Below are 118,299 nucleotides of genomic sequence, written 5' to 3'. Positions count from 1 at the left end.
AGGTGTTTAGCCATTCATCTGTTGATGGACACTTTGTTTGTTTCCATATCTTGGCTATCATACATAACGCTGCTATGAACGTCAGGGTGCATATATCTTTTCAAATTAGTGATTTTCAAATCTTTTCAAATTATTTTTGTTTTTTTGGGATATATACCCAGGAGTGGAATTGCTGGGTCATAACGTGGTTCTATTTTTAATTTTTTGAGAAGCCTCCATACTGTTTTCCACAGTGGCTGCAACCTCCTGTGTACTTTAAATCCTCTCTAGATTACTTCTAATACCTAATACAATGTTAATAGTTATAAATAAATACCATGTAAATGCTGTGTTAATAGTTGCCAGCACGCAGCAAATTCAAGTTTTCAATGAGCCAACTAATACAAAACAGCATGAAAAAAAAATCTCACAAAACAGCGTTGAGTGAAAGAAGTCTTATTTTATTTCACTTTCGCCTCTCATACGTGGCTGGTAGGGGTGTGAATTAATACATCAGCAAATCCTGTTGGTCTGACCTTTCACCTGCACCCAGAATCCAATCACTTCTTGCCCCTGCCACAGTTACCAGCCTGGCTCTGCTGCCACCCCCGTCACCTGGACTCTTTCCATTTACAGCAGTTCAAGGTCCTTTTCTGCTCCGACCTCTTTCCTGGCTCTGGGCTCATTCCTAGAAAAGCTTTCATGCTCACCGTGGGCTTACAAGGCTCTGAAGGATCTGGCCGCTCTCGTCTTCGCCCTCATATTCCACCCACCCCTGGCTCGCTCACTCCGTTCCAGCCACACTAGCTTCCTCCAAGTTCCCGGGACACATATGGCACCCTCTAGACTTAGGGCCTTTGCACTGGCTGTTCTCTTGGCTTGGAATGCTCTTCCCCCCAGAAGCCCTCAGGCTCACCCCTCATCTGCTTCAGGTGGCCTCTCCAATGCCACTTTCTACGGGGAATGAGATGCTATTAGGTAACTGTTAATTTCATTAGGTGTGGTGAAAGGATTTATAGCAGAAGAGAATGTCCTCATTGTTGGAAATACAAAGTGAGGCTGGGGGGGTGGAGGGAGTGAAGACGTGTGAAATGAATTCTAATCTGGTTCAACAAATATAGAAATATCAGACAGAAGAAGCAAATGTGGCAAATTGCTGAATGCTGGTGGTGGGTATAGGAGTGAACTGTACTATTCTTTCTACTTTTCTGTACATTTGACATTTTTCGTAACAAAAAGGTTTTCTAAATGACACCTAAGTGAGGCTTTTCCCGGCCACAGTATTTAAAATTATACTCCCTTCCAATACTCCATCATCTTTCCCTGCTTCATTTTTTTCCATAGCACTCATCTTTAACATACATGCATATGAGTTGTATATACTTTATAATAAATATATACATTTAAATGTACAAACATATTATACTTCATGAAATATAAATGAACTTCATGATATAACACCTAAACATATTATACTTAATAGTATATAAGTATGTAAATGCTTACTAATATATAATATATAAATACAGACTTTATAATATACATATATATACTTTACAAGAAATATAAATATATAATATATAAATATACAATAGAAAGTATATAATTTGTAATAGTAATTTTACCAATGTGTGGTATTTACTCTTGTCCCCTGCTCTATCTCCAATCCCAGCCTAAGGGCCTGGCACACAGTAAGCTCTTAAACAACATTTGTGGCATGAATTAATTCCCCTTCCCGGGCCTCAGGAGCAGGATCAAAGTTCCCTGGGAGCAGGTAGTTGATCACCTGGGATGTTAGGGTGCCCAGAGGGCAAGGCCGCATTTCCTCTGCTCTGTGTGTGTCTAGCTGGGCCCCACCAACTTTTAGTGCCCTGTTGCTCCCGGTCGCTGCCTGGTCCCGGACAGTGTGACAGGCACAATTGTCCTATTTAATCTCCCAACAAGCCCATGAGCGAAGTGCTATTATTATTCCCATTTTATAGATGGGGAAACTGAGGCTCAGAGAGGGGGTCACTTTGCCCAAACCCACACAGCTAGAAAACGGAAGAGTTAAGATTTTAACCCATAGTCTAGCCGCGAAGTCCACGTTCTTAACCACTAAACCTTACTTCCTGGGGAGGGCGCGCGGAGGGGTGTGGGTTAAGTCTAACGTGCTTTGCACCTTCTTGCCTTTAATAAATTTGGTTTCTTGGAAGAAACATTTCCGGGCCACTGGGATTTGAGTATGTGTGTGGAGAGGGATCCCATTAACCCTCCCTGGCTGCTTGGACTGTCTCCCATCAACGAAAGCCCAATGCCACCTGGGTCACTTTCAGCATCCGCAGATTTCCACCGACCCAGAGCAGCGACCTGAGGCCTAAGCCTAGCGACCACTGACGTCATGAGATTTCCGCCATCCGATTGGCTCGCCGAAATTGGCAGGGTGGGCTGGAATAGGGATTTTTTTTTTTTTTTTTTTTTGGCTGTGTTGGGTCTTCGTTTCTGTGCGAGAGCTTTCTCTGGTTGCGGCGAGCGAGGGCCACTCTTCATCGCGGTGCGCGGGCCTCTCACTATCGCGGCCTCTCTTGCTGCGGAGCACAGGCTCCAGACGCGCAGGCTCAGTAGTTGTGGCGCTCGGGCTTAGTTGCTCCGCGGCATGTGGGATCTTCCCAGACCAAGGCTCGAACCCGTGTCCCCTGCATTGGCAGGCGGATTCTGAACCGCTGCGCCACCAGGAAAGCCCGGAATAGGGATCCTTAATCAGGAGTTATGGATCAGGGCTGAACTCCTAAATCTTTTGAAATCACATGCAAATTGTGGGCATATAGCATAAACCTTGGTTCAGGATATAGGCGCGGGTTGGTGAGGGGCTGCGGGGAGAGACATCCTGAGTTACCCAGCCCCTTATCACTGAAGTAACATGGGCAGAGAACCTCTGAATCTTAGCATTCCCATCTGTAAATGGAGAGGAAAGAAATACTGTAGGGTAGGTGCCTAGTACCCGTTCAGAGAAAGCCTCGGAAAAATGCTAGCTATTATTTGACTATTATGGGCAGCCTTTAGCATTCTGTACATTTAACACATTGTGCATGTGTGTTAAAATTCATATAACATAAAATTCACCATTTTAGCTATTTTAATGTATACAATTCTGGGAATTCCCTGGCGGTCCAGTGGTTAAGACTCGGCGCTTTCACTGCGGAGGGCCCGGGTTCAATCCCTGGTTGGGGAAATAAGATCCCGCAAGACGTGCGGCCAAAAAAATAAATAAATAAACAATAAAAAAATAAAGTATACAGTTCAGTGGCATTTAGTCCATTCACAATGTTGTGCAACCGTCCTATTATCTATCTAATTCCAGAACATTCCATCATCCCAAAAGGAAACCTTGTCCCCATTAAGCAGTCACTCCTCTGTTCCTTCCCTCCCTCATGCAAAACACTAATCGGCTTTCTGTCTCTATAAACTAACCTATTCTGGAGATTTCATATAAATGGAATTATACAACGTGTGGCCTTCTTCTGGCTTCTTTCACTTAGCTTGATGTTTTCAAAGTTCATCTGTGTTGTAGTGTGTGTATTTCATTCCTTTTTAAGGTTGAATAATATTCTACTTTTCCCCAGGAGCTGCACTATTCTGCAATTTCACATTCCCATTGGCAAAGCTTAAGAGTTCTCATTTCTCCAGATCCTCACCAACCTTGTTTTCCTTTTTTTTGTTGTTGTTATAGCCATCCTAGTGGTGATGAAGTGCTATTTCATTGTGGTTTTGATTTTCATTTCCTTAATGATTTGTGTGTTGAGTATATTTTCATGTATGTTTTGGCCATTTGTATTCTTCTTTGGAGAAATGTCTATTCAAGGTCTTTGCCTGTTTTGATTTGGGTTGTCTCTCAAGTTGTAGGAATCTTGTGGGAGGAGCAGGGAGTTGTAGGAGCCTTTATAGATTCTGGATCTAGACTTTTATCAGATATATGATTTGCAAATATTTTTCCCATTCGTGGGTTGTCTTTTCACTCTCCTGATAGTGTCCTTTGATGCACAAAATTTTTAATTTTGATGAAGTCCAATTTATCTATTTTCTTCTTCTGTTGCCTGTGCTTTTGGTGTCCTAAGAAACCATTGCCAAATCAAAAGTCATGATGATTTATCCCGATTTTTTCTTCTAAGAGTTTTATAGTTTTAGCTCTTACATTTAAGACTTTGATGATTTAATTTTTGTATCTGGTATGATGTAGGGGTACAACTTCAGACTTTTGCATGGAGATATCCAGCTGTTCCAGCACCATTTATTGAAGAGACTATTCTTTCCTCCATTGAATGGACTTGGCTCCCTTGTCAAAAATCAATTGGCTGGGACTTCCCTGGTGCTCCAATGCATAAGACTCCATGCTCCCAGTGCAGGCAGCCCAAGTTCAATCCCTAGTCAGGGAACCCGCATGCATGCTGCAACTAAGACCCAGTGCAGCCATAATAAATAAATATTTTTAAAAAAAAAATCAATTGGCCGTTGATGTATAGATTTCTGGACTCTCAGTCTACTCCACTGATTTCTATGTCTTTATGCCAGTACCACATTGTTTTGATTACTGTAGCTTTGTAGTCAGGTTTGAAATCGAGAAGTGTGAATCCTCCAACTTTGTTCTTTTCCAAGATTGTTTTGGTATGTGGGGTCTCTTGCAATTCCATATGAAGTTCAGGGTTACCTTTTCCATTTCTGCAAATAAAGGCTGGGTTTTTGTTTTGTCTTGTTTTGGGATTTTGATAAGGATTGCATTGGATCCCTATATTTCTTTGGGGAGTATTGTCATCTTAATAATATTGTCTTCCAATACATGAATGCAGGACACCTTCCCATTTATTTATGTTGCCTTTAATTTCTTTCAGCCATGTTTGTCAGATTTCAGTGCATGAGACTTTTCTCTCCTTGCTCAAATTCATTTATACGTATTGTATTCTTTTTGATGCTATTGCAAAGGGAACTGCTTTCTTAATTTCCTTTTCAGATCGTTCATTGCTAGTGTAAAAAATATAGCTGATTTTTGTGTGTTGCTCTTGTATCTGCAACTCTGCAGAAATTATTTATTAGCTCTAAAAGGTTTTTTTTTTTAATTTATTTTTTGGCTGCGTTGGGTCTTCGTTGTGCGTGTTTCTCTAGTTGCAGTGAGCGGGGGTCTGAGAGGTTTTTTTGTGTGGATTCTTTAGCATTTTCTATGTATAAGATCATGTTATCTGCAGATAAAGATAGTCTTATCTGCCTTTACAACTTAACTGCCTTTTATTTGTTTTTCTAGCTTAATTGCTCCGGATAGAACTTCCCCTAGATTTTTGAATAGAAGAGGCAAAGGCAGCACCATTTTTTGCTCCCGATGTTAGAAGGAAAGCTTTCACTCTTTCACCATTGAGTGCGATATATGCTGAGGGCTTTTCTTAAATACCCAAGCCAGTGTTTCTTTTCTAAAAAAAACTTATTGAAATATAGTTGATTTACAATGTTGCGTTAATTTCTGCTGTACAGCACAGTGATTCAGTTATACATATATAATATATACATTCTTTTTCATATTCTTTTCCATTATGGCTTATCACAGGATATTGAATATAGTTCCTTGTGCTATACAGTAGGACCTTGTTGTTTATCCATCCTATATATAGTAGTTTGCATCTGCTAATCCCAAATTCGCAATCCTTCCTCCCCCACCCCCCCACCCCCGCCTCAAGCCAGTGTTTCTTAAACACCTCCTAAGAGGAGTCTTCTCAAACAGGTGTCCCTCCAGATGTTTGTAAATTTTTATAGTGCAATAAAACTGTTTTTAGCCAATCACATTGAAAACTGCTGAAATTTTTTTGGGTGCTCCCACTGTAGATCCCCTTTCTGCTCTTTCCGCCTTTGGAGGCTTTAGCCCAACATTGGCCGCCAGATGGCGGTGGAAGCATCTCGCAGCAGCGCCTGAGACCGGAGCTCGCAGTGATTGCTACTAATTTAGCTGAGATTTCTTTACCATTTATTTTATTTTTTTAATTTATTTTTGGCTGCATTGGGTCTTCCTTGCTGCGTGCGGGCTTTCTCTATTTGCGGAGAGCGGGGGCTACTCTTCGTTGCGGTGGGCGGGCTTCTCAATGCGGTGGATTCTCTTGTTGCGGAGCACAGGCTCCAGGCGTGCGGGCTTCAGTAGTTGTGGCACACAGGCTCAGTAGTTGTGGCTTGCGGGCTCTAGAGCGCAGGCTCAGTAGTTGCGGCGCATGGGCTTAGTTGCTCCGCGGCATGTGGGATCTTCCCGGACCAGGGCTCGAACCTGTGTCCCCTACATTGGCAGGCGGATTCTTAACCACTGCACCACCAGGGAAGTCCCCTCAATTTAATTTTTTTTTTTTTTTTTTCTTTTTTTGGCTGCACTGGGTCTTTGTTGCTGCGTGTGGGCTTTCTCTAGTTGCAGCAAGCGGGGGCTACTCTTCATTGCTGTGCGCGGGCTTCTCATTGTAGTGGCTTCTCTTGTTGCGGAGCACAGGCTCTAGGCGCGCGGGCTTCAGTAGTTTGTAGCACACAGGCTCAGTAGTTGTGGCTCACGGGCTCTAGAACGCAGGCTCAGTAGTTGTGGCGCACAGGCTTAGTTGCTCCACAGCATGTGGGATCTTCCCGGACCAGGGCTTGAACCCGTGTCCCCTGCATTGGCAGGCAGATTCTTAACCACTGCGCCACTAGGGAAGCCCTCAATTTAATTTTATTCTTCATTATTTTGTCTTATAACAAGGAAGAGTTATTTATTTATTTGCTTATTTATTTATTTATTGAATATTCACATCATCATTTTTATATATTACTGGATGTTCCTGCGTAGAACATAAGTGATTTTTATAAATTTCTTTGATTGTTTCATCACTTACAATTGGTGTTTAGCGTTCACAGTTAGACTAAATCTGATTTTTTGGACTTATTAATTATTGCTTGCTTTTTAGAAACCAGTAACAATGTTTGCATCCAAAAGCATGATTGTCAAACAGGATTAGTGAAATTGAGGCATTTACAGCTTCAGATAATCAAATTTACAAAATGGCTTTATTATATATGAATCCAAGGATTTTTTGGTGACCTTTTCAGAATTCTGATTAAACTAAACGAAGATTCCCATTTTGGTTCTTTCCACTTAGTGTATATTTATTATTTTCTAATGAAGAACATCCTTAAGCATGAAGATGACATAATATTTTGAACAAAATCAATTTTCTACAGCCATTAAGATCTACAGTCCCCTAAGTGTTAAGCTGTATTAAATACCTTAATCTATACAAATGTTCATTTTTCCACAGAATTCAACAACTTTTTCAATAAAGCTGAAAACTCAGAATCACAAGGCAAATTCAGTTGTCAAAAATAATAAGAGCAATTTTATAGTGCTTTCTACACGCCAGGCCCTGTTCTAAACACTTTACATTTAATCACTCATTTAATCCTCAGTATAGCCTTAATGGGTGCGTACTATGATCTTCATTTTAGAAACGAGAAAACTGAGGTTCAGAGAGGTGCACTCACTTCCCCAACATCACACAGCTGTTAGGGGATTAAAAAAAAAATAGTTCATCTTTAATTAGGCAACATATGAGGGTTATCTGAAATGTTAATGCGTGTACCCCAGTGATTCTCATCTGCAACCTAAGTGTCTTATTCACATTGAAAAGTGATCAAATGAAGCAATAATGACAAGTAAGGCTGCTGGAATCTTCCTACAGAATGTCTGTCTCAAACAGAAAAAGCTTGGACCCTTTAAAATGTCCACGAATGCAAAACAAGAAACAAAGTTCTTTTATGTGATAAATTGCAACCATATCAGATTTGTTGCTTGTTTTGTTATTTAACCAACACTGACATCAGTTTGCTAAGTGCCAGGCATTGTCCCTGGACAGCAGTTCTTAAACCTTTTGGTCCTGAGACCAAAAATCACTTTACACTCTTAAAAATCACTGAGAACATTTAAGTGCTTTGGTTTATGTGGGTTATGTCTATCCATATTTATAGAATTAGAAATTATGACAGAAAATTAACAAAATATTCATTCATTCACTTAAGAATAACAATAGTTAACCTACTGCATGTCAACATATGTCTCTGTTTACTCTCAGGTGCTTCTGCCTCAAGTGGCTTTTAAAAAGTAAGTTTAGGGGGGCTTCCCTGGTGGCGCCGTGGTTGAGAGTCTGCCTGCCAATGCAGGGGACACGGGTTCGAGCCCTGGTCTGGGAAGATCCCACATGCCGCGGAACGGCTGGGCCCCTGAGCCACAATTACTGAGCCTGCGCGTCTGGAGCCTATGCTCCGCAGCAAGAGAGGCCGCGATGGTGAGAGGCCTGCGCACCGCGATGAAGAGTGTCCCCACTTGCCGCAACTGGAGAAGGCTCTTGCACGGAAACGAAAACCCAACACAGCCATAAATAAATAAATTAATTAATTAATTAAAAAAAAAAAAAACGGCCTTCCCTGGTGGCGCAGTGGTTACGAATCCGCCTGCCAACGCAGGGGACACGGGTTCGAGCTCTGGTCCGGGAAGATCCCACATGCCGCGGAGCAACTAAGCCCGTGCGCCACAACTACTGAGCCTGCGCTCTAGAGCCCGCGAGCCACAACTACTGAGCCCACGTGCCACAACTACTGAAGCCCGCGCACCCTAAAGCCCGTGCTCCACAGTAAGAGAAGCCACCGCAATGAGAAGCTTGCGCACCGCAACGAAGAGTAGTCCCCGCTCACCGCAACTAGAGAAAGCCGGCGCGCAGCAATGAAGACCCAACACAGCCAAAAATAAAATTTAAAAAAAAAGTAAGTTTAGGGACTTCCCCGGTGGTCCAGTGGTAAAGAATCCGCCTTCCAATGCAGGGGACGCGGGTTGCATCCCTGGTCGGGGAACTACGATCCCACGTGCCACGGGGCAACTCAGTCCGCGCACCGCAACTACTGAGCTCGCATGCCTCAATGAGAGAGCCTGTGTGCTGCAAACTACAGAGCCCACGTGCTCTGGAGCCCGCGCGCTGCAACAAAAGATCCCATGTACCTCAAAGAAGATCCGCTTGCAGCAACTAAGACCCGACACAGCTAAAAAAAAAAGTAAGTTTATACTGTATAGCACAGATAACTATATTCAATATCCTATGAGAAACCATAATGGAAAAGAATATTTTACAAAAAGAATATATATATGTATAACTGAATCACTTTGCTGTATAGCAGTAATTAACACAACATTGTAAATCAACTATACTTCAATAAATATACATATATAAATAAAATTTTAAAAAAGAAATAAAAAGTGAGTTTACCTCTCTGAGCCTGTTTCCTCAGGAGGGCCTCTGCCTTTTTTATCTCATAACAATGGCTATGTCAATAAAAAAAAATGTTGCCTGCCATATCGGTAAATAAAGGATGCTGCAGCCATCAAGCCGTTACATTACAGCCGCCCTAATGGTGAGCCCTGAGGGATCTCAAGATAGAAACAGGATGCCAGCCATCAAGCAGTCTACTGCTGCCGCCACCCCACGCCCCACCCCCCTGACGGTGCACCCAGAGGAGACTCAGGATGAGAAAGCACAGGATACTGGCCCCAGATAGCTGAGGTGCATATCAAAGGAATGATTTCAATGAGCCCAGACTCTTGCATCTTCCCATACATAGAAAAGTGTGGGAGTTCCCTGGTGGCCTAATGGTTAGGATTCTGGGCTTTTACTGCCGTGGGCCAGGTTCAATCCCTGGTTGGGGATCTGAGATCCTGCAAGCCAGCATGGCTGGGCAAAACAAAAACAAAAACAAGGCACTAAATTCCTTAACTTGAGGTATCTGGGTTTCTTTCTTTCTTTTTTTTTTAAGATTTTTTTTGATGTGGACCATTTTTAAAGTCTTCATTGAATTTGTTACAATATTGCTTCAGCTTTATGTTTTGGTTTTTTGGCCACAAGCCATGTGGGATCTTAGCTCCCTGACCAGGGATCGAACCCGCACCCCCTGCATTGGAAGGCAAAGTTGTTACCGAGTCCAAGCTCGCTCTGCTCGCCCCACGACAGGCCAATAAATCGGAGACGAGGTGTTGAGGCAAAGAATAACAACTTAATTCAGAAAGCTGGCAGACTGAGAAGGTGGCAGACTAGTGTCTCAAAATAACCATCTTATTGGGGTCTGAATGCCAGTTTCTTTTATAGAACAGAGATGGGGAGGGGGTGAGGAAGTAAAGTAAAAAGGCCATTCATTTGGCCTGGCTCGGCCAGCCTGGGGAGGGGATGTATTAATTTCTTTCCTGCAGCCACTCACAGGTGGGCAGGGTCAGGTTGTCTCCCTGTGAGCTGAACAAAGGCACTTTAGTCTAACATTCAGGCAGAGGGGCCGGGTTCCCTGAGGCAGGCCATTATGTATGATTACAATAACAAAAGCAACCAAAAGCAAAGGTCAAAGTCAAAGAAACAGATCCAATGTGGAGTCAAAATTGACTCTTCCCTGTTACAGAGTCTTAACTACTGGACTTCCAGGGAAGTCCCTGGTTTTCTTTAATTAACAGTAATCTTTTGATGTTCTGACTCCCTGGTCTTCAGTTGCAAAAACTCCTATATATCCTGGCTCCCCCCACCCCCTTGCCTCTTCAGAGCAGTATCTTAGAACGATCTAAGATGCTGTGTCTCTGGCTTAAGTCCCCAGTTTTGTCTGCCAAATAAAACATAATTCTCAACTTTTAGTTTGCGTATTTTTTTCCCCAGGCAACAGCTACTTACCCCTTCCTGATCATTCCCTTAGGATTCAAATCTAAGATAAAAATCTGGCCTAGGTCTTCATTTGGGACCAAGTCACCGGCCAGCAACCCAACTGGCTACTAGAGTCAGGGATTCTCCCTGGATGCAGTCAGCTCTGGCCATCCCGAGATACACGGAAGCCAAGAAGCTTTTGACTGCAAGTCACACACACACACACACACACACACACACACACACACACACACAAATACAACTGCAAATAACAAAAGATAAAGGACCTGACAAAAGTGACTTACATGGGTTTTTGTTTTGGCTTTTTTTTTTTTAACAAAACAATCCAGAAATCAGACATTTCCCAGTTGGAGGAGCTGGGTCTTCTCTTCGTGCTTTGCCACTTTCAGTGTGCGGGCCTTGGCACTCTTGGCCAAGAAATGGCTGCAGCAGCTCCAAGCATCACACTTGCAGGTAATCCCAGACAAAGCAGGTAGAGAAGAAAAGAAGAGGTAGCCCTTCTGCAGTGTTTCATCGAGGGAAGACAGCTTTCCCAGAGGCCTCCAGGCAAATTTCCCCCTGTGTCCCCTTGGCCTGTGGCCTTCCCTTGAGCAACGACTGACAAAAGGGAATGAGGGGGTGTGGCATTGGTTGGCTGCTGCCCCCAAAATCAGAATTCTAGTCCCAAAGTTGATGGCTGCCGGACAGGCCACAGACAGAGTCTGCCCAATAGTCCCACAGGGTCTCCCTCCAACAAACTGGATCAGAGGTCAGGTGGCAGACCCCAGGTTACACACCAAGCAGATAACAGAGGCAGGTTTGAAGCCAGATCTGCAACCAGTTATACCTGGTCCTGCAGGGGCGGCTCTGGGTGTAGAAACACCCCTTCTGGGTCAAACTGGAGGCCAGGAGAAGGGTCCAGGCAGGAGACAAGCTCTGAGCTGAAGCCAAGAAGAGACAGGGCAGAGTCTGGGGAAAGAGGACAGGGCTGGGGACTCATGGGCTTTGGGGGAAGGGGTACAGTGCTGAGGGGTCTGGCCTAGTGACTGGAATATACTAGGGGGCTGTCCCCAAGATGCGGCAGCGGGGGAGGCACGGCTTAGTGGGGGAAGATGCTAAGCTCAGTTTGTGAGGTAGTGGAAAAATCTCTCCCGTCAGAGAAACCGCCAGGACACTGGGGGCTTGGATTTCTGGGCCCTTGAAAATGAAATGGGCTGAACGCGGGGATTCCTGGTTAAGGCCCTAGAGTCCCTGAGTTGCATCATTGGAGATGACACCTAATGGCTTGTTCTTTGGCATTTTATTTCAAAATTGCAGCTAGGAAAAAAAATCAACGGCAGCACCGGTTGATCCGGCCTGAAAACGGAGATGCAGAGCCCGAGTCAAGGTGTATCCTTGACCCAACAACACGGAGCAGCGGGGAGTCCTGGTCCCCAAGGCCTGAGTGGCAGGGCTAGGGGCCAAGACGCCTGGGTCGGGCCCTTATGGCTTTGGGAGTGTAACGTGGGGGCACCGGAAACCCAGGCGTCCCGGCCCGCCGCCTTTTATTTCATATTGCACTTCAGGTGAATCACTGGTACGGAGGCGAAGGTCCAACAGGGACTGGATGCTACAGGTCGGTGGATCCGTGGAGCGGTCTGGCACAGCCCGCAGCATCACACAGGTAACATCCACTCGTGGGCTTTTGTTCCATACTGCGGGATAACAGAGGCGGAGGTGAGAGGAAGCCACACTACAACTCCCAGCAGGCCCTGCGGCGTCCCAGGCTGAGTGCTGGCGAAGTTGCGCCCCAGGACCTCATGGGAAGTGTAGTCCACTTCCCAGAAGCCCACCAACAATCACGGGGAGGGGGAGACGTGGCAAGGATGGCGCAGAGGCTCACGGGAGATGTAGTTCTGCAAAGAAGAGCTCTTGTAAGACCCTGAGGGCTCTGGGAAAAAGTCGTTTTCAGCTGAGTCAAGAGGTGTAGTTCTAGGTCCGGATGCACAGGAGTTTACAGACGCTCACAGGAGTGCCAGGAAAGGCAAGATACCTCGGTCCAGACGAATGAAGATACCTCCAGAGGCTTATGAGAGGAAACATTCCTAGGCCACAGAGGGGGCCACGGTCCACAGGCTTGTAGGAGCAAGATTTTTCAGGCCAGAGGAGTAGCCCAGGGCTCCTAGGGATCCTTGAGGATCCGACCTCAGTGGCCAGAAGGCTGGCTTAAGGTCCCAGAAGGGGACCTTGAGGTCCCAGAAGCTCATGGGATGGGGATTTCTCAAGCCAGGGCTCCAGAGGCGCACAGAAAAGGATCATTTAGCCCCAAGAAGTGTGTTAGGCCACAGAGGCCCAAGGAAAGCAAACTCAATCCCGGGCCCAGAGGCTGATGGGAGGAGCCATTATCAGCCTGTGGGACTATGGGGGAGGGGGAGGGGAGCATCAGTCCAGAGGCTCACGGGACATGAATTTCTCTGCGGAACAAGCATCCAGCCCATTTCCCAGCAAGTGCACCTCACCTGGATCGCCTTCAGCTCCTTGTGGAAGCGGAGGATAAGCTCAGGCCCGTTTTCCATGGTGGGAATGTGGAGGTGCTGGGGAAGAAAGGGCCGTGAGGAGGCGCCCCTCCCCCTTCTTCTCTCTCATGGCCAAAGGCAGCCCTTCCTCACCTTGCCTTGGTACAGGATTCGGTGCACAGGGCAGACCTGGCAAGCGGTGCCTGAACCAAAGACCTCTCGAACCCGGCCGTCCTCCAGCGCCTGCAGGAACTCCTTCATGGTGATCTTACGCTCTGCCACCCGGAACTCACCCTGCGAGGCAAGACACAGATACGTCTGCGCCCGGTGGGCTGCCCTGCTGCAGAGCCCTGTCGCTCCCTCTGTAAGGACAGTGAGAACGACAGAGTCCCCCCGCTCCGCCCCGTCCCCCCGAGGGGTGGGGGGCGGGGGAGGGAAGACATGCCATTGTGCCCCAGCCCCCGCCCCCGACCGCCCCTCCCATACTCTGGCCCCCCAACCTAGCAGTACCCCAGCACTCCGGCCACCCAAAGACACCGTGCCCTCACCCAGGTCCGAGCCAGGTCCAGCAGACTCTGTCGAACTACTCCAGGCAGGATGACACCGTCCAGTGGGGGGGTCACCAGTTCCAGCGCTGGGTCAGGTGTGCGAGATGGGGGCGTTACCTCACACCCTCAGGCACACCCTCCCACCCTCTTAGGAGCCACCCCACCCACCCCTAACCCCTGAGACCTGCAATCCACTAAGCGTTCTGCTCCCACCCACTTCTGCCAGGGCTGGGCTTGGGTCATGGGTGGGCTCACCCCCATCCTCGTGGGTCCAGAAGACGAAGATGTTCATGGTGCCCACCTCAGTGAGCTGGTGGTCAGGCCCGTACAGCCACAGGACCTGTTCGCACCCCTTCTTTTGGGCCTCCTGCTGCACAAACACGGTGGGCCCGTAATTCCTGGTGGACGGCAACACGGTGGACCAGGGTGAGGCACTCCCATCCTCCCCCAGCGTGGCCGACATGGGTCCTTCCCGACCAGGGCTGACCCTGCTCCTCCCCCACTCACAGCCCTTCCGTGGCTCCCTAGTGGCCCCAGGACAGAACCCCTGGCCGGTAGCCTGGGGTCAAGGCTCTCAATCACCCCTCCTCCATCTCTCCCCTCTCCAGATCACAAGTGCACCACTGTTCCCTCTGCAGATCACCCTCCTCACCCAGTTCCTCAACTGACCAAATCCCCCAATGTCCCTCAAAACCACCTGTGATGTCACCTCCTCTGAGAGGCGTTACTGAACCTCCAGGATGGGTTTCAGGCCTTCTCTGGGCTCTCCCAGTAAACTGGGCCACCTCTGTGTTTTCCCATATCGCCCTGTTTTAACACTCACTGTCTCTCACCCAGAGCGGACCTCACCCCTTGCCTGTTCACAAGCCTCCCATGGCTCCCCACTGCCTCTGGGACAAGATCCCAGCCTTTCAGTCCAGTGTTCAGGGCTGGGCCTGGTCTGGGACTACCTGTTAAGCCTTTTGCAAAAACCAGACTCATTTTTCCTTCCCTGACTCTGCCCCTCCTCCCTGCCCCCACACATGTGTTCTGAGGATTAGAAATTGTTTACCATTTTTGTATCCAGGAAACCATCTCCTCTGTACCCATCAGACCTCTTCTGTGAAGACTTTCACAATGTCCCGGTCACCTCCACCAGAGCACATGCTGCCCCAGATACTGGGGCTCCCACCAGCCTGGGAGTCCCTGGAGGGCAGGGCCCGGATCTGATTCATCTGGGTCCCCCAGCTTCACCCAGCACAGGGCCTGGCCCTCAGGAGACCTCACAAGATGTATTTTGAAAGGACCCAAATGAACTCCCAGCTGGGGCCACACTTGCTGTCCCAACACACCCTTACGCCGCCCTCTGCCTTATCCCCATCCTAAGTCTCCTTGCCCTGCTGAGCCAAGGACCCTGGAAAGACAGATGTACACAGAAAGTCCACACACAGGGTGACGGGCGCTGGAGCCCCAGGGAATTATGGGAGCTGGCGGAGCCTGGGTTTTCAGGGGAGGCTACCTGGAGGAGAGACCAGTGAGCTAAGTGTAAACTTCATTTCTGGAGACTTCCCTGAGGGCCAGTCCGAGTCTCTCCACTTACCTCCACCCAAACCCTTCCAGTCTCTGGGCCGATTTGTCCAGCACTTAGCACACACCCTGGTACCCGCCCCTCCATCCCCGCACCACGGTGCCAATGACAGTACACCCCAACATGCAAGCACAGCGATCCCCAGCCACGTGAAACAGGACGAGAAGGCCGGTGGACATCCAAAGACACACCTGTGTCTCTGACACCCAGTGCCCCAGACCCGCAGGCGGGGGGCGAGGGACTACTTACCCCCCCAGCTTGCAGTCACCGACCCCACCCACCCAGGCCCGGATGAATGATGGGTCGGCCAGGAGAGAGACGGGACTCAAGGCATCTCCAGGGAAGTACGCGCCCACCGGGCAGAGAATGACGAACAGGAGGGCTCGCGTGGGCTTGCCGACACCTAGCGAGGGCTGAGATGGGCAGAAGCGGGCATCAGGGATCCAGAAGTCCAGGCCCCCGGCCGCTCCCCTGACCCACGTCTGGGTCCCCAGCCCTCCCCTTCAGGAATGCACCCCTCCCCCAAGCGTGGCTCCCCACCCCACCCCCAGCCCTGGGAGCCAGCCCACCTCGTTCCCAATTAACACAGGCCGCACATAGAGGCTGGTGCCGGAGCTGTCGGGAACCCAGGCCTTGTCCACTTCCACCAGCCGGCGGATGCACTGGAGCAACTCGACCTTGTCAAAACTCTGGGCGGGATGAAGACGAGTCAGGGGGCCCTCGCGACCCTGGACCCAGCCCGCCGCTCCCCCTCCCACCCGCTCACCGGCAGGCAGAGGCGCAGGGCCGAGCGCAGCATCCGGTCCATGTTGAGCCAAGGTCGGAAGAGGCGCACGCACTGGTCCCTGCCTTTGAACGCCTTCATGCCTTCAAAGAGCTGCAGGGACAGGCAGGCGGGCGATCAGGGCTCGGGGACCAGCTCAGCCAGCCAGGGACAGAGGCCGATACACAGGGATACAGACACAGAAAAAGGCAGAGAGCGGCGGAAGAGACTAACCTACTAGCACAGAGAGGGGGGGAAGAAAAGAGAGAGAAAAGAACCAGAAAGACCAAGAGAGGAGAGAGCAAAGGGCAGAGGCCAGAGAAAGCAGAACAGAGAGACCCAGAGCAGGGAGAATGCTTTGCTTAAACCCTTCCCATGTTATTAGGACTATTTCTCAGGAATGAGGATGATGTGGAAGTTACTTTCTTTTTAAAATTAATTAATTATTATTATTATTATTATTTTGGCCGCACCACAGGGCTTGTGGGAATCTTAGTTCCCCCACCAGGGATTGAACCCAGGCCCTCAACAGTGACAGCATGGAGTCTTTTTTTTTTTTTTTTTTTTAATATTTATTTATTTGGCTGCACTGGGTCTTAGTTGTGGCACACAGGATATTTGTTGCAGCATGCGGGATCTTTAGTTGCGGCATGCGGGATCTAGTTTGCTGACCAGGGATCGAACCCGTGCCCCCTGCATTGGGACCGGGGAGTCTTAACCACTGGACCACCAGGGAGATCCCAGAAGTTACATTTTTAAAGAGCCTTTGTGGGGATTCAACATCACTAGTGATGCTCAACATCACTAATTATTAGAGAAATGCAAATCAAAACTACAGTGAGGTACCACCTCACACTGGTCAGAACGGCCATCATTAAAAAGTCTACAAATAACCAGTGCCAGAGAGGGCGTGGAGAAAAGGGAACCCTCCTACACTGTTGGTGGGAATGTAAATTGGTGCAGCCACTATGGAAAACAGTATGGAAGTTCCTCAAAAAACTAAAAATAGAGTTACCATATCATCCAGCTATCCAGACAAAATTTTAATTTGAAAAGATACATGCACCCCTATGTTCATAGCAGCACTGTTTACAATAATCAAGACATGGAAGCAACCTAAATGTGCATCAACAAATGAATGGATAAAGAAGATGTGGTATATATATATAATGGAATATTACTCAGCCATAAAAAAGAATGAAATAATGCCATTTGCAGCTACATGGATAGACCTAGATAGTATCATACTAAGTAAGCCAGAAAGAGAAAGACAAATACCATATGGTATAATTTATACATGGAATCTAAAATATGACACAAATGAACTTATCTACAAAACAGAAACAGACTCACAGACATAGAGAACAGACTTGTGATTGCCAGGGGGAGGGGGAGTGGGGGAGGGATGGATTGAGAGTTTGGGATTAGCAGATGCAAATATTATATATAAGAATGGATTAAAAAAAAAAAAGAATGGATAAACAACAAGGTCCTACTGTATAGCACAGGGAACCATATTCAATACCCTGTAATAAACCATAACGGAAAAGAATCTGGAAAACATATATATATACATATATACATTTAATATATAACTGAATCACTTTGCTGTACACAAGAAACTAACACAGCATTGTAAATCAGCTATACTTCAATAAAATTTTAAAAAATACCATGTCCAGGAATTCCCTGGCGGTCCAGTGGTTAGGACTCCACGCTCTCACTGCCGAGGCCCTGGGTTCAATCCCTGGTTGGGGAACTAAAATCCTACAAGCCACGTGGTGCGGCCAAACAACAACAAACAACAACAACAGCCAGGATTTGCTTCCAAATCATACAGAAAGGGTAAAGTGTTAGCGAAGTCCAGATGAAAGAAGATTGTGACCAACCAGGGCTAACTGATGAAGCAGGGGTTTGGGGGGATGGCGGAATTATTATTATACCTTTATGTTTTGAAATTTCTCATAATAAAAACTTTTTAAAAGAATAATTAAAAAAAGTTGGTCCCCACCCCCACGCTATTGTTCTCAGGAGAAAGCCCAAAACCTCCCCTTGGCCTTCCAGGCCCCACAAGGTCTGGCCTCTCTCATCCCCAGCCTCCTATACTCAACGACTACCGCTGCCTGCTGGGTCTCTGTTGCTGCCACCATGATGCAGCCTCACTCCCAGACAGGTCAGGGCACCCTGATTCCTCCCGCATGGTTTCATTTTGCTTCTTTCATGTCTGTTTCACTAGAGACCCGAAGTGCCAGGGACAGGGACCAGACCTGAAGTGTCGCTAGAGAACCACCACTCCCAACCCCACTATGCCCAGGGCAGTGCTGGGCTCATAGTAGGCTTCTGTTGACTGAATGAATAGATGAATGAATAAAGAATGCAAAATAGGGCTTCCCTGGTGGCGCAGTGGTTGAGAATCTGCCTGCCAATGCAGGGGACATGGGTTCGAGCCATGGTCTGGGAAGATCCCACATGCCACGGAGCAACTAGGCCCGTGAGCCACAATTACTGAGCCTGCGCGTCTGGAGCCTGTGCTCCGCAACAAGAGAGGCCGCGATAGTGAGAGGCCCGCGCACCACGATGAAGAGTGGCCCCCACTTGCCGCAACTAGAGAAAGCCCTCGCACAGAAATGAAGACCCAACACAGCCATAAATAAATAGATAAATAATAAAGAATGAGGATTAAAAAAAATTTTTTTTAATTAAAAAAAAAAAGAATGCAAAATAAACGAGAATAGTCGGAATATTTTGGAAAAAATTTTAAAATAAGGGCAAGAGGTAGGAGGGGGAAGTAGCCTTATCAGATATTAAAACAGCTTATACACCTACAACACTTAAAACAAAGTGACACTGATATATGAATTGACAGATTGAACAATGGAAGAGACTAGAAAGTGCATTAGAGTGTAACTGAATCACTTTGCTGTACACCTGAAACCAACACAACATTGTAAACCAACTATATTTCAATAAAAATTTTAAAAACATGATTAATTCAGTTAAATGGTGCTGAACAACCAAATATCCATCTCTGGAAAAAACAAAAATTAAGTTGGATCCCTATCTCATACTTCACATCAGGAAAAATTCCAGGTGGATTAAAGGTTTAAATGAAAAGAAATTTTTTAAACCATAAAAGTAACAGAAGAAAACAAAAGATGACCGTTTTATACTTCGAATTGGGGATGGTGTTCTAAATAAGACAAATCACAGAAACCAAAAAGAAAAGATTGATACATCTCACTGCACAAAAATAAAACGAACTGGGCAGAGACTTTCAACACATATCACAAATGATTTAGCTAATATACAAAGTACTCCTACAAATAAACAAATATTGAAACACACCCTGATAGAAAAATAAGCCAAGAAAATGGACAGTTCACAGAAAGGAACTAAAAATGGCTCTTATGCTTGTGAAAAGATGGTCAACTTCATAATTAGGGGGAAAATGCAAGTTAAAATTACTTTGAGGTAACTTTAAAACCACTTAGGAGATTGGAAGAGATCTAAAATTTGACAAGGGTCACCCAGGGTATGGGGAAAACTGGGCCGGCTGGTTAAGTGTGGAAATCGACACAACTTCTGTAGAGGTGACTATGATTCAACATCTGTCACAATTACAAGCACACACACCCTTTGAGCCAACAGTTGCAGAAACTGAGAGGAGAGACACACTTGCTCTTAAGGAAGTGAGGTGTTTCCTGGTTCATTGTAATGCTGTTTATAATAGCACAAGACTGGAAACAACCTAAGTGTCCAACGATAGGGGACTGCCTAAACAAGGCGTTGTTAGGATGGAATACTACACAGCAGCAAAAAGGAGGAAAAAGCTCTTCAAGGGCTGCTCAAGAATCCCCAGGCTACATTAACAGAAGGAGGCAGGATGCCAAAGAGTGAGCGTACCATATGCTGACTTTTATGGGGGAAGAATGGAGTGAGACAGTTATACACATCCGTGTTGCCATCCGGAAAGCAGAACTCTGGAAGGACCCAGGAACTGGAACTGAGTGGGGGGCTGCTTCAGGGAGGGCAGTGAGGTGGCTGGGGGGCTGGGGAGGTATATTTGTTCCCTCTTTTTTTGAACTGTGTAAATATATGAATATATGATCCCTTTTTCAAAAGAGGTGTTTTTGATTGAAAAACACTCCAAGTAAAATTAAAAGTTTAAAAATACGGGGAGGAACTCCCTGGCGGTCCAGTGGTTAGGACTCGGCGCTTTCGTTGCTGGGGCCCCGGGTTCGATCCCTGGTCGGGGAACTAAGATCCTGCAAGCCGCGTGGCCAAATAAATAAATAAATAGATAGATAGATAAATAGATAAATAAATAAAAATAAAAATACGGGGAGATAAGGACAGAAGGCAGATTAATGGTTGGCAGGTGCTGGGGTCAGGGGCTTGGGGAGTGACTCCTTGATGGGTGTGGGGTTTCTGTTTTGGGTGATGAAAAAGCTCTGGAATTAGAGAGTGGAAATGCTCTCTGCCCAACATGGGGAATGTACTAAATGCCACTGAACTGTAGACTTTCAAATGGTTAAAATGGTACATTTTATGTTATCTGTATTATTATGTATGTGCATTATTACCACGATAATAAAAAATAACAACACAAGTGGTTGGGTGTTATTCTACACAGTCCCCAGAGTCAGGATGACATGAGGATGTAATTTCCTGTGCCCTCAGCTGGCCTCAGGTCCCCAGGCGTCCTGTGTGAGAGGCATCACAAAGAACGTTATGTTTTGGATGCCAGGGCCTTAGTTCAACCCATTCATCGGCACTCACTCTACTAAAGTAAAAGTACTGGGCCCCCAGCCGGAGAACATCCTGGTGTGTTGGGCTGAAAAGGGAGGTAAACAAATGGTGGTCTCCAAAAGCCACCTTCCTGGGGGGATCTGTGGACATGTCCTGACTGTCCGTCCTTCGCATCTAACTGCTCTCCAAGCTGGGTCTCCTCTGCATCGAACTGATCGGTTCTAGTCAAATGTCCCAAGTAGGTGGGAAAAAGAAAACTGTCAAAATTATGAAAGGAAAAGAAAAAAAAGGAAAACATCCCTAATGTCACAGAACCAAATGCCCTAAGGGACAAAACCTGCAAACCAGCTAGTAGAACTGCAACGTGTTCATTCAAATTTTGTCACAATTAAAGCTTCCACAGAAAGACCTTGCTTTCGGCCATAGCATGAAGTCTGAAACCAAATGCCTCTGGGTCTCTCCTCACGGGTCCTTCACCAAGTCCTGCAAAGTCGATCCTCCTCCTGTGTCCCCGTATGGGGACAGTCCCGTGGTCTACATGGTCACCTGACTAAACCTCTGGGCACTGTCCTCGGCCCTCCCTGCTCTTCTCTCGCCCAACCGGCCAAATCCCTCGTGTCCCTGAATCTCTCCGCCCCTGAATCTCTTTGCCTCCTGGCCACCCCCCCAGCTCTGGACCGAGCGCATCCACCACATGGCCTGAGAGGGATCTTTCTCTACCTGCTCCATGCCTGTTCGGAGCCCTCCAGGGCTCCCAATACCCTTGACAAGATCCCAGCTCCTCTGTGGTCCTGATGACATCTTCAGCCACCCCTACCAGGCTCCAACCCCATGCTTCCCCCCAGACATGCTGGGCTCTTCTTTGTACTATGTCTGTACTGATGTCTCTTCTCCCTCTAAGAGCCTAAGCTCCCCTCTTTGCAGGAAAGACCCCACTCCCTGTCAAATTAGAGGTAGGGTGGGCATTCCTCCTCTGGTCTCCCACAATGCCTCGGCTGCCTCCATCTGAGCACAGATCCCACTGGGTGGGGTTTTCAAGCGAAGAAGCTGGGTCTGCTCATCTCGGGGAACCCTGCATCACCCAACACGGGGCCTGGAACATGACAAGCCTCAGAAAACGGATGAGGAGTGCACGGAAATGAGAAACACACAAAAAGCAAACCCAGGGAGGTAAACCCAGCAAGAGACACGGCAAGAGGGTAGAGATGCGGACAGAGATGGGGATGGAGGGCAGCCGCCCTGCCACCTGCAGGGAGTAGTGGAGAGCGGAGCAGGCCGGGTGCAGTGTGAGGTTCTGGAAGGGCTGGATTCGGGGCTGGCCCCAGCCCTTCTCCCGGTTCCATTCCACCATCAGCATGTGGTCGGTGAATGTCTTGCCGAACAGCAGGGGCTTGCTGGGGTCAGGCTTCTTATGAGGCTCCTGTGTCATCTCCAGCTGCAGGTCTGCAGCCTGAGAAAAGACAGGTGTCCTGGAATCCAACCACAACCTCCAATCTAAAAAACTAAAAACTTAGCCCCACGAATCCCTGGGGCTAAGACCCAGTGAGAAGAGGGAACTGTAGCCCCAGAGCCTTCTGGGACATGTGGTTTCTTCTCTTTCCCACGGCCTGATGGCAGGCAATTAGGCTACCCCATTGCCACCCACCTTCACCTTTGGACCTTGGACCTTTTGGAGATGCCCAAATCCAGCCCCCAGCCCTTGCCTCCCTCAGACCCAGTGGTCCAGGCTCCCAGCCCCTCTTCCTTGAGATCCAAAAGTATAGTCCCCTCCTGTCACCTTGAAGCTGGATGAGTCATATCTTCTGGGACCACACAGAAGCCAAGGGACAGGGAGAAATTTTCGGGTCCAAATCTGGGGGTGGGGACAGAAGTAAGAAAGGTGGTGAGGCCAGCAGACAGAGAGGGCAGGGGCCCCTGGCACCATCTTTGCCACCTCCTGCACTTGGCAGGTCCCTCTGGCTGGCTCTGTCCCAGGCCCAGTACATTCTAGACAGGGCACGTGGCCCTGGCCAAGTCCCTTCCCCCGTCCTGATCAGCATGTAGCAGGAGGAAATCCCAAAGGAGGCCAAGTCCCCTCCCTACCCCCACGAGGGCCATCCGATAAAGAGCTGAATCAGCTCCCATCCCTTCCTCCATGCTGGGGCAAAGTCAAACACAGGCACCTCCTACCACAGGGAACTTTAGCCCCAGCCCTGAGACCAGATCAGACAGAGGACGACACAGGAAGGTGTGCAGGTACGTGAAGGCCTCCCCGGGGGACCCAAATCCTGAAAAGAGTTAGAGAAGTGATGGGCCTATAGGTCATGCTTCCCCAGGACCCAGGAGCAGGGCCCCCAGGCCCCTCCCCCTTCAGAGCCAGGATTCCAGGCCCCCAGCCTGATCCTCCCTTAGATCCAGGATTCCAGAACCCCAGTCCCTCCTCCCTCAGATTCAGGATCCAGACCCCCAGGCCCTCCTCCCTCAGACCCAGGATCCAGACCCCCAGCCCCTCCTCCCTCAGACCCAGGATCCAGGCCCCCAGCCCCTCCTCCCTCAGACCCAGGATCCAGGCCCCCCGCCCCTCCCCCCTCAGCCCCAGGATCCAGGCCCCCCAGCCCCTCCCCCCTCAGACCTAGGATCCAGGCCCCCGGCCCCTCCTCCTTCAGACCCAGGATCCAGGCCCCCCCCCGCCCCTCCTCCCTCAGACCCAGGATCCAGGCCCCCCCCCGCCCCTCCTCCCTCAGACCCAGGATCCAGACCCCCAGCCCCTCCTCCCTCAGACCCAGGATCCAGGCCCCCAGCCCCTACCCCCTAGACCCAGGATCCAGGCCCCCCCCACCCCTCCTCCCTCAGACCCAGGAGTCCAAGTCCTTCTCTTTCAGGGTATTAGATCAACTGGGCTCAGCTTACCTGAAGCCCCAATCCCACACCCTGGACACCAGCAGTTCCAATTCCCTTCAGTTCCCAGGGCTGAGGGGCAGCCACATGGACCTGAGGACCACCCCGGTCATCAAGAGACACTGCTCAGATGAACACTTCCCTTGTGGTCCTGCCCGAGGCCAGCAGGGGAGAGCAGGTCTGGCTGTGTCCAGCAGGATGGCTTCTCCCCAGTGGTCTCTGACCTCATAATACTCCTTTCCCCAGCCTGGTGGTAAGGCAGCTGTGTCAGGAGGTTTGGGGGAGACAGAATAGCCTAGCCTGCTCCTGCCCTGTGAGCTGGGGGAACTGAGAACAGATGTGAATGGCAGAAGTCACTGGTCAGTAGGTGAGTCATGAGGAGAGGGGGGCTGCGGAGTTGTAATGTCCTAAAGTCTAGGCCATGAAGTCTGAGGAGTGGTCCTGAATGGTATGGGGCCCAAGAGCTTCTGGGATGATCAGAGTGTGGGTGTGGGTCCTGGGCATGGCCTCTAGGTGGCGCTGTGTAGCCTGCCCAAGCCACTGGCCAGCTTCTTTCCAAGAGGGGACAGGACACCCACGGAATGGAGAAAATTGGGATATGCAGGGCGGAGGCAGCCAGCATGTGGGCAGGAAAGCAGCCCTCAGACTCAGAGGGAGGCCGAATGGGAAAAAATAGGGAAGCGCAAGAATGAGAAAGAGAGGCATGGAAATAGAAAACTTTAAAGAACAGAAATCAAGGCCAAGAGATGCCAAAATAGATATGATCATAAAGAGAGATCGAAACTGAGACAACAGACAAGAGGGAGAGAAATTCAGACAAGGTAAAGCCCAGAGAAATCAAGAAAAAATAATGAAGGCAGGATAAACAGAAGCCATGAGAGAGGGAACAGGAAAAAGGAGAGAAACAGACCAAGACCCAACTTCAGGTGACAGCACGAAGTGAAAGGGAGACCTAGGGAAATGAGGAAACACTGGGAGAGACAGAGCAATGCCAACAGCTGGAGAGAAACTGTCTCAGTGATACTTGGAGACAGAGATATCCAGGAGAGACAGAGAGGAGAGGCAGAAAAACACACCCACAAGGCAGAGAGAAGGTGCCAGGCACTGTTTCCAGATTATAAATCTGTACTGGCCATAAAGACCCTGTCACACTGGGAGAACCTGCCTTCATCCTCCCAGGACATTTTTCTGGGGGCAGGGGTCTCACTTCAGTTCGGGGAAGGTGCCCCACCAGCTGATACCCCAAACCATGGGGGGAGGGAATTGGGCCCAAAGGAGATCTCAGATGATAGATGAGCCTTTGGGACAAAGAGTGTAAAAGGATTGGGGTTGAATCAGGAAATGAGAAATGGTTCCGAGTGTGGTGGGGTATGCACAGGGCAGGGCTCTGTAATATGATGGAACCTCCATTGACCCAGTCACAGCCCAGGGCTGACCTACCAACACAGCCCAGGAGTGTCATCATCAAAGCCTAGATTGTCCCAATCACAGCCCAGGCCTGTCTCAGTCATTGAGACTCAGAAAGTAAACATCTGTCCTGCTATCCATCAGGCTGGGATAAAAGTCCCAGATAAAGTCAGGTGCAAAGTTAACAGGAACCACTTCTCCCAACGTTATGCTACAGCTGTCAAGGGTTGTAAAGATCCCCTTCTTTGAGTTGTTATTGTTTTCTTCCTCACTGAGAAGTCCTGTTCTCTAAAATCACAGACTCTCGGAAGCTCTGCCTGTTGACATCCTATCAGTAATAATGGAGGGTACCACTCTCGCCTGGAGGATCTCCGTCACTGACAATGAGATGCTGCCTCGATTTCCAACCCAGGTGCAGAGTTTCAGATAAGGGGTTTCGGGGACACAACATTCTACTTCTATCTTTAGTTCCAAGAAAATAGGGCCTTGGGTCCAATTCCCAGTCCAGACCTGAGACTGAACTCTGTGCCTTCATCCTACTCCCACTCCAGAAGTTCTGGGCGCCTTATCCCGGCGCTCCCAAAGGCTGACTATTCCCTCCTAATCCATCCCGCCAACCCAACCCCATGCTTCTCCCATTACCGTCTCCTCCTCCATGTATCCTTCCTTATATGTCCCATCTGGGTCCCCTTCCCACCGATTACCTCTCTCCCTTCACCCCCTCTTAAAGCCTCGTGCTCCTTCCAAGGGGCCCCCTCCTCCTCGGCCCCGCAGCGGAACCCGAGTGCGGGAGGAGCGGCGCCGCGCCGGACTGGCCACCGGAGAGGGGTCCGCCCGGAAGTGCGCCGCACCGCAGGGCTCCCTAGCCCCCGGCACTGGGCCGCGAACCCACCTGCCTCAACGCCGCTGCAGCCATGATCTGTGAGGCAGGTATCTGTGCCCGCCCAGGGCGCGGCCCGGGAGAAAGACGTTCCTGCCCCGCCCCGCTCACGCCTCCTCCCGTGGGATGGCTGCCCGCCTACCACCAAAGGCCGGCCTGGCCTTCCCAGTTACAGGGCGCCCGCGGGGAGCTGGGCCCTGCTGCAGAGCGCATGCGCTGGAACCCGCGAGGCGAAAGGAGTACGTGGAAATACACCCTCCTCCCAGCCCCCACGCTACAGCGTGCATTCAAAGGTTTTCAAAAATGCATTTCAGTAAGTACAGTACTGTTGAGGAGCGCTGAAGAGGATAAGCAACCCGAGGGAAAAGAGGGGAAAGGCAAGGAGCAGAAACCTTCACATACCACGATTCTTGGTGAAAAGCAAAAGCACACTATAAATGTCGGTGGGCGCAGATATTATGTAAAAATGCACCGTTAAAGGGAAAGGACTCTGAAGAGGGTGGCAGGTAGGGATGAAGGGGGAGCTTCACTCTGTCCAGATACTTCCCTGTTTGAATATAGGTTTTCTTTCCAACGAGAAGATATATGTGTATTCTTTGTAACTTTTTGAGGTATAAACACATACTCGGTTCACCATGCCTCCTTCCAGCTCCCTTCATCAGTGACACCCGAAAATTTTCAATCCCCCAGTTCATCAATGAGCTTCAATGAGCAGCCCGTAGAGCAGGATTTCCTGGTTACTCCCCTTAAAGAGTGTCTCCCCAACTTCATGACCCCCAGAGGCAGAGTTAGACGATTACAGCCCCTCAGGATCCCTCTAATCGCTAGCATTCAAACCTGCACCAGTGTCCCCTACATCGTGCTCCGCGGTCACTGTGCCCCCCAAACCTTCCGTGGTCAGAGTTCCCCCAACTCCTGCATCCAGGTTACTGTGACACCAAAATATTGTTCCTCCTCTATCCTCAAACTCCGGTCCCTAGGTCACTGAGTCTGCGTAATTCTACCCTGGGACATTTTGCTCCCAAATTCTGTTCCCCAGTCCTAAAAGCCACAGGCCCAGCCAGTCAAATTCTGACCCCTCCCCCGCAGGGTGTCTCCCTGTTTTCCTTCCCTCCTCCCCAGTCCTCCCCCACCTCCTCGGCTGGAAGCAGTCAGGGCGCGGCGCCGAGACAGCGCCCGCCTCCGCCACGGCCAATCAGCGATTGCCTCACACGCCCCCACCACCCCCACCGCCGCGGCCAATCCGCAGCAGCGATGCAGCTCCACCTCCACACTTGGGGGACTTACCCCAACTGGGCCCCTCACCCCACCTCGGGGAACCGAGTCCGCTTCCTCCCAGCTCGGGAGTCCACGCCCCTTAGTTTCCTCCTCCCTCCTCCCTAGTTTCCTCCTCCCCAAACCCAGGAGTCCGGCCCCCAAGCCTTTCCTCCCTCTGACCCGGGAGTTTCAACCCCCCCGGCTTTCTCTTCCATCAGGACTTTTGGTGCTGGCCACCCTCCTACTCCGCGGGCAGCAAGGTCAAAACTCCTTTTCCCTAAGGGCCAAGAATAAAGCGCAGATCTTTTTGCTTTACCTCCTCCATTATCTCCTAATCGGAGCTTAATTTACTCTCCCCTACGGGCCTTTTTAATTAGCGTTCTGGCGAAGCCGACCTGCAATACTTTTCCCAGGAGACCCTGGCTGCAGGCTCCTGCCGCAAAGCCTGCCGGGAGTTGTAGTCCCTCGGGTCCAGGCCACGCGTGGGAATGCGTGGGGCTGGGTGGGGCGGGGGGACGGGGTCCTGGTGTGGTAGGACTCATAAAGGGCCGAAAATAAATGTAATGATGGCTTCCTCCTTCTGGCTGCAGAGCGCTTTTATGGAAACCTGTGCGGTGGTTTGGCACATTGGTAAGTGGGCTTGATGTCTAGAGTTGGGGGGGAAAACTGGAATTTGGGAGACTGAGTTTTGGGTGGGAGAGCCCTAGTCAGGGAGGCCCAAGTGGAAATGTGGGAGATCACGAAGGGATGGTGGGGGCCTCCACGGGGGCGCCCCGACCTGCCTTGCACCCATACCCCAGCTCCGCACCCCCAGTCACTAGCAGCTCAATCCCAGTGCAGAAGCTGGCTTCGGAGGCCAGGAACACAGCGGCAGCCCCCACCTCCGCTGGCTGGCCCATGCGGCCCAGGGGCTGGGGAGAGACAACGGGAAAAGGAGGGTCAAGAGGAGCCACCACCTGACCGCCACCCCCATGCCACCTGGCCCTGGCCCCCACCCCTACCTGGGCCAGCGTGCCCTCTCGGATTGTGACTGTGGGGTCAGGCGTTGAGGCTGCCAGCTCTTCCCACAGTGGGGTCCAGATATTTCCTGGGGAGATGCTGGGGTGAGGCAGGAGAGGGGGTCAGGGAAGTCTGCCGCAAACACTGCCTCTTGGGCTCACTCCCAGTCTTCCCAGCTCCCCCAGGAGACTCTCAGCCCACGTGGAGCTGCTCACCAGTTGGCACGGACACCATATTGACTCTCATCCAGGGCCAAGGCTTTGGTCATGGCTGTTACTGCCCCCTGCAGAAGACGGGGCATGGAGAAAGTTCAGACCAGAGAAGATGAGGTTCCTTTTGTCCTCTCCTCCCAACCAGGGGGCATCAAGCAGGGGCATCAGAAGAGGGAAGTCACGCTCTCCCTGCAGGTTTCGTTGGGCTGCACCAGGCTCTGTCTCTTGGGAGACCCTTGATGTATAACAACATGTCACAGGTGGCGGCCATGCCTCAGGGCTGAGGCTCCTGAAGGAAGGGGCAGGGTACCTAGGTGGTGTACCTTGGTGGCCACATAGGGAACCGCCTGGGACTGGCCAATTGCCCCGACCAGGCTGGAGATGTTGATGACATTCCCCCGGCTCTTGCGCAGGTGAGGGAGGGCGAGCTGGGGAGACAGAAGGCAGAGTAAGCCACCCAAGCCCCTGGATCTCCCCCCACCCCGTTGAAATGCATCCGATGACCATCTCCCGGGTATGCTCACTAGTTGATCTGGGTACCTGTAGGGACAGCAGCCAGGGTTCTGGGTGCACCTTCTCTGGTTTGCCTCAGGGTCTCTGGGTCTCACCCCTTAAGGAGTCTCTCCTTGTCTGGAAGGGATTTTTCTGTCTCTTCTACTGCCTGCCTCTCTCTCTGTCTCTGCCTCCCCTTTCTGTGTCCTTGTCCCCCTCTCTCAGGGTCCCTGTGTCTCTCTCTCTAGGCCTTTGTATATTACTCAAAACTCCTGTCCATAACAAGATAGGAAAATGCAAGAGAGACCAAGATGGCTGCATATTTTACAAAAATGGGACGAATCTCTTTCATCCGTGGAGGGGAAGATGGTTTCTCTGAGTTTTAGGGAAAGCTCTGTGGTCAGAATGTGCCATGGGAAGACTTCATGAAATGTACTCCGTATTCTGCCAACAGAATTGGCAACCCCTGGCTATCCGGAGGTCCCTAAACTAACTCTCAACTCTTTCCCTCTCCCTTTCCTTCTCTCTCCCTCCCAGTTGGTCTCTCTGTTCTTCCATTACACATGACCTTGAATAAACTCAAATTCTATCCCTCCCCTTGCTTGCCTTGGGCAAGGACTGTTCCTGCCACGAAAGATTAATGGACACAAGCTGGCTCACCCAAGGGATACTCAGAATGGGAAGCTAAATTAGCTCTCTCTCTCCGGTTCACCCCACCAGCTCTTTCTAACCTCCACTCCCTCAGAAACAAACGGCCTCCACCCTGTCCCCAGTGCTGTATCTTCAAACACTCCCCGAGTTCCAACCTCAGGGCCTTTGCATTTGCTGTTCCCTCTGCTCAGAATGTTTCTCCTGACATAGCATGTGACTCACTCCTAGGGTGACCAACTTTCCTCAGTTTGCCCAGGACTGAAGGGTTTCTGGGGACATGGGACATTCAGTCCACAGTTTCAGGGCTAAAGTGGGACAATACTATCCCCTCAGCAACTTCAAATCCTGTTCAAATGTCATCTTCTCAGTGAGGATTCCCTGACTGTTCTATTTAAAACTGCAACCTGCCTACCCCTGGGTCCCCAGCCCTCTTCCTGATTCCTTTTCCCTGTGTCACACACCTCCTTCTGACATGCCATATATTTTTCTTTACTTACTTATTTGCTTATTCTGTGTCTCTCCCACCAGAATGCAAAAACCCACGAGGGACAGTTGGAATTTCTTATTTTGATTCATCCCCCGTACTAAGGTGTCTGGCACATAGTAGGTGTTCAATAAATATCTTTGGCATCAATGAATGAAATTTATTGAGGATCTATTATGTGCCTGCCCCTGTTCTCAGCTTTTTTTTTTTTTAAATAAATTTATTTATTTATTTCTGGCAGCGTTGGGTCTTCGTTGCTGCACGTGGGCTTTCTCTAGTCACGGTGAGCGGGGGCTACTCTTCTGAGCGGGGGCTACTCTTCATTGCAGTGCGCAGGCTTCTCATTGCGGTGGCTTCTCTTGTTGCGGAGCATGGGGTCTAGGCGCGCGAGCTTCAGTAGGGTAGCACGCGGGCTCAGTAGTTGTGGCACGTGGGCTCTAGAGCGCAGGCTCAGTAGTTGTGGCGCACGGGCTTAGTTGCTCCGCGGTGTGTGGGATCTTCCTGGACCAGGGCTCCAACCCGTGTCCCCTGCATTGGCAGGCGGATTCTTAACCACTGCGCCACCAGGGAAGTCCTGTTCTCAGCTCTTTACACAGATTAGCTCATTTAATCCTCACGACAACCCCAAAATAAGGTCTAGTCGACAGCCCCTTCCTCCAGGTGAGGAGACCAAGGAGCGAAAGGGTGACTGATGCTCAGAGGGTCACGTGATCGGTCACGAGCCAGTATTTGTGGCTTGGCCATCTGAGACCAAAACCCATAAGCAAATAAAAACTTCTGACCACTTGGGACTTCCCTGGCGGTCCAGTGGTTAAGACTCCACTCTTGCACTGCAGGGGAAACAGGTTCGATCCCTGCTCGGGGAGCTAAGATCCCACATGCCTCGTGGCCAAAAAACCAAAACATAAAACAGAAGCAATATTGTAACGAATTCAATAAAGACTTTAATAATGGTCCACATCAAAAAAAAAAATTTTTTTTTTAAAAAAAAGAAACTTCTGACAACTTTAATTGTTCTCCTCCCTGCCTCCCCTCGCTCTCACCAGCCTTGAAACCCTGCCTCCCCAGGCCCTGCCCTGGCCATATTTCTCTCCTTAACCCTCCTCACTCCCTGCCCAGCTGTTTAACTCCCTCCCCTCCCCCACCCTGCAAAGGTGAGGTCCATGGGGGCTGAGATGGGTTTATTCACCACCCTCATCCCAGCACTGGGTACACAGCTAGCGTTCAATAAATATTTGTCCCACACTCCTTGTGGCCCCTTTCCAACCCTAACCCAGGCATTCCTTGGCAGGCATCCTCCCCCACTCCTCCTGCCAAGGTCGCCTGTACCTCTGTGTAGCTGCATCAAGAACCTGCTGGTAAGAGACCTGCTGACTCCCTGTGTCCCTCCTTCCCTTCCTCCCTTCAGACGACCGATTTGAAACAGCCTGGCTTGCTCAGAGAACTCCTGCAGGCTCTCCCTGGCCTGACTCCAGGTCTCCTAAATGTTCAGGTTCCTGGGTCTGCTTCTCGCTCTCCACGCCCTGCCATGGGACCTCCCCCCTCACACTTTGCTGGGTTTCCACCAGCATCTCCTAAATCTTCCTTGGAGCTTCTGGAGCTCCTGACCTGGCCCCCTCGGGCATTTTCATCTCCATGTCTCGAGTGCAAGACTTACCCCATTGTCTCCCCCTAAAATCTGCCCCTCTTCCTGGTTCCCAGCCTCTGACATGGGGCCCGCTCCCACCCAGTTTCTCAAGCCGGAGACCCGGGAGATCTGGGGGTCTTCTGGAGCCTCCCTCACCCTCAATTCCTCATCAGACCCATCACCAAGGAGCTCTTGAATCTCTACAATTCCCTCCGCCTCGTTAATTCATTTAACAAACATTTCGTGAGGATATATTATGTGCCAGGTACTGGGGTAAATGCTGGGGATACTGCAGGAAACAAGACCGGGAGAGATTTCTGCCCTCGTGGAGCCCAAGTTCCATGGGGAGGCAGCAAGAAACAGACACAAGTGCACTATGGAATGTTCTAGAGTGTAATTAGGGATATGAAACAAGAAGGAGAGCAGGAGGAGGGGGAATGGGAGTGTAGTGCAGTTTCAAACAGGGTGTAGTTTCAAACAGGGTGCCCAAGGGAGGGCTTTGGGAAGGTGAGATTTGAGATTTTTTTTTTTTTCATTCTTTTTTTTTTGGCCTCTCCTCACAGTTTGCGGGATCTTAGTTACTGGACCAGGGATTGAACCCGTCCATGCCCCCTGCAGTGGAAGCGTGGAGTCTTAACCACTGGGCCGCCAGGGAAGTCCCAGATTTGAGCATTTTGAGTCCAGGTGTGAGCTGTAGGCATTTCTTAGAGAAAACCATGCTGGGCAGAGGGAACAGTGAGTGCAAAGGCCCTGAGGCAGAACCAGGCTGGGTGTGTTTGGCAGCAACGAGGCCACTGCGGTGGGAAGTGAGATCAGAGGAGCAACAGGGGCCAGAGTGTGTGAGGCCTTGAAGGCCACCTCTTCTCACGTGCACAAGTGCGATCATCTCCTGATACGAATTCTCACCCCACTTTGCCCACAGATTTGTTCCTCACACAACAGATGGAATGATCTGTTACTACTAATGATCTGTTAGTATTAATGGGCTCACATCACTTCCTTGCGCAGATATCTTCTATGGCTTCCTTTTGCTCTTGAGGTCAAGACCAGATGCCTCAGCATGGCCATCCAAGCCTGATATATCTGCCCCCCAACCCCCTCCTGTACCACCCCCTTCACTCACTGCACTCAGCACCTTGAGAGCTCCTAACTCTCTCCCACGGCCAGGCCTCTGCACAGGCTGTTCTCTGCCAGGAACACCTGCATCTCCGTGTAGCTCCATCAAGGACCCACTGGACTCTTAATGGCCTGACTCCCTCCCTTTGCCCCACCTCTCCCCTAGTTAATGTCATTCATGTTTCACTTCCTCCAAAAAGCCTACCCTGACCCCCAGAACAAACCAGCACCAGAACACAGTCACCCATATAAACTCGTCTCTTGTTTACTTAGTAACACTTGGCTGCCCCATGACTATAAACTCCACAAGGGCAAAGACCACGTGGTGTATCCCCAGCAACTACAAATGCTTGGTCAGTCTTTGATGACTAAATAGATGAACGAATGGATAGGTCTCTAAGAATCAATCCAGCTCTGAGAGTCTATAATGGACACTCCTGTGCTCAAACATCTTCTGTGATCCCTACTGACAAGATCTCATTTCCTTAACTATATAAATATCCCTAATTCCTCTGTTGTTTTCTCTAGCCTAGGGAATGGCTAACTTTGGCTTGTGTCAGAATCCACCAGGGAGGCCAAAGACCCAGAAATTCTGATTCAGGAGGCCTGGGGTCCCAGAATCAACATTTAAAGAGCTTTCAAGGGACATTGGTGGTGGTGATGATGATGATGGTGATGAAGGTAATGATGATAATGATGGGGGGATGATGGCAATGATGGTGAAGACGGTAATGATGGTGGTAAATGATGATGATGATGATGGTGATGAAGGTAATGATGATAATGATGGGGGGATGATGGCAATGATGGTGAAGACGGTAATGATGGTGGTAAATGATAATGATGATGATGATGATGATGGCAGTCATGGTGGTGATGGGAATGATGGTGATGATGGCGATGATGGTGATGATGGTGGTAATGGCAATGATGGTGAAGATGGTCATGATGATGGTGGTAAATAATGATGATGATAATGGTGATGGCAGTGATGGTGGTGATGGTTACAATGATGATGACGGCAATGATGGTGAAGATGGTAATGATGATGGTTTAATAATGATGACAATGATGCTGATGGCAGTCATGGTGGTGATGATTATAATGATGAGGGTGGTGATGGCAGTGATGATGATGATGGTAATGATGGTGATGATGGTGATGGTGATGATGGTTATGATGATGATGATGGTGATGACGGCAATGATGGTGAAGATGGTTATGATGATGTTAATGATGATGATGGTGGTGATGGGAATGATGGTGATGATGATGATGGTGGTGATGGCTATAATGATGACGATGGTTATAATGGCAGCAACCTACACATGTTGACAAATTTCTTTACAACAGGCACTGGGATAGAGGCAGGAAGAAGCAGACAAAAGTCTCTGCCCTCTGAAAAACCAAATGCAATCAGCAGACTTTGGAGCTTGGTGTGAACAAACCAACTGTAATAAGACATTTGGGAACAACTAGGTGAATTTAAATAGGGCTTGGGTATTAAATGGTATTAAGAAATTACTGTTAATTTTCTTAGGAGATCTAATAGTAATTTGGTCATGTAAAAAAGTCTTAATTTTAATTATTAACATGAAGTTAAATGTTTTTTTTTTTTTTTTTTTTTGGTCACCCCACACTGCTTGCAGGATCTTAGTTCCCAGACCAGGGATTGAACCCAGGCCCTTGGCAGTGAATGCATGAAGTCCTAACCACTGGACCACCAGGGAAGACCCCCAAGTGTATTTTTAAGTTAAAACAATATTTGGCTCTCCCTTGCCTCTTAGATGGGGGGATAACTCTGAGGTGGATATTTCTCGCTGCTCCCAGAGTGCCCCCAGGGGATGGTGCCCCACCTGGTGGTAACTTGCTTGGTGACGCCCTTCATCAGCTGCCTGGCAACTACTCCCCAGGCTGAAGGCAGCGATTCCTGGGATCGCCTTCCATCCATCCTGCCCTTCAATCCCCACCTGGACTCTGCTTCTGGGGGAACCCCAACTAACACAGGTGTGGCAATGGTACTGTGATAAGAATTGTAATAATCTGAATAAGAAAGTCTCTAGATTAGCTAAGATCATGATATCAATGTTAATGTTACTATGATTGTGTAAGAGAATGTTCTAGTTTTTAGGAAATACCCTCCAAAGCACTGAAGGGTAAATAGACATCATGCTTGCAACTTACTCTCAAATAGAGAGATAGAAGAATAAAGCAAATGTGGTAAAATGTTAACAACGGGGAGTCTGCATATACAGGACTTCTCTGTATTATCCGGGCAATATTTTGTAAGTCTTAAATTATGTCAAAATAAAAATAAATAAACGTTCTAATCCATTGGTAGTATTTATGAAGTTCTTACTAATGAAATTATATGATGTCCGGGTAGGGGATGGCAGGAGGCAGTGGATAGAACAAGCTTAACAAAATGCTTATGATTGCTAAAGGGAGATGGAGATGGAGGTTCTCCTGTTCTTAAAATATACCCAGGTGGTTTCTGCCCCAGGGCCTTTGCACACTCTTTTGGCAAGTGAAACACCCTGTGTCCTACTTCTCTACTTCCTTCCCTCCCATTCAAGGTTCAGCTCAAACTTCACCTTTTCCCTTCTACTTCTCCCAGGATTCATTTGCCCAATATGTATCTCAGAGACTGCAAACTGAGTGAGGTGGATTGGCCGCAAGAAACAGAATGGGGCAAGGTTCGCGATAAACAATAATACCTTGCAGACAGTAAACTCTGTGCCAGGTATGTTCTAAGGGCTTTGTGGGTATTTAATTTAATCTCATTCAATTCTCAGGACAACGCTGTAAATAAGCTACCACTATTAGCCTCTTCTACAGATGAGAAAACCTAGGTGTAGAGAGACTGAGTATCTTGCCTGATGTTACAAGTAGGAAGTGACAGAGAACCCAGGCAGGTGGACCCCAGATCTAGACCCTCATGTGAGGCTTCTGCACCAGCCACTCACAGGTAACAGAGTCAGGAGGCCAAGGAGGGAGAGCTGGGGATTGGGGTACAGTGGGGAGCCAGGCCACATTTAGCAGACTGTCGCCCTTGCCATGGGTCCAGTTGGACAACTTTTCAAGAGAAACCAGAAATCCAGTTGTTTGTGAGAAATTTCTCTCTTTTTAAAAATGCTGGCAATTAATGAGGGAGGGAGAGAAAGAAACACACACACACACATACACACACACACACACACACACACACACACACACACACGGGAAGCCCCTGGTGGTCCAGTGGTTAAGGCTCCGTGCTTCCAATGCAAGGGGCTCAGGTTCGGTCCGTGGTGGGGCAGCTAAGATCTCACATGCCGCCGGCACGGTCAAGGAAGGGAAAAAAGAATACACACACACACATACCCTTTACGGGCTGTGGTGTGTGCATGCCTTATTGTACAGAGGTGCCGATCTTTATTATTATTATTATTATTATTATTATTATTATTTTGGCCGAGTACCACTGACTTGCGGGATCTTAGTTTCCAGACCAGGGATTTAACCCGTGCCCTCCGCAGTGAAAGCGCGCAGTCCTAACCGCTGGACAGCCAGGGAATTCCCAGGAGGTGCCAATCTTAGAAGGTGAACAGCTGGGGACAGGAGCCAGGGTTGATTGGTTGAGAGACAGATTATCCAACTGCCCGGGGATATCTCACCTGGATTTCGGACGAGATCTGGGGAAGCACCTGAGCTTCTCCACACAGGTGACCCCTGACCCACTCCATGCCCCTCTCCCCTCTGTTTACATTCGCTTTCCTGAGCTCCTCTAGCCTCAAGCTGGTGCACTGCAAACTGATGTCTCCAGGCCTCAACCTTTGCCCTAGACCCATGGCCCGCACGCAGATGTCTGGGGGGCATCTCTCACTCGACAGCCCCCCACCCCGCCTGCTCCTCCCCGGGCTTCCCCAGGGCAGCAGATGGCAACGCCCTCCTGCCGGTTGCTGGCGATTGGGGTTGGGGGAAACAAACAAACAAACAAAAACCCCACCCACTCCTTTCTTTCTCAAGTCTGCCGCCACATCTAGTCTATAAGGAAATCTTAACAAGCCTACCTTTAAAATGCATCCAGGGATTTCCCTGGTGGTCCAGTGGTTAAGAATCCGCCTTCCAACGCAGGGAACTCAAGTTCGATCCCTGGTCAGGGAACTAAGATCCCACATGCCACAGGGCAACTAAGCCCGCGTGCCACAACTGGAGAGCCCTAACACGGCAACTACTGAGACCGTGCGCTCTGGAGTCCCAGCACCACAACTAGAGAGAAGCCCGCAAGCAGCAATGAAGAGCCCGCTCGCTGCAATGAAGATCCTGCGTGCCACAACTAAGACCTGAGGCAGCCAAATAAAAATAAATAAATAAATAAACAGAAAAACTTATGAAAAAAATGTATGCAGAATCAGACCATTTCTCACCAAATCCACAGCCATCGTCACCTCCTCACTGGCTTCCTGGCCTCTGCCCTTGCCCCCCACTTTGTTCCCCACGGGGCCACCAGATGGCACCAGATCCCACTTAACAGCAGTTCGAGTTCCTCTGCTCCGAACACTCTATGGCTCCCAGCTCAGTGTCAAAGCCAAGTCCTCTCCGTGGTTTACAAGACCCAGCACGATCTGCCCTCAACTTCCAGCCTCTCGCTGCTTCGTCTGCTTCAGTCACGCTGCCTTCCTCGCTGTCCCTCCTACACGCCAAGCATTCCCACCCCAGGGCCTTTGCACTGGCTGTTCCTCTGCTGGACCGCAATTGCCCACATACCTCCTTGGGGTCTTGACTCAAATGTCACCTCTTAGAGAAGCGTTCTGACCACCCACCCTGTCTAAAAGAGCACACAGATACACACTTAAAAAAAAAAAAAACCTTATCTAGTAAAGATCATACTGAATTATTTTATTTATGGGTGAAATAATGCTATCTGAGATTTGCTTTCAAATACTGCAGAAAAGGTAAAGAAAAGAAAAAGTGAGGAGTCAACAAGAAGCAAGAATGACAGAATGGGGGCTTCCCTGGTGGCGCAGTGGTTGAGAATCTGCCTGCCAATGCAGGGCACACGGGTTCGAGCCCTGGTCTGGGGGGATCCCACATGCCGCGGAGCAACTGGGCCTGTGAGCCACAATTACTGAGCCTGCGCGTCTGGAGGCTGTGCTCCGCAACAAGAGAGGCCGCGATAGTGAGAGGCCCGTGCACCGCGATGAGGAGTGGCCCCCGCTTGCCACAACTAGAGAAAGCCCTTGCGCAGAAACGAAGACCCAGCACAGCCATAGATAAATAAATAAATAAATAAATAAAAAGAATTAAATCTTAAAAAAAAAAAAATGCTGACTTCCATCTTAAAAAAAAAAAAAAAAAAAAAGAATCCGCCTGCCAATGCAGGGAACACGGGTTCGATCCCTGGTCCGGGAAGATCCCACATGCCGCGGAGCAACTAAGCCCGTGCGCCACAATTACTGAGCCCGCGCGCTCTAGAGCCCGCGCTCCTCAACAAAGAGAAGCCACTGCAATGAGAAGCCCACATACTGGGCTTCCCTGGTGGCGCAGTGGTTGAGAGTATGCCTGCCAATGCAGGAGACACGGGTTCGAGCCCTGGTCTGGGAAGATCCCACATGCCGCGGAGCAACTGGGCCCGTGAGCCACAACTACTGAGCCTGCGCGTCTGGAGCCTGTGCTCCGCAACAAGAGAGGCCGCGATAGTGAGTGGCCCGCGCACTGCGATGAGGAGTGGCCCCCGCTTGCCGCAGCTAGAGGAGGCCCTCGCACAGAAACGAGGACACAACACAGCCAAAATAAATAAATAAATAAATAATAATTAAAGGTGCTAATAATTAAAAAAGAAGCCCACATACTGCAACAAAGAGTAGCCCCCACTCGCCACAACTGGAGAAAGCCGGCACATGGCAATGAAGACACAACGCAGCCAAAAATAAATAAAGTAATTAATTATTTTTTAAAAGTATTATAATGGGGAATTCCCTGGCGGTCTAGTGGTTAGGACTCTGCGCTTCCACTGCAGGAAGCACGGGTTCGATCCCTGGTCGGGGAACAAAGATCCTACAAGTCCCGCAGCACAGCAAAAAAAAAAAAAAAAAAAAAGTATTATGATGATAAATTAAATAAATAAATAAAAAGCACTTTGATGAAAATAAGTTGTTATCGTAGAGAACGAATATGTACATGTAGGTGCCATATGAGCAAGGGTAGTCAGGAAAGGCCTTTCTGAAGAGATGGTATTTGAACTGAGATAGTAAGTAGGAGGTGATTTGGGGAAGATTCAGAGGAAAGGCATAGAGGTAGAAGGAGATACTCTTTGCTCCTAATAGCTATTCACTGGGTAGCAAAGCTGTAACTGTCTATTACTGATTCTTTGTCCTAACTCCTTTCTCCAGATCCTTAACATCCCCCACCACTCCCACCACACCACTGTGGAAGGTTCTGGAAGGTTCCTAAGAAGACCGGGCTACGTAGCAACACAGGTAGCTTTGGCCAGATGTAGGGATCTGCACGCATTTCTTTTCTACAGAAATGGAGTCCTTCCGGAATAAGATCAAAGCAAGGCACAGAAAACATTTGGCTCTGAGACAAAGTGGGTCTGACAATCTCATTGTCAGGCAGCTGCTCACCTTGGTCAGGGTGTACGTCCCCAGCAGGTTCAGCTCCAGCAGCTGCCGGAAGCCCTGGGCAGAGGTCTCCTCGGGCCACTGCGGAGGTGGATCTAAGGGTGGGGGTGGAAGAGAGAGAGAGGAGAGGATGAGGGAACCATGAAGACAAGAGAGCAGGGAAGGGAGATAGGCACTGCGGGGTGCAGGGGGGAGGAGTGGCAGACAAGAGGGTCAGGGGTCCTGAAAAGGAAAGGAGGCTGCATAGTGGTTACTTAAAAAGTCGTCTCAAAATTGGATTAAGAAGATGTGGTTTGTATGTGCACTTGGAATATTAGCCTTAAAAGAAAGAATGAGGGCTTCCCTGGTGGCGCAGTGGTTGAGAATCTGCCTGCCAATGCAGGGGACACGGGTTCGAGCCCTGGTCTGGGAAGATCCCACATGCCGCGGAGCGACTGGGCCCGTGAGCCACAACTACTGAGCCTGCGCGTCTGGAGCCTGTGCTCTGCAACAAGAGAGGCCGCGATAGTGAGAGGCCCGCGCACCGCGATGAAGAGTGGCCCCCGCTTGCCGCAACCGGAGAAAGCCCTCACACAGAAACGAAGACCCAACACAGCCATAAATAAATAAGTAAATAAATAAATAAACCCAAAGTTTAAAAAAAAAAAAAAAGAGAAAGAAAGAATGAAATATTGCCATTTGCAGCAACATGGATGAACCTAGAGAAGAGTATGCTTAGTGAAATAAGTCAGAGAAAGACAAAAACTGTATGATATCACTTATATGTAGAATCTCACAAATAATACAAGTAAATATATATGCAAAATGGAAACAGACTCAGATATAGAAAACAAACTTGTGGTTACCAAAGGGGGGAAGGAACGGGAGAGGGACAAATTAGGAGTATACAAACTACTGCAGATACAAACTACTATGTATAAAGTAGATAAGCAACAAGGATATACGGTATAGCACAGGGAATTATAGCCATTATCTTGAAGTAACCTGTAATGGAATACAGTCTGCAAAAATACTGAATCGTTATGGTGTATACCTGAAGCTAACTATAAGACTATAAATTAACTATACTTCAATAAAAAAAATTAAAAGGAGCAGGGACTTCCCTGGTGGCGCAGTGGATAAGACTCTGTGCTCCCAATGCAGGGGGCCTACATTTGATCCCCGGTCAGGGAACTAGATCCCACATGCATGCCGCAATTAAGAGTTTGCATGCAGCAACTAAGGAGCTGGCAAGCCGCAACTAAAGGAGCCCTAGAGCCGCAACTAAGACCTGGTGCAACCAAATAAATAAACAAATATTTAAAAAATTAAAAGGAGCAGCAAAAGAAAAAACAACAAACAAAAAACCAGTCTCAGGGCCAGAAGGCCTGGGTTCAAATCTTAGCTCTGATACTTCTTGGCTGTGTGACTTTAGGCAAGTCACTTTGCCCCTCTGTGCCTGTTTCCTCATCTGCAGAATGAGGATAACACTTTGTTCTCAGGCTTAGAAATTTCACAAGTCAATATTTGTGCCTGACACTTAGTACTATAAATGTGTTTGTTAAATAAATAGAAAGAGGGGGCTTGCCTGGTGGTCCAGTGGTTAAGACTCTGCACTCCCAATGCAGGGGGCCTGGCTTCGATCCCTGGTCAGGGAACTAGATCCCACAAGCCACAACTAAAAGATCCCACGTGTCACAACTAAGACCCAGCGCAGCCAAATAAATAAATATTTTTTTAAAAAATAGAAAGAACTGGGTGGATGGAAGAGGGACAGACAAATCAACATTCAGAAGAAAAGAAGCAGGAAAGATAGGAGTAAGAACAGGAAAAAAAAAAAGAAACTGGGAAAAATGGACCCTGAACCTTCCAAAGGCTTTAAGAGTCAAAGTGGATGAAGGGACAGAGAGATGGGAAACAAGACAATGGAAAGTTAATGAAATATTGGATTATTCCTCCTGGAGACCCAGGGCTTATGGCCTTGCTTCCTTCAGAGAACAGTTCAAACATCTTCAGAGAATCCACCCCAGACCCTCTGTCCAAAACAGCCCTTGCCATTCTCTAAGCACTCAATCAGATTTATTTTTCCTCATAGCCTTTATCACTACCAGACATGCTAATATATACAATCAATTCTCCTTATTTGAGGCAGCTGTAGTCCACAAAGTCACAGCGAACACTGAATTAGTGACTATTGACCCATTGCTCCTAGGGGAAATACATATATATAATATTACATTATAACATATATATGCTATTAACTGAAAGTTTGTGTCCCCCTCCCCAAATTCCATATGTTAAAATCCTAACCTCCAATGTGATGGTATTTGGAGGTGGGGTTCTGTGGGAGTTAAGTCATGAGGATGGCTCCCTCTTGAATGGGATTAGTGCCCTTATAAAAGAGACCCCCGTGAGGTCCTTCGTTCCTTCCACCATGTGAGGTCCCAGCAAGCAGGCCCTCACCAGACACCAAATCTGCTTCTGACTTGATCTTGGACTTTCCAGCCTCCAGAACTGTGAGAAATAAATGTTTGTCATTTAAGCCACCCAGCCCATGGTATTTCTGTTATAGCAGCATGAACAGACTAAGACAGGACATATATGTGTATGTATATATGTACATATGTATATGTATATAGTTATATGGCTATCTAACATAAATATTATAATCTTAAATCCTAAAAACAACCCATACTGGCAGACTCTATTTTATTTATTTTGCAAATAAGGAAGTGTTAAGTGACTTGCCTGAGGCTGCCCCATTCACAGATGCCAGAGCTGGGATTCAAACCCATCCAGCTGGCCCCAGAGGGAGCTCCTTACAGACACTGCCCTCTCCTGTCTCCGCCTCTGGGCATCTCTCTGTTTGAAAGCTGAACCCAGAGGGCAGAGCATCACCATGTTTGACCTTAGCTGGGAACATGTGCTACGAGCAACTCAAATTTTTGCCTTTCTGCGCATGTCCGTGAATACCGGGAAAGCGCAGTGAGTACTGATTCTGGGGTTACAACCCACCTTGCAAGGAGGTGAGTTCGCAAATATGGAATCCGCGAATAATGAGGATTAACTGTATCTGTCTTTTCTTGTCTATTTCCTTACTCTACAATGTGAGTCCCATGAGGACAGGAATGCTTGGTCAATTTTGTTCACTGCTAAATCCCCAGTCCCTAGGACAGAATGTGCGGCATAGTAGATGCTCAATAAATATCTGTTGAAAGGATCAAGGACACAGAGAGAAAAGATGCACTAGTATCTGCCGTCTCTAAATTCTTACAAGAGAAGGGAAGTGCAGCCCAGAGAGGGTAAGTCAATTGCTCAAAGTTGCCCAGCCAATAAGAGAGGCTTCTTTCTAACATGGCCTTGCTGTGTGACCCCAGTCCAATCAGTTCACCTCTCTGAGATTCAGTTTACCAGTGTGAGGCATTCTTATGAAGGGTAAGCATGAAGCTGATGGCAATTTCCCTTCAAAGCCTCCACACCAAGCCCTATAGACCATGTGTAGAGAGTACATCTTCTCAGTCATGGAAAAAGAGAAGGGCCATCAGTCTCACTTCATAGATAAGAAACTGAGGCTACAAGATGGCAGCTATTTGCCCAAGACAGTTCCGGTAATTATGAGGTTGAGCAGCTACACTATTCAATACTCACAATGACCCTATAATGATGACAAGGATGGTGATTTTCATTTTAGAAATGTAGAAACGGATGCATAAAAGGGCTAAGGGCTAAGGGCACAGGCCTGGGGGCACACAGCAGGGATGGAACAGAGCCAGCATTGGGGTGGGAAGCCAGGAGGTGGGTTGACACCAGTGGAGAACAGCCCTCAGGACTCATGACTCACGGTAGCCAGCGTTGTTGACTACACAATCCAGGCGGCCGAAACGGTGGATGGTCTCAGAAATGAGGGTCTGGGGAGAAAGATATCTTGTGAGTGAGCAGTGCTGGCACCAGGCCTTGTGGAGCCGAGGGTCCCAAAAGCGAGGTGGGGACAGGAGTCACAGCTGAGGGGCCAGAGACCAGAGGGCTGGTGACATTCACACTGTGGTCACTACTCCAGAGACCTGGGGCTGCGGTGCAGGGGCAGATGTCAGAGATACTGGCTAAAGAGGACTAGAAACCCTGAGGGAAGAGAAAAACTCTTACAGAAAGAGACCCACTGTGAGGAATTTATTTGTCCCAATCCACATGACAGGTGTGACAAGAGCCTTGAAGGAGTGGGAGATAAAGGAGAGTCTTCCCAGGAGACACAGGACCTGGCCGGCAGAGTTAGGGAAAGCCTTGAAATGATACTGAGCTGAAACCTCTGGGACGGGTACAATTTAGCCAGGAGAAGGGGTAAAGGCAGAGGGAACAGCATGTGCAAAAGCCTGGGGCGGGGTGGAGAAACAATTGGAGATACCGGGGGTAGGGACAGAAAATACGCTCACCCTCACATCTTCCTCCTGAGTCACATCACAGGGCAGAAAGACAGTGCCAGGAAGCTCCCGCTCCAGCGCCCGACCCTCGGACTCTGCAGGAAGAGAAGGGCTGGGGGTCTGGACTCTTGGGTCTGAGGGAGGAGGAGGCTGGGGACCTGGTTTCCTGGGCCTGAGGAAGGAGGGGGCCAGGGGTTTGGACTCCTGGCTCTGAGAGAGGAAGGGTCTGGGGGCTTGGACTCCTCCTGGAGGGGTGGGGGTGAGGACTGAGGGACCCTCACTCACCATCTTTGTCACAGATAACCACTTGGGCACCGCTTTCCACTGAGGACGGGAAGAGAACAGGTTACCCCAGCACAGGCCTTTGCGAAGCCCTCTGCTGCCCTCTAGTGGCCACCTGAAGTGGGGCCGTCTCCCACTATGCTCCCCTCGTGACCCCAAAGTCTCATGATAATCCCCTAGGACAAAGGGCAGAAGTTTTGACACATATTCTCCTTGGCTGCTCCAGGTGCTTGCTGGAGCTCCTGAGCCTCCATCCCTGGGTTCCAGAGTAAACCCTAAATCTGCAAGAGGCATGTTCCCCCAAACCACCCGTTTTGTAGCTATTACTGAGACCCGCAGAAAGGGAGTCAATGGCGTTTGGAAATCCGCCAAAATCTCAGGCCCCAGGCTACCACTGCCTATCTTTTCATTAACTTTGCAAATGGGATTTTATAAGACAAGAATCTAGATTCCAGTACAGAAGATACTTCTTTCCACACCCATTAATTATTCCCCCAGGGTCCCTCCTCTCCTAGACTCCCAATATTCAGAGCCAGCCAGACCCCACTCACCGAAGGCTCGAACGATCCCGGCTCCGATGCCGCGCCCGCCCCCGGTCACGACGACCACTTTCCCAGCATAGCGCGTTCCCGTTGCCATTCCGCGTGAGACTGTCTCTCCCTCTGTCACTCACTCCAGGCTTCTATCCACCTCAAAGTCCGGTGAGGTCGTGGGGTCGAACGGTAAATAGGGGCCGGATCCTGGAAGTCCGGCCCTGGGGGGCGTTGCCAGGAAAGCCAGAAGCCTGGAAGGTTGGTCCCAGCCCCGTCCTCCCTCAGACCCAGAGGTCCGGATCCCCAAACTCCTCCTCCCTCAAACTCAGTATTCCTGGCGTCTGGGCCCCTCTGCCCTCGGACCCAAAACTCCAGGTCCCTAGTCTTCTCTTCTTTCAGATCCAGGAATCCGGGTCTCCAGCCCCCTCCTCCCTCAGAACCAGTAATCTGGACCCCGAGCTTCCTCCTTCCTCAGACCTACAAGTCCGAGGTCCTTGTCCCCTCCTCCCTCGGGGCCCAGAAGCCCACGACTCCGGCTCTACCCCTCAGAGACACCAGTGTAACAACCTCAAACAGACAGAAAGTTCTTGACTAAAAGTTCAAAGTTTTAATCCAAATCTGGACAAGTGTTGGGAAAACCAAACTTTGGCCATAGAAACCCCTCCCCTTCTAGGCCACCTGAGGGGACCAGATCACGCCCCCAGGTTCCCGGAGAGGCTCCAGATCTCCGGGAGGTACCTCCAGGCCACGCCCTCACTCTCTGATTGGTTGCCACTTTTAGGCGGGTCAGAAGCTGGATTGCAGCAGAGTGACTCGAAGAGGCCACGCCCCCTCGTCTTGGGTTAGGGCGGGAGGGGCGATCCCGGAATCCCACGTCGGCTCCCAGGAGGCGGGGCCTGCGCCGCGCCCACCACCTCCGCGGGAGAACCCCGAGGAGCGGGAATTGGCAGCTGGAGGAGATCTTGGGGGGGAGGACACCTGGGGCGGGGGCTCTGAAGGAGGCGGCGGGGCAGGGGGAAGAGGGTCTCCTCGAGACTCCAAATTTCCACCTGGAGAGGACGAATGGGGTATGAGAATGGCAAACTCTGGGACCCAGAAGTCCAGACTCCCCCAGGCCTTTCCTCTCAGACCTAGGAGTCCGACCTCCCAGCTCCCTCCTCTCCCAGACCCAGAATTCCTGGACCCTGGGCCCCTCCTTCCTGGGATCTAGAACTCCCAAGCCCTGTCCAGCTCTTTCCTCATAAAGATAAAGGATTCCTCAGACCCCTACCCATCAGCACCTACGATTCCAGGCCTCCGACTCCCTCTTCCCTAAAACCCAGGAGCCGAAAGTCCCCAGCCCATTCTCACCTGTCATCATTCTGTGCCACTGCGACGCCTCAGTGGCCAGGGCTTGAGAGAGGCTGAGAACTCGCTCCCGGTGCCCTTCGGATGTCGGCAAATAAGGGGTGGTGTTCCTTGGACTAGAAAGAAAGAGATTTGGGGAAGTTGTATAATTAGCCAGTACAGTAAGGACCCCAGTGCCCCGCGTGGCCTTCTGGGAGTTGTAGTCCCTAGCACGTGTCTCTGAAGGATTTTAAACTGGGCGCGACCCTCTTTTAAAAAGCCCGCGTTCATTCTGGGATTTGTAGTCCGGTTGCCGGAAATTTTCTCTGATTTCCGGACGGAGGGGCGGAGTTTGATATCGACCAAGGAACTGCAGTTCTCACTGCGAACTAGGGCTTTCTGATTCCTCAGGAACTCAAGCGTCTCTAAAAGACTCTGCGATCTGTACTTTAGTACTCACGAGTACTCAGGAGACATTAATAGCAATGCTACTCTCCTCCCCTTTGCTGATTTCCCTGCTCCTTGCCCCGATCTCCAATTCCTTACCTGCTCCAGGACCCCGAGCTTCTAAGCCATTTCTGGGCTCCTGAGTGTCCCAAGACAGGCTGCAAAGGAATTGGGGCATTAGAATTCCTCATCTGGAAGTCCTCATGTTCTCATTTTGAGGGTGAAGGGGCTCAGAAAGGGGATAAAACTGCCCCAAAGACACTGCCAATTTTTAACTTTACCTGAGCTCCTGGAAAACAAGGGGAGTTCGGAAAATCACCGCCCGCCACCCCCCCAGCCCTTTTGCATTCTGGTAAAAGGCTTACTGCAAAGAACCTCTCTTCTCTATATGACTTAGATAAGACTGATGAAGTAAAATTGCTATTTTAAGACAGGACAAGAAAAATTAAACATAAAATTCTCTCTGTGTGCTTGAGTCTCCTCCCTCCCTCCCTAATGTGCAGTGTGCATCTGCATTACACATTAACCAGAGCTCCTCAGAGATGGCAGTGCCTGCTCTATCGTAAAGATCATTTTTTTTCCCCTTTCTTTCGACACTACCAATGTAACTTCTTAAAGGAACAGTATTCTTTCCCAACTCTGTAGAAGATCATGGTGACTTGCTGCTGGCTTTGTATGTTCTTCCCTAGACTATGTATCCTTGGTGAACTTTTTATGTAAAAATATCAGTATGTCATTTTTTTTTTAAGTTATTATTATTTTTTTACATTTATTTATTTTATTTATCTTAATTTTTTTGGCTGCATTGGGTCTTCGCTGCTGTGCTGGGCTTTTCTCCGGTTGGGGTGAGCAGGGGCCACTCCTGTTACGGTGCGATGGCCTCTCACTGCTATGGCCTCTCCTGCTGCGGAGCACGGGCTCTAGGTGCGTGGGCTTCAGTAGCCATGGCACACAGGCTCAGTAGCCGTGGCATGTGGGCTCAGTAGCCGTGGCATGTGGGCTCAGTAGTTGTGGCTCGCGGGCTCTAGAGCGCAGGGTCAGTAGCTGTGGCGCACGGGCCTAGTTGCTCCGCGGCATGTGGGATCCTCCCAGACCAGGGCTCAAACCCGTGTCCCCTGCATTGGTAGGCGACTTCCCAACCACTGCGCCAGCAGGGAAGCCCATCAGTATGTCATTTTGATGTACAATCCTTTGTCTGGAAAATGGATATGAGTGTGCCTTTTGACTTCTAACACATGGAACAGTTCTCAGAGCTTTCTGAGAGTCTCCCAGGTTACAATCCTGTTTGGCTCAAATAAAATTCCCTTTTTTTCTTGTTAACTTGTTTTTAATAGAATTTTCATCGACAAGATTCACAGATGACCCCCCCACCCCGTTTACCTGTGACAAGGCCAGAAACAGACCCTCCACATTCACATTCCTTTTGTCATAAATGATTAGCTGAACTCTTTGTCGCCCCCAGACTAGCTAGACATAGAGATAAATGTTTGGTGTTCAGCTGACTTGAGATGCTCCCTGTTTACAAAAACAATCCCAACTGTAAAATCACCCCACTTGTCTAATTCCTCCCTAGAAAAGTCTAAGATGAAACCATCCATGGGGAACTCCCTGGCTGTCCAGTGGTTAGGACTCTGCGCTCTCACTGCAGAGGGCCCGGGTTCAATCCCTGGTGGGGAAACTAAAATCCCACAAGCCACTGCGCAATGGTGTGGCCAAAAACAAACAAACAAACAAAAAAACCCACCAACAACAAACCAACCAAACAAACAAAAAATACCATCCTGCCCGGACCACTCTGATCTTTGGATCTGGAGTCCTCTCCCCATTACCATAACGTGAATAAAATCTATTTCCTTACTTGATCAATTTTTCTTCTTTTCATTTTGCCTTTGACAACACATAGTAACTGAAAAGGAAAATTGGGCTTCCAATCCAGACCTGTGACCCCCACCCCCTCCCCGAGGAGGGAGAACGCTGGTGAGGTGGAGATGTTGTCTCTGGCCCACCCTGTCTTCCACCGATAAGGGAGCCAGGATGCTGATTTCAGCACAGTTACAAGCGGGGTAAAATCTGGAAACCTGTTCTGGGTACGGAGGAAGGAAAACATCCCCATTTTACAGAGAGGGAAACTGAGGCTCCAACTAGGAACTAAGAACCCACTGCTGCTTCACCGCCCCACCCGTTTCCCTCACTTTTTGTTCTGCCTCAGGCTGGCGTCCGGCTGGGGACAGTGTCCTCCCCAGAGTGAGGAGCCGGGGGGAGGCTGGGCGAGGGAGAGGCCGTCCGTACTCCTGGTGTCTGCGCATTCTCTCCAGTTGCTCCTGAGCACTCATCCGGGGCCGGGCCAGGGGGACCTGGGGAGATGAGAAACACCGCGATACTCCAACCTTGGCCTCCATTTTCTCTCTTCCCTAAACCTCTCAGCCCCCTGCCTTGCCCTTCCCAATAAGTTCACCCCGGATCTCGAGGGCTACTTCTACACACAGAGCACAGGCTGTCCCTCTGCTGCTCAAGTCCTTCCATGGCCCCCAAGCGCTTTCAGGACAAAGGCATTGGAGGCCCCTTGTGGCCTGGTCCCTACCCACCTCTCCAGCCTCAACTCCATCAGCTGCCCTGTTCAAACCCGAAGCCCCAGACTGACAAACACCCGCACTTCCCTGGACAGATCAAGTCTCTTTGCAGTGGTAGTCAGGACTCCGGGTTGCTTGTGATTAAAAAAAAACAAAAAAGTACTCTGAATCAGCTTTGAAAACATTAAAAGGAAGAATGAGATTTATCGTGTAACTAGATCGTCAGGAGGATCACTTTGGGTTTGTCTGAGGGAGGACTTTACAAGCTCTCTCTCGCCCTCAAAACCAGAGGGAAGAGACACGCAGGGAGACTGTCATGTGACAATTGCAGTTATGCTGCCACAAGCCAAGGAACTTTACCAGAAGCTATCAGAAATATGGTTCTGATGACACCTTGATCATGATCACTTACTTATAGCCTTAAGAACTTAAAATGCAAGAGGACGGAGATAAATCAAGGGGGGACTTGAACTTGAACATTTGGAACATTCGCAGCCTATGTGTATTGCAAGGAAGCTTGTTCTGAAGAGAACACCAAGGGTGTGTCCGGAAAACCATTTGCTGAGAGATTAGGCATGTGATGATGTGTGGACCCAGTAAACCAACTCAGCAGAAAAGCTGCCAAGTCAAATTGAAGGGGACAGAGATGGGACAAAATGAAGGAAGGCTGTCAGACATCTGGGATGCTACAGGCAGGAAACTGGCCAATAGAGCTGCAAACGTGTTATCCTTCCGGAAAGGGGGTAATTTGGACACAATCATGCACCTAGGGAGAATGCCACGTGACAACTGAAGTTATAATGCCACAAGCCAAGGAACGGATCCCTCCCCAGCTGCTTCAGAAGGAGCATGGCCCAGGACTTCCCTGGCGGTCCAGTGGTTAAGGCTCCAAGCTTCCACTGCAGGGGGCGCAGGTTGGATCCCTGGTCAGAGAACTAAGATCCCACATGCCGTGCAGCGCGGCCAAATAAATAAATGAATTAAATTAAAAAAAAAAAAAAAAAAGAAGGAGCATGGCCCTGACGACACCTTGATTTCAGACTTCTAGCCTACAGAACTGTAAGACAATAAATTTATTGTTTAAGCAAAAAACAAAGGGGATGGGGGTGGGGAGAGAACTCTCCACTGCAGTCTCCAACTAGAACATTCTAGGCAGACAGCTTAGATCTGTTGCTATTGTAGGACCAATCACTGCAGTTTACTCTACTTGACTCTGATTTGGTCGATCCTGAGTCACATGCCCACCTGTTAGATACATCGCAGTTCCTGTAAATTGACCCTATGTCATTTATTTCTTCATGGCAGGCCAGACCAATGACCCGAAAGCTTGCTAGGGCCAAACTGAAACTTTTACACATCCCTTGTTTCAAAGATAGCTCAAGCAGACGGATATTTTTAGCCATTTAGAGCCTGCCTGATTTGAATACTCCGTGAAGCTGTACCCAGCATCTGCTAGCCATAGGTAAGATCAACCTGTAGCTATAAAAGCCCCCAACCGGGGAATTCCCTGGCGGTTCAGTGGTTTTAAGGGCTCCGCGCTTCCACTGCAGGGGGCACGGGTTTCATCCCTGGTCGGGGAGCTAAGATCCCGCATGCCTCGCGGCGGGACCAAAACAAACAAACAAAAAAAGCCCCCAACAGGCTGCTGCCCTTAGGAGCTCTCTGACCCAGAGACTCCCCTCTGTGCTACTAAGCACGTCACCTAGACCCTTAAGTCCCTTCTCTAATCTCCTTCTCTCCTGGGAGTTCCCTTGTCCCGCCCCCCACCCCCTCCTGGGCAGTGGCCCCCAAGCAGTAACCTCTGGAGGGTTTCATGCTGTGAGGGACTTTTCCCACAGGCAAATCTGTCAGTGTGGACCAACTAAAGCTCTGTGTGCTACTGCCACCTAGTGGTCATATCTTTTTCCTTGATCAGCTCTGAAATACCTAGAACCTTACACCACCCCCGGATGCTGGCCGCGGCACGGCTGAGGCAGGAGCCATTCCCAAGATTAAGTGTTATTCGGCGCAGCTCCAACAATCCATGTCCTTTATACACACCACTGAGAATAAAGTTCCTCTCCTCCTAAGAAAGGACAGATTGATTACTTGGTTTCCACGGATAAGGAAGCACCAAAAATGCTTTTAAACTTATTCGAGGGGACTTCCCTGGCTGTCATCGGTTAAGACTCCGCGCTTCCACTGCAGGGGGCACAGGTTTCATCCCCGGTCGGGGAGCTAAGATCCTGCATGCTGCGTGGCACTGCCAAGGGAGGTGGGGGGGGGGGAACAACACCACCTATTCGAACAAGCAATCGTAACTGGCTTCCCCGGAACCGCGCTCCTGAAAGCCAAACAATCAGCGATGGCCCCGCGTTTCTGAAAATCAGCCAATCAACAACAGACACAAAGTTTCCGCATCTTAAGGTCGAACAACTCCTAAACCCGAAAGTCCACCGGTTTCCGAGCTCTACGCCATATGACATCAGCTCTCCGCTTTGCTCAGAGCGACTGTATCTTACAAGAGGTCTATGTTGCTTAAGCAAGTAATAAATTCAGCTTTGTTTCCGATACAGAGCTGCAGCTTCTTTATCCCCTCCATGCCTTTGCGTACATAGCCTGTTCCCTGTTTGGAGTACTGTTTCCTGCATGGCCAAACTTTTTTCATTCATCCAGACTCACCTTACCTAACCTTTAAAAGGCTTCCCAATGCTCTGAGCCCGCCTATGAAATGGCTCATCCCTGTCGGATGTGTATGAGGACTGCATTCATGCCTCTCCCCCATCAGACTCCAGCATCAGGACTAATTCATGGCAGGGCGCCCCCCAACACCTTCCACAGGGGCTGGTCCCTAGAAGACCAGTATGACGAGCAAATAAGGGAATTCGGGATTTCTTCCGGCACTGGCCAAAGTTTAGGGAGAAGGGGAGACATAGCAACTGCTCCTGTCACTCTACTTGGATTGGTCATCTGCTGATGGCTTAGTGGGCATCGGAGTGGTCCTGCCAAGTCCATCAGCCCTACTTTTCCTGCCGGAGCCCTTTGCCAGTTTCAGGATGGGGGAAGCCACAGAAAAATAGGGGTTGTGGTGCAGAGATTCACTACACGGCAAACTCGGAAGAGTAGGTCCTTGAAAACAGGGACTGTTCTGGGGACCTCGCCTTGTAGAGCCTGGCAGTCAAGAAGGGTCTGAGGAATTCGTGGACCTGAACTGAACAACCCTGCCGTTGGCAGATGGCATTCCAGAGGTCAGAGCTCCGTGCCCCCAACTGACCATGTGCGGTTGTATGGGTTGCTCACTGCCCAAGGGCTAAGCCCTCCATTGACCACGCCAGGTTCCGTCCACGCAGAAGGGGGCGCCTGTCTCTAATTCACAAAAAGGCATTCTGTAGGCTAGCAGAAGCCCTGGCTTCCTAAATCCCCACCTCAGTCTGGACATTTGCACTAGCTGTTTCCCTGCTTTGCCAGGGATAAATTCTAACTCAATCTTCAAGGTCTGTCTGCCTCCAGGAAACCATCCCCAACATGCCCAGGCTGCCTGGGAACTGTCCCCTGAAGTCCCCCAATGCCTCGTGCTTTCCCCATCTCAGCACACGCCCCCGCCTGTTCTGATAGTACTTGTGTCTGAGGTTCCTGATGCCTGGGATCTGGCCTGATTCAGTTCAGGAACCCCAGTGGCCGGACAAAACCCAGTCCACAAGAGGCCAAGGACCACCCCAGCACCAATGAGAATGGCAAACTTGTTGGCTCCACCTTCAAAGTCAGTTCCCCAAATCTCTTATCTGTCATTTCCAAAAAAAAAAAAAAAATCTGGGGCTTCCCTGGTGGCGCAGTGGTTGAGAGTCTGCCTGCGGATGTGGGGGACGTGGGTTCGGGCCCTGGTCTGGGAGGATCCCGCGTGCCGCGGAGCGACTGGGCCCGTGAGCCACAGCTGCTGAGCCTGCGCGTCTGGAGCCTGTGCTCCGCAACAAGAGAGGCCGCGATAGTGAGAGGCCCGTGCACCGCGATGAAGAGTGGCCCCCGCTTGCCGCAGCTGGAGAGGGCCCTAGCGCAGGAACGAAGACCCAACATAGCAACCAATCAATCAATTAAATAAATAAATCTTAAAAAAAAAAAAAATCTGAAACTGACATTTGTTTTTCTAAATCCGTGCCAAAATGCACCCAGTGTTCGTGATGTGAGGCATCGCCTGAGTCACACCCATCGGGCTTCTGCCGTCAACTGCAATTTTCTTGCTTTGTGTTTTGTTTTGTTACTTATGACTTCTAGTTTAATTGCTCTCTGAAGGTGTCAAAAAGAGCCAAAGATCGCCCCAAAGAGAGTGAAAAGAAACAGAAGCACCTGTCACTTCCAAGAGCTCAGAAAGTAGAATCACGTCAGGAACAGGATTGTGGAGCCTCTGCAGGGACATCTCACTAAATAGGACCCTCAAGATGTGATGTGACACAAACAGAAAGACACGTTGCAGAAGTTTTACTGGGACAGTGACACCAGGAACTGATGACAAGTAGAGAAACTCTGCAGAGGGCAAAACCTGAAGACCCGGACCCTGTGTTCATGAGGAAGTAACTGGATGCCCCCTGAACGGCCTTTGGTCATGAAACAAGCTAGAACATTCCATGAAGACCAGAACATTGATCCTGAGCATCAGCTGGCAACACTAAAGAAGGATATGATGTCAAATATTTTAATACCTGGGTGGCAGAGCATCTGCAGGTCAGAAATTACAATTGATGAGTTTGCTAAGATAACAGCTGATGAAAACTGAGTTCTGAAAAAAATGTATATGGTGGATCAAAGAGCTCCATAATGTCGCTGCGCTCCTATAAAAATGTCACCGAGGGAATTCTTTGGCAGTCCAGTGGTTAGGACTCCGAGGGCCCGGGTTCAATCCCTTGCCAGGGAACTAAGATCCACAAGCTGCACGGTGCAGCCAAAAATAATAATAATAATCGCCGACAGCAATGAGAGATAACAATGACAGGCTTGAAGGATGCCAGGCTCAGGTGGCCTGCTCATGGGCGTGCTGGAGCCACAGGCACACACACAAGACACAGGTGGCAGTGCCTGGAAAAAGCCGACATCCGAAATGTTTGGAACATGTCTACGATTTTCCTGGGCATTATTATTATGCAAACAAGAAATTGTGGCACCCCCCCCTCAATGTTCATGGCAGCACTATTCACAATAGCCAAGACATGGAAGCAACCTAAATGTCCATCGACAGATGAATGGATAAAGAAGATGTGGTACATATATACAATGGAATGTTACTCAGCCATAAAAAGAATGAAATAGGGGCTTCCCTGGTGGTGCAGTGGTCAGGAATCCGCCTGCAAGTGCAGGGGACACGGGTTCGAGCCCTGCTCCGGGAAGATCCCACATGCCGCAGAGCAACTAAGCCCATGTGCCACAACTACTCAGCCTGCGCTCTAGAGCCCGTGAGCCACAACTATTGAGCCCACGTGTCACAACTACTGAAGCCCATGCGCCTAGAGCCCGTGCGCCTAGAGCCCGTGCTCCACAACAAGAGAAGCCACCACAATGAGAAGCCTGTGCACCGCAATGAAGAGTAGCCCCCGCTCACCGCAACTAGAGAAAAACCTGCGCGCAGCAGCAAAGACCCAAAGCAGCCAAAAATAAATAAATTAATTAATTATTTTAAAAAATAAAAGTGCTATTTAAAAAAAAAGAATGAAATAAAGCCGTTTGCAGCAACAAGGATGGACCTAGAGATTATCATACTAAGTGAAGTAAGAGAAATACCATATGATATCACTTATATGTGGAATCTGAAAAATGACATAAATGAACTTATTTACAAAATAGAAACAGACTCACGGACATAGAAAACAAAATTATGGTTACCAAAGGGGAAAAGGGAGGGAGGGATAAATTAGGAATTGGGGATTAACAGATGCACGCTGCTGTACATAAAAGAGATAAACAACAAGGACCTACTGTATGGCACAAGGAACTATAGTCAATATCTTGTAATAACCTGTAATGGAAAAGAATCACTTTGCTATACACCTGAAACTAACACAACATTGTAAATCAACTATACTTCGATAGAAAAAATTTTTAAGTTTAAAAAAGAAATTGTGGCATCTCTGCATACAGCTTGTAACAATAGAATTTCACACTCCGTGAAGAGCAAGGATAAACCACCCACCGCCTTAAAAAAATCAAAAAACAAAAACTGCATACTGGCTGCAGGCATCTGGAACCCAGGACCTTTTCCTTAGAAATAAAAAGCACCTGGGGAAGAAACTGAGACACAGATGTAGAGAACAAATGTATGGACACCAAGGGGGGAAAGTGGCATGGGTGTGTGGTGGTGGTGGGATGAATTGGGAGATTGAGATTGACATATATACACTAATATGTATAAAATGGATAACTAATAAGAACCTGCTGTATAAGAAAAATCAATAAAATAAAATTCAAAAATTCAAAAAGATAAATAACTCTCCAAAAAATAAAAAGCGCCTGATATTTATAAGCTATTTTTATTCCCCTGACTCCATTTAAGTAATTCACTGCTATTTTTTTTAACTTGACATTTAAATGGTGATGTTATTTATAGCTTTTATCCCATTTCGTATGCATATTCATACATTTTATTGGAGAAATGGTAATGTGTTTGCTCAAGTGTGCTGCTCCAGACATGGCAGGCGGTGTTATAGAACGCAGAGTACACAGTATACGCACCGAATTACTAGAATCTGCAAAACTTTGCATTTTAAACAACATCTGGTCCCAAGGGTTTTGAACAAGGTTTGAAAACCGGTATATCTAGAATCCGACTCTGTCTCGACATCTCCACTTTTTCTAACCTAGTGCAAACAACTGTTCTCTCCCCGCTGGACTAGCCTACTCACCTTCTCACTGGCTCCCTACCTGAGCCCTTGTTCACTGTCTGTTCCCCCATGTGGCCGCCAGAGGGCGTTAGTTCCCATTTACAGCATCTCAGTGCCTGCTCAGATCTCCATGGCTCTGGGCTCACCCAGTGTCAAAGCTAAGTCCTCACCTTGGACCACAAGGCCCAGCACGATCTGCCCCTATTAGCCCTCTGTCCTCATCAGCACCCCTCTCTCTCTTGCTCGGTTACTCGGTTACGGCCACACTGGCTTTCTAGCTGCTCCTCCAACACGCCAGAGTCTTCTGCCTCGGAACCTTTGCAAATACTGTTCCCTTTGCCTCTAATGCTCTTCCACCAGACACCCCCAAGGCTTGCTCCCTTACCTCCTCCGGGTATCTGCACAAGCATCACCTCTCCAGAAGCCTCCCCAGACCAAGCCATTGACAATTGCACCTCTCCTCCAAGTATCCCAAATCCCCTCACCGTGCTGTTTTTATTTATTTAGCACTTAGAACATATAAAATAATTTATAGTAAAGTATTTATTACCTGCCTCTTCCCACTAGAATGTCAGATTGATGAGAGAAGGATTTTTTTTCTCATCTTGTTCACGTTTGGGTCCTGAGCACCTAAACAGCTCTATGTGATAGAACTTTCCTGAATGACGGAAATGTTCTCTATTTTCACTGTCCAACAGGGTAGCCACTGGCCACTTGTGTCTCCTGAACACTTGAAATTTAGCGAGTGAGAGTGAATTTTTAATTTTATTTCATTTAAATTCATTTAAATTTAAATAGCCCCATGTGACTACTGGCTACCTTATTAGACAGTGAAGAGGGTATTTAATAAGTATACATTGAATGAATGATTGATAAATGAATGAATGAATGAAGTGCTTGCTCTAAGGCACTACTTTCAAGCTTTATGGGCATTGATCTAATTCGACTCTTCACATCAGCCCTAGGTGGTAGACACCACTATTAGCTCCATTTTGCAGATGAGAAAATGGAGGCAGAGAGATTTCATAACTGACCCAAAGTCACACAGCTTGGAAGTGGCAGAGACAAAATTCAGTCCCAACGCTCTTAACAAATCTCGCTGTCTCTGCTCTGGGGTGTGGCCTTAAAACTCTTCTCTCCCAGATGTTTGCCCAAGAGTGGGGAGAGGGGGTCCTTCCTGTGGTGGTCAAAGGGTTACAGTGGACCTGAGGAGGCCAGATGGACTGCCTACCTTGGTTCCTGGCTGTGGCGAAGGGGGGCGGCGACCCTCAGGGCTGGAAGCCCGGGAGACCCTTGGCGATCCAAGACCTGGAGGAGCAGAATGGGACTGGTGAGGACCAGGAATGCCGAGCAAGTCCCTCCCGACTCCAGACGCTCACCTGAGCGAGGGCTGGCCAGCTCTCTGTCGCCCCCTGGGGGCCTCCCCCAGTCAGCCTCAGGGGACCGGGGTAGGCTCAGTTCCAAGGACTCAGGCAGGCTCTGGAGAGGTCAGGAAAGGGGAATAATAATTATCATTACCACTATTATTACCATTTTCAAGCACTTAACAATTGAGACACTGCATAAGTAGGATTAAGATTGAAAACCAGGAGCCAGATCTGGTTTCCAAACCTCAGCTCTGCCATTTTTTTTGCTGTGTGACCTTGGGCAAGTTACTTTACCTCTCTGTGCCATATTTCACCTTTTGATATGAGGATTTTAACCTACGGCTTTTTTTTTTTTTTTTTTTTTTTTTTGGCTGCATCAGGTCTTAGTTGCAGCACACAGGATCTTCTTTGAGGCATGCGGGATCTTTCCTTGTGGCACGTGGGCTCTTCATTGCAGTGCACAGGCTACTCTCTAGCTGTGACGCACAGGCTCCAGGGCACGTGGGCTCTGTAGTTGCGGCGCGAGGGCTTAGCTGCACCGTGGCATGTGGGATCTTAGTTCCCTGACCAGGGATCAAACCTGCGTCCCCTGCATTGTAAGGCTGATTCTTTACCTCTGGACCACCAGGGGAGTCCCTGATTTGAGGATTGAATTGATACAAGTAAGGCACTTAGAACAGCGCCTGGCACATGGCAGGGCATTATACATGTGAGGTTTTATAATGATTATGCATCTGGCACGGTGCTAAGTACTTTACCAGCATTATGTCATTGAATCCCCTCGGTAAATCTACGAGACAGCTATTATTATCCCTATTTGATATATGGGGAAACTGAGGCTCAGAGAATGAGGTCAATGACTGATATCACAAAGATAGCAAAGCTGAGATCTAAACCCAGGTCTCCCGGATACATGATCTGATGATCAGCTATGACCATTGTGGCTCCTGATTCCTGTCGGCTTACTCTATGTCAGGCACATTCTAGTCAGTTTCTCCTTCTTACAGTACCCTGCAAGGTAGGGGTTAAGATCAGCGGTGTCTGGTAAATGTTTAACAAATGCCCTCTGGGAGAAAAGAGCCCTGGTTTGTAGCATTTGCCAATTTCCATGGTGTAAATACTCCCACCATGGTCAATTTCAAGCTACCAACATGACATCACTGAATGTGGAGTTGAGAAGAGATGCAGGCAATTGGACCTTGGGAGGTGTTGGGAACTGGGTCCAGCACACCACTGGACAATTATCATAGTATAACGAATAAGAAAACAAAGGCTTCCAGAGCTTAGGATACGTGCCTGAGGTTGGTTAGCTGCTCAAGGGAGAGAGAAAGAGGTGAGTAGGTAATGAGTTGGGCCAGGGGCAGATGGAACAGGAAGCTGGGGGTGAGAAAAAGGTGAGTCTCACCTCCCTCTCTAAGGACTCCTCGCCTTGGAGTGCAGGGGATGGGGAGTCAGGGTCAGTGTGGTGGGGTGGTTTCTGGGGGCCCCCCAGACCTGCCAGTGTGTCTTCCACCATCCACAGTTGCTGTTGAGCAGATGCTCTGTCCTGGGGAGAGGAAAGGAATTTGTTACTCACAGGTGGGAAAATGCAAGGAGGGTTAAAGTTGATAGGCCATGGAAACGGTCTGAAATTTCCATTTAGATATCCCACTTACCCATTATCATTTATCATAAACATTGTTTTTTCTGTATGGCTCTGTAGTGTTACCTCTGTTATAAATAGGTGACCATAGAAATATATGTGAGTCTGTTTCTGAATATTCTATTCTTTCCTTTGTTCCATTTGTCTAATGTGTCAATACTATACTGCCCTCTTATTAACTATAGCTTTACAGTCAGACTTGATTGATATCCAGTTGTGTTAGTCCTCCAGCTTTGTTTTTGCAGGTTGCCTTGTCTACATTTGGCCTTTTGCACTTCCAGATAGAATTTAGAGTCAGCTTGTCAAACTCCACATAAAAGCCTTCTGGATTTGTATTGGGATCAAATATCCCCACTGGGGAAATCAATTAGGGGAGACCACATCTTTACATTAGTGTCTTTCCTATCCACGAACATGGTACATCTCTCCATTTATATCGGTCTTCAATTTCTCTCAATGACATTTTGGGGCGTTCAGAGTAGATGTCGTGCCTATCTTTCATTATATTTCTCCCTAGATATTTAATCTGTTTATGTTAATTGTAAACACTATTGTTTATGAATATTTATTTTCTAATTGTTTGTTATTAGCATACAGGAAGACAATTGATTTTTGCATGTTATCCTTGCATTCAGTTACCTTGCTGGATTGGCTTATTCTACCAATCTTTCTGGAGATTATTTTGGATTTTCTACATACACAGTTTTGTCATCTTTAAATAAAAACAGCTTTATGTCTTCCTCTTTGGTCCTTATACCTTTGATTTATGTCTCAGACTCCCTTGTACTGCCTAGGATCCCTGGGACAATGCTGACTAGAACTGGCCATAGCAGACATTCTTGTCTTATTCCAAATATTGGGGGAAAGTTTTCAACATTTCACTGCCAACAATAATGTTTGCTGTAAGTTTAAGTTCCTTATCAGATTAAGGAAGTTGATTTATATTCCTACTTTGCTGAGAGATTTTATCATGAATGGATATTAAATTTTTAAAATGTTTTTCCTGCATTTATTGAGATGACTATGTGGGTTTTTTTCTTTATTTTATTAAATGTAGTGAACTACATGAACTTATTTTCAAGTGTTAAATTAACCTTGCATTCTTGTAATAAGCCTAATTTGGTTGTGATGTATTGTTCTTTTCATATATTGCTGGTGCTGAGGAATATCTAACACCAGTAGGTGGGGGATTAGCGTTGAGGGGTGGATTTTAGGAGGAAGTGGGAGGGGGTTAGTATGAAGAGGGTGGGGCTTAAACCTGTGAGTACACATTTAATACTAGAAGCCAGAATTTTTAATTGAAGGTATATGATTTAGAAACTCTATTGCTAGACTTAGAATGAAGACGTGGGTCTGAGGCCAAGCAATGGGGCTTCAGGAGTAGGGCTTGAACTAAGGGATTGGATTTAGAACTGGAGCCTCCAGAGGATAAATTTAAAAGTGAAAGTCAGGATGCAGAATGCAAGAGATGAACTTGCAGGATGGGACAGGGCTGAAGGGCAGAGTTTTGACCCCAAGGGTATGGCTTCAAAGTAAGAGGAGAGATTTAGAACCAAATGGGGCAGTGGTTCCGAATCTGAAGATAGGTCTTGAAATTAAGAGCACTGTCTTAATTATTGGGTTTTAAATGAAAGGAAAAGGCAGAGGGGGAGGGGCTAAAGATAACATGGGAGGGGCTTTGATTCTATGGGAGGGGCTTAAATGCCAAAAGGGTTTCCGAGTGATCTTGGAGTGCAGGGTGGGGCTTGGGGGCTTGGGGCAGGGGTGTACCTGGGGGGACCCGAGGTGCAGCAGGTACTCAAGGGTCTCTCTCAAGGTGCTCAGCTCCTGCTCCAGGCTGTTGTATGTGTCCCAAACCCGCTCTCGCTCCTCAGGTCCCAGAAAGGGGGAGACACAGAGTTAGCATGCCCTCCCACCAGATCTTTCCCAATCCCATCTTTTCCTAGATTAGCAGGAGGAAGGGTGGCCTGGCCCCAGGTGCCCTGGGGGGTATATGGACTGCAATTCCCAAGGGCCTCTTTGCTCAGACTACTGGGAACCCCAGAGTCTGTACTGAACCTGCCATTCCAATGAACTGCTAGTGTAGACAAATAACAGCTTTCCCTGAATCTTCTGGATTACCTCTGCACTCCTCTAGGACGGCAGAGTCTACAGATCTAATGAATTCTTGAAACAGACAAGACCACGAGACCTATACACCCCTGGGCAGCAGAAACTTCCTTGCCAACACCAATAACAATAGCAACTAACATTTACTTGGCACTTACTATGTGCCAGGCACTGTTCTTAGCTCTCATTTAATTCTTTTGAGGTAGGTACTATTAATGTCTCCATTTTACAGATGGTAATAATTACAGCTAACACAAGTATTGCTTACCATATACTAGGTACAAAAGTGTTAAACATTCATTCATTTACATATATTTATGAAAACTTCACAATAGCCCTATGAAGTAAATATTATTTTTATTATCTCAAGTTTATATGAGAGGCATCTAAGGCCCAGAGGGATTAAGTAAATTCTCTAAGGTCACACAGCAACTATGAGTGGAAACTGAGATTCAAAGCCAGGAAGTCTGTATCAAAATCACCCCCTTGGGACTTCCCTGGTGGCGCAGTGGTTAAGACTCCACCTGCCAATGGAGGGAACACGGGTTCGAGCCCTGGTCCGGGAAGATTCCACATGCCGTGGAGCAACTAAGCCCGTGTGCCACAACTACTGAGCCTGCGTGCCACAACTGCCGAAGCCCGTGTGCCTACAGCCCGTGTTCTGCAACAAGAGAAGCCACCGCAACGAGAAGCCCGTGCACCACAACGAAGAGTAGCCCCCGTGGGCTTCCCTGGTGGCGCAGTGGTTGAGAATCTGCCTGCCAATGCAGGGGACACGGGTTCGAGCCCTGGTCTGGGAAGATCCCACATGCCGCGGAGCAACTGGGCCCGTGAGCCACAACTACTGAGCCTGCGTGTCTGGAGCCTGTGCTCCGCGACAAGAGAGGCCACAATAGTGAGAGGCCCGCGCATCGCGATGAAGAGTGGCCCGCGCTTGCCACAACTAGAGAAAGTCCTCGCACAGAAGCGAGGACCCAACACAGCCAAAAATAAATAATAATAAAAAAAAAAAAAAAAAAAGAGTAGCCCCCGCTCGCCGCAACTAGTGAAAGCCCTCGCGCAACAATGAAGACCCAACGCAGCCAAAAATAAATAAATAAATAAAAAAGAACTTACTAGACTGGAAACTAAATCTATCTCAAAAAAAAAAACTCCCCCTTAAATGGCTAAATTAAATACTACTGTTTCTTGGCTGCTTGCCCCTCACCCTCTAGGAATGTCAAGCTCATTGGCTTAAAATTGGGGGGATTCTCAAGAACCACCTTCCCAAGAGCCTTTGGGGGCAAGTGCCCTTTAGTAACAACCTGTAGAATCCTGGGGTCTCCTTGGAGGTATGCCCCTTCCCAGATGCTCACCTGGGTCAGGTGACAAAGAGCGGCCCTCACACTGACCAGTCGGTCCTGCAGGAGGCGCTGGCGCCCCCAAGCCCTCCCAGGAGCTGCAGCCTCCCTGGTTGTTTGGCGCAGCTGCTGTCGAGTCAATTCCAGGGCTGCTTCTAGCTGCTCCTGCACCGAAAGGGAAGATGGTTAGACTTCTGAAACCACCCCCAGCCTCAGGAAAAGAGAAAAGGTGTCTTCCCATATCCTTGGGTATGCTGGGGATCAGGATGGGCTAAGGGCAGGTGGAGAGGCCAGATGTTCCTCCCCTGTCCCAGAGCCCTGTACCTTCTCCTCCTGCCTCTGATCTATCTCCTCCTGCAGCCTCCTCAGGAGCCGGTCCTGCCCACACAACTTGGTCAACAGAGTCTGGAGAAAGGAGGACAGGAGCTATTTATGGACCAGATCTGGCTCTTCCCCCTGCCCCACAATTTAAACATTCTCTCCCCAGCTCTGGGAACTCAGCAAGGGTTCGATCAGGAGAACTTACATCTGTCTCCAAGCTTTGGTGGAAGGTTGAGTCTAGAGGGGGACCCGGCTGAGGAGAAAGAGAAAAGTTGGAGGTCACATGCCCAAACAGGTCCTTATTGTAGCTCAGCACTGAGCTGAGCCCTGTTTCTACTAACAGACACCCCTGTCCTTATTAGATTTGTTCCAAGCTTTAGCAAACCTCAGTAGACCAATTGCCAGACTTTTGGCTTTAGGAAGTGGTCTTTGCTACCAAATAGCTATAGCAAATAAATAATTAATGGAGAAAACTTAGAGAGTTCCTTTATGACTGAGAATATAATAAGGATGCTCACTACCACTGTTACAGTTTAACACAGTATTAGAGATCTTGACCAATGCTATAATATAGGAAAAAGAATAAAAGTGTAAGGATAGGAAGGGGAATGATAAAACCATCATTATTTATAAATGATGTGCTCATCTACCCCCCAAATAACAATAGCATAAAAAAATTATTAGAATAAATAAGAGAATTCAGCAAGGATGCCAGGTGTAAAATGAAGTTACAAACTTTAATAGCATATCTCTACACCATCAATAACTAGAAAATATTTTTTAAAAAAGAAGAATATACCATTCAAATAACTATAAAAACTATCAGGAGGGAATTCCCTGGTGGTCCAGTGGTTAGGACTCGGTGCTCTCACTGCCAGTGGCCTGGGTTCAAACCCTGGTCAGGAAACTAAGATCCCTCAAGCCACACAGCGTGGCCAAAAAAACCCAAAAAACTATCAGGAATTTAGGAATTACCTTAACTAATAGCACACAAAATCTCTATGGAAAAACTCAAATGACAGACCTAGAAAATTATATGAATGAATGGAGAGATATTCTATACATATATGCCACCCAGTTTTCAGCAGCCCTAGGAAACTAATATATATCCAGGCACCTTGAAATACCCAGTCTTCTCTAGGCACACTAATCCAGGAGATGACATTCACCATAGCAAAGAAAGCAAGGGAGGGGGCTCTGGCAGATTCGAGGTACCCCAGGATACCTACCAATAAAACCATGGAAGCCCGGGTCCCAGGAGGCCTCGGAGGGAGCTGGAGATACGTGGAGGAACCAGAGGGGGCCTGGGAGGAATACTGAAATAGAGATGTTTAGAAATTGGCATGTCTTAGTAACAAATATTAGAATGGATGTGTCCTGAATTGCAGTGCCTTAGGAGACTCTTTGAGGTTCAGAACTCGGCCCCCAGAACTTCCTCAACTATCTGCTCTCCAGCTGTGTGCCATTGTGGGGACACAGAGAATGATAATAAATGGAAAGCCTGGCAAAACAGTCCCAGGGACCAATGGAAGTTGCAGTCTACTCTCACTCTCACATTCGTGGTTAGCTGTGGATTTTCTGGACTACAGTCCCATGATGTTCAGAGGAAATAGTAGGTGACCAACTTGGAAAGATAAACTGGAGACACAAGGCAGATGCAATCGACGCTACCGCTCACAGCATTGTCCTAGAGGAGAGTATTCTGGACTACAATCTCCATAATGCTTAACGGGTAATGGCCAAAGACCAGCCTGAAGAGAGCCCTGAGAACTCATGGGAGTTAAAGTTCACTCTCCCTTTCACATCTGAAGCCAGCTGTGATTATGCTGAACTACAATCCCCATGATACCCAGGGGCCAGTGGCCTAGAGACCAGCCTGGAAAGACAGCCCCATGGCCAAATGGGAGATTTAGTCCCTCTCCCCATCACCTCTGCTCACCGGTGTTCTGGCCTCCTGACTCCAGTGCTGGGGACTCCTAGGGTCCCTTCCTCCCCCAGCCTCGGAGGAGGGTCCTCGTCGGGGAGTGGGGAGCCTGGAGAGTGTCTGGCGCTGGGGGCCCCAGTCCAGGGGAGGCCGGACATCGATGCGACTCAGGGGGGTATGGGGTCTGGCAGAAGGTGCTGTGTCTCCAGAGGAGAGAGGGGGTCTGCGCGCAGGAGCAGAACGGGGCCGGGGGAGGCTCAGAGGGGAGGGAGAGCGAGAGAAGGGTGTGAACAGGCTGTAGGGAAGAGAGAATAGGCGAACTGCGTCAACTAGAGCCCCCTCATCCCTCTACCTATCAAGCCAGCCTCAAAGATGTGTCTCCCTTCAGGGTGTCTCACTGTCCCTCTGGAGTAGAACTCTCCTCTAGTAGCCAGATCCTGAATAATTTCCCTCTTTGTGGCATCCCTTCCTTAAGACTTCTCCCCGACAGGCACTGACCCCACAAGAACCCAGCAAGTCACACACATCAGTGAGAAAGCACTAAGTCACTCCCCTAATCAGTCCCAGCCCCGCCCTTCGGCCACGCCCACAGCATTTCCTCTGAAGCTCAGCCCTATAGAACCTTCTCGTCCCAGACTCCCTCGTCCAACTCACTCTGGGCTCCTTGTCCTCCGAATTCGCGGTCCAGATTGGAGGTCAGCCATGGGGCTGGGAGTGAGCAGCCGGCCACGACCTCTGGAGAGACGAGCCACCTCCGGTGATTCTGAGCCGCGCCCCTCTTCCCCTCTGCTCACCTCTGGGGGACCACCGGGGCCGCCAGGGCCCTCCCCGGTCTGGGGACGTGCAGATAACCTGGGTTGCCCACTAACGAGCGGACACAGAAAAAGACATCACTCCTTTGAACTTTATAACAGCCCTTATTCCCATTTCACAGATAAGGACACAGGAACCTACAAAGAAAAAAGGGGAGGTAGTGCACTGTAAATTGTTTTCCCCATTTTGCAGATGGGGAAACTGAGGCCCGAGTTGGCAGTGACTTGTGCAGGGCCACAAGGTCCATCCAGGTCGCTGGGCCCAATGCCCTAGGCTATGCGTCTCCAGCCTGAAAATTCGGTCAGGCAGACAGAGCCTGGAGCCTTCCTTTTTTTTTTAATCTGACATTTTTTAGGTGGCAGCCTCAGGGGGTGGAGACTTCTGCGGGAGCCAGTTAGAGAATGAGCAATACTGATGGACCAAATGGTGGGCGGAGCTTACAAGAGATAGACTCTTTGCTGATTGGAGATGAAGTCCCCTGGACGTGGGGCCTGAAGGGCGGAGTTTCATAGCTAGAAGAATAGTGATTGGACACTGAAGAGGGCAGGGCCTCAAGGGGAGGGGTTAGCCGGATAATTTGCAGGATCCAGACTGGAGGTAGAGTGTCAGGGGCGTGGCCTGTACTTATGCTCACCAATCGTCCCCCTCCGCGCGGGAGGCCCGCCCCAGCGCCCGTAGCCAGCCCCTCAGGTCCTCGAGCGTGTCAGCCGCCAGAACGTAGGTCCTCATGCCCGGGTGCTCCGCCTGCGGGAAGAGAGAGCTGGAGGGCCCGGCCGCCGGGTCCTCTAAAAAGAAGGATGCCATGGACCCTGGTCTTTATCTCCAATAATGGATGCTCCATGCCTGCCCCCATCGCCTAGTGCCTTAGTGCCCATGGGGGTTGGATGGACTCACGGTGAAGGTGAAGCGCCGCCCTCGGGGGGCTCCTGGACCATCTGGCCTGATACTGTAGCTGGGGAGCAGGACGCTTCCCAGGACGCTCTCCTCGCGGCTGTCTGCAAAAGACAGGCTGGGGTCAAGTGTCACACAGGGATCTAGAGGCCAAGAGGCTAGAGGAAAGGGAGGGTGGGAGGGGGGCCCACCCACCCCATGCCAGCTGGGGCACTGACCCTTGTAATAGAAGAGGCAATGGCCAGAGAGGACGAACCAGCGGCGTTTCCAGAGCCGGAGCCCGGAGCTGTCCTGGAGAGACAGAGTGGGAGTAGAGGGGGGAGGGAAAAAAGGAGATGGAGACAGTGACACTTGGGGCCAAAAACCCAAAGAAAGGAGAGGAGCAGAGACACATGTTTGGTGCAATAGATTCAGATGGAGAACTGGAAACCAGTGGGTTGCAGTTGAGAGGACATAGATTCTGGACACAGGTGGACCTGAGTTTGACTCTTAGCTCCACCACTTTCAAACTGTGCCCTTAAGCAAGTCATTTCCCCACTAGGAAGCTCATTTTTTCCTCACGTGTCAGTTGGGGATTGAGAAGTTACAGGAAGATTGGGACAGATACTGTACCACACACGGGCAGCGGCTTTATATAGGAAGACGTGGCCCGATCATTACAGAGTGTGAGACAGAGAGGCCAGGAAGGTGGTGCGGAGCCATACCCTGAATCCTGCATCTCCCCATCTCCTCCTCCAGAACTGCTCCATCTCTAACCTGGTGCCCCTCTTCTCCCCTTCAATCCATTCCCACAGAAGCAGCATGATCTTTTAAAATTATAAATCAGCCCATGTGAGTCCCCTGCTCAAAACAGAGCTTCCCGTCACACTTAGAATGAATCTCAAGTTCCTTACCCTAATTTGCTGGCTTACAGGGAATCTAAAACTTGGGTGCACATAAGAATCACCAGGAGGGCTCATTAAAACACAGATTCCTGGGTCCCATCCCCAGAGTTCTCCAGTCAGTAGATCTGAGGTGGGAGCTGACAATTTGCATTTCTAGAAAGTTCCCGGGTGATGCTGGTGCTGCTGGTCTGGGACCACACTTAGAGAAACTCGCCCTGTCGCCCTGCCGTCCCTCCTCTCTCTCACCTTGGCTTGCTCCAAACACCAAACTTTGGCCTGCTGCAGGGCCCTTTGCTTTCAGATTCCCTCTGCCCCCCAGATCGTAACACAATGGGCTCCTTCTTGACATATAATTCTCAGCTCAAATGTCATCTCCTCAGAGAGGCCTTCCCCGACCAACAGTCAAAAGTAGCTCTCATCCCTCAGCCACTTTCCAGCACATTCTCCTGCGTTATTTCTTCACAGTGCTTCATTTCCCACCATCCGAAATCACTTAGTCCATTTGTGGTTTTTTTGTTTTTTTTTAAATTTATTTATTTATTTTTGGCTGCGCTGGGTCTTCGTTTCTGTGCAAGGGCTTTCTCTAGTTGCGGCAAGCGGGGGCCACTCTTCATCGCGGTGCGCAGGCCTCTCACTATCGCGGCCTCTCTTGTTGCGGAGCACAGGCTCCAGACGCACAGGCTCAGTAGTTGTGGCTCACGGGCCCAGCTGCCCCGCGGCATGTGGGATCTTCCCGGACCAGGGCTCGAACCCGTGTCCCCTGCATTAGCAGGCAGATTCTCAACCACTGCACCACGAGGGAAGCCCAGTCCATTTGTTTTATACTAATTTATTATCCATACCTGTCCAACCCCCATCTTGAATGTAGATAGATACTTATTTGTCTTATTTGCATGGTATGTGACCCAGGGCTTGGCACATTGTAAATGTTCAAGAAGTGGTCATTGGACTTCCTTGGTGGCACAGTGGTTAAGAATCCGCCTGCCAATGCAGGGGACACGGGTTCAAGCCCTGGTCTGGGAAGATCCCACATGCCGCAGAGCAACTAAGCCCGTGCGCCACAACTACTGAGCCCGCGAGCCACAACTACTGAAGCCCGCGCGCCTAGAGCCCGTGCTCCGCAACAAGAGAAGCCACCGCAGTGAGAAGCCCGCGCACCACAACGAAGAGTAGGCCCTGCTCGCCGCAACTAGAGAAAGCCCGCGCGCAGCAACGAAGACCCAATGCAGCCAAAAATAAAATAAAGCATAAATAAATTTATGAAAAAAAAAAGTGGTAATTGAATGAATGAATGAATGAAAGAAACGACAGAATAATGGAGGAAGCAGTGATCAAAAAAAAAGTATCTGGAGAAGACTTGGAAGGAGAGAAACAGTGGACAGCCAGGGGCACAGCCTCTAACATCACTTGCAGTGTCCTTTCCCTTCTCCCGCTCACTCTACCTGCTTATGAAGCCAGCCTCGGATGTGCACGGGGAGGTTAGGGTCCCTTCTGAGCGCATTGCCCCTCTTCCCGAAGGCATGCACCTTGCTTACCGCCCGGGTGGACTTCTGAAGAGACAAGGAGGACAGAAGTGAACATGGCCTTGGGATGGGCTTGGGGAGGCGGTGCAGTGGGACTCAGGCAACCCGAGGCCCTCCTCAGCTGCCTTTAGCAACTGGGTCAAGGAGGGAGCTGAGGGAGTTCCCTGGTGGCCTAGTGGTTAGGATTCGGCGCTTTTACTGCCGTGGTCCGGGTTCAATCCCTGGTCGGGGAACTGAGATTAAAAAATAAATAAAGAGGGATCTGAGTTTGGGGATGAGAATTGCATGTGCATAGTGCAGAGTTGACAGACACTTTTCATGCGTGGAGGGAAGTGTCTGGAGGCAAGGAAGAGGCTACTGGCCACTGCGGAGGGAATTTGGGAATCAAGGGTCCACTGCCAAGGAGAAGATGCTCTTGGCCACCAGAGCCAGAGATGTAGTAGAGCCTTTGGGACCCGAGATGGCAATACTGCCTGGGAGGTCCCCATAATCAGGAAAGACCTCTGTGCTGAGTCCCTGGTGGTGGGTCAGCTGGAATCAAAGGATACCTCAGTGCCAAGGAATGACATTCCTTAGCGATCATGTCTAGGGTGGCGGTGGGAGCTCCAAATCCCTTCATCCCAGTAGATGGGCCTCCCTCTCCTGTCCACACAGATATCCCAGGCACCCACGGCCAGATTCCCACAGGATGCCCCTCCTTGGTGATGATGCTGATACAGGTCAGGATCAAATCTCCAGAATCTGAACTTGGGAAGCTAGAAATGAGTGAGGGGATGTCTGGAGGACAAGAAAATGAACGTCATGACTGAACTTTGGGCTGGGGTGATGATTTACGATGCAAGAATCTCAGGCCACATGGGGCATATTTATTGTTGGAGAAGGGTCTTTCCTTTATCAGATTTCAGAATTGGGTAGATGGGATGGCTAGAGACAGGACACGGATTTCTCATTCCTAATAAGAGTAGCCACTGAGTTCCTGGCTGGGGAGAGGGGAGGTCACGGCTGGGGAGTGGCCTTATCTTAGCAACCAGAGTTAAGCAGGGTTGTTACTCTGGCTTCGAATTAGGAAAATACAAGGGGTGGGGACAGCTGGGAGTGCCTCTGAATTCCTAGCTGTGGCGGGTGGGAAATTTGGGACCTTGCTAGGTTCGGCACACCCCGTTGCTGAAGATCCTTGCTTTTGACAACCAGAGTCCCTCGGGTGGCACCGAAACCAGGGTTCGGAAACAGGAGGATGGGGCAGCCCAGAGCACCCCCCTCCTCCCCAGCCCCACCAAGAAGCTCGAACCTTGGTGCTCAGGCTGCCGAGCGAGGAGATGGTAGAGGCGCTGCTGGCCAGGCTGAGGCTGCTCCGAGGTCTGCCTTCCTCCATCAAGGGCTTGGGGAGAGAAAAAAAGGGGCTGTGTGTGCCTCTCTGCAGATGACCCGGCCGGGGACAGAGACAGGGTCAGGGGCTTGCAGGTCGGAGGAGGCGGAGGAGAAAGAGCCTGTTGTTTGGGGCCTGGGGGGACCGGGGGAGGCTCCGGCCCGGGACCGCATACCAAGAGTGATGCCAAGAGAGGTGGGCGGCACTGGCAGCTGCGGGGAGGGGGCAGCTGTCTGCAGCCAGAGACAGAGAATAGGAGCCCCTTTATTCTTGCCCCCCGCCCCCGCACACTGGCCAGGAATTTGACCCTCTCTGTGCTCAAGACCCCCCATTCCCTGTCTCTTTCCAGCTGTCCCCCCAGCTACCTGTCTCCTGCCCTCCCACGTGCACCCCCAGAACATCCCCACTGAGACCCGGGCACCAGGAATGTGCACCCAGGCAGCTCCTCCCTCCCAGCCCAGCCAGGGAACTTACCAGCTCTGGGGTCCCAAGGGCAGAGAGCACAAGAGGGCAGCGCGGATGCTGGGATACCCAGGCACAGTGCCCCTCCTCCTCTGCCCCTTAGGGGATGCCTCTCATAGCCCTCAGTTCTCACCTGCTCATTCACACCCTTTGGTCTCTTTGTCTCTGATAGTGAGTCTTCCTCTCACGCTCTACCTTCCTCTTATACTGTCTCTCTCTCCAGTCTCACCTTCTGTCTCTCTCACTCTCTAATCTCTGTCTCTTCCAGTCTCTCTCTTACTCATTCCCTCCTCGGCAGCATCCCCACCCCCACATCACTTTCTCTCCCAATCTTTCTGTTTCTGTCCAAATCTTTTTCTGCGACTCATGGAGTCTCTTCTTTAAGTCTCCATCCCGTTCTCTCTCTCTCTCTCTCTCTCTCTCGCTCTCGCTCTCTCTCGCTCTCTCTCGCTCTCGCTCTCTCCCTCTCTGTTCCCCCTTGTCTCTCTCTCTCCCGTACACTCAATCTCTTTCTCTTTCTCCGTGGCCCTCCACGTCTACTGTTTCCTCCTCGCTCAGATTTCCCTTCTCACTTTCTCTCTTCCCCGCTCTCCCAGTTTCTCTTTCCTCTCTGTGGGTCCTTCCCTCCGTCTGCCAGCCGCCCACGCGGCTGCCTCCCCTCCCAATCCCGGCTGACCCCGCCCCTCTTGGCCTCCCCACCACAGCCTGACCTCTGGTTCAGCTGACCCCATGCTGAGGGGCCACACACACCCCCTTCCCCGATCCCTAGGTCCCTGCTGGACTGGAGCCTGGGGAGCCAGGGTCCCATAAAGGCTGAAGCTGGGATTCCTAAATGTTTGGAGAGTAGGAGCTGGGCCTGGACTCCAGGGCCTCAGTGGGCTGGTGGTAGTCAGGGGCCTAAGTCATGGGCACCACGCCCCTCCCCCGAAAGGAGATGGCTAGGATCTTGGAAGGGGTGGGGGCTGAGACTCCTGGGTACCTGGGAAGGTGTGAGCTAGGAGTCAGGACTCCGGAGCTGTGAATAGAGCTGGGGGTCTGGAAGTGTGGCTTTAAGTGGATGGATCCAAGTCCTCCAGTGAGGAGGGAGTGGCCCCGGATTCCTGGGTGCTGGCGAGAGAATGGTCAAATGGCCAGTGCCAATCTCCACCTCAGTTTCAGATGAGAATTCTCTTCTAGACTGAGGTTGACCCCCTCAGGAGGGAGACATGGGTTCTGGGTGTATTTTGAGGGAAAACATTACGGACCAGGTCAGGGGTGGGTGGTGCGGCTTGACTGGGATTGTGTCCCTGGGCCTGGAATTTGTGGCAGAAGACCCCACTCTCCCATGAGGTTCCGTTGGTGCTCCCCAGCCAGAATTTCAGTTTGTGTAAGCAGAGGTTTTGTACAAATTTGAAGCAGGTGAAACCTAAGAGTGGAACCTTGTGCCTGAGACAGGGAAGGGGTCTGAGTTTTTGGTTTAGTATCCCCTCACCACATATTTGTTGAGCACTTACTATGTGCCAGGCAGTGAGCAATGCAAGGTGCCCGACTTCAGGGGGCTTACACAGTCTGTGTCTTTTGCAATGAATCTAGACTCTGCTGTGACCACCTTGAGCAAGTGATTTCATTCCCAAGCCTCAGTTTCTCCATCTGTGAAAGGGAAACAATAATACTCTCCCACACCGGGTAAGAAGCCGACCGGATGGGAAAGTGGGAGACGCTAGACTGGGGCCTGCTGGTTAAATAGGGGAGAGGCATTTGCCTGGAACAGGGGTTAAGCGAGCTCCCTCACTGCTTAAGCAGTTCACGTGTTTGAGTGACAGCTCGCTTGCTTGGGGCGTGGCCACGCTTGGAAGCGCCGCCGCCGCCATGACGTCACAAAGCCGGGACTCTCCGCGAGAAGTCCAACCTTGTTTTCCGCTCAGATCCTCACGTTTACGTTTCGAAACCCCGCCTCCCCTCTTGACGTTAGCACGTCCGGCTGCGTTAGCCTATAAAAACCCCGCGGGTAGCGTCAGCGCAAACCCGTTCAGTATCCCACTTGTTTGTCTTTATGCGTCTCCCGGCACGATCCCGCGGCCTTTTGTCGCGATAGCACTTGCAGCAGTCGGTGACAACTTGAGTCCCCGAGCCCAACGCCGGAGGGCGAGATGAACGCGCTGGCCTCCCGAGCCGTCCGAACCTGTGATCGCTTGTGGCAACCCCAGCAGGCGCTCCTCCCCCCAGGGTGACTCACGGTCCCGAGCCGGTGAGTTGGGGGGTCGGAACACCTAGGTCCCCAGGGATTTGGGAGCTGGGATCAGACTGCTGGTCAGTTATGAGGAGGGAGCTCAGACTTCTGGGTTCCGAAATAGGAGGGTTCGGGGCCCGGACTCCTGGGTCCTAAGGAGGGCCTGGGAACCTGAACTCTTGTGTATGGAGGGGTGGGACGGACCCCAGGGCTCGGACTTAGGAAGCAGAAGGAATTGGGAACTTGGAGTTCTGAGCCAGACGGAGGAGGGGTCTGGGAGCCAGGCTCTTGGGTCCCCAATGAAGGAACCATCTGGGGATCGGAATTTTTGAGTCTCCGAGGGAGGAGGGTGATGGGGGTATGATTTGTCAATCCTCAGGAGGGTGTGAGAAGCAGGGACCAGGACTTTGTCCCCACGAGAAGCAAGTAGAGGACCTGTGTTCTCTCTTCTTGGGGCTAGGACTTATGGGTCTGAGAGCAGATGGGGCTAGGGGCTTGTTGAGCTAAGGACAGAGAGAATGGGGACCCAAACTCTTGGGTATTGAGAGAGGAGGTGGCGAAACAAGGGACAGAGATGGGAGTGGCTGGGATCGGAAAGGAATGTGGGGCGGGGACTCTCCTGTTTCTATTTGTTACTTTGCTATTTGTTACTATTTCCGTTGCTATGACTCAAGGTCATCCTCTGATACTATCTCCTAAATGGCTTCTAAACTTGATTCCTTTTTTTTCTCCCTTTTTCCCAGTCTAGACAGATGGCCCCAGGCCAAGTGCCCCATCAGCCTGCCCCCTGGAGGGATACCCACCCCTTCTATCTCCTGTCCCCGCTGGTGGGCCTTCTCAGCCGGGCCTGGAGCCACCTGAGAGGCCCAGGATCTCCAGAGACCTGGTTGGTGGAAGCAGTAACCAGAACAGATCAGAGAGCTGTCCTGGAGGGAGAAGCTAAGGCTTCTCTGGCCACTCACCATGCCCCCAAGGTCAGGCACCCTCAAGAGGAGACTGGAGACAGTGGAGCAGCTGAGGAGGATGGAGAAGCATCCCGGGGGGCCTGCCCTGACCTGGAAACCAAGTGTTCTCTTCTTGAAGGCTGGGGACTTTCAGATGATGATGACGAAGAGTATGGCAGGGAAGAAGCAACCAGTGTCCCTAGAGAGCAGGGAAGTGAATTTAGGGATGGCCAGCCTGCTCCCCTGTCCCCCAGCCTTCTGGTAACATCCCTGCAAGACCTTCCTGGGGAGGAGGAATCTAAGGAAGAAGGGGTTACTGAAGATAAAGAAGTGATCACGTTCTCTTTTCCTCCATCACACTGGGAGTGTTGTCCAGGGGTGGAGGAAGAGGAGGGGGAGGAGGAGGATGAAGAAGCTGTAAATAAAGAAGCTCCTAGAACATCTACCTCTCCCTTAGCTCTGGGATCCAAGCCCAGAGCTTGGGTGTGCTGCCCCGTGGATGGAGCCACAGAGGAAGAAAGAACAGAGACTAAAGTGGCCACGAAGACCTCCATTTGCCCCTCATCTGCAGGCTCCCACCTCAGGGCCCGGGAGTGCTGTTCAGGAGGGGAGCCTGAGAAGGAGAAGGCCAAAAAAGCTGAGAAAGGAGAGGCTGACCCAGAGCCACACTCCTCAATTCTAGCCCAGAGGCCCCCGCTCAGGACCTGGCAGCATCAATCCAGTGTGATCACAGAGGAAGAAGAGGAGGAGGAGGACCGTGATGCAGGAGAGGCTGAGGCCTCCTCTTCCATCCCACCCACAAGTGCCTTCCTGAGGGCCTGGGTGTACCGACCAGGAGAGGACACAGAGGAGGAAAGTGAGTGTGAGGATGAGAATGAGGATGAAGACGGTGAATCAGAAGCAGCTGACTTGGAACCAAGTCCCTCCCTTCAGGCCCAGAGTGCCCTCTTCAGGGACCGGATATATCAGCCTGGAGAGGAAGCAGAGGGAGGGGAAGCTGCCACAGAGTGGGGAGAAGCTGAGCCCTGCCCCTTCCGAGTGGCCATCTATTTACCTGGAGAGAAGGCCCCACCTCCTTGGGCTCCTCCTCCGCTGCCCCGCCGTCTGCAAACGCGGCTCAAGTCTGCAGAAACCCCCACCAGGCATCGGGACCCTGAGCCTCCCCTAAAGACCAGAAAGGTGGGTGCTGAGGGCTCAGATTCGTGAGGTTAGCGAGGAGAGGGCTGGGAACTGGAACTCCTGGGCCTGGGGGCCAAAGGGCTGGAGGCCCCGATTCCTGGGTCCCCCGTGTTGCAGAGGGTTGCATGTGAGCTCCGTTGGGACGGCTGTGTTCACTGTAATGCAATCCTTTGCAAGAGGCTGGGCCCTTGTGGGAGGGAGGAGCAGCTGCACTGATGTCAACCCCAGGGAACTACCTCCATCTTCAGTGAGTCAGACGGAGGATCCGAGGGCAGGTGAATGACTAGCCAGATAACAAGCGTTGTTGTGCAACTAATTTTTGTTTGGTTCTCTCTCTCTCCCCACACCCCCCAACCTGTGGCCGTTTGTATCTTGTGTCTGTATCTCTGTGTCTCCCCATGTCTGTGCCGGTCCATCTCCAGGTGCGCTTCTCTGAGAAGGTCTCCGTCCATCTCCTGGCTGTCTGGGCGGGACCCGCCCAGGCTGCCCGCAGAGGCCCCTGGGAGCAGTTCGCCCGGGATCGCAGCCGCTTTGCCCGACGCATCGCCCAAGCCCAAGAGGAGCTGGGTCCCTACCTTACCCCTGCCGCCCGGGCCAGGGCCTGGGCACGCCTCAGGAACCCTCCCACTTCTCTGGCCACCATACCTGCCCCTACCCCGACCTTACCCATGTCGCCCATGCAGACCACGCCTTTGAGCCACATTCTGGCCTCTCCGTCTCCTCCCTGTGTGTCTCCTTGCCTGGACTTCAGTGGGGGGCGTGGCTAAGATGAAGTAGTTTTCGTGTTATTAACTATTTATTTTTTTAAGTGTTGGTTTATATAAGGAATAAAGCTTTTCATAGTGAGCAGCGTCTCCGTGTGTGTCTGAACTGACACCATCCACTACTCCTGGGTCCCCAAAACAGTTGCGGGGGAACAGCATAAAGGCGAGCCTCTCAATAGAGGATAAACTACATTTCCCATCATCCCTTGAATTTGCCTCTTCCCATTCCGAGGCTTCTTTTGAACTAAGGACGGGTGGGTTTTGTCGTTTTTCTTTGGCTTCCACCTAAATTTGATTAAACCCCGGACAGTTATCTCCCCAAGGCGGCTGGGAACTGGACTCACCAAAAAAGAGTTAAGCTCCAGTTTTCTGTGTGTCCCTGTAATACAAAGACTCATCCTCCTACTGGCAGATGTGCTGAGTTCCTCAAGGCTTTCGCATTTATGAGTGGGCCTGATTTCACATTTATAAATCCTGTGTCCATAGACTCAGTTTCCTTATCTGTAAAATGCGGCTAACAATTGCACATACCTTATAAGTTTGTAAGGCCCCAAAGGAAGTCATAATTAAAACAATGTTTGTCAAATAACATATAAGCGTTGGCTAGTATTTATTCTCACTCTCAGGGGTGTCTTCAACTACTAATCCTACTTTACCTCACCAGCTTAGAACTCTTCACAGCAGTTCAAACAAAAGTGGCCCGGGGGGCTTCCCTGGTGGCTCAGTGGTTAAGAATCTGCCTGCCAATGCAGGGGTCACGGTTCGAGCCCTGGTCCAGGAAGATCCCACATGCTGCGGAGCAATTAAGTCCATGCGCCACAACTACTGAGCCTGTGCTCTAGAGCCCACGTGCCACAACTACTGAAGCCCGCGCACCTAGAGCCCATGCTCCGCAATAAGAGAAGCCACTGCAATGAGAAGCCCGCGCACCGCAACAAAGAGTAGCTCCCACTCACCACAACTAGAGAAAGCCCGTGCGCAGCAACGAAGACCCAACACAGCCAAAAAATAAATAATAATAAAAAGATGTTAAGAAGAACTAAAGAGTAAAAAAAAAAACAACAGAGGCTTGGAAAAAAACAAAAAGGCCCAGGCTTCCCTGGTGGCGCAGTGGTTAAGAATCCGCCTGCCAGTGCAGGGAACACAGGTTCGACCCCTGGTCCAGGAAGATCCCACATGCCATGGAGCAACTAAGCCCGTGCGCCACAACTATTGAGCCTGCGTGCCACAACTACTGAAGCCCATGTGGCTAGAGCCCGTGCTCCGCAACAAGAGAAGCCACCGGGATGAGAAGCCCACGCACCGCAACGAAGAGTAGCCCCTGCTCGCCACAACTAGAGAAAGCCGGCGCACAGCAACGAAGACCCAACGCAGCCAAAAATAAAAAATAAAATAAATAAATAAAATTAATTAATTAGTTAATTTTTTTTTAAAGTGGCCCAAACGTCCTGCACCCTATCCAGCCTCATACCTTGCCCCTCCCCATTGGTTCCCCAGGCTCCTGCTACACTATCCTTTCATTCCCAAACCGACCAAGCCCCCTTCCACCTTAAGACCTCTGTATGAGCTGTGGCTACTGTCTGTTCCCGTCCCTGACCCCTCTGGCTCAGCTAGCTCCTTGTGATTCTTCAGATGTAGATTTTTTAAAGAGATATCTTGCTCTGACCCAGACAACTTGTGTGCCTTCCTCGTTCATAGCAGATGAGCATTTTGATTTTTTTGTTGTTTAAGACCCATTCCCCATGATCGGACTGTGATTTCAGGAGAGCAAGTGCTGCCGAACAGCCCACTGCCTAGAGCACAGGACGGGGCACCCAGGCGGCGTCTAATAAGTGTTGGTTATTAGTAAACTGGTGCAAAAGAAGGCACGCTGGGGCCCTTTCTCCAAATGAGCAGGCACACAAGCTGATGAGAGTATTTCATTGAATTACTCACATGCCAGCTTCCCATCGAAACTGGACAAGCAGATGGCGAAGGCTTGGAGCGGACACAGTGGGAAGCGGAAGTCCATGGTGAACGTGTCTGGGGCTATGCGACCGAACTGGAGCACCAGGTAGTCCGCTGAGAAGGAAGTCAGGAACTAAGAGGAGCGGGTGTCATTTCCCTGCCGCGGGCCTCTGAGCCGCGAGAACTACGACTCCCGAGAGGCTGTGCGGCGCCCTCACTATGCGCGGAATCCTCCGGAAGTGCAGTTTACATGGCAGAGGGCCTTGTAAACTACACTTCCCAATAGGCTTTGCAATAGCGTGGAGTCGGCCCTGCCTAGAAAAACGCTCAAGTGCTAATGGGAGAAGTAGTTCTCGTCCTGCTCCCTTGCCCAGGTAAACCAGTTCCTAGGAGCTCACGGTCATCCGGATGCATGATCTGGAAGTTCTTGACCGAGGTTCTAGTGACGCGACCATGAAAATTGAGCACGTAGGCGCCGCTCTCGTCGCTCCACGATGGGGCTTTATTTTGCAGCAGGACCAGCCCATGGCTGGCCCCCCGTTGGAGGCGACTCAGTAGCGACTCCTGTTCCTAGAGGGTAAAGTAGGGGACGTGGTTAACCAACTACCAACCAGCTTTTTTTCTCCAGACGCAGAATTTTGAGTCCCTAGGCGCTCCTTCCTGAGAAACATAAGTCTGACAAAGTCCTCCCGGCTTCATATATGACCTTATGCAATCCATCGGCTCCCTCTCCCCTTAGGACCTATGGCCGGTCCCCCAGGCCTTCCTCCCCATTGACCCAGAGACACTCAACCTTGGCGGACTCACATTTTGTGGCTGGACACTGATTCTCTGGTTCTGGGCGTCGATTCCTGGAATGATCACAGTCATTTTCCGGGGCCCTCGGAATCCCAAGACGTTGGTCTCCTGAGGGTAGTATGCTCCATTTGGCCTGCTTCTTTCTCCCTCCCCACCGTCCTGCTCCACTCTCTCTCGTCTCCCAGACACTCACATAACACACAGCCCCCAGCTCCTCCCTGATCCGAGCAGTCTCTGGGACAAAATTCTTCCTTTCTGGATTCACCCCATTGTCGAAGATGGTGAATTTGGTGCCCAAGACATTAGATCTGCTCCAGGAGGGAAGTGGTCAGAATAAAAATAATAATTATTCCTGTTTTACATTAACTGCTTTCCCATGTCATCTCATGAACTCTTCCGATCAATCCTCTACAAAAGACTCATGTTCTATGTTCCATGTATCTAGTCCCAGCCCCCTCTCTTTCTTTGGTGAGCCATGATTTTAGCCTCCTGCCTTGGCCCTTTAGGAACGCTCTTCCAAGACAAAAGAACTCACATATCCCAGCTCTCTTCTCCCACAGGAACTTAGGAATGCCAGCCCCGTGTCTCTCAAGAAGTCAAATGTCTTAAATGCCAGTCCCTGCTCCAAAGCCTTCAGTTCTATTCCCAACCACCCCAGGGTTGCAACTTGAAGAACTACAAAACCCATCAGTCCCCAAGAGAAAAAGTTCTAGGGCAGGTGGAACTTGTACTCTACAGCCCGCTGGGAAATGTAGTTCAATTGTCCCCTCCCCCCCCCCGCAACCCCTGGCCCTCTGCCACCTGTTTTATCACACACATCAGGACTCTGCCCACCTGACTTTGCCCACAAAATTGTCCCCATCCCGAGATAGGTCTGTGGGGTCCAGGGAGACGAGGTAATTAGAGGTTTTGCTCCTTTTTCTCTTGCGCCCAGCCAGAAGGAAGTACTGTGGATGTGAGAAACAGCCCATTAGAATCGATTTCTGGTATTTGGCTAGGGCGAGGGGTCCAAAGCAAGGAAACACCATGTCCCCAAGACAGAAGAAAGGGTAATGGAGCAATAAGCGTCCCAAGGCTTGCTGGGAGATGCGGTTCTCACTGAAGGAAGTCATCAGCTGGGTCCTGAATGGGGAGCTTCATTTCACATCTTAGTATCTCCCCCTTATTCCTTCGGCCATTGGGTGCAGGGTTGGGGCTGAGCCCAGGCAGGGGCCAGCCTGACTGGCAGGCAGGGCCTGGCTTTGGAGAACAGGGAAGAGCCTCACTTGGAACATCGCAGCAGGACTTCAGTACGTGTTTCATCTGGGAAAAACCAGGTCTGGCACTGAGTTGGGGAAAAGCCTCTTTCTGGGAGAGAATGAGTAATTGAGGAGAAGCGGCCACACTTGAGAGAGGAATGGCCAGACTGAGAGGGGAGTCGCTTGGCTATGGGTGGAAAATCCACGAAGGAAGGGGCTTGGCTCCTGAGAGGCGGGGCCTGTCCCAGGATTGGGTGGGGCCTGATAACACAGAAGGCTCATTGAGGGGCCAGACTTGGATCGACAAAGATGGGGCCAGTACCTCACGAGGGTCTGTAAGGGGTGGGGCTTGGGACCTCCCAACAGGGCGTGGCCTAGCTTTGAGAAAGGCGGGCCCAACTCGAGAGTGGACAGGGCTATATTATGGGACGGGGAGGGCCTATCGGGCTCTGAGAGGAAAGAAGCCTAGTGCTGTGAAGGGCAGGACTTGGCGCTGGAGCTGACTATTCCTAGTTCAATGACGAGCAAGGCCTGGATTCGCCTAAGTCTTGACCTCGCTCAGAAAGGGGCGGGACTTGCCCTTGGGAGGTGGGACTTGCTTCCGAGGCTGCCAGACCGCACCTTTCGGCCGTCGGCCGCCTCCAGGTAGAGATAGTAGAAAGGGAACATGCCCTTGTCTACCCCGCGCTTGTCGCGGCTGATGCGACACTGCACCGTGAGACCGCGCAGCGCTGGCCGCAGCACATACGCTTCCATGTCCTCGCCCAGCCGAGGGCCTGGGGCGCAGGGAGGCGAGCGGAGCGAGCTCCCCACATCGCTGTTGCCCGCGCCGCCCGCGCCTTCCGGGGCCTCGGACACCTCCTCGTCGGCCGCCCACGGGGAGTTCCTCACTGTAGACTCCAACTCCTCTTTCTTCTCTTCCAGGTCTTCGCCCTAGCCCACGCGCCAAGTTCAAGTTGAGGGACAGCCGAGACCCGCCCTCCCCCCGCCTTGCCAACTAGCGATTGGCCACCCCAGCTCAGGGTTACGCCCTCTCTCGACCCAGTTTTCTATTGGTCAAGCATCTCAGCCACCTGCTGATTGGCCAGTACGTTCAAGGGGCCCACCCCGCCAAGCCCTCTTCATGTGTTGATTGGCCAGCACCATTAGCATCCCTCTGCAGCCACACCCATTCCACCTACCGATTGGAGAATCCCTTTGAAAGCACTGCCCATTCCTCTAATACCAATGTTCATTGGGTCTAGATAACATATAGTACCGCCCAGATCTACTCAACTGAAACTATCTCACTTTCATCAGTAGCAAAGTGAGTGTCATTTGCCCCTTTCTCACCCTCTCCAAAGCTCGCTGCCTTTCGAGGGGCTGGGTTTTAATGTATATGCTCACATCAATTCAAATCCTCTAGACTGACTCAATAAATGGTGCACCCATAGAGCCTCTGCTAGCACAAACATAACAGGTTCCACTCACCAGTAAAAAGGGCCCTTGACTGGGCTGCAGAATTTTAGAGTCCCGTCCCCCCTAGAGTCCGAAACTAGCCCTCCTCCTCCTATATCCTTATTGCCTGTGCCACCTCCCACCTTGTTGGAGGCCAAGTCTCCATGGCCCCCGACAACATCCATTCCAGGGTTTGGTCTCGGAGTGGGCACCTCGTATTCATCTCCAACATCCTGGGATTCGCTCTCGTCCTCAGCACTGCCCCCTAAGGGGTGGAAGAAGCCCGAAGAAGACTGAGCTCAGGACACGTGGGTCCCAGGAGCTCGGGACAAGGTCATCAGTGCTAGCTGGAAAAGGCCAGAACTCTTGGGTTTCTGACCCCTACTTATTTCTCATCAACCTCACTTGCCAGGTCCTCCTCCTCCCCCATGTGCACAGGGGTCTATACAAGCTGAGAAGTCTCTGACTGCTCTGGATCTAAGGACAGGGAGGGGTTAGAGTCCTCTCTTTCCCTTGTCCCAGAGAGAGCATCCGGGAGACTGGGGAACTAAAATGGGAGGAGGGAGCGGAGTTTGGGGTGACAACCCAGAGTCCTGTTATTGAAATCGTTGGTCATGTCGTGAGAATAAAAGGAAATGTCACCACAATAGAATATTAAGAAATAAAACTACTTCAACATAATAAAGGCCATATATGACAAACCCACAACAAACATCATTCTCAACGGTGAAAAACTGAAAGCATTTCCTCTAAGATCAGGAACGAGACAAGGATGTCCACTCTCACCACTATTATTCAACATAGTTCGGGAAGTCCTAGCCACGGCATTCAGAGAAGAAAAAGAAATAAAAGGAATACAAATTGGAAAAGAAGAAGTAAAACTGTCACTGTTTGCAGATGACATGATATTATACATAGAGAATCCTAAAACTGCCACCAGAAAACTGCTAGAGCTAATTAATGAATATGGTAAAGTTGCAGGATACAAAGTTAATGCACAGAAATCTCTTGCATTCCTATTCACTAATGATGAAAAATCTGAAAGAGAAATTATGGAAACTTTACCATTGCAACCAAAAGAATAAAATACCTAGGAATAAACCTACCTAGGGAGACAAAAGACCTGTATGCAGAAAACTATAAGACACTGATGAAAGAAATTAAAGATGATACCAACAGATGGAGAGATATACCATGTTCTTGGATTGGAAGAATTAACATTGTGAAAATGACTATACTACCCAAAGCAATCTACAGATTCAATGCAATCCCTATCAAATTACCAATGGCATTTTTTATGGAGCTAGAACAAATCATCTTAAAATTTGTATGGAGACACAAAAGACCCCGAATAGCCAAAGCAGTCTTGAGGGAAAAAAACGGAGCTGAAGGAATCAGACTCCCTGACTTCAGACTATACTACAAAGCTACAGTAATCAAGACAATATGGTACTGGCACAAAAACAGAAACATAGATCAATGGAACAAGATAGAAAGCCCAGAGATAAACCCATGCACCTATGGTCAACTAATCTATGACAAAGGAGTCAAAGATATACAATGGAGAAAAGACAGTCTCTTCAATAAGTGGTGCTGGGAAAACTGGACAGCTACATGTAAAAGAATGAAATTAGAATACTCCCTAACACCATACACAAAAATAAACTCAAAATGGATTAGAGACCTAAATGTAAGACTGGACACTATAAAACTCTTGGAGGAAAACATAGGAAGAACACTCTTTGACATAAATCACAGCAAGATCTTTTTTGATCCACCTCCTAGAGTAATGGAAATAAAAACAAAAATAAACAAATGGGGCCTAATGAAACTTCAAAGCTTTTGCACAGCAAAGGAAACCATAAACAAGATGAAAAGACAACCCTCAGAATGGGAGAAAATATTTGCAAACGAATCAACGGACAAAGGATTAATCTCCAAAATATATAAACAGCTCATGCAGCTCAATATTAAAGAAACAAACACCCCAATCCAAAAATGGGCAGAAGACCTGAATAGACATTTCTCCAAAGAAGACATACAGACAGCCACGAAGCACATGAAAAGATGCTCAACATCACTAATTATTAGAGAAATGCAAATCAAAACTACAATGAGGTGTCACCTCACACCAGTTAGAATGGGCATCATCAGAAAATCTACAAACAACAAATGCTGGAGAGGGTGTGGAGAAAAGGGAACCCTCCTGCACTGTTGGTGGGAATGTAAGTTGATACAGCCACTATGGAGAACAATATGGAGGTTCCTTAAAAAACTAAAAATAGAATTACCATATGACCCAGCAATCCCACTACTGGGCATATACCCAGAGAAAACCGTAATTCAAAAAGACACATGCACCCGAATGTTCATTGCAGCACTATTTACAATAGCCAGGTCATGGAAGCAACCTAAATGCCCATCAACAGACGAATGGATAAAGAAGTTGTGGTACATATATACAATGGATTATTACTCAGCCATAAAAAGGAACGAAATTGAGTCATTTGTTGAGACGTGGATGGATCTAGAGACTGTCATACAGAGTGAAGTAAGTCAGAAAGAGAAAAACAAATATCGTATATTAACGCATGTATGTGGAACCTAGAAAAATGGTACAGATGAGCCGGTTTGCAGGGCAGAAGTTGAGACACAGATATAGAGAACAGACATATGGACACCAAGGGGGGAAAACTGTGGTGGGTTGGGGATGGTGGTGTACTGAATTGGGCGATTGGGATTGACATGTATACACTGATGTGTGTAAAATTGATGACTAATAAGAACCTGCAGTTTAAAAAGCAAACAAACAAAACAACTAATACTAAACTTTCATTGGGTTATTTGTATGGAAATATGTTAATATAAATGTTTCAGACATTACATGAAATTTCTAAAAATCTTATATGTTCTGGTATAATGTTATAAGTCATAATCCTAGTTATTACTTTAAAATGTATATCTCAGAAGTAACTAATTTTCTTTTCAACTGCATTATTATGAACTTTCATCAAATCTTTAACCGTGGTCATTTTTAAGTCTTTTGTCATTTACAGACAGTTCTGGGTGTACTCTGATGCTTTTGCAAATATGTTCCTATAAAAGGGTTTCATCTTCAAGAAATTCATGGAAAAGATTCTGACAAGTACAGGTTTCTGGTAACTGACTGTACGGCTGAACTGAATGAATAAGCATTTTCAGAACTCTAATGAAAAACTGATGAACTCATAAAAGTGCTAACAAAAGATCAAGATGAAAAAAAAAATTAATTACATGGGACTGAGTGAACTGATGAGGATGAGTATAATTTTTGTGACTTTCTGTTTGAATTAAAAAAAAAAAAATCCCACAAGGACTCAGAGGCAAAGAATATACAAATCAATTTTCACTGCAAATTAAAGGAGCTGTTACAGTGGAGGATTACTGGACTGAATGTCAATATTATGACATAGTATGAGTGTGTTTCATGTTTGGTAATTGCAATCATTGTTGCTTTTTTTGTGGTCATCCATGTACAATGCTTGGTGTCAGTCTATTTATCTCTTGTAAAAATAAAATACAGTGTGTGTGTGTGTGTGTGAAGAAAAAAAAAAAGTATGGGGAAGGGAGGGATGAGTAGGCAAACCACAAAGGATTTTTAAGGCACTGAAAATACTCTGGATGATAGTATAATGGTTACTATACTAGACTTTCATTCAAACCCACAGAATGTACAGCACCAAGAATGAACCCTCATGTAAACTACAGACTTTGATAAGGATGTGTGACTGTAGGTTCATCAACTGTAACAAAAATACCATTCTGGAGTGGGATGTTGGTAATAAAGGAGGCTATGCCTGTGTGAAGGCAGGAGGTATATGGAAAAAAAAAAAAAGATGATATTATTATAGTGTAAAATTGTCTTGAGGCAAATTGAAACAAAAAAACCCCAAAACAAACTAGAAATATTATCACAAATGACATATTTAAAAAAAAAAAAAAGGCATGAAATACTGATAATGCTACAACATAGATGAACATTGAAAGCATGCTAAGCAAAAGAAGCCAATCACAAACGATTATATACTGTATTATTCTATATATGAATATAGAAATATCCAAAATAGGCAAATCTAAAGATACAGAAATTAGATTAGTGGTTACTTAGGTCTGGGAGAAACTGGGGGGGGGGGGAGTTGACTGATAAAAGGTATAGGGCTTTCTTTTGTGGGTGATGATAATGTTCTAGAATTCACTGTGGTGATTGTTGCACATCTTGGTAAATATACTGAAAACCATGGAATTGTAAACTTTAAATGAGTGAATTGTATAGTATGTGAGATATATCTCAACAAAGCTGTTACCAAAAAGGGGGAGGATTTGCCACATAGACCAGGGGGCCAGATTTCACCCAATGTCCCAGAAATTACCAGGTCGTTGGCGGGCTGGCCAACCCCTGCGCCGAGTCCCCGGAGGCTCTTCATAAGGAGGTGGTGAGGAAGGAACATACTCCACGGAGACTTCCTCCAACTCGAGATCGGAACTGTCTGGTAATCAGGATAGGGAGGGGGTCTGGAGACTGGGATTTCTGAATACTGGGGAAGGAGAGGGCTGGAGATACAGATTCTTGCGTGTTGGAGAGGGAGAAGGTTCGGGACCTGGACTCCTTGGTGTGAAGGATAACGGGGCCCCTGGGGGTCCTTTGGAGAGCAAGGACTGAGGTTCCAGACTCCTGGGCTCTAGTGGGAGTGGAGTTCTAGTGTATAGGCGGCCCAAGGATTTGAGATTACCTGCTTCTGTCGGCGATACCAGGGGTCCACGCTCGCCACTGCCATCTCCACCGCAGCTCACGGTGCTCAGGACACTGCGGGCACCAGGGTGCAGATGTGCCTCTGGCACGTTCTCCTGAAGGAAAGGGTTCCCGGGGCCTGGGAGAAGGTGCGGCGAGGCCCATTAACACGATGTACAAATTCCGGTCATCTGAGAAGATCCGCCTCCTCACTGGTCTCCGAGACATCGTCCCTGATTGACTGACCACCCAAACCCCCGAGACCCACTCAGAACCCTAACTCCGTCCCAAGACTCAAACAAGCACAGCCCTACCGCTAAATTGTCTCGATTCCGCGAGTAAACAATCCCACGCGGGCTCTCCAGTACCTCGGCTCTAAATAACCCAGTCCCGGCCCTCGGGCTTTGCCTACTTCAGCAGTGAGGTTTCTGCCTAACTGCAACCCGGAGCTTTTCCAGGCCCCGGCCTAGCACTCTCTGGGCGGTCCCCGGCTCCCCCAGGCTCCGCCCCAGAGCTCTAACAAGCCCAATCACAGGACTCTTTCGGGCCCCACCCGCACCCGCGCTCTCCCTGACCCCGCCCCCGCACTCTCACAGGTTCTGCCCCTGGGCCCTCACAGGCCTTGCACTCAGGCTCTCCTGGGCTCCACCCAAGGGTTCTGTCAGGCCCCGCTCCCGGGCTCTACAAGTCCCCGCCCCAGGGCTCCGGCAGGCCCTTCCCCTCTAAGCCCTTTAGGCCCCGCACTCCCACAGACCCCTCCCTCCAGGGCTGTGCTCCTGCCCGACCCTGGGAACCTTTCCTCACCGCTGTCACCCGAGAAGCGCTTCTCCCGCTGCCGCGGTCGCCGAGGCCGCAGGGAAGCGTCAGGATTGGCCTGAACCATGAGGGGCTCTTGGCGCTTCCGTCGCTGCTTCATCTCAAACAGCCGCCGCTGCGGGAGCGGGAAAACGGTGTATGGGCGGGAATGGGAGGGTTGGAACCGGACCAGAAGACATGGGTGAAAGGGGGCCTGAGGCAAGGGGCGTCCTGCATCGGTGGGAGAGTTCCAGGCCTTCAGTCCCTCAGCAATTCCTTCCTTAGATCCAGGAGTCCTGGCTCCCAGGCCCCTCCTCCCCCAGGACCTAGGAGTCCTGCTCTCCAGAACCCTTGTTCCTTAGAAATTTTGGAGTCTCATCACCAAGGTTTGCTTCTTGAGGATCCCAAATTCCTATTTTCTCATTTCCCAATTGCAAAACTTGAGGCTCCGAGAGAGCCAACGAGGACCAGGAGTCCCAGAGCAAGTCCTGGGGGTGGGGCTTCTGGGGAGGTATGGAAGATGGAAGAGTCGGGGGTGGCAGGATTCCTGGGCACAGTACCTGCTGTTCCAGCTTCTGCAGCCTCATGGCGGCAAGCACATCCCCCAGGGCCCTGAGAGAGGTGCAGGTTCATAGTGACAGCAAGCAGGGCACCCTGGTTGCCCAAGAGCCCCTCCCCTTCTTCCCCCTGCCCACCTTAGGGTTCTGAACATTTGTGAGGACACAGAAGAGGCAGAACCCGAGCCTGCTCCACCAGTTCTGAAGCTCTTTCTCACAGCACTGGCCTGTCTAGAATCCAGGAGTCAGAGACCCCAGGCCCCTCCTGTCCCAGGACTCAAACCCCCCATCCCTTCTTCTTTCAGACCCAGGAGTCCTCATTTGTAGCTCCCTCCCTTTAGGTAGGACCCAGAAATCCAAGCCCCCAGGCCCTTCCTGCAAGGCCAATGGTGCTGAACCTGCAAACATCATTATGAGACCAGAGCTGAGTAGGTGTGGGCATAATCAAACTTTGAGTTCCCCCTTGCACCTCCATCTCCACCCCTGCCCATCTCATTTCCCCCACTCACTCTTTCTTCCATGTGTCATTCTCCTGAGACATCCTGGAGAAGCAAAATGAGGAGTCAGGACCCAGACCCAACGTCCCAATGGACTCTTCCCTTCAACACCTGATCTTAAGCTTTAAATTTTCCCCTGACCCAGGCAGCCCGAATTCCAGCACCAACACTTGCTAGGGATCCAGCAGCCTGTTTCCAGCTTTCATCACTATCAGGAGCCCAGGAGTCCAGCTCTCTCTTCCCCAAATACCTAACTCTCTCCTTCGCCCAGGCATGAGAACTCAGGACTCTGGATCCCAAACACCCCATCCCCAGTGATCCTAGACCCCCAGCACCCACCTACCTAGGATCCTGGAGACTCCCTCTCCTCCTCTCGTGCCTGGAGAGGCTTTTCACATTCACACCTCAGTTCCTTGCCTCTCTGGCCAATTTCTCAACATACCTGACCCTACCTTTGGGAACCAGTGACGTAATCTCTGGGTCTCTGGGAAGTAAGCAGGGAGGAAAAAGAGGACTTAGAGGGAGGGGGGATTCCCACTGGGACCTGCCCTAAGCCCCTCCCTCCTGGCTCCCCACGTTCCACTTCCAACAAAGCAATGACCCCTGGCCTCTGCTGCAGCCAGGCAACCCTGCTCCAGGGGTTCTGAATTGGAAGAGCATGCAGGTGTTCCTTAAAGGGACCTGACAGAGGCCGCATCGCAGGCTCGCTCTACACCTCTCTCTTATATAGGAAACTTATAACGTGACCTGTGCCAACTACTACCGATCTGTAATTTACAGCCACTTCTAGGAGAGAAAATAAATGGGAAAACTACAACTCCCATGAGGCGAAGAGGCCAAGATGCCCGCGGAAGTTGACTAATTTTCCCCCGGCCCAACAGGGAGTTGTAGTTCTCTTTGAAAGTCTCCGTTCTTTCGCCTAAAAAGCAGGATATGTGGCGTCAAAAGGTAGGACTTCCAAGGAAGGAGGCTCGGCTTTCGAGAAAAGGCCAGCGACTTCGACAAGGGGCGGGGCCGCTAGACAGGGGCCCGAAACCTGGAGCCAGCGTGGACCAATCAGGCTGCTGAGAGCGGATCCTCTGCGGGGAAAGTGGGCGTGGCCTAGGGGGGAAATCGCAGAGAACACACCGGAGGTCCTAACCGAGGAAAACGCCCTCTGCGGTGAAGGAGAGGTAAGGGGCTGTAGGGTCCTGGACTCTTGTGTCCTGGGGAGAAGGGAAGCGGGGCACGAGAGGGCTGGAAAACTGAGTCTCGGTGGAGGACACCGGTACCTCCAGATCCTGGGAAAAGAGGAGGCTGGGGCCCTGGACCTTTGGGCCTGGGAAAAGAGGGGGTCGAGATCCCGGATTCCTAGTCTAAGCGAAGAGGGTGCTGGAAGCCAGGACTCCTGGGTCTGAGGAAGGAAAGGCTGGAGGCTCGGAATCCTGGCTCCCGGGAAACGAGACGCTTTGCGTCTTGATTCTTGGAAGGGGGCAGGGAGCGGCGCCGGGAGTCCAGACTCCTGGGTCCAGGGGAGAAGGCGGCTTGGGACAGACTTATTCCACCTCTCCGCCCCCACAGACCACGCCGCCATGCCTCCCGCTGGGCCCCGTGCAGCCCTCCTTCTCCTGTCACTTCTGCTGCTGCTGCGCGCTATTCTGACCGTGCCCCTGGAGCGGGGGGCGCCCAAGAAGGAGAATCCCGCGACCGAAAGCCCCGTGAGTGGCCCTGCCCTGCTCGCCAGCCAGGTGTTTGCAGTGGTACTACAATTCCCGTGCCCCCGTGGCCCCTGGCTGGCTACGGATGCGGCTTGGAGTTTGCCTGCCATTCTTTGCCGTCCCAGGGTTTTGACGTGGTGGAAAACGTGTGTGTGTGTGTGTGTGTGTGTGTGTGTGTGTGTGTGTGTGTGTGTGTGAGAGAGAGAGAGAGAGAGAGAGAGATTTCTAAGCCCCTGACTTTGAGATATGGAAAATCAGGTCAGATTTTAGATGAAGAATATGCATCACCCCCCCCCCCCACCTAAACCTCTCTGCTCTTTTAAGACGCCCTCCCCTCAAGAAGGACTCTGGAAAAAAAAGAACTACATTTCCCAGTAGCATCTTGAGCATGTGGTGTTAGCTAACTGGGGTGTTCTCACGTCATGGAGCTCATGGGAGTTGTAGTTTAAATTATGATGGGGCACGGTAACTGCTCATGTATTCCAACGTGTGTTTATCGAACACTATGAAACCTTTGGTCTTAGGGAATTTGGAACTTGAAAAGATCCTCAAGGCCAGTGCCCTGATTTGTGGCCCGAATCCTACAGCTCTCACTAGGAATGGACACACCACTGTCTCTGGAACAAATCATCCCATGCTCCTGTATGACAGGTCCCTACCCAGCAAGTGAGGCCTTTGCTCTGTGAAATCTTTGCAGACACAGGAAGGCAGCTTGAGTCCCCTTGCCTTTCATTCATTCCACACATTTCTTGAGCATCTTCTAGGAGCCAGGCACAGTGCTAGAGCAAGCCCCCTGCCCTCACAGACCAGCTTAGTTCGCTGGGAAGACAAACGACAGGGCCCTCTGAGAATGGACACCAGGGGTGATGGTCAGGGAGGAAGGAAGGGTCATTTGAGCTAAGATCTGAAGTGCTGGGAAGAATATTCCAGGCAAAAGGAACAGCCTGGGCAAAGGCTGCGTGGTGGAGGAGAGCACAGAGAGTAGAAGGACTTACAGGAGGCCAGTGTGGCTGAAACAGAGTGAGCGAGGGGGAGATGAGGTCAGAGGAGGAACAGGGGGAGATCCCATGGGACCTTGTGGGCCATGGTGGAGACTTTCTTTATTCTGAGGCTACTAGAGGGTTATAAATGTCCATAACAACAATCATAATAACATTGACAGCTCTTACTAAGTGCCGAGTTAAATATTTAAAGATATTAACTGCTCTAATCCTCACAACAGTCCCTATGAGGTGGGTGCTCACTAACCTTACTTTACAGGTGCGGAAACTGAGGCACAGAGACGTTAAGTAACTTGCCCAAGGACTAAGATTGCCAGACTTAGCTAATAAAGACACAGGACACTCAGTTAAAATTGAGTGGGTTTCAGATAAACAATGAATAATCATTAGTATAATATACTGAAAGTTATTCATTGTTTTATCTGAAATTTAAATTTAACTAGGCATCCTAGCGGTCCTAACAAGGTCACATAGCTAGTAATTGGCAGATTTGGGATTCCAGCCCACTGTGTTTGGCTGAATGATGGCCCCCAAAGATGTCCATGCCCTAATCCCCAGAACCTGTGAATATATGGCAAAAGAGTGTTTGCAGGTATGATTGAGTTAGGTGGAGAAATTATCCTGGCTTATCCAGGTGAGCCCAATGTAATCACAAGGGTTCCATATAAGAGCCAGGCAAGAAAGTCAGGGTCAGAAGTGATGTGATGATGTAAGCAGAGGTCAGAGTGATGCAAGGCCACAAGCCCAGGAGTGTAGGCATCCTCTAGAAGCTGGAAAAGGCAAGAAAGCAGATTGTTCCCTAAAGTCTCCAAAATAAGCTAAGCTCTGCTGAACCATTTTGGACTTCTGACCTCCAGAACTCTAAGAGAATAAATTTTTATTGCTCTAAGCCACTTAGTTTGTGATACTTTGTTACAGCAGCAATAGGCGATTAGTACACCCACAGTGCCATAGCTGGGTGATCTGCTCCCATTTATCACCTATGGTGTGTTCCTCAGCAAATGTAATGATAGCTATAGTAGACTGAGTATCTTCTAAAGACTTACCATGGTGCCAGGCTTTTGTGGGGTTTTTTTGGTGCCAGGCTTTTTATCTCTTACTTTTCACCACAGCTCTGAGAGGTAAGAAATTTATTGCCTATTTTACAAATGGAAGAGTGAGGCCCAGGAAGAGGAAAATGCCAGCCACCTACACGTGGCAGGGCTAGGACCAGGAGCCCAGGGATTTTTGTCTGTCTTGTTTACTTGCTGTGCCCCATAGAACAGTGCCTGGCACATGGTAGGGGCTCGCTGCATGCTTGTTGAATGAATGAATGTACGTTTCACTGCTTTCCAACAAATACCAGTGTGTCCACTCTACGGGCAGTGTTGGGCTGGGTGTTTACCCTTGTGATTTTAATTTCATCTCCACTGCAGACAGACCTGGGAAGAGGTAAGAGCTGTGGCCCGGAGGATCAGGCAATTTGCCTGGGGTGACAGAGCAACCAGAGTCTGCTGGCTCTAGAGCCTTTATCCCATGGTACAGGGCTCCTGCTCAGGGTTGGGGGCTGATCTCTGGGTCCCTCAGCAGGTGCCCAGGGGAGCAGAGCCTGGGTCCTACCTGCAGGGAAGAACCAGAGAGGGACCAGGGCTGAGGCTACTATGTTCATTCTTGTTGCCTCAGGACACAGGCCTGTACTACCACCGGTACCTCCAGGAAGTCATCAACGTGCTGGAGACGGACGGACACTTCCGGGAAAAGCTGCAGGCCGCCAATGCTGAGGACATCAAGGTGAGGCTGGGTGCGAACACACTGGGAGGGCATGCATGCTCAGAGGGCAGAATTCCAGAACGGACCAGGTTCCCTAAAGGGGAACCTTCCAGCCATCACAAAACTGAGACTGGGGAGAAGTCACTTCTCGGGGTCACATAGCTGGGAAGGGATCTGGGGAAGACAGAATGTGTGGTTAAATGTGGATGTGGATGGTACATGCCTCCCAGTATCAGCTCTACCAGCTGTGTGGCCTCCCTTCACTGTGCCTCAGTTTCCCTGTCTGTAAAATGGGGTAATAATAGAACCTGCATCATAGGACTATCTGAGGTAAGACGTGTAAAAGGCATGGATGTGCACAGTGGCCATTCTCAGTAAGCGCAATGTGAGGGCTGGTTCTGCGAGTTCTCAGCATAGTGCTCTCTACACAGGAAGAATTCAAAACACGGGAGATGCTGTCATCACTCACATCACCTCTGACTCTCATGTTAGGCCTCTAGAGGAGCTGTGATTCTCCCCATTTTACAGAGGTGGACACTGAGGCCCTAGTAGCAGTGTTTTTCCTTCCTGGAGGCCTGGGTCTCAATCCCTGGACTGACTGAGCCCAGAGCCCATATCCCACCCCATCCCCCAAGCAGTGTTCCTCGGAAAGGATGCACACACACACACACACACACACACACACACGCCATGAGGAGACAACACTGCCTGCCACCACCCCACCCCACCTAGACTCCCCTCCCCGTTCGGGTGCATGTTGGAACATCCCACCTGGGGGATCCACCCTGAGTGCTCCAAACACCTTGGCCCAGAGGAGGCCCCAGGGCCTGGGACTGATGGGGGGAGGGCAGCCCTGCTCTCCCCAAAACCTCCCAATGGACGGGCATAACTAGAGACTGCTGAGCCCAGCCCATCCCACTGCCCAGCTGAGGAAACGGAGGCCCTAGAGGCCACCCAGCTTGTCCAAGGTCATACAAGTGGGAAATGACATCAGAAACAGTGGCCACGTAGGCAGGCAGGTTCTGGAGTGGGACAGTGGCAGGTTCCAATCCCAGCTCCACCTCACACTCTTCTGTGCAAGTGGTCACACCCCTCTGTTCATTGGTTTCCTTCTCAGAAAACGGGGAGGCTCATGCAGCACTTTCACTGTTGGGGAGAGATGGGGGTGGGGTTGTGTGAATCAGTGATAATCCCCACTTTGAGGCTTTGGTCCAGCCTGTCATCAGCCTTCAGTAAATGTCAGTTGTCCTCGTCACTGGTGGTGATAATCTCAGCCCCATTTTTGAGGTCCAGGGTAGGGAAACAGTGTGCTGGGGGTGCTGGGGTCACGTAGTGCAGTGGTGACAGGACTGGGATTTGAACCCAGGCCCCAGGACTCTCACTCTGGGGAGACATGACCCCACCTGTGTCACCAGGCTGGAAACTGGCCTCCTATCCTCACTGTCTGAGGAACCTTGGGCCAGGGGTTCTCCTCCTGAGCCTCAGTTTGTTCATCTATAAAATGGGGTTGTGGGCAAGATTAGAGGACGGACTCAGTGAGTCCAGTGCAGGACTTGACTCATCGTAGGTGCCTGACTGGTTGAGGTTAACATGACTGGCACTGCAGTCCCTTTGTCCTGCTGCTTCTGCAAAGGCCATGCCCCCTGCAGGCTGGAGAGAGCCAAATGAGTGGCTGAGAAAGCCATCTGAGACAGTGCAGGGTGCTGGGGTAGCCCGGAGGAGGGACCCAGGCCGTCCGACAGTGAGAGAAAGCTTCTAGGGAACGGATTCTCCCGAGTGAGGTTTGAATTCTGAGTGGGAGTGTCTGGTATAAAAGTTGAAACGGGGGGGAGGGGGGAAGGGCGACGTTTCAACAGTAGAACTGTGTGTACCAGTGAAGCATTCTGGTACCTTCAGCTGTCTGCTGGTGGGCTCCTTATAACTGACATAAAGACAGAGGGATGAGGCTGGAGCGGGGACGGCCGGGAGGAGGGGGAGGGATGGGCAGATGCAGGATCTTGCGGGATCTTCAGTGCTGGGCCCAGGGATTCGGTCCTGTGGGCACTGGGGAGCCACGGGGGTGGGGGTCTGTGAGCAGGAGAGGGGTGGGGTCAGCACAATTGAGAAACAGACATAATCCAAAGTGATGATAGAGGTAACTCAGAGAAGGCACCTTGCTCAGCACGTGTGAGTGTGTGTGTGTGTGTGTGTGTGTGTGTGTGTGTGTATGTGGTGGCATCAAGGGGGTTGTCGGGGATTCTTCCAAGGGAGGTGCCGTCTGCTTTGAGTTTATTTTGCTTGTTTGTTTTAATTTTATTGAGATATAGTTGGTTTACAATGTTGTGTTAATTTCTTCTGTACAGCAAAGTGACTCAGTTATACATATATGTATTCTTTTTCATATTCTTTTCCATTACGGTTCATCACAGGATATTGAATAGAGTTCCCTGTGCTATACAGTATGTTTTGAGTTTTGAAGGACTGCAAGGATCTGGTTAGGCTTGGAAAGCAGTGGCAGGGAGAATCCCAGGCAGAGGGACCAGCATGTGTAAAGGCCTAGAGGTGGGAAAGAGCCGTGAGCCGTGAGTGTGATTTGATGAGTGACGGGAAATAAGAAGGGCCTCCAGTGCCAGGCTGAGGGGCTGGAATCTTGTCTCGGGGCCTCTGGGGAACCCCGGGAGGCATCAGAAAGCTGGTAGAAGGCTCCAGAGAGGGCAGCCTGATTTGTGTCCCCTCTCCCCCGGGCAGAGCGGGAAGCTGAGCCGGGAGCTGGACTTCGTCAGCCACCATGTCCGCACCAAACTGGATGAACTCAAGCGGCAGGAGGTGTCGAGGCTGCGGATGCTGCTCAAGGCCAAGATGGACGCCCAGCAGGAGCCCAGTAAGCAGGCCAGTGGGGTGGGCAGGGCCGGTGGGGTGGGTGGAGCTGGCGACGTTGGGGGTCACGGGGCAGCCTCCCTCCCCGGCCTCCAGGTGATTTTGGCAGGTGGAGCCAACTGGGGCCTCATTCTCTCCACCCCTGTAAAATCCGCATGGAAGATTGATCGAGTTTTCTTCCTAGCACAATCTACTATTAACATTACTCGGGAGATGTTAGTAATCTTAGTTGCTCGGGTGGTTTTTGATTTGTTTTTAATTTTTATTTTAACAAATCAGGGTCATTTAAAATTTTGATGTTACTTCAAACTTACAGAAAAGTTGCAAGAATACTACCAAAAACTCCCAAATACCCTTAGCCCAGATTCTGTAGTTGTTAACGTTTGCTCCATTTATCTGTGGTTCACATTTGTGAGTTCCTTGCAGACACCGTATTCCTTTATGCCTAAATATTTCAGTGTGATTTTTCTCAGAACAACAATGTTCTACAATACTATAGTACCGTGATCAAAGTCAGGAAGTTCAACAGGTTACACTGTATTTTTCCTTGCTTACTTATTCTTTCTCTCCCACACTAGAATGATTCTAATTTCCTGGCATTTATATGTGAGGCTATATTTTATAGTCTAATTGTATGGCTAAAAAAGAAAAACAAAGAAAGAAAAGAAAAAAAAAAGTGCCTGGAAGAGGGAGATTTGAGTGGATTTAAATTCCAAGATCCCACCTTATTTCTAACATTCCTAGATATAGTTTCTTGGAGCATGCGTCTGGACCATGCTATTTCTTTTAAATGACTTTACTGAGATATGATTCATATACCAAACAATATACCCATTTGAGGTGTACAGTTCAGTGATTAGTATATTCACAGGTATGTGCAACCATCATCAAAGTCAATTTTAGAACACTTTTATCACTCCAAAAAGAATCACTAGACCATGTAACTATCACCCCTCTATTCCCCCACCCCACCCCTGGCAGCCTACTTTCTGTCTCTATAAATTTGCCTATTATGGACATTTCGTATAAATGGAATCATACGATAAGTGATCTTTTGTGTCTGGCTTCTTCTAGTGTAATATTTTCAAGGTTCATCCACACTGTAGCGTGTATCACTGCTTTATTCCTTTTTAGGGCCAAGTAATATTCCCTTGTCTGGATCTACCGTATTTAGTTTGTCCTTTCATCCATTGATGGATATGCGTTTCTTGCATCCATTGGCTACAATGGACCATGCTATTTTACTCATTGTAGCTTTGTGGGATATTCTGGTACTGCCGGGGCACCTTTTGGCTCATCACTAAGTGTAAGAACAAGCCCACTTTATTGAGATTTACCTCCAGCTTCTTCTTTCATCTCCTGACACCCTTGAGGCTCCCGTGTTACAGATGGGGACCCTGAACGTTGGTAGATGGTGTTAAGGGTCAGTAAGAGAGCTGAGCTTTGTTTTCATTCCTATCTGATGCCTCTTATCCATTGATCAAATATGTCTTGAGTTCTACTCTGTGCCAGGCACTGAGTGGGGTGCTGGGGCTCTAAGGTGACCAGACGGGCATGGTCTCCAGCCTCCTTCTGCATAACCATCCACGCTTTCTCTGTCTTGCTGTTTTAATTACTACAGTTTCAGAGTCTGACTTGATCTCTGGTAAACTGGATGTTCCCTTGTCATGAATGAGAAAAAATCCCTCCCATCAATTGGTTGCTTATTACATCCCATACGCTAAGCTATGTACTTCAACTTTTGTCCCTTCAACAACTCAGGAATCTCCAGAATCTGACTACTCTCCACGTCCATTGCTGTCACTGGGACTTGGATCAGCGCAGTCTCCTCCTCCCTGGGCACCCTGCCACCGCCCTTGCTTTTCCCACTATTTGTTCTATTTCCCGTGGAACAGCCGTTCTTAACAGAATCCTGTTAATATCTGGATTCATTTCCTGTGGCCACTGTAACAAATCAGCAACAACTTAGTGGCTTAAAACAACACACATTTATTCTCTTTACCTATTGGAGATCAGAAATCCAAAATCAGTTTCACTGGGCCAAAGTCAAGGTGTCAGCAGGGCTCTGCTAGTTCTGGAGGTGCTATGGGGGGAAATCTGTTTCCTTGCCTTTTCCAGCTTCCAAAGCTTCATTCCTAGGCTGGGAACCTCTTCAAATCCAGCAGCGTAGCGTTTTTCTCCAGTCATCACATGGCATTCTTCTGTAGTCAGATCTCCTGCTGCTTCTCTCTTACAAGGATTACATTTAGCCGCCTTCCCCAGTTAATCCAGGATCATCTCCCCATCACCAGATCCTTAATTTGATCACATCTGCAAAGTCCCTTTTGCCCCATGAGATCACATATTCACAGGTTCCAGGGATTCAGATGTGGACATCCTGGTGGGGGCCTTTATTCAGCCTAGCACAGCACCCCGTTCGAGTCCTGTGCCTCTTGTGCTCAGAACCAGCCACGGCTCCCCAGTGCCCTCAGGATCAAGTCCACACTCCTTGCTAGTTGGAGGCCAAGCTGAGCCCTGCCACGCCCGTCCCAGCCCCTCCCTTCACATGTGTGCCCTCTCACCCGACCCTCTGGCATCAACATTTTTAGTACGGAGGGTAACACATCTTTCTCACCTTGGGACTTTTGCCTGTGACATTCTTTATCGGGGCTCTTGGCATGGCCAATGGAGCTTTGGTCTCAGCCCAGATGTCACCTCCCTCGTCCTGCCCTGACCATCCTGCGTGAAGAATCCTCCATTTGTTTGAGTCCTTTGTGGTCGTGTGTTTGTCCCTTACTCACCTGTTCTCCATCTTGACCGGGTGCTCCAGGGGACAGATGCCGTCACCGTCTGGTTCCTGCTGTGTCCGCAGTGCTAGCCACAGGGTCGGGCCCAGAGTACGGCTCAACACATATCTGTGGCATGAATAACGAATTATGAGACTTGATCTGTGCCTGTCTCCTGGGTCTGTCCCTCCTCTGGGCTCACCCAGGCCCAGAGCTGCCGCCACTACAGCCTGAGTCACCTGGATTCCAGCTGCCTGTGTGTGTCCCTTTCACCCCCACCAGCCCAGGAGCCGCTGGAGGCGCAGGCCCGGGTCTGATTCACATGGGGGCCCCCAGGAGGCCTCTCAGGATGTGTGTCCAGTGAATGAGTGGGTGCCAAGTGTGTCCTGCTCTCTCCCTCTCTGCCGGGAAACTCTCGTACAAGGAGGCTGCACTGCTTTGCTAGGGCTTCTGTAACAAAGTACCGCAGACCGGGTGGCTTAAACAATAGGCATTGATTGTCTCACAGTTCTGGAAGCCAGAAGTCAAAAATCAAGGTGTCAGCAGGGGGTGGTTCCTTCTGAGGGCTGTGCCGGAGAATCTGTTCTGGGTCTTTCTCTTTGATTTGGAGATGGCCACACACACACACCCCCGCCCCCGCCATGTCTGTTCACACTGTCTTCCCTCTGTGTGTGTCTCTGTGTCCAAATTTTCTCTTTTTATAAGGACTCCTGTCATATGGGATTAGGGCTCATCCTCATGACCTCATTTTAACTTGATCACCTCTGTAAAGCCCCTCTCTCCAAATAAGGTCACATTCTGAGATACTGGGGGCTATCAACCTCCCTGTGAATTTGGGGGCACGCAGTTCAACCCATAACAGAATTAAGTGTCATGTGCTCTGGAGCCCAACTAATCCTCACTCTGCCTCTTCCTAGATGGTGACCTAAACGTCACTTCCCCTCTCTGGGCCTCAGTTTTTGCATCCATAAAATGGGATAATTACAGAACCTATGTGAGATTTTTGTGAAAAGTAAATGCATTAATATATTTAATATGTTTAGAGCAGGGCCTGGCACATAGTACATGTTTGATACATGTTGGTTATCATCATGGTTATTATTATTTTCAGCATCAGACTCAGTTGTGGCATCACCTCCTCCAGGAAGCCCTCCCTGATTGCTCCAGGCTCATTCAAGCCATCCTCTGTGGGCTTCTCCTGTGCCCTCTGTGACCTCCTTTAGAGCACATCCAGCCCAGGATAGTTTTTGTTTGTTTGATTTTTGTTTGTTTTTTTGCCGTGCTACGCGGCTTGTGGGATCTTAGTTTCCCAACCAGGGATCGAATCAGGGCCCCTGGCAGTGGAAGCCTAACCACTGGACTGCCAGGGAATTCCCACAGGATAGGGATTTTGAAAGAAAGAACGTTCCATGAGTTGTTCATCCCCGCCCCCAACACACACCCCGTCTTCCCTCTCATCCAGATGTACAGTTGGATCACCTGAGCCTCCTGAAGCAGTTTGAACACCTGGACCCTCAGAATCAGCACACATTCGAGGCCCGGGACCTGGAGCTGCTGATCCAGACAGTAGGTTGAGGGGGACCAGGGGGCAGAGGACTGAGGGAAGCTTTGTAGAGGGGGAGAAGGGAGCAGAGGCTGGGATGTGAGCCCACTCACCCCTGCCTGGTGTTCTCTGAGGCCAGCGGCTGCAGAAGGGCTGGTTGTGCCTAAAAACCTTCCCCAGGTTCTCTACAGGAAAGCGGAGTTGTGTGCATGTGTGTCGGGGTCGGGGGGTTGGCTCCACTCACACCTGGATTCAAATCCCTCCCCTATGACTGGGGGCAGGAATTCCCTCTGTGTCCTTGCTGTAGGCAGAATAATAGCCCCTCAAAAGACGTCACATGCTGTCTGCGGAACCTCTGGCTCTGTGACCTGATGTGGCAAAACGGACTTTGCAGTTGTGATTAAGCTGAGGAGCTTGAGATGGGGGGGATGAGCCTGGGTTATCCAGGTGGGCCCTAAGTGTCATCACAAGGGTCCTTGTAAGAGGGATGCAGGGAGTTCCCTGGTGGCCTAGTGGTTAGGATTCTGGGCTTTCACTGCCAAGGCCCAGGTTCAATCCCTGGTTGGGGAACTGAGATCCCGCAAGCCATGTGGTACGGCCAAAGAAATTAAAAAATAACATAACATAACATAAAATTAAAAAGAGGGAAGCAGAGGGAGCTCTGACTACAGTAGAGGGTGGCAGTGTGACGACCAAAGCAAGATGGCTCTGCTGCTGGCTTTGAAGATGGATGGAGGGGCCACAGGCACGTATGCAGCTCTAGAAACTGGAAAAGGCAAAGAAGAGGGTTCTCTCCTAGAGTCTCCGGAAGGAGCACGGCTCTGCCAACACTCTAATTGCAGCCCAGTGAAACTGATTTCAGACCCTGGCCTCCGTGCTGTAAGATGATAAGTGTGTGTTAAGCCACGATAAATAATAATTTGTTAGAGCAGCACAGGAACAAATGTGGTCTTTGTGTGAGAAGTAGGATCTACAGCCCTGCCTCGTGGGGAAGGCCAAGTTCGGGGTTGGGGAGTGGCAGGGGATGCTCAGGTCTGCCCCTGCCTCTTCCCTGCTCACAGCCCTTCTGTAGCTCCCCAGCACCCCCAGGACAGAACCTACGTCTCTGCCTGACTTGAGCCTCAGCCTGCTTTTCTGGCTGACTGGAGCTCCATCTAGTGGCCATGAAGATAATAGCAGCCATTTGATTGAGTCCATGCCTGACCTTCGTCCCCAAGAGATGGTTCTGCCGCTTATTTCCAGAACATTCCAGAAACTGTCCGCTTTCCTGCAGCCGCTCTGTCATTCTCTTGGTCTCAACCCCAGAGATGGGCTCCTTGCTTCTGCCTTCCACACTCAACAGCAGGGTTTCTCAGCTCGGCACTCTTGACACTTGGGGCTGGATAATTCTTTGTTCTGGGGGCTGTTTGTGCATTGTGTGATGTTTAGCAGCATCCCTGGCCTCTACCCTCTAGATGCCAGTAGACCTCCCCTAGTTGTGACAACCAACAATATCTTCAAACATTGACTGCTGTCCCCTGGGGACCGCAGTCACCCCAGGTTGAGAACCTCCGTCTGTTCCCCACACAAGAGCTGTATTGGTTTTCTATTGCTGCCATATAACAAATTACCACAGACTCAGTGGCTTAAGACAACAGAAAGCTATCCTCTAACAGTTCTGGAGGCCAGAAGTTGAAAATCTGTATCACTGGGCCAAAACCAAGGTTTCCTTAGAGGCATCTGCTTCTTGCCTCTTCCAGCTTCTGGGGGTTGCCAGCATTCCTCGGCTTGTAGACACATCACTCCAGTCTCTGCCTCCACCATCACATGGCATTCTCCCTGTGTCTCTCTGTAGCCTTCTTGTAAAGACACTAGTCATTAGAATTAGGGCCCACCCTAATCCAGTAGGACCTCATCTTAACTAATTACATCTGCAAAGATCCTGTTTCCAAGTAAAGTCACATTCTGAGGTTCTGGGTGCACATGAATTCTGGGGGGACCCTATACAACCCTATATAGTATTGTTATCACCATTTTCCAGAGGCAGAAACTGAGGCACAGAGAGAATGAGTAACTTGCCCAAGGTCACACAGCTAGCGGGATTTGTTCACATGGCAGAGCCTAGATTTGAACCCTTGGCAGAATAATTAGAGACCTCATGTTGTTTACCCCCTAGCTGTACTGCTTTCCATATTAAGTCACCTCATGTGCTGTTCCTTATTATTTATTCCTCCAAGATCTTGAGATTGTGGAGGACTTGAAAGAAGTGAGTTAAAGTTGCTATTGTGTAACCATCCTCGTCTTTTGACCGAAGAGGAGGGGAGGCTATGTATTATGGGACAAAAGTGACATCGGGACATAAGACCCAGCACACGTGGAAGTTGGGCCAGGTTCAGAGCCAAAGGCCTGGCATTCGGAGGTTGGAATTAGGGGCTGGGCATAGAAGTGAGGTGAGAGTGACCGTCTGCCTTTCCCCAGGCCACCCGGGACCTTGCCCAATACGACGCAGCCCATCATGAAGAGTTCAAACGCTACGAGATGCTCAAGGAACACGAGAGACGCCGTTATCTGGAGTCCCTGGGAGAGGAGCAGCGAAAGGAGGCAGAGAGGAAGCTGGAAGAGCAACAGCGCCGGCACCGAGAACACCCCAAAGTCAATGTGCCTGTAAGGACCCCCATTCATGCCTAACCCCCCCCCCCCCGCCACCATGTCCAACTTTCCAAGCTCCACAAGAAAGTAGCCGAAAAACTACAACTCCCAGCAGACATTGAGGCAAAAGGCCCCTTTTAATGTACCCAGCTATCTCCAGGGGCTGCTGGGAGTTGTAGTTTTCTTGCTTGAGGGCAATGACATTTGAGGGATGGGGGTAAAGGGTTCTCTAGCTTTATCCTATGGGACCCAGACCTCTTGCTCATGAGCCCCCGGCTCTCCCTTCCACAGGGCAGCCAAGCCCAGTTGAAGGAGGTGTGGGAGGAACTGGATGGATTGGACCCCAACAGGTTTAACCCCAAGACCTTCTTCATACTGCATGGTAAGGTGGGGAGGGAGTCCCAACACCCAGGCTAACGCTGAGGCTCTGACCTTTCTGGGGCCTGAATGCTAAGAAGGGGTCTCCCTCACTCACGGGGCTTAGGGAGGCCAAAGAGGTCTGAGCCCCTCTCCCCTGGTGGTCTAGAAGGCCCTATCCCTCCCTGTTGTTGGGAATAGGATCTTCCATGGAAGAGCTGGTCCTTTTTTCTGGGATACACCAGGCCTCTGGGTTCTAAGGACTGACTGGTGTCCTTAACTGAGCAAACCAGGTTTGGCTAGGCCTGGGCCCCCCTCCCATGGCAGCCCAGAAGCCCCAGTCCCTTCTGGGGGCCCTATCGCTAAGCAGGGGCTGCTCCCTAGTAACCAGGCCTCCAGGGACTCGGGAAGCCCCTTCTCCATGGTGATTCAGGGGCACGGTCCCCTTCATTTTCGTCCTGTCTGGAAACATCACCTCTATGTCCAGCCTCTAATTCCAATCTCCAAATGCCAGGCGTTTGGCTCTGAATCTGGGTCTTATGTCCTGATGTCACTACTTTTTTTTTTTTGCACCGTGCAGCTTTCAGGAGCTTAGTTCCCCGACCAGGGACTGAACCGGGGCCCTCGGCAGTGAAAGTGCGGAGTCCTAACCGCTGGATCACCAGGGAATTCCCCTGATACCACTTTTTGCCAGGCCCCCTCAGGTGTGCCCAGGAACCCGAACCAAATGCTATAGCCTGTCACCAGAGCTTAGCAGGGTCTGATTCATTCATTCAGCAAATGTTTACTAAGAGACCTCTAAGGACCAAGCTTCACGGAGACCCTGTGTATACAGCTGTGAACAAAAGAAAGTCCTCCTGGCATCACAGAGCCAGGGATCAGGCAAACAGATAATTCTGTATTTCAGTGAATCTAAGTGACCATGGAACATAAGATGAACACTTGAACACTTGAATTTTACATAAACCGCCCATTAAACTAACACACCATCGATGATAAGATACCTCCCAATTTTACGGTTGATAAAATATGGGGAGAAAAAAAGTGCATCTTAGAATCAGTGAAGTAGGTTCTATAGTAGATGATCAGGTAGTCACATTACCATGGAAAGCAAGACAGCGGGATTAAAGGTCTAGAATGATGATTTTAGATAGCCTGGTCTGGAAAGATTTTTGCCAGACCAGCACTGTCCAATAGAAATTCCTATGCTGATGGAAGTGTTCTGCAGCTGTGTTGTCCAATATCGCAGCCACCAGCCCCATTTGGCTTTTTTTTTTTTCTTTTTCTTTTTCTTTTTTGGCTGTACAGCATGGCATGTGGGATCTTAGTTCCCCGACCAGGGATTGAACCTGTGCCCCCTGCAGTGGAAGAGCGGAGTCCTAACCAGTGGACCGCCAGGGAAGTCCCTTTTTTTTTTTTTTTAAACAAATGAGACAATTTATTAACCCAGCATTATTTGTTCTTTCTTTATAAATTAATTTTTATTGGAGTATAGTTGATTTACAGTGTTGTGTTAGTTTCTGCTATACAGCAAAGTGAATCAGTTATGCATATACATATATCCAGTCTTTTTTAGATTTTTTTCCCATATGGGTCATTATAGAGTATTGAGTAGAGTTCCCTGTGCTATACAGTAGGTTCTTATTAGTTCCCATGTGGCTATTATTATTAATTAAGCACTTGAAATGTGGGTTTTACAACTAAGAAATTGAATTTTTTTTAATCAATTAAATTTTTTTTAAGTTTATTTATTTATTTTTGGCTGCGTTGGGTCTTCATTGCTGCGTGCGCACTTTCTCTAGTTGCATCGAGCAGGGGCTACTCTATGTTGCAGGGCGCGGACTTCTCATTGCGGTGGCTTCTCTTGTTGCGGAGCATGGGCTCTAGACATGTGGGCTTCAGTAGTTGTAGCACGCGGACTCAGTAGTTGTGGTGCACGGGCTTAGTTGCTCCGCAGCATGTGGCATCTTCCCGCACCAGGACTCGAACCCATGTCCCCTGCATTGGCAGGCAGATTCTTAACGGCTGCACCACCAGGGAAGCCCCTGATCAATTAAATTTTTAAAAATTTGTAATTGTGGTAAAATACACTTGACATAAAATCTACCATCTTAACCATTTTTAAGTGTACATATCAATACTGTTAAGCATACTCACATTATCGTGCAACAGTCTTTTCATCCTTGCAAAACTGAAACTCTGTATTAATCATCAACTCCCCATGACCCCTCCCACATCCCCTGGTAACTTCTGTTCTCTTCTGTCTATGAATTTGACTCTTCTAGCTACCTCATATAAGTGGAATTGTACAATATTTGTCTTTTTTGTGACTGGCTTATTTTACTTAGCATAATGTCAAGAAAATGAATCTTTCATTGTATTTGATTGTTACTCATTTAAATTTCATTTGCCCCATGTGGCTAGTGGCCGCTGGATTGGACAGCACCGCTCGAGAGAGATGACATTTGAACCAATACCTCAGTGAAGTGAGGGGGTGAGCCTCGAAGATATTTGTCTAGATGGGGGGGCATAGCAAGCACACGCAGGGGAGAATGAACTTGGTGGGTTTCCAAGGTCACTGGAGCCGAATGCTTGAAGAGAAGAATGATAAGAAAGGGAATTCCTGGGGGGTGTGGGATGAATTGGGAGATTGGGATTGACATATATACACTATTGATACTATGTATAAAGTAGATAACTAATGAGAACCTACTGTACAGCACAGGGAACTCTACTCAGTGCTCTGTGGTGACCTAAATGGGAAGGAAATCCAGTAAAGGGGATATATGTATACGTATAGCTGATTCGCTTTGCTGTACAGTAGAAACTAACACAATAGTGTAAAGCAACTATACTCCAAAAAAAACAAAGAACTCATAAATAAAAATTACCGGACTTCCCTGGTGACGCAGTTGTTAAGAGTCTGCCTGCCAATGCAGGGGACACAGGTTCAAGCCCTGGTCCGGGAAGATCCCACATGCCGCGGAGCAACTAAGCCCATGCACCACAACTACTGAGCCTGTGCTCTAGAGCCTGTGAGCCACAACTACTAAAGCCCGCGTGCCTAGAGCCCATGCTCCGCAACAGGAGAAGCCACCACAATGAGAAGCCCATGCACTGCAACAAAGAGTAGCCCCCACTCGCCACAACTAGAGAAAACCCGCGCACAGCAACGAAGGCCCAACGCAGCCAAAAATAAATAAATAAATAAATTTATTTTAAAAAAATTACCAATTTAACCATCGTTAAGTGTAAAAAAAAAGAAGAAAAAGGAATTTCCCTGGCGGTCCAGTGGTTAGCACTCTGCACTTTCACTGCCGAGGGCGCGGGTTCAATCTCTGGTCAGGGAACTAAGATCCCACAAACGCAGCCAAAAACAAAAAAGAAGAACGATAAGAAAGACTGCTAGGGAGGTGACAGCCACCCTACAGCCAGGGTAAGGAATTTGGATTTTATTCTGTCTTGGGTGAGACACAGCAAAAGTATTTTGAGCAGAGGAACTGACCCCATCTGCTTTAAGCGTTGGCAGGATCCATCTAGGTGCTGTGTTGAGGACAGGCTGTAGGGGCCAGGGCCAAAGCCAGGACCCTAGTTAGGAGGCATGAGATGGAGATGCTGGTGACTGGACCATGGAAGTAGGGAAGAGTGGTCAGATTCTGGATTTGTCTTGAAGGTCAAGCTGGTAGGACTTGAGGATGGACTTGATGAGGATTGTAATGGAACAAGAGAGTCAAGGGTGACTCCGAGGTATTTGGCCTGAGCAACTGGAAGGATGGAGAGAGAAGGGCAAGCATGTTTGGCAGGGAAGATTGGGAACTGGGTCTATCCATGTCAAGCTAGAGATGTCTATTAGACATTTATGTGGAGATGGAGAGTAGGCAGTTGGGTATTCAGGTGTGGAGGCAGCTTGTGGATGGCATTAAAGATGAGGGACTGAAGGAACCCATCTAAGGAAGTCTTGCCAGTAGAACTCTTTCTGTAATGATGTTCTCTGCTACCCAATATGGCGGCCACCAGCCATATGTGGCTATTGAGTGCTTGCCATGTAGCAAGTAGGACTGATAAACTGAAAATTTAATCTTATTTAATATTAATCAATTTAAATTTTAAACAGCCCATGTGGTTAGTGGCAACCATATTGGACAGATCTGAATATGTGATAGGGAAGAAGTCATTGTCCCCTGTCCCCTACATCACCCGTAGAGGTCAGGAAGAGGACAGGGCCAGTGAAGGAAAATTAGGGCAGCTGGAGAGGAGAGGATGATATTCTGAGAGCCAAAGGCAGAAAGTCAAGTAAGGTGCAGGCTGAAGATTAACCACTGGATTCGCAAGGTCAGGGTTCCTGGCTACCTCCCTGGGACCAGTGTGGGTGCTGATCTGAGTGAACAGAGGAGGCGAAGGCAGTGAGCCAGGTGCATGTGGCGGAGGAGTCTGATTGGCAGGGAGAGGATTTTTTGGTGATCAGAGTCAGCCCTGGGCTGGTTCTCTGGGAGATGCCCCTGACACCCCTGTATGCTGGGCAAAGGGCTGATCCTGTGCCCAGATCACTGGGAGCTAGAGATCAAATCATTCTGCATGACAGTGGGCCCAAGAATGGTCCCAATGGAGTCTCAGGACCCTGGTAGGGAAAGGGCTGTCTTAGCAATGGGCCAATGGGCGCTGAAGCCTGAAGGCCACCATCCGACTGTCGGAGACCCGTTGTTACCTATCCTCTGAGAACAGACCTCGCATCAGCCCAGAATTCCTTCTCCAACAGGTCACTTAGGAACTTGACCCACTCCGTCTTCAGTCCCCCAAGACACCTTGTTGTCTCTTCCTCAGATATCAACAGTGATGGTGTCCTGGATGAGCAGGAGCTGGAGGCCCTCTTCACCAAGGAGGTGAGTATCTTGGAAGCCATGGGCGCAGAGGATGCCCAGGTCAGCGACGTGTCCCCTCGGGATCCTAGTAGTCCCCTCAGGTCCCCCTGGATGTGAGTTCAGGGGGGAAACTACAACTCCCAGCAGCCCCTGAGGCAAAAAGAGGCTGCCAGGAGTGGCAGGGTGTCCCAAGGACTGATGGGAGTTGAAGTTGTCTGTGTGTGTTAGGAGGTGGGGTAGCCTGGGAAGGAGCTTGCCCTGGACCTCTCAGTACATCCTGCTTTTTGCTTGACCCTGCAGCTGGAGAAGGTGTATGACCCAAAGAATGAGGAAGATGACATGCGGGAGATGGAGGAGGAGCGGCTGCGCATGCGGGAGCACGTGATGAAGAACGTGAGAGGAGGGACCCGGGCCGCGGGTGAGGGTGGGGGCAGGGGTGGAGGGAGGTCCAGCTCTGTTGCTTACCCTTACCTGGCTCCCCAGGTGGACACCAACCAGGACCGCCTCGTGACCCTGGAGGAGTTCCTTGTATCCACGCAGAGGAAGGAGTTCGGGGACACCGGGGAGGGCTGGGAGGTGAGGACACGGAAGATGCTCTGGATCCTGACTGTATCTCTCTCTCCCAGACCTAACCCTTCTTTCAGGGTCTCTGGCCGCTTCTCTTTCTCTCTGGGTCTCTGACCTCCAAGCCCCCCAGCTCTCTGTCCCCCCAGCCTCCTGGGTCGTTGTCTCCCCCCCCTCTGGGTCCCTGTTCTCCCACTGCTCCACTCTGGGTCTTTATCTCCCTTCCCACCTCCCACTCAGGTCTCTCCATCCACACGCATGGCCGAGGCCTCCCAGCCTTCCCTGAACCTCCTCCATTAGCGGGGCCAGGGCTAGAGTCACCCTGCTGATGGCCCCCGTTCTCACCCCGGCAGACAGTGGAGATGCACCCTGCCTACACGGAGGACGAGCTGAGGCGTTTTGAGGAGGAGCTGGCTGCCCGTGAGGCAGAGCTCAATGCCAAGGCCCAGCGCCTCAGCCAGGAAACCGAGGCTCTGGGGCGCTCCCAGGGCCGCCTGGAGGCCCAGAAGAGAGAGCTGCAGCAGGTGACTGGCCAGGGAAGGGGGTCCATCCTCTGAGTCCCTGGTGACCCTTGTCCTAGTGTGTCCAGAAGTGCGGAAGGCTTGCAGCCACTGTGTTAATCACAGTGTAAAGCAACTATACTCCAAAAAAAAAAAAAAAACAAACTCAGAAATAAAAATTCCCGGACTTGGGTAGATCCTTGGGTAGCAGCTGCCATCTTGAGTAAGGGCAGACGTTGTCCCCATCCCTGGCTGCTCTGTGGCTGCCATGTTGGATAAGGGCAGTGAGGTTGTAAGCAGGAGAGAGGGGAAAGGCCGAGGAGGGAGGAGGAGGCTTCCCTGTCCCAAGGTGTGACCCAAGCCATGACCAGGGAGGGAGAACTGGATCTTTAACTAGTATTAAGCCCAACTCTCAATGAGGGAGAAAAACTGAGGCCCATGGAGAAGGGACTGGTCCATGACCACTTAGCAGGTTGCCATGGAGACTCAACATCATACCCTCTTGCCTCTGTGATCTCCCCCACCCCCTGCAGGCCGTTCTGCAAATGGAACAGAGGAAACAGCAGCAGCAAGTCCACAACAACCCAGCACCCGGCCCCGAGGGACAGCTCAAGTTCCACCCAGACACAGGTGCTGGCCCCTGGGCCCAGGGGGCAGGGAAGGAGCTGGGGGCCCAGACTCCTGGGTCTGAGGGAGGAGGGGCTGGTACGTCTAGTGCTACCATTTTCTTCCTCCATTTCCAGATGATGCACCTGTCCCGGCTCCAGCTGGTGACCAGAAGGATGTGGATCCTTCAGAAAAGAAAGTTCCAGAACAGACCCCCGAGCTGCCCCAGCTGGAGTCACAGCACCTGTGATCCTTCCGGGACCCCAGTACTCTGAGTTCCTACTGAAGCTGATGGGAGGGGGATGAGGTGTCACAATCAACCTCCTTTGGGGGCCTGGCAACACCTGTGGCCTGCTGGGTGGGGTGGGGTGCGGGGACAGGATGGCACTTTCCATATTGCTGCCCAAGCCCTGTATCTGCTGCCTCAGCTTCCACAGCCTTCTGTGGTCCCTTCTTTCTGTCCCCCTCCGAGGCACCTGCCTTCGCTTGTCCAGTCAAGTGCTCACTGGCTCAGCCTACCTTAGGGAAGCCCCCTCCCTTCCAAAAGGGTCTGCTCCATGCCTGCCTTTCTAGTTGGTTTGGCCTCAATGCCCAGGTTGTGGCCACTCTGGCATCCTGCATCCCCACAGCTACTGGAATCCTGCCTGCTGCTCTGGGCCCAGCTTCTGTTGGTTTATGGGGCTTGGGTGGTCCCTTAAGACCTTTCTCTACCTTTTGTGGGACCAGCGATGCCTCAAAAACAGTGTCTCCCCCACGGCTGGGTGTGAGGGCCAGAAGAGTCCTCAGCATAGCTGATCACCTCTCATACCAGGAGCCCTGACTCTCCTGACCACTGGCTTCCAGCCACCTCAGCCTCCTCCCTGACATCTTGGCCCCTAGCCCCTTCCCCACACAACCCCAGAAGGGTCACAGAGCTGACTCCACCCCAGGATCAGGTTCCAGCCCCTCAGCCTTTCTGGCCTTATCTCACATGGCTCCCTGCCCTGCTCTGTACTCTGGTTCCAACCAAATACACCTTCTGGAACAAATCCATGCATCTGTTTCTTTGTAAATCCTTTTCCTTCTGAAACTTCATCCATGCTTCACCTGCCAAGTCCTCCTCATTGTTTAAGAATCAATTCAAGCATCATTTCTGAGAGGCTCTGTCCTGGCATCTTTGTCCTCTCCTGATGGGTCCACTGCCTACACACACGCACACACACACACGCACCTTCAGTAGGATCCCTTCAGCCACAAGGACAGAAAACCCAAACCTAGGCTTAAACAATAAAGAAAAATGTATTATTGCCCAAAACAAGAAGTCCCAAGGTAGGGTGACTCCAAAGCCTTCAGGGAACCAGGTTCTCCCATCTCCTAGCCCTGCTGTGGGAGGTGTGGGGGGCTGTACTCCTCTTGTCCCAAAGTGGCTGCAGTTGCCCTGGATGTCACACCTGTCTGCACTAACAGCTGACAAAGGAAATTGGCAGAGGCTACAAATCAGAGCCTCCTCCCACCCCCCCCCCCCAGAGCCTGTTTACCAACATGTCACTGGGCATGAGACAGGTCTAGTTTAGTGTCCAAAGAGAGGAAGAAATATGAAGGAGGCCCCAGTGATAAAAAAAATCATCTGGGAGGCTCATTAACAATACATATTCCCAGACCCTGGAATGTCCAAGGAAGTTTCCTGGGAAGGTACATGTGCCACGCCCACCCTTCTCCCCTGCTGAACCTCAACAACAATGACCTTTGCAAACATTAGCCACAGCCTCTCTCTGCTTCTCTTGGAAAACTGGGAACTGGGCCTTAGTGACCCAGTCTGGGAAATGGGCATAAAATGGTAGCAGTTTTCCAGCATCCTTTGAAGGATCTGAAAATAATAATACATATGAGTGGCATAGCTTCTGGGCTGAAATTTGAGGTTAGCAAGTAATAGCTGTTATTGCTATTAAATGGACATGTCTATACAACTTATGTCTCTGGGAGCCTGTCCTTGACTCCCATATCTAAGGAAACCCATTCTAGTCACCCAGGATGCTTTTTACATTTTGTAATCCTTTATTTGGAAGTGTGTCCACTTGATTACTCTCTGTCTCCTCCAGTAGACGCCAAATTCCAAAAAGAGCAGTGGGAGAGGTTCACATCAAGTTCATTGCCCTATACAACAGAGTGCCCTGCATATGTGGTCAAGAACAGAGTCACCTCTGCCCTGGAGCAACATCCCCCATCCCTGCCTCCTGTCTGACCTTTCGTCCTAGTCCTAAATCAACAGTTATTTTGGCCCTTCATGTTTAATCTGAAAATGATTTCCCTTTTGACCTGTGTGCACAAATGTTTTAAAATGGTTACTGTCTCTTTGGAATGTTCTGTTGCATAGGAGCTGCAGCTTGTGCTGTAGATAGGACTCGGCGTTGACAGAGAGAGGATTTGGGAGTCACAAAGGGAAGAGACAAAAATGGGGAGCCAGGGATTCCAACTCTGCCTTCACCCCATATTCTGGGTCTCTGTCCCCCTGTGTAGTAACCATGTGATTCTGATGTTTTGAATTCTGGGGTCTTGCATACACTGGAGGGACTGCCCCTCCCAGAGTTAGCTAGTTGCTAGAGACAGTAAACCACTCACCTGCTAGTGACTGCACCTTTCCTATGCAAACCAACCACTCCGGAGCCCAGACTCCAACCACCTTCTTTATGGAGCTCCTACAGTCTCCATAGTCCCGGGCAATATTTCCCTGCCCTAGTCATGCCAGGACCAGGTACCAGACAACTCAGACAACCCCTACACCCCAGAGTCTGCCGAAATTATTCAGACTTGCCAGTCCTAAACCTGCTTATCCTGAATTGCTCATTCCCTCCCACAGAAACCACAATAAAAGCGCTTGCCCACATTTTCACCTCATTCCATCTCCTGACCAACCCTGGCACTTCCTCATGTGGCCCTTTGTAGCATGGCATGTCCCCTCCTCTTGGAAACGATGAGTAACTATCTTTTCAGCAGCAATTGTCTCCTGGTTTGTTGGCCTCACCATACCTGAAAATAATAAGACCTGCATTTTTAAACACTCTCTCTGTGGGTCTCCATGGTGGACAGAATAATGGCTTCTCAAAAGTGACCATATGCTAATCCTCAGAACCTTTTGCGGCAAAAGGGACTTTGCAGATGTGATTAAGTTAAGGCTCTTGAGATGGGGATATGATCCTGGGTTATCTGGGTGGGCCCAATGTCATCTCAAGGGTCTGCATGAGAGGGGGGCAAGGGGATGACAGACAGAGAAGGAGATGTGACCACAGATGGTCAAAGTGACTCAGGACCATGAGCCAAGACATATGGGTGGACTCTTAATGGTGAAAAAGGCAGGGAAATAAATTCCCTCAGAGTCTTCAGAAGGAACCAGCCCTGCTGACTCTTTGATGTTAGCACACTGAGACCCATTTTGGACTTCCCATGTCCAGAGCTGTAAGAGAATATTTGTGTTGTTTAAAGCCACTAAGTTTGTGGTAGTTTGTTAAAGCAGCTGCAGGAAACTGATACAGTTTTTATCCTCTCTCCAGGTCTCTGTTCCTCCCACCTTCCTTCTCTGAGTCTTCATTCATTGCATTCATTAAAACACTCTATCATCAAAAAGTCTACAAATAATAAATGCTGGAGAGGGTGTGGAGAAAAGGGAACCCTCCTACACTGTTGGTGGGAATGTAAATTGGTGCAGCCACTATGGAGAACAGTATGGAGGTTCTTTTTTTTTTTTTTTTTTTTAAAGAAACAAATTTTTTTTTAAACTTATTTATTATTTATTTATTATTTATTTTTGGCTGTGTTGGGTCTTCGTTTCTGTGCGAGGGCTTTCTCCAGTTGCGGCAAGCGGGGGCCACTCTTCATCGCGGTGCGCGGGCCTCTCACTATCGCGGCCTCTCCTGTTGTGGAGCACAGGCTCCAGACGCGCAGGCTCAGTAGTTGTGGCTCACGGGCCCAGCTGCTCCGCGGCATGTGGGATCTTCCCAGACCAGGGCTCGAACCCGTGTCCCCTGCATTGGCAGGCAGATTCTCAACCACTGCGCCACCAGGGAAGCCCTGGAGGTTCTTTTAAAGTTACCATATGATCCAACAATCCCACCCCTGGGCATATATCTGGAAAAGATGAAAACTCTAATTCAAAAAGATATATGCACCCCAATGTCCATTGCAGCACTATTTGCAATAGCGAAGACATGGAAGCAATCTAAATGTCCATCAACAGATGAATGGGTAAAGAAGATGTGGTGTATATATATATATATATATATATATATATATATAATATATTATATATATATATATATATATATATATATATAAAATACACACACACACACACACACACGCACAATGCAATATTACTCAGCCATAAAAAAAGAATGAAATAATGCCATTTGCAGCAACACGTATGCACCTAGATATTGTCATACTAAATGAAGTAAGTCAGACAGAAAGACAAATACCATATGCTATTACTTATATGTGGAATCTAAAAAAGATACAAATGAACTTATTCACAAAACAGAAATAGATTCACAGACATAGAAAACAAACTTATGGCTACCAAAGGGGAAAGTGGCAGGGGAGAGGGATAAATCAGGAGTTTGGGATTAACAGATACGTACTACTATATGCAAAATAAACAACAGTGACCTACTGTATGGCCCAGGGAACTATATTCAATATCTTGTAATAACCTATAATGGAAAACAATATATATATATGTATATATATATATATACATATATATGAATCACTTTGCTGTGTACTTAAAAATAACATAAAATTGTAAACATACTTCAAAAAAACTATACTTCAAAAAAAAATTGTTTGTTTTGAAAAAAAAAAAAACACAGTCTAAACTCTCCATCATCTCTCTCCTCACCTCTTTCACGGTCAGAGCTCTGGACAGCCACCAGAACTGTCATAGTATAAGCAGTAATATTACCACTGATGGTGGGTAATTTCTTATAGCAGCAGACCAACTAGTACATATGAATACATAGTAGCTAACAGCCTCATAGCATTTAGAATGTAGCAGGTGCTATCTCAAACACATTATATGTTATAAATAAAATTCATTTCATCCTCACAAAAGCCCTGCGAGGTAACATCCATCATCACCCGCATTTTACAGATGAGGCATTTAGGGGAAGCCAAGACGCTTGCCTGAGGTCTCACAACTAGTAAGTGACAGAGCTGGGATTGCAACACCGGCAGGCTGGATCCAAAGTCCACTCTCTGAAGTATCATGAAATGTTTTGTTTGTTGGTTTTGTTCTGTTTTTTGGTTTTGGGGGTTTTTTATTTTTTATTTTTATTTTTTGGTACTGCATCTGTGCTCAAAAAATCTGATGAACAAATGAGTTAATGAATAAATGCTATGCTGTCTTCCTAGCACACTGTTCACCCATTCCTTGGATGGTTGACAGTTTCTGTGTGACCTTTAATTTCACAGGTATCTTTCTAACACTTGAATATGACCCGGGTCATCATCTCCTTTCCCCCCTTCTCCACACTCCATCACCTTCAGGGGGAGCTCTTTGACCCTTCACAAATGGCGCAGTTATTCTCTCTAGATTGATCTTTCATGTGTCCCCCACCTTCCACCCTGGGTTCCAAGCTCTCAGTTCTAACTGGATCCAGTTTTTTCCCGCGTGGGTTGTTTCTTCTGTCTGGAAGGCCACGTCTCCTTCTCTACCTGGAAAACCTCCATCAAAATCTTTCAAAATGCACTTCAATCATGACCTCATCTGCCCAGGCTTCCCTGGTCCTCAGGTTGGGCTAGGAGTACCCTCCACCCTGGCCTCTATACTAGCGTTTCCACCATTATGACATACATCATCCAGGACTGAGACGGTTGGAGCTGTGTATTAGTTTCCAATTGCTGCCACAACTGAGGTATCACAAACGTAATGGTTTAAAACACAAATGTATTATCTTACAGCTCTGGAGATCAGAAGTATAAAATGGTCTTGTTTGGTTAATATCAAGGTGTCTGCAGGGCTATATTCCTTCTGGAGCTTCTAGGGGAGAATCTCTTTCCTTGCTTTTTCCAGCTTCTACAGGCTGCCTGCATTCCTTGGCTCCTGGCCCCTTCCTTCATCATCAAAGCCAGCAGAGTAGCATTTAAAAATCTCTCCCTGAGACTTCCCTGGTGGCGCAGTGGTTAAGAATCAGCCTGCCAATGCAGGGGACACGGGTTCAAGCCCTGGTCCAGGAAGATCCCACATGCCGCAGAGCAACTAAGCCCATGCACCACAACTACTGAGCCTGTGCTCTAGAGCCCACAAGCCACAACTACTGAGCCCGCGTGCCACAACTACTGAAGCCCACGCGCCTAGAGCCCATGCTCCGCAACAAGAGAAGCCACCACAATGAGAAGCCCACGCACTGCAATGAAGAGTAGCCTCGCCGCAACTAGAGAAACCTTGCGCGCAGCAACGAAGACCCAAAGCAGCCAAATAATTAATTAATTCATTAATCTAAAAAAAAAAAACCTCTCCCTTACTCTGTTTCCTTGTCACATCTCCTTCTCTGATTCTGACCTTCGTCTCTCCCTCTCATCAGGACATTTGTATTTATATTGAGCCCACCAGATAATCCAGGATAATCTCCCCATCTCAAGATTCTTAACTTAATCGCATCTTCACTTAAGACCATTTTACCATGTAAGGTCACATATCCACAGGTTCTGGTGACTAGTAAGTGGACATCTTTGGGAGGGGGCGTTTTGGTTTTTCTTTTAATATTTATTTATTTATTTAGGCTGTGCTGGGTCTTCGTTGCGGCATGTGGGCTTCTTAGTTGCAGCATGCCCGTGGGATCTAGTTCCCTGACCAGGGATCGAACCAGCCCCCTGCATTGGGAGCGCGGAGTCTTACCCACTGGACCACCAGGGAAGTCCCTGGGAGAGGGCGTTATTATGCCTACCACAGACTGTGTCTCTTTCCGCCACCAGAGGGGGGCAGGGAGTGGAGTGAGGTTCATCTCTGGTCCCCAGGATTGCCCAGCACGTGGCCCTGTCAGGAGTAGAAACGTTTGCAGAATGAATATAGGAGTCATGCCGATGGTCAGTGCCACAACCAGAAGCCACCTAAATTAGAGGACGCTCCATTCCTTCGGGTCCTCTCCGAGTGAGCCCTTAAAGACATCTCTCCCGCCAGCTTCCCCAGCCCCATCTTCCATCACACTCACCCGCCATCTTTCTTCTTCAGCCATGCTGGCCTTTTTTCAGTTCTTAGAACATACGGAGCTCTTTCCCACCTCAGAGCCCTTGATCATGCCATTCTCTCTGCTGCTGTTCCCCACACTGTCAACCCCCCTGGACTGATTGATAGCCCCATGAGGACAGAGAAAGCATCTGTCCCATTTCAGATGTGTCCCATCTAATCTGGCACAGATTAGATGCTCAGTATTTGTGCTCTGTGGGGAGGACTGTCTGTTGAATGGCCCTGGAAGCTCTTTCTGGAATTCCTGGCTATGGGCTGCCTGGGATAGGGCCTTCCCCTCTCCCTATGATTTCAATTTTCTTCGAAGGTCTCTAAATGGTGTTGCCAGCAAGTCCTGGAGCGTGCTGGCACCCAGACTCACACAATTTGGTACTCAAGCTCAGAGTGGATTTGCCACATTTCCAACATCATCGTTTTGCTTGTCTCTTAAGGAGAATAAGAGAGCTAGGCAGTGGGGGACTTTTCTTAGAGTACAGTTCCACAGCATGGCTACCTGAGCCCCAGTCAAGCAGCCCTTACCAGAAGACATCCAGAGAATGGGCTCCTGTATATTCACTGACCTTCTGCCTCTAAATTCCACTTCACGTTCTATGCCCTCTGTTAATTCCCTGGCTCTCGGGTTCCAGAATTGCTGTCACATGCTTAACCCCCGTGGTCTGCCTCCCTGGCATGGAAGGTGCCTGATCTACTGAGCAGAGGATTCCCGTCCCGGGTCAGTGATTTTCCTTATTTAATTATGAGTTAAATCAAATGCAGCGGACACAGTTCAGTGCGTGGACTCTGGGGCTACGCTGGTCATGCTTCAATCCAGCGCTTCCGCTTGCTAGGTGTGTGACTTCCGGCAGGGTTCTTGACCACTCTGTGCCTCAGTTTCCTCATCTGCAAAATGGGGCGAATAACAGGGCCTGCTTCAGAAGGCTGTTGTGAGGATTATATGAGTTAATAGCCTTTAGAACAGAGGCAGGCATAGATGACCCCGCATAAGAGCTTTGCTGAATAGATTCCCAGGCAAATAAAAGCATAGAGAAAAGTCTAGAGAAAAATTATAGACACCCTTGGACATACTGCCCAGATTCATCAAGCCTTAACCTATTGCCAAAATGCTTCAGATTTCTTTTCTTATGACACAGAATGTTACAGGTAGCGTTGAAGCTCCCTATGGCCCTTCCGCAACCACACCCTCTTTCTGGCTTCAGAGAAAACCACTGCTCCTGAAGTTGGAGTTTTTCATTCCCATAAATGTTTCCAGTTCTTTATTAAACAGGAATATACCTATGAACAATGCACGGTACTCTGATACATGTTTCTAAAGTTCACATGAAAGAACTATATCCCTGTGACATCACTTGGTTTTTTTTTTTTTAACCAAGTTTAAATTTTCCAGATTCCATGAAAACAGTGTGAAATTAGTCCCCATCCAGTTTCCTTGTTACATGGTATCCTATTGTTAGAATTTACCACAGTTTATTCATCCATTTTTCCACTGATGGCTGTTCCCAATTTTGAGCGATCACACCCAACGCTGCGATAAACGTTCATACACATGTCTTTTCAGGCACAGGGTTGAGAGTTTCACAAGGATTTATATCTTCTACCCAGGATAGAAATCGCTAGACCACGACATACTGCAGATTTTCTACTTTACTGGATATTGCAAATGACTCTTCTGGGGACCCGAACTCACTGCCAATAAATTTCAATTATGACTTTTTATTTTGAAGTCTTTTAAGAAGTTGCAAGTAGTACAGAGAGTTCCTTTGTACCCTACACCCAGCTTCCCCCTACACACCATGATGATATCATAGGTAACCATTATACATCCTCGAATCCAGGAGTTGATATGGCTATATTATTGATATTGATATTGTTACATTATTCAATCAGGTACAGACCTGATTCAGATTTCAGCACTTGAAATTTTTACACGGATTTACACGCACTTGAAAATTTTTGTATGTGTAGAGTTCTATGAAATTTTATCAAATGCGAAGATTCTCATATCCATCGTCACAATCAGGATACAGAACTGTTCCATCCCCACAAAGAAACTCTCTCGTGTTACCCCTTAATTGTACCATCCCCCAAACCCTAATCCCTGGCTGTTCTCATTGGTCGGTTCGCCATCACTATAATGTTGTCACTTCGAGAATCTTACATAAATGGAATCGTACAGGATGCAACTTTTGGAGATGGACTTTTCTCACTCAGGAAAACGCCCCTGAGATCCATCCAAGTTGTTGTTCCTATAATTGTTCATTCCATCTCATTGTATCTATGTACCAGTTTGCTTATCTGGCCAGTTAAAGGACATTTGGGCTGTTTCAGCTTTGAACTGTTACAGATAAAGCTGCTATGTACATCTGTGTACAGGTTTTGTGTGAATGTTAAGC

The 118,299-nt window shown here is 49.5% G+C and overlaps 6 protein-coding genes and 3 long non-coding RNA genes across 18 annotated transcripts; 5 read left to right on the top strand and 4 right to left on the bottom strand.

The window, feature by feature from the left end:
- Positions 1 to 11,950: 11,950 nt before the first annotated feature.
- On the bottom strand, positions 11,951 to 27,296 carry BCAT2 (branched chain amino acid transaminase 2). 3 transcript variants are annotated; one of them, XM_059904655.1, is made up of 11 exons: positions 27,241 to 27,296; positions 22,567 to 22,641; positions 22,036 to 22,239; positions 16,044 to 16,154; positions 15,847 to 15,966; positions 15,527 to 15,690; positions 13,966 to 14,108; positions 13,711 to 13,796; positions 13,316 to 13,456; positions 13,166 to 13,240; positions 11,951 to 12,361 (listed from the first exon to the last, which is right to left on the bottom strand). In XM_059904655.1, the coding sequence occupies exons 3-11, from the start codon at positions 22,216 to 22,218 to the stop codon at positions 12,323 to 12,325; spliced, it is 1,062 nt and encodes a 353-aa protein (XP_059760638.1). In that variant the 5' UTR covers positions 22,219 to 22,239; positions 22,567 to 22,641; positions 27,241 to 27,296; the 3' UTR covers positions 11,951 to 12,322. The 3 variants fall into 3 exon arrangements, with proteins under 3 accessions (XP_059760638.1, XP_059760637.1, XP_059760636.1); XM_059904654.1 differs by lacking the exon at positions 27,241 to 27,296 and adding an exon at positions 26,791 to 26,883; XM_059904653.1 differs by lacking the exon at positions 27,241 to 27,296 and adding an exon at positions 25,966 to 26,161.
- Positions 22,990 to 26,533, top strand: LOC132353446 (uncharacterized). 2 transcript variants are annotated; one of them, XR_009499028.1, is made up of 2 exons: positions 22,990 to 23,024; positions 25,374 to 26,533. It is a non-coding gene; the product is annotated as an uncharacterized LOC132353446 (long non-coding RNA). The 2 variants fall into 2 exon arrangements; XR_009499029.1 differs by lacking the exon at positions 22,990 to 23,024 and adding an exon at positions 23,733 to 23,844.
- On the top strand, positions 27,245 to 30,188 carry LOC132353447 (uncharacterized). The gene is made up of 3 exons (XR_009499030.1): positions 27,245 to 27,470; positions 27,801 to 27,840; positions 28,386 to 30,188. It is a non-coding gene; the product is annotated as an uncharacterized LOC132353447 (long non-coding RNA).
- On the bottom strand, positions 27,789 to 45,149 carry HSD17B14 (hydroxysteroid 17-beta dehydrogenase 14). 2 transcript variants are annotated; one of them, XM_059904656.1, is made up of 9 exons: positions 44,624 to 45,149; positions 44,076 to 44,114; positions 43,803 to 43,885; positions 43,217 to 43,283; positions 39,400 to 39,491; positions 28,745 to 28,849; positions 28,425 to 28,492; positions 28,212 to 28,308; positions 27,789 to 28,121 (listed from the first exon to the last, which is right to left on the bottom strand). In XM_059904656.1, exons 1-9 carry the CDS (start codon positions 44,709 to 44,711, stop codon positions 27,948 to 27,950), a joined length of 813 nt encoding a protein of 270 aa, XP_059760639.1. In that variant the 5' UTR covers positions 44,712 to 45,149; the 3' UTR covers positions 27,789 to 27,947. The 2 variants fall into 2 exon arrangements, with proteins under 2 accessions (XP_059760639.1, XP_059760640.1); XM_059904657.1 differs by lacking the exon at positions 44,076 to 44,114.
- LOC132353282 (uncharacterized) lies at positions 30,862 to 35,116 on the top strand. 2 transcript variants are annotated; one of them, XR_009498988.1, is made up of 4 exons: positions 30,862 to 31,406; positions 33,320 to 33,472; positions 34,145 to 34,270; positions 34,441 to 35,116. It is a non-coding gene; the product is annotated as an uncharacterized LOC132353282 (long non-coding RNA). The 2 variants fall into 2 exon arrangements; XR_009498989.1 differs by having other exon boundaries at positions 33,320 to 34,270.
- A 48-nt stretch (positions 45,150 to 45,197) lies between the features above and the next one.
- On the bottom strand, positions 45,198 to 71,084 carry PLEKHA4 (pleckstrin homology domain containing A4). Of its 4 annotated transcripts, none has more exons than XM_059904648.1 (20): positions 70,445 to 71,084; positions 69,893 to 69,982; positions 68,524 to 68,631; positions 66,416 to 66,488; positions 66,201 to 66,301; positions 65,941 to 66,050; positions 65,148 to 65,357; positions 64,509 to 64,788; positions 63,799 to 63,885; positions 62,775 to 62,822; positions 62,573 to 62,653; positions 62,264 to 62,413; positions 60,570 to 60,668; positions 58,563 to 58,703; positions 57,170 to 57,269; positions 57,022 to 57,098; positions 48,571 to 48,732; positions 46,478 to 46,536; positions 45,956 to 46,068; positions 45,198 to 45,654 (listed from the first exon to the last, which is right to left on the bottom strand). In XM_059904648.1, the coding sequence occupies exons 2-20, from the start codon at positions 69,974 to 69,976 to the stop codon at positions 45,392 to 45,394; spliced, it is 2,346 nt and encodes a 781-aa protein (XP_059760631.1). In that variant the 5' UTR covers positions 69,977 to 69,982; positions 70,445 to 71,084; the 3' UTR covers positions 45,198 to 45,391. The 4 variants fall into 4 exon arrangements, with proteins under 4 accessions (XP_059760631.1, XP_059760632.1, XP_059760634.1 ...); XM_059904649.1 differs by having other exon boundaries at positions 70,566 to 71,084; XM_059904651.1 differs by lacking the exon at positions 68,524 to 68,631.
- Positions 71,085 to 72,424: 1,340 nt separating this feature from the next.
- Positions 72,425 to 75,610, top strand: PPP1R15A (protein phosphatase 1 regulatory subunit 15A). 2 transcript variants are annotated; one of them, XM_059904936.1, is made up of 3 exons: positions 72,425 to 72,659; positions 73,390 to 74,764; positions 75,187 to 75,610. In XM_059904936.1, exons 2-3 carry the CDS (start codon positions 73,394 to 73,396, stop codon positions 75,529 to 75,531), a joined length of 1,716 nt encoding a protein of 571 aa, XP_059760919.1. In that variant the 5' UTR covers positions 72,425 to 72,659; positions 73,390 to 73,393; the 3' UTR covers positions 75,532 to 75,610. The 2 variants fall into 2 exon arrangements, with proteins under 2 accessions (XP_059760919.1, XP_059760918.1); XM_059904935.1 differs by having other exon boundaries at positions 73,385 to 74,764.
- A 1,824-nt stretch (positions 75,611 to 77,434) lies between these two features.
- TULP2 (TUB like protein 2) lies at positions 77,435 to 87,098 on the bottom strand. Its single transcript, XM_059905452.1, has 11 exons — positions 87,072 to 87,098; positions 86,521 to 86,647; positions 85,718 to 85,882; positions 85,358 to 85,474; positions 81,092 to 81,213; positions 80,133 to 80,444; positions 79,108 to 79,220; positions 78,467 to 78,581; positions 78,283 to 78,381; positions 77,874 to 78,045; positions 77,435 to 77,589 (listed from the first exon to the last, which is right to left on the bottom strand). Exons 1-11 carry the CDS (start codon positions 87,096 to 87,098, stop codon positions 77,456 to 77,458), a joined length of 1,503 nt encoding a protein of 500 aa, XP_059761435.1. The 3' UTR covers positions 77,435 to 77,455.
- Positions 87,099 to 88,524: 1,426 nt separating this feature from the next.
- NUCB1 (nucleobindin 1) lies at positions 88,525 to 109,718 on the top strand. Its single transcript, XM_059904321.1, has 13 exons — positions 88,525 to 88,737; positions 89,126 to 89,262; positions 91,926 to 92,033; positions 94,740 to 94,872; positions 99,096 to 99,199; positions 101,634 to 101,819; positions 102,096 to 102,186; positions 106,983 to 107,041; positions 107,321 to 107,413; positions 107,504 to 107,596; positions 107,938 to 108,108; positions 108,618 to 108,714; positions 108,828 to 109,718. The coding sequence occupies exons 2-13, from the start codon at positions 89,137 to 89,139 to the stop codon at positions 108,938 to 108,940; spliced, it is 1,374 nt and encodes a 457-aa protein (XP_059760304.1). The 5' UTR covers positions 88,525 to 88,737; positions 89,126 to 89,136; the 3' UTR covers positions 108,941 to 109,718.
- Positions 109,719 to 118,299: the final 8,581 nt, after the last annotated feature.

This window comes from Balaenoptera ricei, chromosome 19 (genome assembly GCF_028023285.1).
Source record: "Balaenoptera ricei isolate mBalRic1 chromosome 19, mBalRic1.hap2, whole genome shotgun sequence".
Classification (NCBI taxonomy): Eukaryota; Metazoa; Chordata; class Mammalia; order Artiodactyla; family Balaenopteridae; genus Balaenoptera; species Balaenoptera ricei.
This window is presented reverse-complemented; position numbering and strand designations above follow the sequence as displayed.

Excerpts from the sequence above, each read along its gene's own strand:
- PLEKHA4 (XM_059904648.1), bottom strand. The coding sequence starts at position 69,976 with ATGGAGGAAGGCAGACCTCGGAGCAGCCTCAGCCTGGCCAGCAGCGCC. Across the intron at positions 63,886-64,508 it reads GTCAGGAGGCCAGAACACCG|TATTCCTCCCAGGCCCCCTC; the intron begins GTGAGCAGAGGT and ends TCTCTATTTCAG. Across the intron at positions 60,669-62,263 it reads CTCTTTGTCACCTGACCCAG|GAGCGAGAGCGGGTTTGGGA; the intron begins GTGAGCATCTGG and ends CTGGGACCTGAG.
- HSD17B14 (XM_059904656.1), bottom strand. The coding sequence starts at position 44,711 with ATGGCAACGGGAACGCGCTATGCTGGGAAAGTGGTCGTCGTGACCGGG. Across the intron at positions 44,115-44,623 it reads CGGGATCGTTCGAGCCTTCG|TGGAAAGCGGTGCCCAAGTG; the intron begins GTGAGTGGGGTC and ends TCCCGTCCTCAG. Across the intron at positions 28,122-28,211 it reads GAGAGGGCACGCTGGCCCAG|CCCCTGGGCCGCATGGGCCA; the intron begins GTAGGGGTGGGG and ends GTCTCTCCCCAG.
- PPP1R15A (XM_059904936.1), top strand. The coding sequence starts at position 73,394 with ATGGCCCCAGGCCAAGTGCCCCATCAGCCTGCCCCCTGGAGGGATACC. Across the intron at positions 74,765-75,186 it reads CTCCCCTAAAGACCAGAAAG|GTGCGCTTCTCTGAGAAGGT; the intron begins GTGGGTGCTGAG and ends GTCCATCTCCAG.
- TULP2 (XM_059905452.1), bottom strand. The coding sequence starts at position 87,098 with ATGAGGCTGCAGAAGCTGGAACAGCAG. Across the intron at positions 85,883-86,520 it reads GCGCTTCTCGGGTGACAGCG|AATGGGCCTCGCCGCACCTT; the intron begins GTGAGGAAAGGT and ends GTACATCGTGTT. Across the intron at positions 78,046-78,282 it reads TCAGTGTCCAGCCACAAAAT|GAACAGGAGTCGCTACTGAG; the intron begins GTGAGTCCGCCA and ends TTTACCCTCTAG.
- BCAT2 (XM_059904653.1), bottom strand. The coding sequence starts at position 25,989 with ATGGCTGCAGCGGCGTTGAGGCAG. Across the intron at positions 15,691-15,846 it reads CTGTGTTAATTGGGAACGAG|CCCTCGCTAGGTGTCGGCAA; the intron begins GTGGGCTGGCTC and ends TGCCCATCTCAG. Across the intron at positions 13,797-13,965 it reads CTGGACCCACGAGGATGGGG|CGCTGGAACTGGTGACCCCC; the intron begins GTGAGCCCACCC and ends CACCTGACCCAG.
- NUCB1 (XM_059904321.1), top strand. The coding sequence starts at position 89,137 with ATGCCTCCCGCTGGGCCCCGTGCAGCCCTCCTTCTCCTGTCACTTCTG. Across the intron at positions 94,873-99,095 it reads GGACGCCCAGCAGGAGCCCA|ATGTACAGTTGGATCACCTG; the intron begins GTAAGCAGGCCA and ends CCTCTCATCCAG. Across the intron at positions 101,820-102,095 it reads ACCCCAAAGTCAATGTGCCT|GGCAGCCAAGCCCAGTTGAA; the intron begins GTAAGGACCCCC and ends TCCCTTCCACAG.